This window comes from Amblyomma maculatum, chromosome 1, assembly GCF_055883805.1.
Source record: "Amblyomma maculatum isolate TAMU_Amacu chromosome 1, ASM5588380v1, whole genome shotgun sequence".
NCBI lineage: Eukaryota > Metazoa > Arthropoda > Arachnida > Ixodida > Ixodidae > Amblyomma > Amblyomma maculatum.
The window spans coordinates 360,693,005-360,820,224 of record NC_139344.1 but is presented as its reverse complement, the minus strand read 5'-3'; the positions used below and the strand labels follow the sequence as shown (position 1 = coordinate 360,820,224).

At 45.4% G+C, this 127,220-nt stretch overlaps 1 protein-coding gene and 1 pseudogene across 1 annotated transcript; both read right to left on the bottom strand.

The window, feature by feature from the left end:
- Positions 1-20,283: 20,283 nt before the first annotated feature.
- On the bottom strand, positions 20,284-70,762 carry LOC146207929 (uncharacterized; annotated as a pseudogene).
- A 14,513-nt stretch (positions 70,763-85,275) lies between these two features.
- LOC146207928 (gastric triacylglycerol lipase-like) lies at positions 85,276-107,434 on the bottom strand. The gene is made up of 6 exons (XM_084577795.1): positions 107,276-107,434; positions 103,107-103,314; positions 95,003-95,114; positions 93,648-93,798; positions 86,375-86,467; positions 85,276-85,320 (listed from the first exon to the last, which is right to left on the bottom strand). Exons 1-6 carry the CDS (start codon positions 107,432-107,434, stop codon positions 85,276-85,278), a joined length of 768 nt encoding a protein of 255 aa, XP_084433921.1.
- Between the last annotated feature and the right edge of the window lie 19,786 nt (positions 107,435-127,220).

Sequence of the window (127,220 nt, the reverse complement as noted above, 5' to 3'; positions counted from 1 at the left end):
AGGCCAGTTTCCCGGAAACACTGCGGCACAGCTTTCTCGGTGGTCCCCCCACGCGGCGCCGCTTGCGAAGGAACGCGAGCTGGTAATGGAGCTGTTCGACACACGTCGTCTCGAAGACGCCCCAGCTGCGCTCTATTCAGTTCGAAAATTGGGAGTGCACCCCACAAAATTTTGCAGTAGACCTTCATCGATGGCCTCCCGCTGCGCGGCTAAAGCAGGGACGATGCAGTCGTTTCGAGTTTTCTCCCAAGCGCAAGCTTGATCCGGGGCCTCGGCCTCCAGGGTCTCGGCCTGCCCCAGGTTCTGAGCCAGGCGAGCTTCCGCATCCTGCCGCTGGCGCTCCAGGGTTTCCCTGTGGGAGTGCTTCAGCTCCTCCTCTCGCGAACGCACCTGTTCACGCACGTACCGAGGCCCACGCCCGCTGTAGCTCAACCTGCAGCTGGTGCACCCTCTGCTGCAACTGCTGTGCCAACTGCTCATCATAAAGCTTTCGGTGGGCCTTGAAGCTATTCTCTTGTTGCTGCACCTTGCTCAGTTGCTCGTCCATTTCCTGCCTCAACTCCTTGACCTAGGAGGCAATAGAGACGGTGCGCTCTCCGGGTCGCGCTCCCGCTCGGCCAGTTGCCTCCGCAAGTGGTCCTCTTGGTCGGGGCCCCGCTTACACCACTTGCCAGCCGCCTCGACGGCGAGGCTCAAAGCGGCGGGGATTGAATCAGGGCGCCCGAGGCTGACCTGGCGCAGGACCTCGAGATCTAGGACCACGTCCATAAGGGCTTTAGTGCCGACCAGGGCCACGACAGTCTGTGGCGCACACAGCAGCGACTGCAACGCCAACCGCTGGGCATTCTATAATATGCTGCGTAATTTGATCATAGCATGCGCTCTCTGCTCCCTCGGTTACAGTGTACTAGAATACTTGGTCGTCGATGTACCATATATGGTTGCTCGGTGGTAGAGATCGCGAGCCAACTCGTGGGCCTCTTCGTTCTCGGTGACGGCTGCGTACGGCGGTGTCCAATTATGATCGAATTTTTCCTGTCCAACTTTCTCTGGCCTAGCAATTTGGGTCGCAGCGGGAGAGATTCTCCCCTTGCTAATGTTTTGGATGGTAGTATTGCTGTCGCTTATATAGTTTTGCTTCCGTTCCTACGCCAGCCATCGCTATCATCTTTTATTGCTTTTATGTTCCGCTCGCCCTGTCACCCTGTCACAGACCACCTCCAACAACCTTATTTAGGTGCCGAGTGCTTCAGATGCACGTGTGCTCAGCGCGAGGCACTTGCACTCCAGCGATCAGAGTCCCTTCCGCTTTCGGTCGCTTACCGCCACTCTGTGCGCTGGCGAAGTCCATACGCGGCCCGACCAAGAGCGCTGTGCCCCTGAATGACGGGAGCACACCAGGCACAGTCGTTCTGAGGAACGCAGTGGAAGAGGGTGTGTGGTGCGTCTGCGGCGCGCTAAAGGCCGAAGTGCAGGCGTCGTGTGCGTTGCCAACCTCGCATCAAAGCGGACGCGTTCGAGCCAGCGCCCCGTCGACGACCATCTTTCACCGTGTCTGCCTGCTTAACCTTGCCTTTTCTTGTCCTGTCTTAGCACGCTTTGTTTATTTGCCGAACTGGTTAAGATTGTTTCTTTTGTTTACACTCCTTGTCGCGTTTTGTGTTTGCCTATGCTTTGCATTTTACTCTTGTTCTTTTAATTCTGAACTTTGTTCTTCCCGCTAATCATTAAATGTTTTGTATAGCCTCCGCACTCTCGGAATTCCTTCTGACTCATCAACGCATCGACACACGTGAACCCTACACGGGCAGACCGGCCTAATAAATTGTGTTGTCAAACGCTGATTTCGAGCTCAGGTGCTGGCGTAAAGCAGCCGGCCAGCTTTTCGAAGTTTTCACCCGGATTTGTTCTCTGAATCAAGTGGCGGAATACGCAAGGACCACGGCGATACCAATTTTGGGCAAGTGGACCTCTTATTCGCCATTTTTTGGCTTTTCAAGACCCGTGTCGCTCGTGGAGTAGCTAAGCCTAACGGACGCTTCGACGAGCTAAGCCTAGGGAGCCGACCGCGTCCTCGCGGGCCCTACCCGAGGCCGCTCGCTGTCGAAGAATTTAAGCATGGAGGCCCCACGGGCAACGGTTGTAGCGTCTGCGGAGACGCCGGCAGAAGAGAGAAGTACCGAGGGAACGCTACGGCATAGCAAACATGACACAACCACGGGAAGCGGTTGCAGCATCGGCGGAGACGCCAGCAGAAAGAAGAAACGGAGCCGTATCAGCCGCGGCAACTACCGGAAGTGACGAACAGTCAACATTGTCGGCTGCAAATCAAGAAGAAAAAAGTGCTCCCAACGCTGGCGAAGAGGATGATGAAAAGATGGACGTCGGCGCTTTCGACGATAAAGGGAAAGACCAAGTCGGCTGGTGCCGCTCCATAGGCGGCAGATACGTCCCAGAGGAAAAAGTGGCAGAAGTATTAGTAAGAAGAAGGGAACGAAAAACACTAAACCTGAAGAAAAACGAAGCCATGGCAGAGAGGATGGTCGACAGGCTGCAAGTTCGCCTGCCATCGGGAACAGAGAAGATTGTCCTACGACCAGCGGGAGGAATCGACAACATAAAGAAGAAGCTGGGGGTTTTTGCTGGAGACGCTATACTGGAGGCGGCCGGTCTATCCCCCATGGCAGAAGAGGACATTGTCTTCAACAAAAACAACCAGACGATCCTAATATCAACCCCGGACAAGGAAAGGGCAGAGGCTTTCGCCAAAATCAAGAACACAAAAAGGCACAGTTTGAGGCGACATTTAAGAAAGCGTTGAGGACAGCAAAATCATGCCCTCTGCTCATAGTGGGGGATTTTAACTCAAATCATCACGAATGGGGCTACCCCAAAATTGATAGGAAAGGTAGAATGCTGTGGGAAGCGATTCAGAAGACAGGACTCTCGCTATTCACGGATACGAACGAGCCAACCAGAACGGGCAACAGCATCTGCTGTGACACATCAACGAACCTAAAAATAGGACACAGGACGGGCAAAACGTCGTAGAAGAACACGGGCGAAAATCTTGGCAGCGATCACTTTATAATCGAAATCCAAATTCATAGCAAACTAGGGGTGCCCATACATAATTCAAAACAGGCCACCGCAACTGATTGGGGAATTCAGGGATATCAGATCAACAGCAGACTTAGGCGAAATCGGAAACATAATAGAGTGGACGTCAACCGTTCTCTCACACTTAAAACAGGCCACCGAAACAATAGAGGGAGATGACCTCTCATTCCGATTAGACAACAAACTTAGAAATATGTGGAACCGAAAAACAAAAACCGAAAGCGCCAGAAATGGAAAGGAAGAAAATAGCCGAGCACAATAGAGAAATAGAGAGCTACGCATTCAAACTAGAAGAGAAAAGGTGGGATCAAAAATGTGACGAGCTAGAGAAGAATATGAGCCATCCCAACACGTGGCGGATGCTGCGTCACCTCATAGACCCCACCTGCCCCACCAACACCAAAACCCACGCCAACATTGAGCAAATCAAGGCCAGATACAAATTTGACGGAACCGATGAACAGCTCATCGACCGACTTAAAGACATATATATAGGCCCCGCACTCCCGGCAGTGGATAAAGAATATCAGGGGGCGGAGAATCCGCTACTGGATGAACCCATTCTAGTAGCAGAGGTCAGAGCCGCGCTCTTTGACCTCAAAAGAAACACAGCACCTGGGCCAGACAAGATAACCTACGGAATGCTTAGGAACTTAGACGACAACTCTATAGTTCACCTTACAGCCTATTTTAACAAAGTATGGGAATCCGGGGACGTCCCTAAACACTGGAAACATGCCAACATAATTTTAATCCTTAAGAAGGGTAAAATTCCGGGTATAGAAAATCTCAGGCCAATTTCACTGACCTCGTGTCTAGGCACATTAATGGAGAAGGTAATTCGGACGCGACTAACTCGATTCGCGGAAGAAAACAGCATCTGGCCCCACGAGATGGTAGGTTTTAGACCACACCTTAGTGCTCAAGATACCATGCTAAGGCTCAAACACGCTATAATAGACAAACAAAAGACCAAAGATACAAGAGCAATATTGGGCATAGACTTAACCAAAGCGTTTGATAATGTCAGCCACTCGGCAATCCTTGACGGCCTGTCAGATATTAGCGTAGGGAAGATGATTACGTCAAATCATTTCTCAAAGACAGAACAGCAACTCTGCATATGCAGAGCCTCAGCTCGGAAGAGATAAAATTAGGAAACAGGGGCACCCCACAAGGGGCCATCTTATCCACCTTCCTATTTAATCTAGTTATGAAAGACCTCCCGCGCAAATTAGGAAGCATCGAAGGGCTAAAAACGAGCGTCTACGCAGACGACGTCAACGTTTGGCTCAATGAGGGTAGCGATGCGTCTATCGAGGAAAGGCTCCAGCGGGCAGCCGACATCATAGACCTCCATGCCAAAAATAAGGGGCTGAGCTGCTCCCCGACGAAGTCGGAACTACTAATCATCAGACCTCGGACGAGGACAGCCAACGCATCTCCTCCCAGAATCTCGATAGAATTGAACGGGAAAGAAATTGTGCAAGTAGATGAGATCCGAATTCTGGGCATGCTCATAAGCAAAACAGGAAACAATCCCACGACTCTATAGTCGTGGGATTGTTAAGCTAGACGCGCATGCAAACCAAGTGGTAGGCATCATTAGAAGAATCTCGGCCAGAGGTAGAGGGCTAAAGGAGAAGAACAAGTTGAGGCATGGTCCAGGCCTTTATTTTGAGTCGGATCTGCTACTCAACCCCATTCATTAACATCAAAAAAGCAGACAAAACAAGTTAGACGCCATAATAAGGAAATGCACGAAACGAGCACTGGGACTCCCAATCTCGACCTCAACCCTGGCACTAAAGGGAATGGGGGTGCATAACACATGGGAAGAGTTAGCGGAAGCAACGCGCAACTCGAACGCCTAAGTCTAACTGAGACAGGGCAGCAAATTCTAAGCTGGGTAGGACTACAAGGGAACAGAGGCACTAAACACCAGACGTTCCACATTGAGTCCAAAATTAGGAAAGCCCTCACGATCTCACCGATACCCAAGAACATGCACCCACAACACGATCAGGAAAGACGCCAGCACAGAGCCAAACACTTGGTAACAAAACTAAGCAGAATGCCACCCGAGACGGTTGCCTACACAGACGCCGCTTTTGACGATGACGGGAACTCTGTCTCGGTGATAGTCGACGGGTCCGGAATAGAGCAAGGCAAGATATATACAAGCGGAGTAGACGCCACGGCAGCGGAGGAAGCGGCGATCGCCCTAGCATGCGTTAGTACGAACGCGAAGGTGATCATCAGTGACAGCAAACTAGCAATAAGGAATTTCTGCAAAGGCAAAGTATCACACTACGCGTTGAACATATTATCGAAAAGCAACATAGACAGAGGGATCACCCTAACCTGGGCCCCCGCTCACACCAACATACCAGGAAACGAAGCGGCCAACGCCCTTGCCCGAGCGCTCATTATCCGGGGGGGGACGCCGGCCTCAACCTAACTTTAAGGTCTAGACGCTCGCGACCTACAATGAAGTCATTGAGCACTACAAGTTAGCACGGCTGAAATATCCACCCCCAGATAGGTCCCTCACATCCACAGAGGCAGTCACCTGGCGCCGCCTGCAAGCCAAGAACCACATGTCTCCCAGATGGAGATACCTCACGCAAACTGGAAATCCGGAGGACCAATTCTGCAGATTATGTAGCGATATAGGAACTTTAAAACATATCCTCTGGGAGTGCAGCCACTCCCCGGGCTACAATTTATTCAAGGACGCAGAAGCATGGGAGACCGCGCTTCATAGCGAAGACCCGGCGACACAGGCCAACATTGTCCGTCTGCAACCGAAGCGGCGAACCGCTTTGTCTACTAGCCCCTGCCTCTTGGGGTGACATCGGGCTCCCTGGACGCCTGCGAGCGGTGCCGGAGCTCCGGTGTCGCCTCTTCCGGACAATAAAAGTTTTCACCACCACCTGTGCCTTCACGGCTTGCGTCTGGCAGCCGTTGGACAGAGCAGTTTGTGACAATAATTGGCGTCCTGTGCTCATTCCACACGCCTGGCGGTGTCACCAAGAATCACATTATGTTATATGTTTAATTTTTCCTCCGCAGTAATGGATAGGTGAATTTCCAAGTGCGCTTTGCCATACAAAAATCTTTCCCAAACCAGGATGGAGGATCTGCCTTTAAAAGATTTGTGAGAGCTACTGAACAGGCGCCAATAGTGTGGATGCAAAGTACTTTGAAAGAATCAAACAAAAACGAGCTGTCTTTCTATTGGTTGCGGTGTGAACGTATAATAGGCCAACTTGTTTTGGGTGATACTGCTATGTGGGGACGTGCACTTGCGGAATTTCACAGTGCCACACTGCCACATGGCAATATCTTATATCCCTTTCCCCAGCGGTGCAGCACTTTCTCGTCAGTTATTTTAGTTTTGGAGCAAGTGTAGTTGAGGTGTGCTCCGCCATACCTCAAGAACAAGAAGGTCCCTGAACAATTTCTTTTATTCTTATAACAACTTTACGACTGCCACAACTACCAATAACTTACATACGGGAGAGCAAAGAAACGTGAGGAGCAAAAAACGAAAAAATGCGCTCACGCCTCAAAGTAATTATAGCGTGGAAGGTACTAGCACGGAAGCAGCGAATATTTCTCGTGCATTGCAAAGCAGGCTTGAAATCTAAGTACGTTTAATGAGAATAGCACACTACAGGAATAAAATAAACTTGGCAGGCATCAACGGCAACACACACACACAAAAAAAAGAGAAGGCGAATAAAAACTGCAAGGCTTCTGGGCCGAATGAGCAGAAGTTGATGCCTGGGAATGGTAGGCCTTCGAAAACAAGCCTGTCATGGTTTGCATAAGCCCGTTAATCTTTATTTCGCTGACAGCTTGGACGAACAGATCCGTACCAACGTCGTCGCCTGACTGTCATGCGCGGAGTGCTCACAAGTGAAGATTTCCCCGGAGTACTTCTTCCTGTTCCTGCGGGCCCAGGCTGCTATTAATGCGCTCGGGATGCAGGCGAATGTGCCACTTCGAGGCTTATAATGGTGGTGAGCTTCAAACTTTTGTTCAGCCAGAAAAACATTAACGCCAAAATTGTTGGAGAGTGACAGTAGCCTCCGTTTCGCTCATCATTAACGCTTTTTTTCTGAAGGAGTAAATTTTCTGCATTTGCAAAACGATGCTTGATTTGAGTAGGTTTTTAGTCAAGAAAATAATGTATTGGTTTTGCATGCATTCGGGCTCTTCGATAAAAATTGTCTATTATCTTATAATGTCCACTCGATCATGACGATACTACAGTCGGTATGATTAGGAAGAATAGGCTGCTATTGTCACACTAGCCTTCGCTAATAATAATAATAAAATAAATAATAAATTGGTTCACAGGAAGGGAAAGGCGCAGTAACTGTCACACTTGCTCTGTGGACACCCGAACCGCGCCGTAAGGGAAGGGAGGAAGGTGGGAATGAAAGTGGAAAGAGAGAAAGAGGAGCCGTAGTGGAGGGCTACGGAGTAATTTCGACCACCTGGGGATCTTTAACGTGCGCTGACATCGCACAGCACACGACGCCACTTCGTTTCGCCTCCATCGAAACGCAGCCGCCGCGGTCGGGTTCGAACCCGGGAACTCCGGCACAGTAGTCGGGCGTCTTACCACTGCACCACCCCGGCGGGGCAAGCCTTCGCTAGCAGAGATCTGTTCCTCTAATAAAAAAAAACAACAACACTTTTTTGATATTCAGGCAGGGAAATGTTCTCTTGAAAGCAGTCTCCAGAACTATGTTCCTTTCTATCAATGGCGGCATTCAGGTGAATTCAATGCGCTTGTGGGGCTGTGGAGCTGGTTACGAGTGACAACGGCGACGACGACGCGTTTGATGTGGTTTGAGTATATGCAGCTAGTTCACCACGCTTTAAAAAAATGTCTCGCATGTGCTGAAACGATGCCATTCGAGACACTTTTTTTAAAAGCGTGGTGAACTAGCTTTCTATACGCAAACCACATCAAAATGTGAGGCTTTTCTCTGTGAGTGTGTGAATTCTCGGTTACTGTCTATGTAACCATGCAGTTCGGTGTGGGCGCTCGCATTATTAATGAATTATCTTTGCAGGGCGTACCGTGAGTGGTAACGTCTCTCACTTGAGCTCTGAAGCGTTCCTTTCATAATTTATTCACAGGAATGGAAATGCACATTATCTGCCACATTTGTTTCTGTGGACACCTGATTCACGCTGTAAGGGAAGGAAAGAAAGTGGGAGCAAAAATGGAGCTGGTTGTTGTGGCTGTAGGAAGAAGGAAACGAAAATGCACGGGCCTGCTATTGGCTCTGTAGGTGAGCCACCTCCGCTGCCTCGTGCGGACAGAAGAGAGAAAAAAAGAAAAAGAAGAGTGAAAGAAAGACGCGCGCCCAACAGCCATCGTACACCACTTAAGCGGTGGCGGGTGCAATGACGGCCTACAACAGATAGAAATTCGGTGGCTGGCTAGCCCCCGCCGCAAGCGGCGTTGACCTGCCGTCCCAGCCCCGTAGGGCCAGGAACACCTTCACCACCTCCAACTCCTTTCTTTTCTTTTTTTTTTTTTGCGCAATGTTTCGCACTGATGAGGGCTATAGTAAAGAAAACGAAAATATTCTGCTACATTATTGTTTTTTTTTTGTATTGATTATTGACACAAGCTTCTAATTCCGTGCACTGTTGTGTGGGTCTCGTATTTTATGGGGCTGCACACTTTTATTACATAAATTTCTTTTGATTTTCTTCCCGGCTGTTCGTAACCGAAAAAGGAACGCTACTTTTGGAGAAGCCGCTTCGACAGATGAATTTAAATACGTTTGTCGTCTTCCGATATTATTGCCAGACGAGCCCAAATGCTGTGTTGATTCCCTGTCGAAGAAAGTCAAGTAAATATACATGATCCAAAGCGAATTGAGGGACCACATATTCGTGTACATAATCGCACGCACTAGCGAAATGGTGTTAGAAGTGTGAAGCTCAGACGACTAGTTGGAAAAGAGGTCTTAGCGATGACTTTATCGCACTTTGAGTTTGTCTTGTCGCAAAACACAAAATTATTGTTTACCATTCTTTTTCCCCACTAAGCTACTTTTACTGCGGGGCACAACAACCCCTGCCAACAGGACCGATACACACATTACAATAAATAGCCGTACGCGTACCGTTACGTGCTGATTGTGACGCACGCAGGAGGACAATATTTGCGAACCTGACCTCGGGCCAGTTGCAATGTAGATAATTTAATTAATGCATCCTTCTATCAAACAACGATGAAAAAAAAAAAAAAAAACGGCCCTTAACTCAATGAAATTGCAGGCGTGAAAATACGTCATATCGCTAATAACGCAGGGAAAGCAAAACCGTGGTAACCACCACATTACATAATATTATGGTAGCCAGATGATACGGTACATAAATGTATTAAATTATGAACATCTTACACCTCCTAAAAGCGTACTCTGCATTTCTAATCAGCCTAGATTGATCTTTTTTACTTGCATATTATTTCATTTTCAAGCCTGCACTCTTAAAGACATAGACACAAACATGTACCTCGTAAATGTATTTTCCGCACTTCTTTTTGCTTGTTTACCTTCATTGCACTGTGGTTTCCTGCTTCAATACCTATTTTCGTTCTGTGCCTTAAAGGAAAGTGAACTTGCCCTGAGTTTGCGCGAGGTAAAATTTCGGGGGTCCAGGCGGCCGAATTTTGAGGGTGCGGGCAAGCACTCTCTGGTGACATGTTCCGCGGACATATCTGTTATACTCACGAGTTTAAATAACGAAGGACTGCATCACTGCATGGGCGCTGCTCATTTCACTGCCTGGGGTCGGTATATATGCGCCCGGACAATGTAAAGTCGTGGCATCTGCGGTCAGCTCCGAGCGCGCTGCCGGACCTAATCGCGGAGGCAACGGCACAGCACACTGGCGCCTTTTACGTTTCGCTTCTATATGCGAACGTGGCTGGCACGGTTAGGTTCGAACATTAATTGGTACTTCGGTTAAGGCACTCCGAAAGTTGTGTATGATGCCTTCAATATTACATTCCCAGCGGCGGATGGTCTTTGCCCACATCGATGGAGGCTAAAGGAAGCCGCCGCGTGCGTGGGTTTAAATGAAGCCCTCCATTTTACAGGCCAAGTTGCTTTATCGCTAACCCTCATAAGCAAGACCAAATAAACTTAATTAGCGCGAACACGCCGGCGAGAACACGCAAGTTCTCTATTCCACAAGCTCCTGCTCGCAACGCTGGGCGAAAGAACGGTTGCGGACAAGTTTCTGCAACCATGTGGTTCAGGCTACAAGCACGCGGCAGTCACCTTAGCCATCATACGTTAGTGAGCGTCCACTTCGAAACAGCTCTTCATGATGTTTTCCACAGAAAGCTCATGCTCCCTAAGCGGACTAAACAGGCAGCATACCTGCCACTCAGGCAGACATGATCGTGCTCTTTGCTCCGTGACGCCGAGCCCGAGCCTGGCCGAAGATTGCAAGATAGCGAACGAAACTGAAAAGTTCACTTGCAGTAAGCGTCAGCACGAGCACACGGCGACCCGTTTACGCGCGGGATGACGAAAGTGGCGCGAAGCGCTTCATCACGATAAGCCATGGGCGCGTTTCCCGATGGCCACGAATCAGAGCGCCTTATCAGCAATACGACTTCGTTTTGTTGCGCTCCTTAGTGCTCTTCCTTTTTTGTCTCGCTTAAACGAAACGAAAGCTCACAGATTTCGAAGCTCCGTTAAAATGGACTATGGCGACTGCGACACCTAATTTCTGCAGTCCAGAAGGCAGCGGATAATTAATGTCAGTTAGACGCGAATCAAGGACACGCAAAGTTTGTGCCACTACGGCACCAAGGTAACGTCCTGCAGACGGCCTAGGTAAGTGCTGACGGCTTGGAAACGTTGCGCGTTGTTTCAAATCGCGACGGCTCGTCTCAAGTAGATAGTATCGTTTCCCCAACTCGTGCTAACCAAACCACCTCCACACATTCATGATATGCTGTGGGTTGTCTGTGGGCAGTTTTGTTTGCTCGTTGTTGCAAACTTTTTCGCAAAAGCAGCCCTATAGGAAGCGCAGTCTCTGCTCTAAGCAAAGAACTAAGGGATGCTGGACGCAAGTACCCAGGTTCTATTCTGGTCGCGGCGGCCCCTTTTCGATGGAGATAAAAATCGTGTCTCCCATGCGCTGCGCGAAGTCAGTTCAAGAACACTTCAGGGTCTAAATTTCCCGAGATGTCCACAAAGGCATCCCCAGCCTGTGTCACGTTGCTGTGTTAATTCCTTTAAGACAATAGAAAACCGAATTGTGCAGACATATTAACTGTACTATTGGGCCCATTTTACTCTGTTTGATCTACTATTTGGTCTTTAATTAAAGCTGTACCCTGTTAGGATTCCAATCTATTTTTGAATTGATTATGTACCACTTAACTAAAACTTGTCATCTCAGCATATGATGTATCTGCTCGGTAACTCCTGATATTAGTCGATAATTCATATTATTTGTGTGCATGCGATTGTGGTTGTGTGCATTTTTCACAGCTGTGTTTTATATCTCGTAACTGTCCGTCATTCTAACATAATTCTTCAAAGAATAGATTGTTCAACTCTGGCAAAGTATATAAGTGGGCAGCGAAGAAGCCGCTGCACTGATTGACAATATATCTGGCTTCAAACGCACCATGAAACTGGTGACCAATGCAACGTTGCCCTTGGTATGGTGTGCTTTATGTGGATACTCGCCTGTGGCGCATGGAGCTTTACCAGGCGAGGCAAGTGATTTAAGCGACAGCTTATGTAATTTGCTCGGCTAAAAAGCCGTCGGCGTTGCAGTTGTAGTTGTCGGAACCGCTTGTCGGAAATAATCGGGGGGGGGGGGGGGGGAAGGGGGTAAAAAAATCTTGTCGTAGTAATTTGTCATTGATTATTGGTTGATTGTTGTGTGATATGCAATAACTATTAAATAAAATTGATTGCTTTATGAGCCACAAAATGGACACTAATAGCAAATCTATGTGGGCAGTTCCTACAGTCCACTTTTTTCTTTTAACATAAACAACTTGGTGTACAGATTAGTTAGCATGACCGGTTTTTGCTCTGCAATGTGGCGACCTTTAATGTCAATGTGATATGCGTGAATAAATCGCTTGTGATGAGAAATCTCTGAAAATGCTCAAGTAATGAACTCATACTTGTAACATACCTTGTGACCAACTTATATGTCACGCGCATCTTCGTATTTCTACTCAAAATGTTTAAAGAGTAGCTACTTTAAACAATTCATGCTGCCTTCGGGTTCAGAACTATACAGCGCATTAGTGACAAGAACAAGAAATGGGCACGCACACATAGGCACTGTGTTTCAATCCCTGTTTTTGTCCCTGTCACTATTACACTGTATATTTCGGTATCATGAACCAGCAAGTCAGGCACTATAAATTATCCCCATTGTTTTCTTAATTTTTATATTTCCTCACGTTATTTCTTCAGTGTTACATCCCCTCACGGTTAAGCCACTATCCCAGCTTGCCTTGTGCCTTTTCAGTGATATCGCGTCTTATTTCTTGAAATCACGAAACACACCGTAAATATCGCTTTATCGCCTAGCAAAATGTTATCTAATGATAAAAAGGTATTATTTAAGAAAAATATGCACACGTTACAATGCAAACCCTATTCCAAGGCTTATTCCTGGTGTCAACTCTTACTTTTTGCAATTCGCGGAGATCACGAACATTTATGATTGCATTCGTTCAACTGTTTACTCATATTTGTTATTTTTCGCATTTACGCATTTGTAGTCATATGATTAAACTGTTTGTTTCTGCATAGCTTTTATTATAGGGCAGCATTTGTGCAGCTTCCATTATTTCGAACTCGAGTGCCTCACTACACACAATGGTTGTGGTTCTTAATAGTTGTACGCTTCGGTCTTTCAAGATAGAATTCAAAGCTATAGAAAGCATAATAGGTTGAACTGAGACGTTTTCAAAAGGTTGTTTCCAAAAGTTTGACTTTCCGCAGGATGAAGTATTTGATTAGCTGAAAATAAAAATAAGAACAGCAGCAAGGAAATGTACAATGTTTTCGGAATGTGTAAAACAATGGAAAGCAATGGAAAGTCAAATTTATTTATGTTATTTGAAGCTCTGCCCAACGTTAAGGGATCGATTGTAAAAGTCATATAAGGAAGCGATCAAAACACCATTTAGGTTCTTGCTGTATGCGTACATATGTGACAATTAATTTTTTGTTCTAATTTTGCCGTTCTGTAAGTTTTTATGGGCGCCTGTACACCAACTTTATCCTGCTGTTGTCTCTTTATTTTATTTTCGAGGTCATTGAACGACGTGTCTCAGTAATGAACAATCATCCCAAGAAAACATTTTCATTTTTGGCCTGCTCGTCTGCTTTCGACCACATTTCTTTTTGATGCAAAACCTACATAAACCCTGCCATGATGGTTGTCATGCCCAACTGAAGAGAAGTCATGTCTAAACATTGGATTGCGAACTGAGGCTCACTTTGAACCGCCGTTCACTTTCCTTTGATGCTGTGTATTATCTTCTGCTCATCGTTCTACCTGATCAACATGATTCTAAATATTTCATCCTTCTATTCACGAAAGCCCTGCATGCTTGTTTCCTATAATTGCAAGTACTTCAGCAGCAGCTAGCAAGACAATTCTGAGCAGACGTGGGATCACGTAAACACTAGGCAATATACCTCTCAGTATCCAAGGTATGTCGACGGTGGAAACGAAATGTCTTTCTTTTATAAGAGCTCTTGTAATGCAGTTAATTGCTGCCTCAGAATGAATCAGCATTAGTATTCCCAGCACATAAAAGAAACTGCAGTGTGATTGCACTCAACTGTCAAGCACGTTTGGCTCCCCTGTTAGGCAGTGATGTCGAGCAACAATCGAGAAAATCAACCAAGGAAGTTGAGCACTCCTGTCGAGCAGCGACTTCGAGCAGTGAAGCCATCAAAAAAGCTCAACCACCAGGCAAGTTGGGCACCCCTGTCGGGCAGCGGTGTCGAGGAAAGAAGCCATCAGATAGGTTGAAACAATATCGCCCAGAATACGTGAAACGGTGCTCTAGTTGCATGCATGTTCGACATAAAACCATTACAATTTTGAACGGAACGTTGTTCTATATATTTACTTTTATGTGGAACACTGCCCCACATATATAGGCGGAACTAAAAAAAATGTTCTGCTTACTAAATGAAACTTTATGTAGAACCAGATTAAGGGTGTATGACACTTATGGTTAAGGGTATGATTAAGGGTGTACACACTGCAAGGGTGTATGACATCATTACACTGCTCAATCAGCACCCGAATCCGGCAGCGTCGAAAGTCTATGAAACGTACCGGCTCTAAACCCGCGTACAGAACACCCGCGAGAAGGTAAGCGAATACTTGGCGGAACTTTGCAAAATGCCGACAATTGTGGCTTCGGCAGCGCGTTGGAACGTAACCTGCGGGACAGATTTGTTATCGGTCTGCGAGAGAAGCTGGCTCATCGTGTACACCTTGCTAAACCGTAGTCTCTCACTCTTCAAAGTAGTAGACATCGCTACGTCGGCAGAGTTACGAAACAGAACGTTGACCGCCGCCATGCGAGCGCTTCGGAATCGGTGAAAGAAGTGAATGCAGTTCGTAGCTTTCATGAAGAAAAAACGAAGCACGCCAAGGCAGAGACGCCGCGTAAGTGCAATCGCTATGGCGATAGCTAAAATGACGCTCCTATGTACACACAAAACGTCGACATGCTTTAAGTGCCACAAGTAAGGTTATTTATCCACAGTTTGTTTCGGGGGTGGAAAAGGGAAAAATAACAAAGTTTCAGGCGAAGCGGTGTGGGGAAGCGGGTAACAACAGCATTGAAGCACTTTACATTTTTACAGTAACAAGCGAAGGTACTGTGGTTGAGCCGGTTCAAAAAGCGATGAAGTGCGGACTAGTGGGCCTCGGCATGCAGATTGATACGGGTTCGCCAGTCTTCATAATTCCTGTAGAAACCTAGAGTTGCCATGCTAGGCAGTGGCCATCATAGAATACCACAGACAAGGAGCTTCATTGCTACTTGGGAAAGTTACCTGTCGGCAGGTTGCAATACATGACAGCTCAGCGTCAGGACTACAAAGCTGCTGCTGAACTGCACTTCGTGAAGCGCGCAGCGCAAACAATGTGTGGTAGAGGCGTGATCCATAAGATTCATTTGCTGCCTGACCAGGAGGTAGGCTTAATATTGTCTCCAGACAGGAAAATTTCCCATGTCACAAAGCAGCTGGAAGAAAAATTCAAAGACCTTTTTCGGCCAGGCAAAGGGCTGATGAAGGGCCCTCCTGGTCGCATTGCTGGGAAGAAAGATGCAACTCCAAGATTCCTGAAAGCCCGTCCACTACCCTAAAGTCGGACTGGAACTGGACAGAATGTGTCAGCAAGGGATCCTATCTCCAGTCATTCACAGTCATTGGATAACGTCAATTGTCCCAGTGGTAAAAGAAGATGAAATATTGAGAATCTGTGGCGACTTCAAGGTCACAGTCGGCCCCGAGTGTGATGTCGACCAGTACCCGCTCCCGAAAATGGACGACATTGTTGCCTCTCTCAAGGATGGTTACTGGCTCTCAGGTTTTCAAAACTGGACCTAGATGAAGCCTACTGCTACATGCCACTGGACCAGCAAGTAAAGAAATATCTGTACTGAACACCCACAAAGGTCTATTTGCTTACAATAGGCTGCCATATAGCATTGCATCAGCCCCTGCCTTATTCCAAACGAAGGTGAAAGCTCTACTGAAAAATGGGCTAGACAATAAAGACTTCTTAGATGATGTCCGATCGCAGAGGCAAATAACAGTTATGAAAAGACTGTGAATGAGGCTTCGGAGATCTTTCGTGAAAATGATATCCGCTTGCGGAAAGACCTATGTGTATTGGCAGCACAAGAAGTGACTTACATGGGGACACAAAACTGACCGATATGGCTCGCATTCAGCTCAAAATAAAAGGGACAATAAAATGGACTCCATAATGAGAACACCAGCGCCCAAAAATGTCCAAGGACTTAGATCCTTCTTGGGCCTGATAATGTTTACAGCATTTTTCGGCCTAACATGTCAAGTATCCTGGCAACTTTGTACTGTATGCGGCAGAAATACAGCAAATAGAAGAGGGGATCTGAAGAGAAGAAAGCGTTGAAGCTGTTTTAAATTTCTGTGATGAACTCTGATTTGCTGCTGCGTGCACTATGACCAAACGAAGGAACTATCGCTAGAATGTGATGTCTCGCCATAGGCATTAATGCAGTGTTATCTCACGAGAACAATGGTATTAAAAGGCCAATAGCGTTCAGATCCCACCCTTCCACAAATGCAACAATTATTCTCAGTTGGAAAGGGAGGTTCTGGCTCTCGTGTTTGCTGTGGTGAAGTTCCGTGACTACTTGTTGTGCAGGAAGTTCACACTGAAGACTCACCATAAGGCACTGGTTAGACTCTTCAAGAAAAGCAGACCAATTCCGATTATTGCAGCATCACGCATTAAGAAATGGGTGATTACCCTTGGTGCCTACAAGCTCACAATAGCGTATAAGCCCGGGTCTAGCTATCAAAATGAAGACGGATTGAATCGACTACCTGTGCTAGCCAGTGAGACGTAACTGCAGATATAAGATCCTGACCAACAAGACAATGCACTAGTATCCAGAATCTAATTAGACACAGCACAAGTATCAAGGAAGTAGTTCGCAGATGTGGCTGAAAAGGACTAACTCATGCACTGCACCCGTGAATATGCGCAGCGAGAATGGCAAAAGAAACTTCCCCAACTAGTCCAACTATGATCAAGTACTGCCATTCTGTAGGCGTAGACATTCCCTCAATACAGATGGGCATCTCTTCTTCACTGGAGACTGACTAGTTGTTCCCGAGGTAACAAGAGCATTCCTGCTGGAATTGCATGTAGCGCATTCTGGAATCTGTACCACAAAATCTTTTGCAAGGAAACGTGTGGTCGCCAGGAGTTGATCAAGACATGTCTTTATTTCTTTGTTCTTTCGACGCGAGGAAAATTTCTCTTTTCTCAGACAAAGCGCTCTGGGGCAATCAAGCGAGGTCACGAGGGTGAAAGAGCTTTCATGGAGAACGACGTGCACGGGTTAGATCTTCCTTAGGTGGCTACCTTGTGTAGTTTGGTGAGATACCATGTAGCTGAGGTCACTGATGTAAGCAAGCACAATTACGTGCTTCTGTTTTGGGACATCAACTACGGGGACAAATAGAGACTCCTGATACACTACCGCAGGCACACAAAATCGGGAACACTGCAGTTATCTTTGTGACGGCAGTGAAGGAGCTGCTTATAGCAGTCTTGCGAGACCACGGTGAGTAGCCGAGTTAGCATAGGCGGTTCTTCAAGGAGGCAAATAATGCTTTCGGTTCAGATTTCGGTGTCAAGATGCAAAGGCACTGTAGTCTCGAGATAGCTTACAGGTGGTCATGCATAATGCAGGAAATTCGTGATATATCCAGGTGTTTCATGCCTCGCAGTGTTCGTTGCGTAAGGTATTAAGGAAATCATGTCACGATTCTCGCAATGAGAATGAGTGCACAGGTCCTTCCAGTCTTAGGGTCAACAAGTGAGGAGGTGGTTGCTCTCTAATGGTTGCAGCTGCGTCTGACACGGTCGCACATCGAAGGAAAGTGGCAAAGGTACAAGGGACCGTAGTGCTTTTAAATGGACTGCCGTTTTGCTTCGCTGCGCAGTCGGATAGGACGCGCTGGCACCCTGAAGAGGGCGGCCACGCACTCACGTGTTCTCCTGGACGATCGTGCATATAGCCTGCACATTGGTCATCTTCCAGATTGCACGTTCAACATGGCCACTCAGCTGAAGCTGTGTGGAGTACAGTGACGAAAATGGCCAGAGCTAAGGCGGAGCAGCTATTCAACATCTGCCGTAACCTTGTGACCACACTCACTGAGGACGATATTACAAAGATTGAGGATGAGGCATCAATAGCAGTCGTAGAGAGGACGGCGGCTGAGGTGGTCGACGCAGGCATTGACGCATCTCCTCTTATGTTTTGACGGGTGGGGAAATGTGTTTAGGAGGTCAAACCTCATTACATATATGGGGTGCTTGGAGGTGTCACCGGATGCAAGCCTCTGCATGTGACCTTGTTTGAAGTTTATAAAGCTGACTCTTGAAGTAGGTGGTCACATAACACTGGATCGCGTGACACGTGTTTGCCGGTATCAGAGCTCCATGGTGCGGCTAAGTGTCCTGGCAAACGTCAAGGATCAGTAGTGACGTCATCGTCCATTACGCGCAGAACAAAACAATAGGGACTTTGCCGGAACAGCGCTTGAAAAGCGCGCATCTATAAATGAGTAATTATGTAAAGCACAACACCAGCAATGCAGAAAATGCTCGTAAATGTTGGGCCACCCACTGGCTTTATTGAAAAGTGGTTCCAAGTGATGATCATTGCTTTGTTTTGTCTTCAAAGTTTGTATAGTCAGGAAACTCGTGGAAAACGGCGGCGTGATAGTGGTAGGTGTTTGCTATCGCTATTATAGAGTTGGCGAGCGGCAGCCGCGCGAGACAGTCAGCATCAGTGTCTTGAAGACATTTTGTAAGACATTGTGAAGCTGGAACTCCGGAAGGGGTAATTTCTGACAGACCAGCGGACAGCAGGGTTGCACAGATTCACAAGGCAGCAAAAATAAGATGGACTGTGGCAATTGCAAAAACACCAGCGTAAAGGCCCGAACGGAATGAATGGATGGAGCGACGACGGCGCAGGCACTGTTTTTCACTCATATATTGCATTTCCTTTCATATTTGCGGTGTGTACCGTTTGCATAACCGACGAAATGGTCACTGCGGACCTGGAATTGTGTGAGCGCAGCACCCACGCCGATCCCGCTGGGCGTCAGCGTGCAGTTCAGTGAGCTCTTTATGCAGAAACGAGGCGATATTGACCTCAATGCTATAGTACAAACTTGAGCTGGCGAAACGCAGCATCGAATTCGGACTAGTCCACTTGAGAGGGATGTCTTTCTCTAAGACGCACGTAAATTTGTAGTCTATAAGGCAGCGAACTTGAGTATAAAGCGGCGAAAGTAAGTGCGAAGGCGCAATATGATCCCAAGCTCTTTGAACGCTTTGAGCTCTGACACTGTTGAAAGCTTCATTATTTCGAGGATCGAGCCTGGCGCTATTCTTTCCGGCTAGATGTCACGCAACATTATAGAGCTCGCCGAATCGATACTTCTTCGATTTCAGCGTAATGCCTGCTCACTCGAGCAGTCAAGGACAGTGGTCAAACAGCAGTTCTGTCTCTTGAAGGTCATCCCGACGCTAGCAACATTACCCAGATAATGCATTGAAATTTGCCTCTTCAGTGCACGCAAATGCGAATGCATAAATCGTTCAGATGTAGCAGGAACGTTGCACCGGCCGAATTGCATCACCTTAATTCTACAACGTGGCAAATCATGTTAACAGTAGGGCTGGATGGTGCGACCTGAAAGTCCGTCCATGCCGAGGACTTGCATCGCGACGTACGGAGGAGTATTCCAAGCCACAGCGCAGAACGGCCGGGCACGCATACGCTGACAAGTCACCATCACCAGCTTCGATTAGTAGCCATAACGGATGCACCTAAAATGAGTACAAGTGACCAGAAACGCGATTAACTTGGTAGGCTCGGGTAGAATTTCCGATATGAGGCTCCAATAATTACCAGGAATTAATCGTTTATATACGGCCACTCGTTCAACGGAATACGCCTGATATACTCTCACCAAAGGCCCTGTCACACGATGAGCACAGTTTTTGTTCCGACGATGCCACTGTCGAGACCAGAATTATGTGAACACTTTTGGTTAGGGCTCCTGTGAATGTAGGCAGGCCTGCGGTCCGATAACAAAAGCCCTTTATTCATGGGAAGGAGCGATATAAGTACACTCGGAATGGGTGACGTAGACGTCACGTGTTAGCAGTCGGGGCGCTATCAGGATGACAGCGTGATATGGCCACATCTCCCCTTTAACGATGAGAAAGTCTAGACGTTTCATCGGGCAACGGGTATCGACAGGGTTCCCGACGCAATCTTGTGCTCCTGCGTAACTGCTGTTACCCAGGCTGTAGGTCGGCTTCTGAAGGCCCCTGCGAGGTTGGTTCTGGCTCCGGTTGGGGTGCTGCCTCTCGTAGGTGCTCTCTTGTGCGACGGATTTCACGGCCATCTTCAGTCTTCACAATCGTAGATCTTGGAGTTGCGGCTGGCTTTAGAACAATAGCTGGAGACCAGGTTCTCTGGAGAGTATCGTACGTCGTTACGCGTTGTCCCGGCGTCAGCGGGGAAAGTTCCCTGGCGCTGCGGTCGTAGTGGACCTTTTTCCGACGCCGGATCGCCCGAAGACGGTCGTGGACATCCTTGCTAGGTATGACCTCTGGCTCCAGGTGAGCTGTTGGTACCGGCAGGAGGGTCCGGGTCTGCCGCCCCATGAGCCTCTGCACCGGAGACTTGAGAACCGGGTCCCTGGGGTTATTACGCCACTCAAGCAGAGCAATTTAAAAATCTAGTGTGCGAAAGGAGCACTTCTTGAGCAGTTTCTTAGCCTCCTGAACAGCTCTTTCCTCCATGCCATTAGAACGCGGGTGATATGAACTTGACGTGACATAAACAATGTCTAGTTTTCTTTAAAAAATATTTGAAATCTGAGCTACTGAAGAGGGTCCCGTTGTCACTATACAGTTTCTGTGGCAGCCCATGCACCGAAAAAACTTGTGCACACCAAGTCTTGAGCGCATGAGACGTGGTGTGGCGAAACTCTCGGACTTCGAAGAAAAAGGAATAGAAGTCAACCATGACGGCGAACTTCCGGCTGCCATAATGAAACAGATCCACGCCTACGAACTCCCATGGCAGGACTCCCCACCGCTGCCACCATGTAGGCAGGCTGGCGGTCCGATAACAAAAGCCCTTTATTCATGGGAAGGAGCGATATAAGTACACTCGGAATGGGTGACGTAGACGTCACGTGTTAGCAGTCGGGGCGCTATCAGGATGACAGCGTGATACGACCACAGTGAAGAAGCTGAATAAATAAGCGTCATGTAAAAGACGCATAATGATAAAATTAATGATGACTGCATGCAGATACTGCGCTTGTATATTAACGCTGCACCCGCAAATTTGGTATTATTCAACCGTTAACATATTAATGACTGATGATAAGTGTACTGAGCAGTATGTTTGGTTTCCTCCTTGTGTTTCAGCAAGTTTTTTGTATGTTCCTCTAGACTCTTTGCGATTGCACATACGACAAATTTCACGGGTTTCACAGCGTCGTCTTGGTAGATGCCTCTGCAGAGACTACATTCTGCATTTGCGAAAATTATAGAAACGCACTAGTCTCCTATCCCAAAACAGTTCACTCCGGCATCATGACCTCCATCGCCATTGTGGTGTCTGCAGCTCCCATGTGTGCGTCTTGCTATTCCGGGGATATCGAAGAAATAGAACTTATCAACGTCACTCCTTCAACAATTGACGCTGGTTATGCTACACAATGACTATTAGGACCGTATTCACGTCTATACAGATGACTCGGTAAACTCTTTTAGTTCTGCATGCGCTGTCGTTCCTGCGAGACAAGCAAAACATTTACCATGTAATTTCGCACAAGACTATATCTACAGGAGCAGAACTGGTCGCAGTTCGTGGTGCTGTGAGCTATATCTCTAAACAAGCTCCTCAAAAATAGGCTGCGTTCTGTGATTCCAAAACCTTCCCTAAAATGTCTTCGAATGGTCTTGAGCCATGGCGACTATGAGCAACTTGTAGCGGAGGTTCGACATCGGCACCACCAGGCATTACAAGGGAGTCGCGAAATAATTTACCAGTGGATATCAGGCCATAGCGGAATTATTGGCAACAACTTAGCTGACGATGCTGCTCGATCGGCTCACGATACAACAAACATTGTCGAGATACCATTGACAAGAGCCGACGCAGCAAGGCACCTTCGACTGATCGCCCGAAACGTGACTAGATAATCATGGTCTATGCCTGGAGGCTGGACGTCCCGCTCGCACCACTTTCACCAGTTACTTCAACTGCAGGTACTATTCGACCTCCCCCGCTGTGATTCTACAATTTTGTGTCGCCTGTGGCTAGGAGTGGCGTTTATAAACGCTTATTCTCATCTCATCGGGGTGGTAGACTCTGCAACGTGTGAGCAGTGCTGGTATGTTGAAACTATTGCGCACATACTTTGTGACTGCCCTAAGTTTGAGCATGAGTGTGCCTTCCTGGCTGCTACACTCCGCCGCTTGGAATCTCACGCTCTTACTGAAGCTAAGATTCTGGGCCCTTGGATGACTCCTTCATCACAAAGGAAATCAGTGAAGGCGCTCCTTAAGTTTTTAAAGGACTCGGGGTTGAGTTCAAGACTTTAAGTGTACGCTCTCTACCCCATTTCACTATTATATCTCTGGACATGTGACATCCTTGGCGCTCTTCCTTTCCTTTTTGTTCCTTTTTTCCCCTCCCCAGATGTAGGGTAGCCTACTGGGCATCACCTAGTTAACCTTCCTGCTTTTCTATTCAAATTTCTCTCTATGTCGTCTTGTATTTCAAATACTGCTATGCATCAGCTAGCTTAAACTGCCGTTTAGTATCCCTCCTTGATCGCAGCAGTGTGGATTAAAAGTAGACATATTGCCATCTGGCCCATTTTATATTATCTGCCCTACATTAACAGCATAGAGATTTTGAGTCGGTACTACTTTGCCGTAGAGAAGACGAGAGCGAAAAGGGCATGTCATACCAGACAAATCAAATACGGTTACCACTCAGTATGCGCCCCGAAACAGATTTTCTACGGCGTTATCACAGCTCGCAGCACGCCCGGAATTAGACGCGCGTAAAGTATGTCATTATGTTCTCTATGTTGACGACTGTTCTTCCTAAAGAGTAGTTCATATTTTGAGTACATACTTGCGGGGTCATCTCAAACAATAGTGAGGGACACAAAAGCACATTTTTTTTGTAACAGCAGGTGAAATTGCAATAAAAAAAGCAATGTAGTGCTATAAGCCTCAACAAATGAACAAGAGAAGTTGCCGTAAGACAATACCAGGCCATTCTACGGCACAGAACGCTGATGACAAATGAGCGCAAAGGAACGACCCTGACTATATCCAACCAAACTCAGCGCCTTGATACAGTCGACCGTTATATACTCCGTGAAACGGTTCAGCAGAAACCTGCGTGCCGCGAACAATTCGAGTGTAAACGCAGTGGTGTGGAAAGTGAACAACGTGCACTCGAGCGTCCACCGCAGCGACGCGAAGCAGGAACCCCCTGGTCTTCTTTGTCAAGTTTTCACACATAGTTCCGGAAAAGCGAACGGCGACGGCATAGCGCCGCCTCATCGATCTGCGATCGCCAACAGCGGAAGGAAGGACATTTGTCTGGCGGCTATCAGGTGCTGTCGGCGAACATAAATAAAGGCGAGTCAAATGTGCGCTCCCCCCCTTCAAAATCGAGCTGCTCAGGTTACACGTCCCCTGCCCCCTCGCTGTTGAGAGAGAGAGTAGCGCCTTCCCATTTTAACGGCCGTTGCGGCCTTGCGCTAGCGGGATATCGGAGGCTGAAAAAGGGCGCGTGGGGATCGCGTAGGAGGTATTGGAAGACGGTTAGGGAAGGCGGGAAAAAAGAGAGGAGGTGGGAATCGGGCGAGGGGTCAAAATGGAGAAACGCCAAGGCAGCGGCAGACTCCCGAGCGCTTTATGGTTCAGAGCACGCCCCAGAGATGACCTTTCCGCCGGCTTCGCACCCCAAAACGGATTTGGAATATGCGATATGAACGCTGACCGCGCATTTTCTGATAGCGCCGGCATTTTGGAGGTGGGAAGTTTTCTTGTTCTGGGCTTTCTTCTTTTTTTTTTGTAGTGATTGGGAGAAGTTAATGCTGAGTGGCGGAGGGAAAAGACCACCGTGACTTCAGCGCGCAATGGTTTCCACGCCATTGTCTTTGCGGTTAGAGAAGAGGCATTTATCGCTTGAATCGGAATAGGCGCAGGGGAAGGCATCGGACGCATTTCGCTGGAGTTGGCTCTGTATGCCGAAGGCGAACGGCGTTTATATGCCCGGCACGTCAGTAGTGATCATGCGCACGAGCTGATCCCTGGCCTTGCGAGCAAAACTCTCGAGGGCGTAACTACCGACAACTATGTATCTGCATTTGTTATACTTCGTTTCAACCATCACACAAAGAGAGTGAATATCGTGCACGTTCTTTCTGTAGTATACAAGTCAACTTTTCTTGGACATGACTATGAATATTGCAAAAATACCCCCATATTTTCATATGTTGTTACGAACGTGTTGTGTATAGTGTTTGTTATTACGATGCGTCGCAAAATATCGATTTTAATTGATATCTTGCGCCTGCAATCAGAAGTTAATGATGTCATACGTAACAATTAGAATGCGCTTTTGATAACAACATTTCGACAAGTGTGGGAAAGGGTAAAAAATGTTAAGATCGTATTCATGGGATTGGTCTAATAATCTACTTTGTAGCAGTACATTGCTTTTTATGCTTGTACTGCACTTTCATCGACTCATTGAAGATGCCTCAGAAAATTAACGGGAGGCGTCTTGCGGCATCTAATAATAGAAAACTTCAAGCGACCGAAGAAAGATATGCGGCTGGACTGATTATCATCGTGCAACCTTATTACAAGCAAAAGAAAGAAACTTAGATTATAAAAACTTCACCACTGAATAAAAATGAGCATTTCCAGAGCTCCTGGTCTAGACGTATTTATGTAGATCACTGGTCAGTGTACTTTTTCATCTTCTACATGCATTGGTTTAGCACTGATTACTACCATCTTAAGCTGACAGTCGTGAAAAGCAATCCATAACATTAATTATTCGTTGGGACATTGATTTGCTGTCTTGTTTATACTTGTGTAAATTTTATGTTCATGTTTTTGCACTTTATGCTTTTCTGTTTTCTTTTGGAATTGTTGCCCCTCCTGCCAGGACCCTTCACTGGGTCTGCAGTATGATCAAATAAATAAATAAATAAATAAATAAATAAATAAATAAATAAATAAATAAATAAATAAATAAATAAATAAATAAATAAATAAATAAATAAATAAATAAATAAATAAATAAATAAATAAATAAATAAATAAATAAATAAATAAATAAATAAATAAATAAACGGGAATTCACTGGCATCCGGAGCAACTTTGTCAAAATCCTTTCCTCTACTAGCCACAATTTCTGCATCCTATTTGCATTGTTTCTGTCAGCAGTTATGGTCTGTTCTAGACGATGCGGACAATAATTCGCTTGTGGCTCCTCAATCAGCACTATGCCGTCCGTTTCTTAAGTCGAACATCTGCTAAGTACTCTGCAAGGTAGTAAAACTGCCACCTTGACTGAGCGTCCGTAATTAGTCATTGCTTAATTATGTGGTAACCTCTGAGCTTCAGTTTGAGAGCGATTTCTAGCACTTCCAAGCAGCTTCCTTTTTCGGGCATTCCAATTTGAAAAGCAAGCAAACATTTGAAAGAAGTGCAACTACAGCTTCAAAAAGCCTGAGCGAACGAAGGGCCGAAAGCGGTCAGTATTCTCCCACGCAGCAAAACGTTGTTACTGTGTTGCCTAAAATAACTTTGCTGTGCTTCCATCGCCATGCAATCAACAGACAGTTACAGACCGTTCCTGCCTAATAATGACGAGAGGTTTGTGGTTCACGTTACTTCTACTAGATGGAGACGCAATGTCTGAGATATTGAGGGGCTTTAAGAGATATAGTGAAACATTAATTGCTTCTATTTTATTATAGGTATAGGTATTCCTCCACACGCAGGTACCTGAGTTTAGACTAAGTGGTGGCATATGCGAGAATCACTTTAGGAGCCCACACCCCAAAAGGAAACCGAATTGTTTCGCGTCTGCCGTGCATACTGAATTAGGGGAATACACAGTCCGTATGAGATGGACAGTATGTTGAAATCTCTATACTTTCGATATGGTTTCGATATGGCTTCGATCTTTTTTTCTCTTGTCTCCATATGATTTGAAAGTCTGTTTGCCATCACACAGACTTTATGTGCGTTTAGTTCTACCGTGTATGTGGTCTGTATGGCACGCATACACTCGGCATCTTCGAGGCGTTTTCCACTTGTGCAGTCCGGAACGCATACAAAAATACGAGAGTCGTCATATGGGACACGTCAGCGTTGAGCATAAAAAAAAAAAAAAAAAAAAAGCTATCATTCCTGCTGCCACCAAAATGTTTTCGAGCATCAAAAATTGCACTGGAAGTTCCGTTCATTTATGTTGATCATCAACTAACGGTCACCAAAAATATCTGGATAGGCATTTTTTATAAAAGCAGCAGAAAGGTTTGCCTCGCTGTCTACCTAATTCTGTATTCTGGAAATTCGGGTAAAAATTAAGAAGTGAATCACATATAAAAAATTACAAGAGTGCATGTAAGCCTCCTTACACGCGGAAATGGGAAATCATTGCGACTACCGAGCCTGTGATTCCGATATGAGCTCGTTCGGCGTTCGTCACTTTTCCCATGTCTGCAACTTAGTTCACACTTTTAATGAATTGACGTTAAAATGCGCAGCCAGCTAGTGGGCAAATAAGGCTAATTTGAGGCTCGAGGCTTATATTCGGCTCTCCAGCGGGAGCAGCACGAGACGACTTTGCTTTGGTCTTTTGTGTCAACCTCGGTGGGCCACGCCATGTGTCCGTTTATGTGAACTTTTAATGCGGTTGTATTGTTTTCGATTTTTCTTGGGCAGATTTGGAGGCGCTTTGATTGCCATCGGTACCCTACATTCGGGGACAGCTTTTTAATATTTTATTCTGTCCATCTTTTCTTTCGTTACTCCCGCTATTGTCCTTTTCCTTAGCTCCCTCTGGCGTCTTTACGCTGGTCAACGAGAATTACAGACTCGTTCTCAGGAAGTCGGCGAAGAGTAGAGATTTTTGCACTTGGCCGAGGAACCTAAGGACGGTGGTTATTCCTGGAGCGCACACGTTTGTTTTTTCATTAATGGTAGACAGATCGTGACATACTCTACCGACACATTGTGCGCTCGTCACTCAAGAGGCAAGAAATGTTTTCAAATCAAAACAGCCATGTATTTATAGCGGCCTGAAGTAGTACCACAGGGAGCGCATGAAATCAGTGACCGCTAGATACTGTTTCACTGTCCTTGTACGGTCTTGTTGTGTCACACCACAGACCAACTGCATCCTTTAGGCTGACGGTGCACTGCTGCTGATGACCCAATGCAACGTTACATGTTGTCGTAGCGATTTCAAATTACTGCAGCTGCGGACAATGCGATTGAATCCCCACGCACACCACATGTTATCCACGTTGCGATGGCGTATAGCCAGATTTTCTAGAGAAAATGGTTAGACTAGGCTGTGTCGAGAACCCGGCCCAAGTGATTGCTAGTATAAACTTTGGCAGGCTCGCCCACACAGCTCTTGAGCTATGCGAGAGTAACCATGGATCTTCTGTTCGAACTGCAGTGTCCGAATCGGGGCAGTTTTTGAGCACTACACTTCTTGCAGGGAATACGAGGATAGTTTGGTGTAATACCCACTACGAAACACCCCGCTCGACGCCTTTAGACAACCCTCAGAGGGTTACATGCGCGTTGTATTGTGTACAGCAGAGATGCTAAAAATTTGTTTTTAGAAATTCTTTTTTTTTTGGAAAGCGACACAGCGGCTAACTGCGCACGTCACAGCAGAACGATCAGTATCGTTCTCCTTGTACTTCAGTGCACTGCTGTAGGCTATGAGCGCTCATTATTACCAACTACTGACAACACTGCTCACCACATGGCGATAAGAATCGTACACTGCACCAGACGAGTGAACAGTGGTATGTGAATAATTTTATTCTGCGCAATGTGCAGGAGGAAAATTAATAGAATTCGCTGGAGTTAACATTTTGAACCTGTTTGCACTGTAAATAGAAAATGTTAAGAGTTTTACTTTACATCGAGAGACATTTACTTAAAATACGAAAAACACCTGACATAGTTCATCATAAATGCGCTATTAACGTCTTATTTGTATTGTATAGTGTATTAGAAGAGCCTCTAATACTAGCTAGGGGTTCGATTATAAGTGCAATACCTTCGGAGATATGACACTAATGCTGCTGTAAATTTAATGCTTTAACAAAGATTTGAAGGCAAAAAATACGCTTTTCTGCACAGTGCATCCACCAATTCATTGCAAATATAAGTCTGCAACTTTTTGCAATTAGGCCGCAGGCTACGTACATTATTGCAAATTTGTGAGGGGAAATATAAATGCTTGAGACTTTCACAGAACACACGAAGAACGCGGCATACCATTCCATCTCTGTTACTTTCAATACATATGGTTGATTCTCGTTTTCTCCTGTCTCCCCCCCTCCGCGCGTGCGATTAAATGCTACAGCAGGGCAACCTGTTGCTTCCCGCTGTGAAGGCGAAGGGGGCGCTGAAATGCGCCTGGCCCTTGCAGCGTTCCACCAAGCAGTACACATTTTTATTTATTTTTTTTTCACAGCGGCTTCCCACAAGTAGCCGGTAAACTGCTCGGAGCCGCTCCCAATTGCTGTTTTCATAAATTGATATATACTGCGTTCCTAATACAAACCCAATCCTTCCTATTAGGCTTCGAATTTCGCATTACAGGGCCTATGCGAGAGGATAAGAAAGCAAACATAACCGAGACCATGGGCCCATCGGGCCCTGCGCAGGCCCTAATAGGTGGAGCGAAAATGATCGCCGGCCGTACCGTGAATGGCCAGCAATATTTCGACCCCACTGCCCACGGCTTCGGTGCATCGTAACGGGAAGAAGCCCCGGCCAGTCACTGTTGGAACTTTCTTTTCGCGTGTGGATAGCTCTAGTTAGCCGCAGGTGTATCTGTCTTGATTTTCGCGCCCTTTAGCGTAGGGCCCGAGCATGGTAGGCCCGAGGCGTATGGAAGTCGTTGGGCAGGCGCCAAGATAAGCAGCGGGAGCGCGACATGCTGTCTTCGCAAGCGCGCGCGGCTTAGCCATTTTCTGCAGCGGTCTTCATTCCTCGCCGGGTATATGGGACGGAGGAAGCCCTAGGGAGGCAGTGGCCCGATAACCCGGGTTCTTGCTCGTTCCCGCGCCTACCTCATTATTTTCTCGCTGAGCGACCCGAGCACATCTCCGCGTCATGAAAAGACGCAGTGCTATCACGCGTGTATGTTTTATTACTTTGCCGCGCATACGTACCTTAAGCCAAGAACATGAGGCTTTATTCGATTCTTTCAGTTGTTTGGATCAGAATAGTGCCGCTGCTTGCCCGTGTTTTCCCGCAAAGCTTCTTTTGTCCCTCTGTGTCCAAGTAAAAAAAGAAAGAGTGGTTTATGGTTACATTTACGGAGTTTAACGTCACAAAGCAACTCAGTTTATGAGGGAGGCCGTAGTTGAGGGTGCAGATAAGTTGGACTGAGGCCGATTATTTACCGTGTAACTGATTTTGGGCGATACAATTAAAAGGACGCCTTGCGTTTCGCCTGCATTGATCCGTGGTAAACGCGGCCGCGATCAACGCCGTATCCCCTGGCGCAGCAGTTGAGCGCCACTGAGCCACCGCATCGGGGCACCAGGACAGTTGCCAAGAAAATAAACCCAAGCAGACCTTCGTACATTTTATGCACTGAGCTACATATCAACACTACTTCAAAGGATTTAAATATTACGAAAAGAAAACTACATCGACTTTTTCCCTACGTTCGATAATTTGCGCAAGAGTCCCTGAAGTAATTGCTTCTGCAGTTGATACTTGCAGAAATCGTGCTATATCCCCATGGCACCGTTAAACCTGTTAATGATTCTCTGGTCAGTTACTCGTTAGCACGCATCTAGGGACTACGAACAACATCCCTACCAAGTTTTGCACACTTTATGGTCTTAACAAGATGGCTTAAAGCGCGAATGAGAGGCACGGGCGGTAGCGAGAAACGTTCGCTTTGGTCTGGAGTTACCAGCAAGGAAGCTTTCTGCCACATTACTTAACATATACTGAGAAACTCTTCGTGAATTGAACATTTTTGTCAACAAAACGCCAGAAAAAACCTACACCGTAAGAGAAGGCAAGGACAGGACGATGGACAAATGAGAATACACACCACAGGTGCTAACTTCAGGCTGACAAATAAACCCAAAACCAACCATGGCGAAAGAAACCTGAGCAGAAGTAGCGCATGCTCCAAACCGAATAGAAAACAGAAAAGGGAAAAAGAAGAAAACAGAAGCGATTAAAAGGGGTGGTGCTATTGACCTAGCGTCAACAAACCACTTCTACCATATACATCAGCACATTACAAATTCGTAAAGCGAGCCATTATAAGCCTCTCCCATGAAAAAACGCCCTTGAAAAGTCATGCCCCCCCCCCTCCCCCCCTAATGCACCTCTAGCTTTCATGAGCAACTCGCAAAGTTCCTCGAAGCAGAGTATCCTAAGGTTTTCGTGGTTTCATTCGCCGAAAACATGCTCAAAAGGAAACTCCGGGAAAAAAACAACAACGTGACACCATAGAAAAAATGAAGAGCAAGTTGGCTGTCATTCCTTACGTCCATTGTCTCGCACAATTTTAAGAATATAGGGAAAAAGATGAACGCTCTCCCCAGAGAAACTAGAGAGTTTTAGCTTACCGGGGTTCGCGAACCGTTACCGTGATCCGCCACCGCGCGTTTCAGTGCGCATGCCCAGACCCCCCTTGACACCGATAGATGGCGCCACATGCTGGATGTTGGTAGATGTCGGCACACAGACCTACCGCATCGGGACCAATCAGCTTGAGCGCCCCGTCCATGCGCGGTAGAGAGTCACGGTGGCGGATCGCGGATCACGGTAAGCTAAATCTGTGTAATGCAAACGATCTCTGCCCTCCGCACACTAGTCTAAAAAGCAGCAGTGTACCATCCGTCCCAGGAAAAGATTTGTTAAATGCATTGAGGGCATTGTGTATAGCATTCCGCTTTCTTGTGGCAAGCAACATGTAAGACAATCCGGTAGGTGCCTAAACGAAATGCTTCGTGGGCGAAAAAACAACACGAAGGACATATACTGGCAGTAACCTATATTTGCATTGCAAAGTGTGCAAGCGCCCGCATATTTTTGGATAAATGCTCGGTCGTCACCAAGAATATAGATAAGCTAACTTGTGATATTGTGGAAGCTGCACAGATCGTTACATTGCAAAATAAATGAGTTAATACACCTTCCATTTCCTTGCCTAAAAGTGAGCTGGCTTCAGAAAATCTGTGACCCGTCATTTTTATCGCTTCTGTTCTCTTCTTTTTTCCTTTTCTGTTTTCTCCCAGGTTTGGCGCAGGGAGAAAACAGGGAGAAAATTTAGGGAGAAGGAGCCCCTAAACTTGCCTGCAACCACTCAGTTGACCATACTCATCATCATTATCACCATCAACAGCCTGACTATACCCAGTGCAGGGCGAAGACCTCTTCCATATTTCTCCAATTAACCCGGTTCTGTGCTAGCTGCATCCGCTTGCCCCCTGCGAACTTCTTAACCTTATCCGCCTACCTAACTTTCTGCCGCACCCTGCTACGCTTTACTTCCCTTGGAATCCAGTTCGTTACCCTAAGGAACCATCGGTTATCCCTTTTTCGCACTACGTGTCCCTTCCATGCCCATTTCTTCTTGATTTCCACTAGAATGTCAGTAACTTGAGTTATTTATCTGACCCAATCTGCACGCTTCCTATCTCTTAATGTTACCCCTACCATATTTCGTTCCCTAGCTCTCTGTGTTGTTCTCAAGTTAAGTAGAACCCTCTTGATTAGCCTCCACGTTTCAGCCCCATAGGTGAGTACAGGTAAGATGCAACTGTTGTATACTTTTCTCTTGAGCGATACCGGTAAGCTGCCAGTCATAATCTAATGTCATAATGTCATCAGCCAATCGCAGATTACTGAGGTATTCTCCATCTACCCTTATCCCTAACTGCTCCCATTTCAAGTCTCTGAATACTTCCTCTAAACAAGCTGTGAATAGTATTGGGAAGATCGTGTCTTCTTGCCTAACACCTTTCTTTATGGGAATTTTGTTACATTCTTTGTGCAGAACTATGGTTGCTGTGCAGCCGCTATGTATATCTTCCAGAACTTTCACGTACGGCTCGTCTACCCCCTGATTTCGCAATGCCTGCATCACCGGCGAGGTTTCTACTGAGTCAAATGCTTTTTCGTAATCAATGAAGGCTATGTATAAAAGCTGGTTATATTCCGAGCATTTTTCTATCACCTGGTTGATGGTATGGATATGATCGACAGTAGAGTACCGTTTCCGAAAACCTGCTTGGTCCTTTGCTTGATTGCCATCTAAGGTTGTCCTGATTCTATTAGCGATTACCTTAGTAAATACCTTATATGTAACAGACAGTAAGCTGATTGGTCTGTAATGTTTAAGGTCCTTAGCGTCCCCTTTCTTATGAATGAGGATAATGTTGCATTCTTCCATTGTTCCGGTACCGTCGATGACACCAGGCACTGCGTATACAAGGTGGTCAGTTTTTCTAGCACTATAACCCCCCCCCCCCCCCCTTCCTTCAACAAATCTATAGTTATCTGACCCTCTCCAGCTCCTTTCCCCCGTTTTCATAGTTTCTAATGCTTTCTTGACCTCGTCCTTCGTCACTGGTGGAACGTCTGACTGCTTTTCATTACCGCCAATCTCAATACGGTCCTGACTACTTTGGCTACTGTAGAGATCTGTATAGAAGTCCTCGGCTACTTTGACTATCTTGTCCATATTCATATGCGAAGATAAGCCCCGGAAAGAGTACGAAGCAGAAACGAAGCGAAAACGATAATTTTGGCAGCTTTTTTCTAGCGGCTAGTTCGATGAGTATTTATGACGGGTTACTTCATAGCAGAAGGTACAAAACACATCATACAATAATAACCGGGAAGTTTTGTAAATTTTCACGGCCTATGTTACCCCCTGATAAGTTCTGATGCAGAAACTGAATCCGTAAATTTCTGATATGATTTCGGCTGGAGAATGTTGCGGAGTGTAACCGCTTCCATGCAGGAATGTGGAGCAATGCAGTGCATGAAAGAACACCGGAGATTGAGGTGTTGCACTCTCAGCTCATTCCACGACTTCCCTGTCCCCTCCTGATTTACGTGATGCGCAATATGTGAATAATTCTGATGGCACGGAGGTGTAGGTCTGCCCTCCAACACAGGCAGCGCAGTCGTTCTAAAGAACTGGTTGGTTTCTTGTAATACTTAATCAGTTCAGTTCAGTCGTTCAGTCGTGTCCCTACCACTTTTGGAATTATCTATGTAATCAGCAAATAAGTCCTAATAAGCGCACCAGATACGTGAATACCGGGCGACGATATCTTTTTACGACAAGCGGAATTTCGATGAAGATTCAGATGACCAGCTGCCTCCCGTTCTTTTTTTGCTAGTTCTCCCTATCACTTTTGGAATTATCTATGCAATCAGCAAATAAGTCCTAATAAGCGCACCAGATACGAGAATATCGGGCGACGATATCTTTCCACGACAAGCGGAATTTCGATGAAGATGCAGATGACCAGCTGCCTCCCGTTATTTTTTCGCTAGTTCTCCCTACCATTTTTGGAATTATCTATGTAATCAGCAAATAAGTCCTAATAAGCGCACCAGATACGAGAATACCGGGCGTGATCGTGATCCTATGGACCATGTCACGCCACGCTTTCCGGTCTCTCACTATCTTCCTAACGTCACATAACTTCATCTGCAGTGCCTCGAGGATGCCATCTAACCAGTTCAGTCATTCAGTCGTGTCCGACTCTTTGTGACTCTATGGACCATGTCACGCCACGCTTTCCGGTCTCTCACTATCTTCCTAACATCACGTAACTTCATCTGCAGTGCCTCGAGGATGCCATCTAACCATCGCGTTCGCTGCCTACCCCTTCTCCGGCGACCCTCAACCTTTCCCAACATCAAATCTTTCTCCAGCGACTCCTCTCTTCTCATCAGGTGACCAAAGTAGCTGAGCTTTAACTTTAGAATTTGACCCTCCCATGAGCAGTCAGGGTTTATGGTCGACAATATCGACTGATTTGATCTTCTGGCAGTCCAAGGAACTCTCAAGAGTCTTCGCCAGCACCACAATTCAAACTTACTATTAGTACTTAATAGTGTCTCATAATTGATGATTATAACCAATCCCAGAAAGCGTGCTAGTGAACAGAATCCTAAATATAGCGGTGCGTTGGATGAAAATTGAGCACTGAATAATCTTCGCCCGTATTTTATCTCACCGTGTCGTTTTGAGTTGTCCAGCAATAGACAGGCGAAGGGAACTTCCATTTTCCCCCCGTTCCAGAGTGGATCACGGCATCAAACATATTACCTGCCGTCACACACGCTTCGGATGTGTTTTGCAAAGCGACTCAGGCTATTAGAGATGCCGTAGTGGAGGGCTCCGGAAATTTCCACCATCTGGGGATATTTAACGTGCGTCGCCATCGCACAGCACACCGGTGCCTTGCTTTTTGCCTCCAGCGGAAAAGGGTGCTGTGGCCACGATTTCATCCTGCATCTTTGGACTCGGCAATCGAATGCCCTAACCACTTTACCATCACGGCGCCGCAAAAATATTTCTGGTGAGTGAGGGTACATATTTTCAATATATACAGCTAATTTACTTCTTCTTTGCAGCAACATCTCCTCCGCTTCTTAGAATCGACAGAGTTTTTTTCTTGAAAGAAACACGGAGGGGCCAAGAGCGTATGAAGTCGTACCGTTTCTCTTGCTCCCGAAATTGGTAAATAATGTTTCTTGCCGGGCATGTCCTCCCTTGCATTTCCTCAGCGTCTGCTACAACAACCATGGGGCAGTGGGAGAGGCGCTCACGAGCCTCATCGCTGACTAAGGAAGCTCTAAGAAACTTTAGGGTAGAAAATTAGACATGATGTCTTTCGAACTTCACCTTGTTGTAAGCTTCTAATCGCTGCAAAAATGAAAGTTCACTGTGGCTACTATTCTTTAAATAAACTTTGCTGTTAGCTCTTCAATCTTACTCTTGTCGGGCTTGTTGACTTAATACCACAGTCGGTGCAACTTTCAATATATGCGGACGACATCTGTATCTGGGCATCAGGAGTTACGCGCCCACAGGTTAGAGCGAGGCTTCAAAAGGCGGCAAGTATAGTTGCGTCTTACCTCCACCTGCAAGGTCTGCAGATACCAACTGAAAAGTGTTCGCTAATTGCATTTACATGCAAGAACATGTCACCTTACACCGTACGCATTGATGGTAAAGCAATACCCTACGAAAGCAGCCATCGCTTTCTGGGAGTGATCATCGACAGAAATCTTTCGTGGACTCCCCATATTTCATTCATGAAAAAGAGGCTGACAACAATTGCTCACATACTTGCCTTTATTGGAGGAAAGTCATGGGGAGCGTCCGTGCGGTCGATGCTCCAGCTGTAACATGCGTTATTTATGGGATTTCTTCGGTATGGCTTACCTGCACTTAGAAATGTCAGGAAAACCAACCTAGAAATTCTGCAGAGCGTTCAAGCTCAAGCTCTGCGAACCTGCCTGGGATTGCCGAAATGTGCCTCTACGGCTGCTACCATTTTGATTGCTCAGGAGCATCCAATATCTACCTACCTAACAGTTGACGCCCTGAGGGCACATTTCCGACACATAACCGGGGTCCCTGTCATCATTTGGCCAGTCTTCCTATTACCAGGCCGCGTACATCGTTTACAGAGACAACTGATGCGCATCGCGCTATTCTGCCGTCCCAGTTTACACCCGCATCCAGACCGTCCTCTCCACTGTGGAGCCTGCATCAACCACACGTGCTTCTTTCAATACCCGGCATCAGGAAGAAGGGTGAGCTATCGCCGACAGAACTAAAACAAATCACTCTTCAATACTTCCATGAGTACCATGCAAATCGTATACACGTCTACACCGACGGTTCAGTGAATGCCGTGAATTCTTCAGGCTCCATGGTCATACCCGCAACTACTACAGAAATAAAAGTTAGGGCAATTCACCGTACTTCTTCAACAGCCGCAGAACTAACCGCTCTACGTGTCGCTATTAGGCATATCAGTCAGCAAAGCCGTCAGCGATGGTCTATTTTCACAGATTCAAGAGCAGCTCTGCAAGCCTTAAAAGAGGCTCTTCGCCGTGGAGCCCATGAGCAACTCGCCGCGGAAATGCGACAACTTCATCACTATGCCATAAATGGAGGACATGACATCATCTACCAATGGCTTCCAGGACACAGCGCCATAGCAGGCAATCTCCGGGCGGACGAGGTCGCACGAACAGCCCACCAAGGCGGCGATTGTGTGTTGATTCCATTTTCTAGGGTAGACGCAGCGGGCAGGCTTCGCGCACTTGCGCGGGAACACACGCTCTCCTTGTGGAATTCTGACCAGTTCGCAAACTGCCGTTTAAAATCCCTGGACCCTGACCTGAAACTCCGGCTTCCACCTGGCCTACCCCGATGTGAAGAAACTTTGCTGTGGCGCCTGTGGGTTGGTGTAGCATTTACAAACTCTTATTCTTTTGTGATAGGTAAGGCAAATAGCCCTGCATGCACAAACTGCGGGTGCGAAGAGACTATTGGCCACATTCTTTGTGAGTGCCCCATATACAGCGAGGAAAGACAGTGCCTTTGCCGTGCGCTGGAGCGTCTAGATGGACGCCCACTAACTGAAATTAAGATCCTAGGTCCCTGGCCACGGCGATCGCCTGCGGTGAAGGCCTCCCAGGCACTGCTCTGCTTTATAAAAAGCACAAGACTGATCGAAAGGCTATGATTTTTTATGTTGCGTGATATGACTGTGAAGTGATGTGATGTGGCATATCTGTGATGTAACTGTACTGTCATCACCCATCCCTCTCTCACCCACAACTTTTATACCCATCTACCCCTCTTCCCCAGTGCAGGGTAGCAAACCAGTTCCTTTACCGGTTAACCTCCCTGTCTTTCCTCCTGCCTCTGCTGTTAGCATTTATGAGTGACTCCGATGATAGAATGTTTTTGGAAAGCAAAACAGCGCACTTCAAAACAAAAACACAGAAAGGGAACAACAACACAGCGCTAACTTCCGCGCTGTGTTGTTGTTCCCTTTCTGTGCCTGTGTTTTCAAGTGCGCTGTTTTGCTTTCCAAGATGATTTACCAACTAGCCCGTTCCTTCACCCTTGCAGAATGTTTTGTCTTGGTTTACTTGAGAATGGTGGTGGTGGTAGTGGTTGATTTTTTTTTAAATAATCAAAAAGAAGGAAAAGAGTATTGCCGGCCGCGGCAACTGCTATCTAAAAAACTGAAGCACTTGAGCTGCGGCCGGCGGGAAGGAAAAGGGGATAGGGAGAGGATAGCGAGGGGAAGTAGAGAGGGGAGCGATAGGAAGAAATGACAGGGGGAGCTTTGTACATTATTTACAATGAGAATGTCTCATAGATATCCAATATTGCCTTTTGCGTATGCGTCAGGTTTATTCAGAAAATAACGGGGGTCCGTCGCGCGGTATCAGAACCTAATGACGATTGCTTCTCCTTGCTGCTAGGCGCAATCGGTACGCCGTGCCTTTACACTGTTACACCCCTATCTTCTGTTTCAACCACTGAGTCACCTCTTTATCTTTTTGTGTCATTAAATTGCCTAGAAAGGTTTGGTCTTAAAGTTGGACTAGCAAGAAGTAATGATTTAGTTACTAGTGCTCCATTTCCTTCATTGAAAACTAGTCTTCTCGAAACTGCGTGTGGCTCGAACAACACAAGTAATTGGACAATTAATTTGCTGGCCTTCTTTTAGTATGTCCATTTATGAAGGCTTGGCATCAACTTACCCTATCCCAAAATATGCATCTTGGTGCCTACGGGAGCGTTTTAGTCCTTCCTATTTCACAGTGCTTTGGGCATCGGAGCTTTAAACCGTTTCCTGTTCGCAACATCGCTGCGTTCACTCGCGCTAAGTGCTTATGCGCGCTTTTTTGGGCTCCAGGGCTGAGTCAGCAAAAAAGTAAAAAGGAGACTTACCAATCGATAAGCGAAAACACGGGGACAGGGAAGTGCACACGCCACCGGCTGCTGTTCAGATTCGATCGCGCGAGTGCTCACCTGGGTGCCATAGCCATCAGTTTTCCAGTGCGAAGCTGCAAGCGTGTAGCGTGTGCCACAGTTACGTGCGTCTTTCCTTTCTTGTGAACCCGGCCATCAGTCAAACGTTATTGGAAGCTCCGAGCTCCGGCTGTATCTATCCCGAGAATGCCCCCCTCCCCTTCCCCCCTCCCCCCCTGTATATTTTTGTAGAATGTTACACGACGGTGATGAATTGACCGCTCCGAAGTGCGCTGTTTTCCCGCTATTTTTCAAGAGCTTCTCTTGAGAGAAGATGTGCTTGCGCTCGGGAATAATTGAAATCGACGCATTCTCGGCCCAACTTCTACCTATGATAGCTAAGGCGAAACTATCGTTGCCTAAGAGCAAGGCCTTGCAAAACACAGAATGTTACCTTCTAAATTTTGAAACACTATAGCTGGAACCACAGGCTCACAGCTTGCTTTTCGCGCTTTTCGTGTTTTCGCCGAGGTGGCGGTGCAGTGTAAAGAGCTGGTGGCTTGTTTTATGGCAGAAATATTAAGCAAATAAATCCAGTTTATACGTTTAGGTAGCCTATGTACACGTACCTTATTTTGTGCAATTTTGAAACATTGGATTGGTGAGGCAGGAGATGGGAATTACGAGCACATGGGAGTGTTCAGATATGAACACTTTTACTGCTCCGTATAATTAAATAATACTGCATGTTGTTTCCTTGCAACCTCACTTTTTATAACGTCCAAATCATTTGTGCGCTGAGCTTAAAATTAAGGTCAATATTTTTACCGAGAATATGGAACACAACACGTAGAAGAATGATGTATCCATGTGGATCCATGTATACGATACTCTCGACCAATTACCTTCACTTAAGTCCCGAGAATGGCACCATGCAAGGTTTGGTGCTTGGGATGAGCTAGAAGCGAGAAGCCAAAAGCAAGGACGATGTAAACAATCGTCACCGTTTCACTGAAATAATTTTTTGAGAACGAGTAAAATACAAAGATATGGGTTAGTAAGTACCCCAAAGTATGCAGAAGAAAGCGCAGCAGTTGGACAGATTCGATGCGATGCCTAGACTTTGAAGCTTAATTGCCCTGTAGACTTAAATTGACGGTGCCATAAACCTCAGGAGGTCAAATTCTTGCCGCGGCATTCCCGAGTGGCAGCGGGGGTGGGCGTTATAAAATGCGTCGAAAGGAAAATGGTGAAAACGCATCTTGATTGCGCTTTAACTCGGATAGCATTTTCCTTCTCTGGAAATAAAACAAAACTACTAAGGTTCGTACCAGAATAGAAATCAAATTACTAGTTCACTTCTTCTGCACAATTCCGGACAATACGTTTGACTCTATGTCTGTATGTGTGAAAACGCTCTTGCGCGTTTCTATGAAGGTGAAGTACATAGAGCACCCATGTGCTCTGCGATATTAGTGTGCATTAGAATATCCCAAGAAAACTAGCTTTCTATGGAGGCCTTCAAGATGGAGTTGTTTCCTCGCATTTTTTATTCTTGCTTTTTCTTCCGTTATTCGCTCTTTCCTCCATTAGTTTTATCGCTGCTTACCTAAGAAGAGGTTGCCGAAGTTGAGACCGCTATTGACGACACTCATTAGACCATTGCTCGATTACGCCGATGTTGTGTGGGATCCCCACACAAAAACTGCCATCAATAACATTGAAAACGTGCAAAAGAAAGCCCTTAGATTTATTTATAATACTTACAGTAGAAGAGCCTCGGTCACTGAACTCAGAACACGGTCCGGCCTCCCAACATTAGAATTTCGGCGTAGACTACATCGCCTACAAACGTTGTTTAATATAGTTAATAAACAAACAAAAATGGATTCCGACATCTACATCAATTTTAATAAGAGAAGAGAAACAAGAGGCAAGCATAGCAAAACAATTGTGATGCCACAGGCTAAGACTAGCGCTTATCGCTTCTCGTTCTTCCCTCGAACTATAGCAGAGTGGAATGCCCTACCGCAAGAAGTCGCCAATATGACCTCGGTCGAATCCTTTGCGTCTGCTGTGCACTCTTTGCAATGAAGTATGTTAATTTTAGAGTGTCCAGTCTCCTGTTTTTGCAGTTTGCAGATGTGTGTGTGTGTTTTTTTTTTTTTTGTTCTTTTTAATGTTCTTTTTTGTAATTTTGTATAAGCTGCTTTTGCCCGCGCAATAATCTGTATTGCAAGTCATTTCCTTATGTTTTCTTGTCACTCACATTTTTGTTTACCTTGATTTGTAGTGCCGACTGTACTTACTCACTCCTGCTTGGACTGCCAAGAGGCAGTTGGCAGTATCAAATAAATAAATAAATAAATAAATAAATAAACTAACATGCTTTCATGACATCAGGTCAATGCAGTTCCGCTTGAAAACAATATTTGTCACGTCGGGTATATAAGGCTTGTAGGCGACTGCAAAAAAGCATTTAAAAACTGACGAATGTTTGGTTTATAGCCGAAGAGTGCGATGGATGCATGCAGACATCCGCCATTTGCAACGCAATATGCGCAGTTGTTTGAACAGTATCCTCAATGTACCAACATCCGAAGTCCACCATCCAGCCGCAGGTATAACCTAAGACACAATTACTCCTCTTTCGTTACACCAAACCCAGCACCTGCTTCGGTATATAGGAATCGGGTGCACTCAAGGCGACCATCATCGGGAACACGGGTGCGCGTTTATTTTACCTGCAATTTCTCTTTGCGACGCCTGGACGTCGCCTGAAGTAGTACGACATCGTCCTCTACCTATCTCCTCGTGATAGCAATACAAACCTTCGGAATCACGCGATATACATTGCTTTGCAATGGAGAGCTCAACACTACTGTGTTCACGCGGTTTACAAACGTGCACGGTTACAAATACACGAGCAGCGATGTGATACGATACGCGGCACTCACCAATCAGCAACGCGCGCTTTCGTACTTCAAGCGGCGTTTCCAGGCTTCCACGCATCGGTTGTCTTTGACGCAACTTTGCTGGACGTCCTTGTTTTTTACATAATATAGCGCTTTTGAAGCCTCATTGTGCATCTCGTCGGATTGCTCCTCTTGGTTACTACGCGTTACATGTTAAGAGTCGAGAGATAATTGTGCCAGTGGTGTTCTGCGTACGCATCCTTGCGCGCATCCCTTCTGCTCATCCCTGCTGCGCACCCACCAATAGCTCTTTCAAAAAAGAGGTACCAAATGAATTAATGTATGCTACAATAACAGCTCAATTCTGCGCAATGGGAAAACGTCCGCCGTTCTGATCGCAAATGCTCCAAATATAATCTCTCTGTAGCGGTTATCTTGCTAAATTGTTAAATCATTGGATCTGAACAGATGGATGCTGCAGTGTTATTACCGTCATTCAGAATTTTTCGCAGCGGAACATAAACGTTAGACTAGAGAAAGGCTAGATACGTCGCCGGCCATGTAGTTGGCTAAATTGTGCAGAAAATGCGCGTAGCAATGTTAGCGCCTATTTTACCCTAGAATGAGCATATTACAAATATTCCCGCGGCTATGCTTAGAGGGGTGAGAGCTATCGTTTGGTCTGGTTTGTAGCGGGCACTTTCTTTCACAGACTGTTGTTTTGATATATCGAATGGTCAGTAAAGTTCTAACTTTTAGATGAAGTATCAACGTAACATTAAACCGTATTTCGGTACAGTATGCCATCACACCAGACTCCCCAAAATTTGAATTTTCGTAATAATACGGTGGCGATGCAATACGTACCGCGCAAATGAAATGGGCATAGCGCAGTTTACCCCAAAATTCCAAACAGATTATCGGGGCGTTCTCTTCAAGTCTTTCTTGCATCTATTGTTTTTGTTAGCATGTCGTGGATTCTTGCTCCTGGACATCATTTACCCGTATCGGCTTCATGCGTTGCAGGGCAGCCACGCGCAGGCGTTCACTTCTTTGCAGTCCCAGAGAGACTAACCTGGGCTCCCACTGCATTTCAAAATTTTGCGGGAGCGAGAGCTAAGCGCTTAAGCTTAACATAGACCGGCAGCCATGCACACGTCTTAACTTGCGACACTGGTTTCTGGAAATCCGAGATTCTCTGCTTGAGACTTATTCAGACAGCGGTACTTATTTCGTAATACCCAAATCTCAGTCTCTACGGCTGAGCTTTGAAAGAGGCTAAGATTGAACTTGCTAGGCACGGCTGAGGGGATGGAGCTTTGATGAGGACCGCTTGTCGGTCGGACCGACAGAAGAGATTTCATTAGACCTTAAAAGGTATGCAATAGAGCCGTTCATTCCGCCTAGAGGGTTAAGGTATCAGCAGAAAAACTTTCTGCCTTGGTCTCCAGAGAACTCGCCGCCCTATCGATTTGGCGTGTACTCACCTCCTCTTCTCTTCTACCCTCCCACTTTAATTCCCCATTACCCTTCCCCAGTGCAGGGTAGCCAACCGGAATTATTTCTGGTTAACATCCCTGCCTTCCGCCCTCCTTTTCTCCTTCTCCTCCTCCTGCGATGTAGAAACGCTCCAGCGCTATACACAAGCTACTGATAAAAACACAGCTTCTTTTACGCTATTTATATCTCTCTTTCTACAAGGACTGTCCTACCAAATTGCGTCTGCACCAAGCGTTCAAGGAACGCTGCATGTGCTAGAAATATACACCCCCAAATTCCTGGTTACCCACAATGCATCGCTAGTTCTTTCTTCGTTTATATTTTAAACTGTGTGGTCTATAAATACGTCGGCATTACAAAGCATAGTTTATTGAATACCCGGTGCTGGCCTTCTCTCGGTGATAATCCTCCGAAAGGATAGAAAAATTTTTTACAAGGGTTCAACGCTGCTGAACTAAATATTAAGCTAAAGCATTAGCTGCGGGTGACCGAGCGTTCTTCTCTTTTTCTTCTTCCCCTGCTAAACCCCGCTTTAACCAACCCATATGAACGTGCCTTAGTGGCCTATAGGGGCAACGTGAATGCCAGGGTCCTAGCAGGCTGATTCTGACATAACCGTCCCATGTGAAACGAGAGACCCAAGTTGGCAGCTCCTGCCAGCCCGTCTGTCACGTGGGGTGTGACTTCACAGCGTCACTTGGGTAAGACGTAACTGCGGCCGGGTAACGCGAAGGCTTGAAAGTGCGAGTAGTATTGCTTTCGCAATAAAAAATACATAGGTGTCCTTAATTCTCCTTGCGTACAGAAGTGCGAAAGCACTGCAAGTTCCTTTCCTATTTCCATTATGAGCCCGTCCTGTGTTTCGCTGGTTTTCCGACGTGCACAGCCCCCCATCGCAGACTCCAGCTGCTGACTGCGTTCTCGTCTACCGCGGAGCCGCAGCATCCGTCACAGCTGACTCAAAGATGTCCGCTTGAAACGAAATATATGTCGGTAATTTTCGGTCACTCCATTACCGACGACATCGACGATGACAAGGACGATGACCGATTTTCTCCGCCACAGGAAGCTGACCATTCGCGCATAAAGATATATACATATTCATGAGCTCAGATAGGATTTAACAAGAGGGGGTGCTAATTAGAGAGAGAATTAGCATCGCTTACGGCTGCTTCACTAGACTATCGCCGTATATTTTCGCGCGAAAGCGTATAGCGCTATGCTTTGGATAATGTTATCATCATCAACTTTCGCCCGTACTGTATTGATGCCGAACGCTAGAACACATGGTGAGTCGCACGTTCGAACGTCGGACGGGAAGATTGAATGTTTGGCCTGTTTTGTGCGACCTTTTCCAAACGCTAGGATGAGTCATTTCAGTGGGACGCTTGCAAGGAGCCCCTTCTTCCTCGAAGGACAACAGACAAGCTCAATTTTTATAGTTGCGAATGATCTCAATTCGTTCGCACCAGGTGCTTACGAAATCAGAGCGCACACGCTCTATGACAACTGACAAAATTGACATGTATTGACTGGTTTTGAAGATTAGGTTACGAGGAGAGAGCTAATAATGTGCTTAGGCGCTAGAGGGAGGAACTCAGCAAAAGAACATGCTACTGTAAGTTTTACGTTAGATTCCCGTCTTACTGGTAGAACGAGAACTACGCTGTAGAGTGATCACGCCTTATATATGAATGGCGACGCTTGTTATTTATGGGCAGAGAAAAACAAATAAGGCGTCAGCGAATTATACTCTCGAATATCTCCTGCCGCTGTCTTGAGGTTGGACTACTCAAAATAAACACTGCGGTATGTTTCGACGTATTGTCTGCTTGCAAAGAAAAGATTGCCCACGATTACGTTACTTTCTAATGCGAAATCTGAGTGCAGCTTAATCAGCTGTTTCACCTTTTCGATACACTGAGGCAAATATTTCGAGCAAGACACGTATGTACAATTACAGACAACCTTTTTTAATTTTTCACACGTATTCCATCAAAAAACAGTCCTTGGCTGTTATTAAAGAAATGAAAAGAGCAATTGAGTTATCAGAAGGTTGCGGGAAGCAGCGCGTGGGCCCATAGGAACGTTTCGCGACGAACAGACAGCAGCGACTGACTGCCGCTGACGCCGCTAGCGAGTGAAGCGAGTGAGAACGGGATGCACGCACCGTGATCCGCTGATAGCGAGCCGGCGTTTCGGCAGCCGGAGAGCACCCTCGCTGTCACGCAGGAAGAGAGGGGGGGACACACCCTCCTCCTGCCCTACGTGATCCTGCCCCCATAGTTTGCCGCTGAGTGTAACCCCCCTCCCCTCTTTCTGCGAGGTTCCGGTTGCCGAAGCGCCGGCTCGAACTGGGGGATGAAAGGGGGCCGCAGCTGGTTACGAGGCCAACGCGGTCGACGTCGACGCCGCCGACGACGACGCGAAACCCAGGAACGGGGGCCAAAGATCTGCGCTCTAAAACTGCAAACAACTCCGCTCTTGTCACATCTATGCGCAGAGGTGCGCGGATAGTGGAGGTTGGCTAGTAATGCAAGGAAGAAAATATGCGCGAAATGGCGTTGCTCGAGGGAGAAGACATATATAATAGATTTTTTTAACAACTTCTCCTACGTACATCGGGAGAAACGCGGCTCAACAAAACACTTCCAGCCTTCTGTCAAATACCGCTTGTACGGAAGGTCTCTTCGAGAGCCGGCGCCACACAAGACGACAGCGTCATGTCCTATAGTGCCGTCGCAGCCACTCCTGATGTTGGCTGCCTCGCTGGTCTCGAAGAGCGCCGCTCGCATTCGCGGGAACTAACATTTGTGCCGTAAATCTAGTCCTGGGTTTCCTTGTGTTTGGCGCCATTTGGTGGCGCCACGTACGTGCCGTGTTGTAGGCGCAACCGACTGCGTTGCCACTGCTTTACCTCCTCCATTTCTTCCTCTTCTCCCCTCAAGCCACCTTCTCGTCTTCTTTTTTATTTTTTTAATGGGCCTCGTAGATTACCATTACGCCTCGTCACAAGCACGCGCTGTTTTCTCACAGGCTAGAGGCGGCCCCTCCGTACGGGCTCAAGCGAGCATATGCGCAGGCTCCGCCATCCGTAATAGAGATGAATGAGTCCTGCGGAGCGCAGGTTATGGAGCGTAAAGTGAGCCCCGGGCCCAACTTTGCTACGGATGTATTTACGCGGACCTAGCAAACGTCCGTGGTGAAACGTGCAAGCAGGCTTATACACGTCTCTCACTCTCTTGAGTGTCTGCTCGTTGCACATGTAACCGCACAGCGGAAGAGGCGAGGTTGAAAAACAAAAATAAGAACGTATGGCCCACTTCCTTGAAACCATGTTTTCAAACTTTGCGGGTCGTTTCCAGTATTCATGAAAGCGTAAGTACATGAGAGAGTTTTGAATACCGTCTCGTTTTCTGTTCTATTTCTTACCGCTTCGTTCTACGAGGGTGTCAGGCGAAGGGAAGGTAATGAGCTTATGTTTCCGAGCATCTTCGCGCTTTCTTCCTTAGGAGTCCGTTTTTATTCTTCTGAATATTTTGACCCCATATACATATTTCTCCATTTTTGCCTCTTACCGAGAGCTTCGCACATCCTCTTATTTCCATTTTCATCTACGAAAAAGTTCTTGTAAGAAGCTTGAGAAAGAGAATGACCTCTTGTTTGAGCGTATTACGCCGTACGTAGGGGTAGCGGCAGCTCATAATATCCGGCCCATAAAAATAGACTAATGAAAACACTAAAGCCTCTTTACTCATACATCAGCGCCACGCGGTGTCTACACCCGAAATATGTTGCTTGCTTTGCAGACGCGTATTCTACTAAAGATTTTTTTGCCCATTGTCGGCGCCATTGTTCCGTCTTGAGGCGTACTGCTATGGCATTCCCTGCTTTTTGCACTAAGCAATTAGTACACGAAGTTGCATAAACCTGGCACTCGATATGTTACTCTTTAAAAACATTCTTCTGAAATATTCTTCTAAAATTGATAATATTGTTACGTACTAAGTACGTAACAACATTATCAATAACAACATTATCAATAATCACGAGATCTCAAATGAAAACCAAGAGTAAAAATTACTGAACACTAGCGTCGTGAACGGTCGAGGAAGTTTAATATTGCAGTTGAGGTAAAAGGAGTAAACAAACGCGATACTAATCTTGACCGTGGGTAAACGACGGCTCATGCATTGCTACGAAGTGAAAAAAGAAAAAAAAAACCCCTCAGAATTGTGGGCTCCTTGTCAGATGGCGAGCCACTGTGTATTCATAACGAGGAGGGCAATCTTGTTCAGCTGCCCGTCGGAGCATGAGTGTGCATGCTTGGATCAGTACACGAGAATCGTTAGGGGTTTTATGGTCTGTCCAATGCACAAATCGAGAGCGATTCCTATCGCTATAGGTATTAACTTAACGGCTCAGAAATGTAGCTACTGCACATATTGATAAGTAAACACTACTGACTCTAATTTATAGCTATTTTCGAATGATTGCAATTACTTACAAGCAACAAGAACCAGGTAACATTGACAGTGTTTCCTCGTGGGCCGATGTATGTCCCCTGTTTGTAGCGGAGTGCGTTATTAATTGCTGAACGATAGCATCCGGAAAAACCGCATTTCCAAGGAAATTAAAGGGGTACAAAGGCCCTTAGAAATCGTTCAAGGTTCAAGTCCCTTATTTAAGTGCGTCAGAAGAAGCTCTCACTATTGATCCCCTTAATAGTGCAGTATCTCCGGACTGAGCGGCAAGAAAAAAATGCCCCTTTATCTTCTTCTTGAAAGCCCGTGCCACTCTTGCCCAATGCTGCACTCTTACAAGTCTTTTTAACAAACATTATAAAACTAATCCTTTGCTAGTCTAGCGGCGCCCATTTCGCCGTGCTTGCATAAATGTCCTTGTAAGCATGCGCTCATCTACGTGACGCGCTCACTCGGCAGATACGCCTAACCATGCGACTCGCCGGTGTCTCACCTACACGCGACTGGCACGCCGCCAAGCACCATCAGCAGCGCATGGGAGCTGCTCGGTGCTTCGTAGAGCTATGGAAGAACTGTTTGCTGGCACTAGTTGTTGGGCTGTGAATCGAAAATGCCAGGTCGAATCTGGCCACCCTGTAGATGTGTACGCTGGCAACAAGCACTTGCTAATGACCGTGGAAGGAAGCGGGCCAGACCAGCAGCACAAAAAGAACATGGCAGAGAGGTTCGTCTTTAGAAAAAGGGGATAAAACGTGTCCACGACACAGTGAAACACCGAACACCAATTTGGACCTTTTATTCCACGAGTTGCCGCTTGGGTGAGACCTGGAAGTTTCATACATTCAAACTGTGGCTAACTAACTACTTTAGCGACCATAGGACCGCCTTCGCTTTAATCGGCACGAAGGACAAAACTTCACCCGGTGTTGAACGATAGAGTGGAAAATGCTTGGACATTAGAAGATGTGTTTTACTATGTGTGGTTTACTATGCGTAACAGATTTTTGGCTCCGTATAACCAGGTTCAGCCAAGTTGAACCTCAGCCAAATTGCCGAATGGCGAGGGAAATATGTAATTAACAGTGCGTGTCAAGCATGGCCTAAGCACTGCTAAACAGAGGCTTAATCAGGTTATACCAAGCTTTCGCTGGCATATAACCTGGGTTGGCTGAGCTAAGGAATGGTAATTTTTTATTCACAGACAAAAGGTTCCAAAGCCACGCAGGAATTCTTTTAAATAGTTTTAGAACGGAGTCTGTACCAGAACAACAGCAGTTCGCCGACATGTACCGCGCGGTAGGCGGTGTGACAGCTTCGCGCTCCAAGTGCCTAAGTGTTGATCGTGAAAGCGCAAAAAAAAAAAAAGAAAAAAAAATACACGGACAGCAGCAAAAGACCGACTCATTTTTGTCCGTCCAGTTTGTTTATGTGTAGGTCTTTTTATTTGCGCTTTCACGATCAATATGGCTGACCAACTCGCCAAAACACAGCCATTATTGCTTAACTGGCTGCCTATCGCTCTGGGCTTGAGTATCGCTTGGTTCATCATCCATCTGCCGTTCCTTCCCCGCAAATGTTTGCAAGACGTATTGCGTATCAGCAAAAGGAAGTAAGTAGCAATCCTTGGAGTCTGCTCACATAATTTAATGTCTGGCGGATTTGACACGTATAAAGTTAAAACACTTCAAGAAGCAAAAGATAAAGAATGGATTCAAGGAAGCACGTCAGAAAGAAATGTCACAGACAGTTTCAGTTTAAACAGGACCAGGTAGTACTCTTTACCGATCACTAACACCGAAGAGCACACGGGTGTCGCTTGTGTATTGGCTTCGCCTAAGCGTGGCCGCCGCAGCCAGAAGTCGATCCTGCCTTCGCTAAAAGTGAGCGAGAGAGCGAGAGCTGTACGTTGCCTTGGGCAACAGTAGGAGCTCTCCGAATGCTGCGAAAGAAGTTGAACACGCTGTCTTGTACGAAACCAACAAACGGCTGAGCGCAATTCCATATATCAACCCACAGTGACCCGTGGGGCCTGCGTCAGAGGAATGCCGAAGAGGAGGAAGTGTCACCACATTCTACATGAAACGCTGCGACGCCGCCACACCTTTTTTGTGTGTGCTACTGTGTTGGGACTGAAACAGCTACAACGCTGCCGCCTCCGTGGCTCCAACCACCACGTCGACGAAACTAAAAGACACGTGGTCGCAGCCGTGCATCCTACCGCGATTGTCACCTGCGGCGAATGCTGTTGTCACCTCGTCGTATCAGGAGCACAGTAACGAAAACGCCAGTCGCTAAATGATTATAATAACGCAGTCGCTCTAAATAAGTAAAACGGCCTAGCCTTAAAAGTCAAGGAGTGCTCCGTTGGTTTTACCATTCTGGTCATATCGGTAGGGAAAAATCAAAACGTGAGCGTAAGGTGCTGGAAGCGCTTTTAATCAGAAAGAATGAGCAAGCGTGCGTAAGTGATCTATCAGTTGTAATCACCGAAAAAAGAGTTTTGTTTTCTGTCAACAATTCTTTCTTTCTTTTTGGTCAGAGCCACTGCCTGCGCAGGAAGAATATGTGTCATTTTTTCTGTTACTTCTTCGAAATAGATTTGTTGCAAGTCCAACGGTTTTATGTTTCTACCTCCTTTGTCTTGTCCGTAATCTGTTTTCGCTAGTTCCATATTTTTAAGCATTATGAGCCAACTTGTCCAGCAATTTAATTTCCTAAACTATGAGGATACACTACGTCCTTTCTGCCATGCACTTCATGCTTACGTCCTCTCAGGACAGTGATGTAGCCCCGAATTTCGCCAGCGCAGTGGAGCCATGCTTCCCTTTGGGTGCACGAATAGGATTCGCCTGTCGTGACGGATGCTGAAAATATTCGATTAGAGATGGTGTGGTCTCTACTTTATATACAGTTTTAACACAGCGAGAAGTAGAATCATTGTCATATATCACATAGCAGGATACCTGCTGTGCAAGCACTAGCTAAGGGTAGAATAGCGAGTGACGGATGCGGTTTTCCATAGCTACTAGTCTTTCTTAACGTGGAGGTATCAATAAAACGCAGATGTACGAATATTTGTCCAAGAATGCAAATGTTACTGTCCGCTCGTTCGCAGAGTCATCATAATCATCATTATCAACATGATCATCAGCAGTCTGATTATACCCACGGCTGGGAAAAGGCTTCTCTCATATCTCCCCACTTAGCGCGGTCCTGTGCCAGTTTCATCCTTTTCATTTCTTTAAACTTCATAATCTTCCCCTATTACGTAACTTTCTTCAGCATCCTGCTACGCTTGGCTTTTTCTGAAATCCACTCTCCGCTCTGTCAACCTTAGGAACCATCCGTTACCTTTCCTTTTTATCAGATGACCTGACCATGGCCATTTCTTCCTCTTGATTTCTAGTAGACTATCATTAACTCGTGTTTGTTCCCTGACCCATTCGGCACACTTCCGATCTCTTAACGTTACGCCTACAAGTTTTACTTCCATACCTCCCTGCTTGGTCCTTTATCCTTTATCCTGTTAATCTGTTATTCGCACAGTACAATGCTTAAAAAAGAGATTACCTATGACTTTTTGTTTAGTAGATGCATCAAGATTTATCTGAATGATGCTAGCACATACATCATCCATCACCAAAAAAGCAAAGAAATGTTTGAAATAGGGGCCTTCTCTGCGCTTCCCCATCTTTCAGCTGACGGATTTCTGTTGAAATATGGCATAGGGTGCTTCAGAAAAAGCGGTGAGGAGTATTTATAATTACCATCCCAACCGTGTTTAGATCCCAGGGTTTTATGGAATGCATAAAATGAAAGAAATGATTTTTTTGAAGTTGCTGAGCATGAAGCAGAAATTTCAAGCAAGTGATTACAGTCGTTCGATCCCATGATCATAGGCAGGCAACTCAAAGAAGAGCCTTCTTCTGATGGTTCTTGCCTTGGACCCCCGTGTATTTAATCGATCGCCTTTTCTTTGGCTAAGCAACACAACGTTCATTCAAAGCCAGATATCGACCTTCGTGGGAGCTGTTCAATAAATCACCTAAAGTTTTTGCGGCTTTGAGGGGTTTGCACGCTTTAGAATAAAGAACGTGTGCTTTTACCGTACAGCTGACGTCTTCTGTTTTTGTAATTGTATTGTAATAATACTGGGTAATGTGAAATGCCGATGCTGTAATGCGTGTTTTATTCTCTGCTTATAATGTGCCTTTTGCTGGAAGTAAAGTGATTTGCCACGGCCGAAACCGGTTGCGTGGATGTAGAAGATCGGCAATGAATTGCATGCGTTGTAGGGGTGCAGGGCAGGGTATGTTGGCAGCATCACCATGAGTCAGGCATGGTCACTAAACCATTCATATTCATCCTATTTAAATAGCAATTCGGCACGACGAAACGCAGTGCGCCATTGCGGCAGAAGGATAGACGGGATTATTGTGAACACCGCGAATGCTTTGACTGTGGTCGGACAAGTTTGTGATTGTCATTCCCTCCAGCCAGCTTGTCGGATTGTCATGTTATTCGTATAGCCACCTTTACATTCTGACCAATAAGTAAGGTTCATTAGCATGACTCCATACGTGACGACATTAAATTCTAGCCAATCAGCGTAGGGTTTTGCCCATGGTGTGCTACCGCAAGGTCGACGCAGCGTATTCGAAGAAGGGGCACAATAACGCTCGCTGTTATACTGCCAACTAAATCCATCAGTTGAACCTGCCACGCTGTTGAAGACACGAAAGCCGAAGCCCCTTATTGGTCGTTAATACGGGGGCCAGCTGTCTCGGCCATGGTTGCGAGTATCCGAGTAGTAGAATTTTACCAATTTATGAGCACAGAGCTTTCGCGATCACAATCCTCGCGCCTTACGCTTAGTGATCACTCAAAAGGACGCCACAAAAGGACGCCACAAAACAAATTCAATCTCCTGTCGCGATATCATCATTTAATGACATCATACCGGCGCTGTACAGGGACAGTATACCGCAACGAACAGTGCACTGCACAGTATACCGGCTGCGGCGGCTGCCACACAATTACCAGCGGCCACTTGGGGCCTCAGTCGCGCTAGGAGTGGTTAAGCATGTTGCCGCGGAAAAGGGGGTCTTGCTCCAAACAATGGGTGTATATATGCGGCAGACACAATGCCGAACACACACTGCGAGACAAATGTAGGTCAATGCTCTCAAGATAATGACTGACAAAATAGAAGCACGACAAGATGTTCAGGTACATACAAGACACATTTTCCATACCATGAAGCCCTCGTAGTGATCCTCGGCAGAGAGAGGCGAAATCGTTATACGTTAATCGTTAATCGTGTCCATGCGTGAGAAAAAATGTACACAGCTGTCCACGTTGCTATGTAGTTAATTTTCTACCGTCCGTGCATTTTATGAGCCCCAAGGGCTTTAAACTGCACAACTTTAATTAAAAGCCGTTTCTCCTTAACCAAGAGCCATACTGTCAGAAGGCAACACGGAAACAAATGAAGAGCGCCTTCACTTGCCGTCGCTTTTTAGCATCCTCGATTGATATCCGCATTGCGCAATGACCCGTTTTCAGCTGCGCATATAACTCGTGGACAACTAATTGTGCGTTCGATCACAGCGCGAAAAGAGCTCATGCCAAAGCAGGCCGATATATTAATAAACGACCAGAGCGATCGTTACCACTGGCGCCGGGAGACCGCACGATCGCGACATATCCTACCAAGGGAAGGGATCGAGAAAAAAACAAACAAACAAACAAAAAGAAACAGCAGGTGACAGCACGAGAAATCTGATGCATACTAGAAGTATACATGGCAGTGCACCGCGATGCGCAAACGTCGCGGCTATATGGCTAAATTCGACTATCTCATCTAGCACCCAAAATAGAAACCTCACCCCCCTCGCTTCCGGCGGTCGCGCTTCTCGGACGTCATTCGAGTTTTGGGGGGAGCAACGCTCGTTCTCTTTTGCCGTTGTTTCCGGTTCCGTTCCGCCGAGACGCCTGAATGTCGGCGAGCATTCCTCTTTTTTTTTGGCTAGAGTTTCTGTCATCCTTCTTTTGCGAATGTTTCTCCGATGTCTTTCTGCGACCCAGAATCGAGAGTAGTCAAATTCCTCTGCGGACGGGAACGTATGAAGACAAGGAAAGTAAAGATGAAGAGAAAAAGAATGGAGGAGGGGAGGAAGGCACTGAGAAGCATAAGCGAAAAAAACAAACAGTATGAGCGGATGCCAAGATAACGGAGTCTTTTTCGTAGAGTACGGCGTGCCTTCGGAGCAGCGGGGCCCTGCGGCCTACTGCGCCGTGAGGGCATTTGCAAATTGCATCCGCGTCATCACTCCGGGCGAACCGGGCTTCTAACTCGATTAGGGTATACCAAGATCCTTCCGCTTCTCTTCTTTCCACTGCGCTCGTTCCCTGCATCTGTGCAAGTCGTGTGTTCCATGCAGATGTGCCCAGGAATAAAGGCAGAATGCGCCCATTGAAGTTTGGAGACACCAAGAGATGGTCTTGAGGGCTGTAGTGGCTTCTGCCCCCTCTCCGAGTACACTTGCGGAAGCAACGCACCTTCATGGGTATTCATACTCAAATAAAGGAAAGAGTAGAAACACGTTCAGAAAACGTCGCTAGAGTTGGCAAAAAAAAGGCCGAGTCTATGATCGGTCTAGTAGTGTCGCTTTGATGGTTCGCCATTTATTTCTTACTTTCTTAGGATGTGGACGCTGGTATATCATTTACACCAGAAAACATGGGCTCATCAGCCAAGAGATAGCGGACATTAAACGCGCAGTTAACGTCTAAAAATGATTCCGTGGCCACAAAGAACAGCGAGGCAAAATGGTCTGGAGATAGAGCCTAGATCACCATTGTTGACATTTCCTTGGCTCTCCACTTTTTTTCAATGCCTTTCATTTGTAGGGAATTTACGGGGTCGCAGTGGAGCGCCAGAAGGAAGCGACCAGCGGGGCAGACTTCTCGAACCGAACAGCTCGTACCATGCGTGCGCACCGAGCATGCGCCGTTCAGCTTTATTTTCTTTCGCAGGCTGGGAACGCCGATCTTTTAGCTCCTCCGCTTTACAGCGTCGCTGTGGGCTACAGAGCCCCCCGCCCAGATGGAACGGCGAAATGTGTGCGCCGACGGGGCAGGGATGGGGGAGCCTCGGCGGCAGGCGGGTCGGCAAAGGCCAGCAACATCCGAGGGTAGGTCCTGGGGAGGTATCTCCATGTATGCGGGTTTGAGGCGATCTAAGGAGACGATCTCTTTCCGACAATCCAGCAGGATAGTCGCCGATATTGTCGTCTTGTTGAGGACACGGTACGGGCCATCGTAGGGGGGGGGGGGGGGGAAGGGGTAAGAGGCGCTTTTACAGCGTCTCGCCTGAGAAAAACATGCGTCGAGGACGCAAGTTCTGGATGCACGAAGACCTGCTCGAGGCGGGACTGGGCGCAAGTGTTGAATGCAGTCCTGGAGGCGTTGAAGATACTGCAGTGGGCTGGACGAGGGAGCCGAAGGAAAGAACCAGTCTCCGGGAAGCCGAAGGAGTGCGCCGAAGACGAGTTCGGCCACCGAACAGCCGATGTCACGACGAAGAACGGCGGGTAGGCTAAGAAGCACAATAGGGAGGTGATCGGCCCAGTACTCACGAACAAGGCGAGCAGTGAGGGCAGTCTTGAGCTGGACGATGGAGCCGCTCTACCACGCCTTTGGTACAGAGATGATATGCTGTGGTGCGGCAGTGTTTAGTCCCGAGCAAACGGGGGAGGGAAGTGAAGAGGGCACAATCGAACTGGCAGCCGCGATCCGTGGTAACAATGCCGGGGCAGCCGAAGCGGGAAGCACATGCTGAAACGAAGGCTTTGTCAACTGTTTCCGCAGTAATGTCCGGAAGGGGCACTGCTTTGGGCGAACGAGTGAAGCAGTCGATCATAGTCACAATGCACCGGGAGCCATTAGAGGGAGGTGGCGGTCCAACCAGGTCCAGATGAACGTGGCGAAAGCGACAACCAGGTGACAGGAAAGATTTGGGTGGAGTCTTTGTCTACCGGGTCACTTTGGCAGACTGGCCATCAAGGCACGAGCGGGCCCGCAGGCGAACGTCAGTGTTGATGTTCGGCCAGACGTACCGCTGAGTAACGAGGCGCTGTGTGGCTCGTATGTTGGGATGGCAGATGTGAAGTGAATAAAACTTGGCACGACGAAAGGCCTCAGGGGTGAATGGACGCAGTAGAGCCGATTACATGCCGCACCAGAGCAATCCGATCATAAACGGATGAGGCACAAGCTGGAGACGGAGGGAACGGGGATGGTCAAGCAGGGCTTGAAGCTTAGGGTCTTCTAGCTGCGCCCAGGACAGACATTCCCAGCTCACAGCAGATGTAGACATGCCGATGGAGGGAAGGCGCGAATGTGAATCAGGTGCCTCATTTTCAATGCCTTTGATGTGGTGCCGGTATCTGTTGTGAACTCCGATATGTAGGCTAACTGACGAAGCTTGCCGGCGACGTAATTGGAAGAGTTCGTACAAAACAGATACACGAGATGCTTATGTTCCTTAAGAACGTAAAACCCAATCTATTCATCCCCATTTCTTCCGAGGTTGACTACTTTATTCTGTTTTTTTTTTGGGGGGGGGGACTCATAATAGTTAAGTTGACATTCTTCTCGTGCTCTGGCCTGATTGTCTAAGTCATGACCGAGGGCAATCATGAAGAACCAGTTCCTTGTTAGCAGATCAGTGCTTGGCGATTACTCGCTGTATTTATCGCTGCTCACAAATGAAAATCATCAGTCTCTCTTTCGGAGCGGAGCAGCAGATTGATATTTATGACAGCCATTTCTCCAACCACCAGATGTGACAATCTTTGTGCTTAGGAGGCACTGCATATCTTTTAGGTTCAGTGAATGCCATATTTTTTAATTAAAGAAGTGTGACCACACCTGTTGGAAAAATTTTCCGGGAGCCACTTTTCAAGCAAAAGCTTCATTGGGGTAGGTGCGGCGCGTTTAGCATACGCAGTTTGACCTTCAGCCGACCTTGAGCCGCATGCCTCGCGGCGCGCGGTGTGCTCGCCACCCGCTTCTTCATCACATGTGTGGTGCACGTAGCTGGTGTCGCTCCATTCTCCTTCTGCTGCTCGCTTCTTTTTATACATCGCACACATGCTTCGTCTCCTTCGCACACCTGACAAAATTGGTTCGTACCGGTACATATTTCCGGTCTCCGTGGGTGGATGCGCGGAGCTCCGCACGTGACGTCATTACTTAGCTATGTGCCGCGATCACTGCGCATGCGTGATAATCTTCAGCTGCGGCGCCACAGCGGGGAATATAAGCCGCGGTAAAACCGCTCACTTGATTGCGGCGGGTCTGTTGGGCTATGCCATGGATGAGGCAACACGGTTAGTGCCAGCTCTCGTTACGATCGCCTACAAACCGAATTTACTCACCCTGTCGACATCGCTCGCCGTGAAGAAGCGGCACGTAGGAAAAATGAAGCTGTGAGAGCTAAGCGAGCGGCGGAACTTCCCGAGGAGCAAGAATACAAACTTGCAAAGCGATGACGCGAGGCGGCGAAGAAGGCGCGACAAGAGCAACAGAGACACGACTACTACTGCTTTCGCTTTGTGTTTCCTGGCATGGCTGTTAAGCCATGGACTGCCATTTTATTTCCAAGTTAGATGCTCGCGCAAAAACTACGTTATGACATTTGTACGATATAAGCTTTAATGTGCCAGATTACCGTCATAGGATTCAGTCCAAGGGAAAAGCTTAGCAGGCATGAATAATAACTAGCTATTTAAAATGATCATGTGGAATGTCATGTGTTTGAAATTTACTAAAAGACCAAGGCCCTATCCTAAACGGATTCAAAGTGTATTTTCTACTTCGAATTCATTGGTTGAGCTGCTATTGGTTGATATTACTCGGTGACGTAGCTGCGACTTCCAAGCGTCCGCGGGAAGCGACCGCATGATTGGCTTATTGTCGGCTGAACCTATAGCCATTGGCTGCCGGGAGCTTGTGGTGCATGAATGGCCACTTGCTGCTTTCTTATGATGCCGGCTTCAGGATTACGTCCCGCGGAAATAAATAAAGAGTAGGTGCACATTGCAAAGAATCCTTACCGAATACGGCGTCAGTGCATAGAGGTAAAGTGGTAATCTACAGAGGATAGCCGCCATAATGTATGCCCACTCCTTTCATGCGTTCCTAAAAGAAAGCACATGGATGAAGTTCTTCTCGAACTTTCTGCTTTCAGTAGTTTACGAAATCAGATAAGTTATTGTGGCCACCGTAGGTAGGTAAGCGGTAGTTTGAGGTATTATAAGTGAGGCCTCTCCATACCAGTAAAATATTATAGGCGATTTAGAAGTCAAATATAAAATAAATAATACAGCTGAGTGCGGAACGAGGATTTGTAGGAAAACTGGAAGTTCAGACGAGGTTAGGGTAAGTAAGAGATAGACGATTAATTGAGAAATGGATTCAACCCAAGCAGCATCCCCTGCACAAGAAATGGCCTGTATAGCGAGTCCTCTTCTGATATTGTTTTCCTCTCATGTTGTCTTCCTCTTTTATTACTGCGAAATCATTTCTTGGCTCACGAGTGGCGCCGTCACCAAAACGTGTCACCAGAGTATGTGCTCCAGAACTGACATTTAGAAAAAAAAAAGGAAAATAAAATACATCCATGCCAGGAATCGAACCGCCATTCTTCTGTGTCCCAACTGAGCGCGCTAAGCCTGTCGTGACGCTGGGACTAAGTCGGCCCGGCCTTCACGTGGTAGCGTGCAGAGACTCCGGGTTAATGAAGGATTGAATCTTCGAAGTTGGTAAAATATATACAAGCAGGTTTAATGGCACTTTGAGAAAACTTATTTACATGAAAAAAAAAAGGGTATATCAGCAAAATGGCAAGCGTTAAGAGTTCATAGCGAGAAGCGTCTGGATGAGCCGTTTACCCAGGGCTCAGAGCGTCATTTTGTGCTCTGCAACGTCCTTAAAACCCCCTATGTCCAGCCCCTCTCTGAAGATGCTGACCAACCAGTTCCAGGGCACACCTCTCAGATATCGTCAACCAATCAATCACATCACTGCACTGATGGTCTGATGCACTGACTGGTCCGGTATTGTTTCGTCGGGCGTGGTCACTTGTTGGCGGGTAGAGCTTGGGAACGGCGAGGAGGTACATTTCTATTCTTCTGCAAAGATCCGATATAGTGGTTCCGGCAAGTGGATTTCCTTCTCAAAAACCCAAGTGCACGTGCGCGCCACATACTGCTCCCAGCATTGTCCCTTTCCGACAATTGCAAATCTTTCCTGCATTCCCGGGAATTCCTCTAATGGCCGTATTCGTCATGCTCCTTTCTTGTCCTGTACGTCAGCGGACGTGTCACTCTGTCGTCTCCTTTGGACAATAGGCATTCCTCACTTGACAATAGCGCTTCTCAACGGGAAGGGTGAACAATTGAACAAAAGCACATCCGGCTATTTCTCACAGGGCGACGTTTCTTTGTATTTTTCTTGACGTTCCCTTGACAGGGCCAATTTGGCAGTTGCAGGGTCTCGACAAAGCAAAGCAGGCTCACACAAAAAGATTCATGGAAACAGGCTCACTTAGAGCCCTTGCACCAACAGCACATATCCACAGCACATATCCATGCCCACAGGCGAACAATAGTGCGCGCAAGTGCGGACCATGCACGGTCATAACAAGCCCTACTCTACGCTGACCACCTTCAAGAGAGTTCATTATTCGCTTTGTCAGGCATAAGGACGCTGGAGGGCATTGAGATAAATAAAAAATAAATCGAGGAGCAGTAAATTAGAATAAAATTACCAAAACACAATATAAACAGTACAAAATGATTTTAATTTTAAAATAACTACGTGTCTCGTTTCCCAACAACCGCAGCTCAACGTCCACCCTTTTGCACTTCTTCAGCGCAGGTTGTGCAGTGCTCCGAAATGTTTTCCTTATTCATTCGTTCAGATATCAAAACATTTGAGTAGCTTCCAGGTATTGGACTGCTTACCTTGAAGGCAAATTGGTTGCTTTGGCTGAAAAACAGTGTACCTGCGGGTATTGTGAAGACGGGTCATTTCCAGATATGATGTATGATGGTGGTTGTCGTTTGTAAATATCAAGGTGGCTTCATCGTCGCATGAACGAATCTTTTAGCCCTCCCTATATTACTAGTACTATCAGAAAATATATTAGGAGCTAACTTGATTTAAAAATAACGCATTGCAATTCTCTTCCGAGGCGAAAATTCGACCTTCCTGAGGTGTCTGGGCTATAGTTCAATAATTGAACTTCCAACCTATAGATGTTTTCTTGTGTAGGTAAGATTTGGAAAATCGTTTTGCTGAATTATACCATTATCAGCTTGCCTCGATCAATTTAGGTTTTTAACATTTTTAACTTTTTTTGCAAAGCCAAAGCATTAGAAAAAGGTCGAGTTTATAAATACAATAAAGGAAAAGTACAGATGAATGTAATTACGATGCGAAAACACAAACGGCTAAGAATGTTCATTGTATCGTCTTCGCATGCCATATACACGATCGGTCAAAGACACGCATTACTTGCGTGTCTGTAATTTACAGTGAAATGCAACATTTGAGAGAGCTGTATAAAATCGGTCTGCCTTAAATGAATTGCGCAAACTAAAATCTGTTTAATTGAATGGAATAAATAATTTAGCCAAGTTGTTCAAAACAAGACATTAGAAAGGCTATTATGACCAACAGTAGACGTGGGGACGCATGATGAGAGGAAATTCTTCTGTTAGTAGTAAAGGTTGAATGGAATTTGCCAAAAGTAAACAAGCGATGGTGTTTGGTTTCCAGCCGTATAGTGGAGCCTTTACGTCTTTCATAATGATCAAAACGTCTCAAAAGTTGAGATCAAGTGTACTTTCTATCTTAGACATCTACAGTTTAAAACGCTACATGCTTTGTGAAACAAATAGCCCAACAGGATATCGCGTAAGCACAAATTAAAGATCAGTGACTAAGCGAGTAACAAAGGGCATGCGGGTGTGCGAAGATCCGAAATGAGCTCAGCAGGCGAGAACCTACGACGTTGTCTAGTGGCGAATCTACGACGTCTCTCTGATTTTATTTTTCCCTGTTATCAGCTTATCAGGATTGATCGCTTGATTAGGACCAAAGCGGCCTCGAATTGAAACGCAGTTACTCATTCACAAGCAAAAGAAAATAAATGACCCAGGACGCGTTGGATGCACGCCCTAAAGCTTAGCACCTTTCGGATGCTGCGAATAAAAATTTTCATCTTTTGCATGCAATCCAATCCAGCATAGTGCATGCAGTTCAGTAAACAGAAGCGGGCGGTTCGCATTGGGCACATAGCCCTTAGTCTACTTTTCTCCAAAAGAAAGGTGAGTTATGCTAACCTCGCCATTAGGATTGTATGTCTGGAGGAAATTCCCGCGGCAGCAGACGTAGTAATCAGAGGATCTAGCTCAAACTGCCATAGTCGGCGGAATCTCTCTCGATTCAGGGGCAATCTGCGCTTACGGTGCCGCACATTCCAGTCAAAATGCATGACATTAGGCGAATGTCCTTGCAGTGCGTACACTCTATATTGCCATCTCCGTACTGGAAACTGCATAGTTGAGAGAGAGAGACGAAAAATTAGAGAACGAAATAAGTGTATTGATCGGAGAGGGGGCTTTAATGGAAGCAAGTGTGAAAGTTGGTCTCTGTTAGATTGTGGCTGTAAATGAAATTTGTGTAATAAGAAATCTTACTATCATGACGATTTTTGTCGTCGCTAACTTAAAGCGATGACACCAAGGGAGGAGTAAAACATCTAGCCCTTTCAATTCAGAGCGCAGATAACTTTAAATGACTTTCAGAACCGTTGATTCGCGATTAAAAGGAAGTTCAGCTGCAATCTAGTTTTACATTTTCTTTGTGAAAGTGAAGTTTACGTTTTTTCGCTTCGGGCTTCAGGTTTTTGGAGCGGTAGTAAATTTGAAGCAATGGCCGTGTTCACAACTTTTATTTGGCGGTTCCTAGAATCATGTTCTCTGCGATGCCAGTGCATTCTGAAGAACCAAAGTGGTCGAAATTTCCGGAGAATTCCACTACGACGTCTAGCTCTCATAGTCTGAATTGCTTTGGGACCTTAACCTACATAAACTAAGCCAAACGAACTGAAATGCATAATAAGAGAGAATTCTACGGTGGTGCTGCAATTATATAGACTGCATTCACTGTTACTTAAAGTTAAAACGAAATGCAGCTTTTGCAATTCCTAGAGTAATGTCGATAAAATACAGCTTTTGCCCTGTTAGCGATAGGCCTATAGTTTTTGCTTCAATTTATAGGAATTGAATTGTTATGGTTCATCTTTAATTTAAGGGTTTTCTTAGTTAATACAAGGATTGTTGTTTGTTGAGCAAGCTGTAGCGGGGGCGTAGCATTTGGGTGAGCGCAAATCGGAGGACCCTTAGAATGAAAAAAGAAATGAAAAAATCTAACGTGGTTTGCGTCAATAAATTCGAATACTCTAATCATAAGAGCTGTACGTCTTCGAAAAACTACGCTTTAATCAACTAATCCTCTCTCTGTCCCCAACCAATTTCGCAAATCAAGTACTTTGCGGAAAACATATTTATCTGCGGATCTTAGAGGCTGTGTTACACAACCATTCACAACAAAATGGCTGAAATAAAGATAATATCTCCGTATACGACACGACTGTGAGCAGACTGGCAGAATTCGAAATCGAAGCAGAAATCGATTTCCCCGCTCTCGCTTCGCTGACTACCAAACAAAGAATGCACATAATAGAAAAGCGACAATTAATTGATGACTGATGACTGTTAGGAGGAAAAATTGAATTCAGGAATGCTCAGTGTTTATTTAGTGTGGGCGAAATTCATGCGAATTGGGCACATTATATTTAAGGAGACAGCCTTTCTAGACTTAAGGAGCGAAAATTTGTGCGCAGGAGCTGCATACTGATATTTCACTCGCAAATAGCGGACGTGTGAGGAGGGAGACTAGGAATGAAATCGATTGATGGCGATAGATAATGAATAAAAGCTATGGACATCGATAGAGTTAATGACTAATGCTAATGACTTTTACATATTATTAATAATGACTAAAATGGCTTGTAATAAGCGTAACTCAGTCGTTAGAAATGACAAAAAAGATAATTGATGAGTGGTAATGATTACAATGAGTAGGCATGGCTCAACATGACTGCTAATGACTATGAAACAACCAATATGTCAAACAACGGCTTATGACCGAAACTGATTGGAAATGAGTGAAAATGCATAGCTATGAGTGGTAAAGACTACAAAGACTGGGCATTACTCATCATGATTACGAAACGACCAATATGTCAAACGACGACTTGAGGTCACCACAACTGTTTGGAAATGAGTAACAATGCTTAGCTATGAGTGGAAACGACTAGAATGACTAGGCATTACTCATCATGACTGCAAAAGACCAATATGTCAAACAAAGACGAACGACCGCAACTGACTGGAAACGAATAAAAATGCTTAGCGACGACTGATAATAATTACAATGACTAGGCATGACTCATCATGATTAGTCATGACTACGGCAGACCAATATGTCGAACGACGACTTGAAGGGCCGCAACTGAGAGAATGAGACAAACGATAGGAGGGAAACGATCAGAAGCAAATCATAGGAGAGGAAGTGCAGGCCTTCGCCGTTCTCCTCTTAAGGGACTTCTAAGAGACCTTTTAATATTTTTTTCTAATGTCGTGCTAATCACAATGCATAAGCCCCGGTCGCAATCAATCCGCTAACTTGTCTTCCTGAGCTCAGTCCACAGACATGAAGCGATTGTTCCACGTTTATATGACAGAAAGTTCTTAAACCTGAATAGCGAATTACGTAATGGCCATAAAAGAAGACATTAAAGGGCAGAAAGTGAGCTGGCACTCAGAGACGTTGGAGGCTGCGCAGAATTAGAGTTTACAGTAAGCGATACAAACCTTTCAAACTCGTAAAACGAAAATCAGTGCCAGTTAAAAACTCGCATATTCTTAAATTGCACAAGGCTGCATTTGTAAACGCGGCATTTTGGCCCACAAAACTTCGAGTGGGAAGCGAAATGAGATGGTTTTTACAACAAATAAATACAGTGCTCTTTTTTTTTTTCACGCTTCCTGGACATTTCCTTAGAGGGATAGAAATGGCTATAGTGATCAATGTTTTTTTTTTTCTTCATGCTATTTTGGCACTGACAAGTTCCGGCAGAATTTTACGGTATTCTAAATAAAGAAAAAAAAGCGCAGTTTATATGTCAGTACAAGGTTGGAAAAAAAAGTATCAGCCACCTAGTTTAGGGCGCACAGTTGGGTGTTCAGATTTCGTGGCAAATAAATGGTTCCTGCAATCCTGCTACTCTTGCGTTTTAGTAAGTGCTATAAGGCGCAGACATTCGGGGCTGGGGAAGACTTGAAAGAAAGGGACATATTGCCAAGTGCAATATGTCCCTCGTGCTAAGTAAGCATCGTGCTTGCTTTTTGCGGGAAGGGGAGAGGGGAGGAGATACGCCACGTGCCTATCATCGCACGGCCTCCACGCTGGTCCCAACGACGACGAAACGGGTGTTGTCGCGTGAAGAGCGCTCGGGCGAGAGCATGTTCGAAAATGAAAAAAGAACGCTACTTAAGTCGGCCTGTAAGCCCTTGTAAGTCTGCACGACTTTACGACCACTCGCATATCTGCGGCTTTTTGTGTCATGACAATATGATTCAGAAGAACGTGGTTTTTGCTGTAAAACTATGGCGAAGGACTGAATAATGCCGCGTATGTTTCGAAATTAATCGTTCTCACTCAGTCGGGATTAGTTTTTACTTTTACTCTTAGCATATTTCAGGCTCTCACAGACATCTTTTATGCACCCGAAAACCAGCGGCGTTGCCTATACTTCATAAGCAAATTTTCAATCGCGGATAATTGATCCGCAACAGCTTTCACCTTGCTCTATCTCTACGGCAGTTGCTGCGCATGATTACGCTATGGTGACGAATTTTCAGAAATAACTACCACCCAATGACTCTGCGCTACCTGGAAGAGGAGAGTTGTAGAGCAGGGGAACAGATAAAAAGAGCAGTGAATGAGAGATGGAAGCCAGAATTGCGAAAGAATTGCGTTCGAGGCCATCTCCGCCGCCGGTATCGATCCAAACTCTCGAGCGACAGCGCTTGTGGGCCGTGCGTGGGGCACCCTGTTTGGAATTCTGCTCCAGGTCGTTCGATGGTCATTTCTGGTGTCGTTGTCCTCCACATTACAGACACCGGTAAGGAGGAAGGAAGAGAACAAAGAAAGGACAAAAGAAAGCTGCGGATGAGAAAGCGAGCAGAAGGAAACGGGGGCGAGGATTACTCTTTTTTTGGCGTAAATCCCGCGAGAGATAATTGCGATCACAGAAGGTAAAAAGCGAGAGAGGAAAGAACGTCAGCAATAATCATTCAGAGACAGATGACCGCATCGGAAATGAATCGAAAGCGTCGATACAGCTCTGTGGTGTGCACGTGGGCAGGGCATCGCCAGTGAAAGAGCGACGGATTTCTAAACGTAGGCGACACAGACAAAAACTCCACTCTGCTCGAGACGAGGTGGGGAGGGTTGCTTTGTGCAGTGATCGTTATTCTCCTGGATGAGTTGCACAGAATATATATGCTTAAATTTGCATGTTATTTCCCCCTTTCTTCGTTTTCGTTAAGAATTAAAAGTACGCCACCCATTGTTGCCTCTCGATTTCGTTATTTACCTGCCGCTGCATCGTCCTCCGTCCTTGTGTCTACTGCCGCACATACACTGTATACCTCTTCTAAACAATTCCTTGCTCTTTTCTAATGCGGATAAAATTATGTTTACTGGAACCGGAAGTCGTTACTACTCGGTGACGTGCCCTTTTTGCTTTTTTCCCTATATTCGCCTCCAAATGCCACTGACGTTGAAATCGAGGCATCGGGCTATGTTAAATTGCTTCGTTCGTGAAGGAAAGCAGGACAAAATTTAGTCGACATTTGCGCTCGTAATGGTTTCCGCAGAAAAAATTCCTAACTGCGAAAAAACGAAACAAGACATTATTCTTTGAAGTGGTAAGAAGCACGGGATATGTTAGGTTTTTTGCACTCTATAGCATGGGTGAAGTTGTTGAGCATTTTGCGCACATTTTTCTTTTCATGAATGTGAAGGTTCTAAAGTGAAGTAAAGGTTGCATGGAAGACTTTGATGACTTTGGACCAGTGTGATGAGAAAAGGCCTCAAAATGTCTACTTCCTATTTCTTGAATTGACTTCACTTTGAAATCCTTGCAGCGTAAGGGTTCACATTAAAGGGGATGATGCTCAGAGGAAGAGATAAAAATGGGTTTGCATAGTGAGATTTAGCGAGTCAGGCTACAAGAGACGCCGTAGTGGAGGCCTCCGAATACTTCGACCGCCCGGTCTCTTTACCTTGCAGTGACATCGCAATCCCGCTTTCTTAGGCACAGAAGTCGAGCGCCGTAACCACTTCATGCACACGGCGGGACAGATAATTTGTAGTCAACGACTAGAAAGGTAGTTAGTGATTGCAAGGCAATAAATATGCATATGTATATATAGTTATATAATGGAACAGCAGTGAAAAATCTTTTCCATAGATTTGTTTTCAGGTAAATGTTTCCAGCTGTTTGCTTTGTTCGCTGTAATAGCTGCTTAATTGTTTTTCTGAAAGAAAAGCTCTCGTCGGGTTTACCTCGGAAACGTTCTCGTTACCTGCATGTTTGCCGGCGAGTGTCTTGGAAATAAAATATTTGTCACAGCAGCTTCTAACTCTCGCATATCGTCTTGATTAAATGGTTTTGGTGCATTTATTTTGTTTAGAAAAAGTACGCTCGTCTTGACACGTGTTTTTATTTTCCAGATTTGTTTGCAGTTATTCCGTCCACCAGGTGCTGCTTAGTGGTTGCAGGTGGAAAATAAAAGGGAATTGCTCAGATTATTTAAGCGTGGTTTGAAACCGAGCGCAAACGCAGAAACCTCGAAGCTGTACGTAGTATAATTACAGTGTCTATAAAAGTGCATCACACTATGTAGGAGAGCTTTGTCAATCTCGACAGGTTGAACACCCTTTCCGCACACGATACTAGTTGACGGTGAGCGGGGACATTACAATAATTTTCATTATGTGTAATAATAATTTAATGACTAAATATTAATAATAATAGTTTTAATATTTTGTAAATGAATATCTTTGTTCTCTACTTAACGCGAACGTTTATTGGTTGTTCCGCCACTTTCGTCGTCTTAGCGCTTTTGTTAAATATATTGCCGTGAGCACCGAGGTCAGTGAAACGCAAATACAGCAATAAAAATGACAAGCGCTGCTTTGTAGCAGATGGATTTTAAACATACTATACGAAAAAGTGATACCATCAATCTTGAATATGCAAATTATTACGTTTCTCGTTTTTTCTGCGTTTGCTGTTTCCGCTTTCTGTTCTCGGGTTTCCTGTTCTGATTTTCCTGACTTAAATAAATATTTTTTTAATTTGCATTATTTACTGTGCCCATAACTAAAACAACCAATAGAAATATAAATCTGTACCACACAGTGCTCACACTCTAATTATGCTGCGCGCTAAGCAAATCAACTCTCAGTGGTTCATAGTAACCATCACTAGAGAGGCTAACGATGAGATCAGGCGATGGAAGTATTGCTTGTCAGAGGTATGCAAAATTTTCATTGCTGTCGTTAGGAGCTTACAGACTTCTAAAAAGACCATGAAAATATTCAGGGCGCTTGTTTTCTGCTGCGTTGCTCCGTTAATGACGTTGATATAAAATGTTCTGCTGCATATTATTTTGTTCAAATTGTGGATGTAACTACGCGCTCCTCACTAGACTTGTCAAGAAAGGAAAAACAAACATCAGGTTCGTAACTTCATTGGCATAACGTTCGTGGCAGAATGCATTTGAAATCTCCTTTCAATTTGCTAGGGCAAAACGAAAATTTCGGAACAAAAGTGTTTCTGAGTGACCTCTTCGTTTTATAGGTCGCGGTGTGCCTTTCTCACAGGCTCACCTCACGCTCATCCACCACGCCACATGCGTTGCCACTAGCGCAATAGCACGCAGAGCGATCAGACCTAGAAGAAAGCAACACCACAATCCCCAATAACACGAGTGGCATAACGTGTGGCACAGTAACGGTTCTGTCAATCGCCGTGTCAAACATTCCTGCCGGCGGCGATTCCACCGAAGCCCATTTCTCAGCCACTATGTTCAGGCGACAAGCACTTCCGGCATGCAGTTCTTCGTTAGATGAACAGTTCAGCAGTCCCAGTTCTCCGCGACAAACAACTCGCAGAGTTGCTTCGGGGCAAGCGGTCCGCAATAAAACGCAGAGCCCAACGCTGAAATATCTCAGGCTTCAGGGTTGCCAGACACTTCGGACAGAAAAAGTAGGGAGAAGGGGAAGAGAGAAGGGCTTGGCGCCGAAGACAAACCGTCCGTCTGCGCTGGCGTGTGCTTGTCGTCAGGCCGTCCCCAAGCGGCCGCCATGGCAGACCACGAAGAAGGATGGCGACTCGCGTTCGGCGCTGTCTCCTCTCGCCGGCGCGTAATCAACATGGCGCGGAAAACTCATCCTCTATGCGCCTCACTCCCCATGCTACGAATAGAGTAAGATGAAGGCGATGAGGGAAGAGAAAGATGGGAATGTCGATGCCACGATTAGTATGGCGCGCTGAGTAACGAGGCCCCAATAGATAGCACGAGGACTGGTGGAAACGACCGTCATATCTACTAGGACCGACAAATTCGCTGGGTACCGACAGCTGTGAAAGTAGGGAGCGAGAATTTCTGTACACCGGCTGAGTTTTATTGGCAAAGAGGCTTAACTGCGAGGCCATATGTAATTGCTTGTCACATGTTCAAAGTCCACTTTTTGTGCAAAGTTAAGTAAAATCTTTTACTGGCACTGGTTATGAATTTGTTTATTTATAGGCTCTGTAAGCTAATATACAATCGCACACTGACCTCTGGAGAGGACAAAGGAAACATGTAACCTCTAGTGTGGCCTTGTGATTACCCTGCTTTGTTTTTAGATACTGAATGGTACACAAGAGACAATCGCTGAGCTGATGCGAGCCCAGTAAACACATTCCCGACGTGCTTAAGTTTAATTGTTGTCGAAGGCTCGAATCACGCGTGCATCGAAGGTGTTGAGCAAACAAGTGACTAAGGCTAAGAAATGCCGTATTCTCTTATTTTTCATTTTTTGCTTCGCCCGACCAAAGCTTAAACAGTAAATTATTTTGGCTGTCTTCAGAGTCAACCTGAACTGCAGAGGGCTCTTGCGATTTTATCCGACAAAGTTCTCCGAGCTTATTCTGTACGTCAGAAAGAAGCCTCTTTTTGCCAACGTTCAGGCATAATACTCACTTGGATGCAACTTAGCTGAGCTGCCGTTTCCGCCTTGTATTTGGCGTGATTCAATATATTACCTCCATAAATATATGACACAGTGTTGTCATTTTAAAATCGGGGTTTTCTCAACAGTGCAGTCCTGAATATAGTGATAGATTTATGCGCGCTAAATGTGCTCCAGTATTTACATATTAAATTTAACAGCCCAAAATAACCAATGTTTATACACAGCATGCGGGCCACTTGGAGCATGCACGTAAAGCTGCTATTGTAGTGCATAGACATGCATAGCACGCGTGATGAAAAGAAGTATGAGCCCTGTGAACATTAGATAAAACGCGTTCCTTAGAGATGCAAATCAGTGCTCTGGTTTACTTGCTGTAATAATTATTCCCCACTAAACGTTGAAACTGAAGAAGAGTTTGACGTGCATAAGTTAAACCCTAGGCGCATTGCAGGTTTCGCCAACAAGCACTTCTGTATATTCTTCTTTATTTCTCTGTGATTTTTTCTAAAACAGCATTTATAAAATGATAATAAAATATGTATTATTCATCATCTGTCGTAATAAAATTAATTAAATTGATATATCATTGTTCAAGGAGAAAAAGTAATAGTATTCCATATAATACGTAAATCACAGTCAGAAAAACACTCTAAAACATACAGTGAAGAAAAATATTAGAGGGGAAAATGGTTGCTTTTTGATAACCTTGTGCGTTGGACTATATCGGTGGAGGTTAGGTACTCACAGTGTAACGTGTGCCATTTCTTCGTTTGGCTGAATCCCTCGCCAAGTGCCGCAACTCTGCCCGTGGGAGCCCGTGTGAAATAAACTGGTTCTCCAAAGAACTATGTCACTTCGCTGTACTTATTCAACGCTTCTTGCGCGTAGCTGTCTCTTGGAGCACGACCGGCCATATTAACCGCAAGTCTAAAACTGACCAAGCTGTGAGCCCTATTGACTAGAGTACTGCAGTGGTCTGCATCTGGGTGAGTCTTGGGTGGGACTACCAAGACGTTTCTCTACTAATTATGACTTTTTTTTTGAACTCCTCTGTATGGGTTGAGACCTACTTTTGCAAGAATCACCCGGCCCGTTTCGGTCGTGCTTAGTCTCTTTAACTGAGAGACTCGCACTGCCTCCGCCAATTCTGCCCACGTGTTATGCACCCCGAGGTCGAGCAGTCGTTCGCTCGAGGTACTCATGGGCAGTCCTAGCGCCTTCTTAACGCATCTTCGGATCAGGCAGTCTAATTTCTCCTTTTCTTCGGCCTTCATGTCCAGGTAGGGCGTGGTGTAACTGATTCTGTTTATTACGTACGCCTGGATTAATTTGAGTAAACTTCTCTCCTTGAGGCCTCTTTCTTTAGTGGCGACAGTCCTCAAGAGCCTGAAGGTTTGCATCTCGTAACTTTACAATTCCTTCAGGACCTCCCCTTTATGGCCGTGAGATTGGATGACCATCCCAAGAATCCTGATCTGATCTACGTTTGGCATCGGTTTGCCCTCTACATGAATATGAAGCTCCCCGCTATTCCTGCAGCGAAGGTACTTTGTGTTATATACTAACTCCGATTTTTGCGGGGAGCACGAAAGTCCCCTTTGAGCCGCGTAATTGACAATGATGTCGATCGCTGCCTGCAGGCTTTCCTCCGTACTCGCATCGCTCCCCTGGTTAATCCAGAGGTTGATATCGTCTGCATACATGCTAAAATTTAGCTCCTTGATTTGGGTAAGTTTACACAGGAGGCCCCTCATCGCCACGTTGAATAGGAAAGGTGATAGCACTGAGCCCTGCGGCGTGCCTTTGCTTTCTAACGTTATCGTTGGAGATTCTAAATTTTGAAATATTATGCAGGCTTTTCTGCTCAAGAACAAGTCTTTTATGTAGTTGTACTTTGGCTCACCTACTCCGAGCACTTCAAGCCCTTCGAGAATAGCCTCGTGTCTGACATTGCCGAAGGCCTTGGTGAGGTCTAGGCCCAGGATCACTTTGACGTCTTTCGATCGCGAGTCTACGATATGTTTTAGTCGGAGTATTACGTCCTGCGTGGCAAAGTTTCCGACCATCTTGTGCGGCCACAGGCCCTTTTGCTCCATGAAGCAAGTTAATCTCGTCTAGACTACGTGCTCCAGCAACTTCCCTACGCACGAGGTTAGTGAAATTAGCTTCAAATTTTCCAATTGCGGGTGTTTGCCCGGTTTGGGTATTAGTATTATGTTTGCCGTTTTCCATTGTTCTGGCAACTGGTTCGTTTCCAAAAGTTTTCCAAAGAATTCCGTTAACAGACTAATGGAGTCATCGTCCAGATTCCTTAGCTTTTTATTGGTGATCCCATTTGGGCCCGGGGCTGATTCAGTTTTCAATCTTACAACTTCTGCCCTTACGTCTGCCTCCGTGATGGGGGCGTCAAGCGCCTCGTTGAGCGTGCCACCGTAGCGCGGGAGGGGGGAACGCTGGTTGTCTGCAACGTACGTTTTTACTAACTTATGCATAAACGCCGCGTCGTCTCCTTCGAAGGTGTGTCTGACTTTTTTCAATCGTATTCCCGAAAGAGTTTTTGAATATGTTGGGTCCAGAAGATGCCGGAGCATGCATGCCCCACGTCTCGGAGAGATTCATGCCTCCCTCTATTTCGTCGCATCTGCTGAACCAGTTTTGTTCGCACAATTTGATCGCGTAGCTTTCAGTTCCCTTGTTATGCCTTGTGATTCGTTTTCTAAGATTCTTGTTCCACTTTGGTTTTTCCCCTTACGTTCCATGCTTTGTTTAGCGTCCCATATGTGAAGCAGTCGGCTAGCGTGAATGCCTGGTAACGTCATCACTAGGCGTGACGTCATTATTACGTCACTTCCAGTTATTTGATACAGCCGGATGTGACGTCACATTTGGTTATGATGTCATGGTCGATGACTTTCCCGTGTGTTGACGCCATAGTCAGTCATTTCAATGCACGATATACTACATCATTGATGACGGTATCATCTATTTCAAGGAAAGACATACGCTACTGATGATGTCCTTAATTTCAAGGCACGACATTTCACCCCATTGACGACGTCATCATTAATTTCAAAGGTACGACATCCTACACCACTGATATCAATTTCAAGGTACGAAATACCACACCACTGATGACGTCATCATTAATTTCAGGTTATGACATACTAAATCGCTGATGGCGTCATTATTTATTTCAAGGTGCGTCATAGTACAGCACTGTTGGTGTCATCATTTATTTCAAGGTACGGCATACTACACCACTGATGACGTCATCAAGCTAAATCGTTACGGACGGACAGACACGATCGTTGCCGCGAGCATGAGCCATTAAAGGCTTTCGCGTTAAAATGTCTAGCCTACGTCTACCGTCATCGGTAGCTGCAAATTTGATCATATCAAGCCGTTTCATGACGTCCTACACCTCACCAAGCAGTCAACGCTCGGCCTGGTCACCAGCCAATTGTCACCGCTAGAACACATCCCGAAGGAGGATTCCAAGAGGATTCCATTGTCTTCCCTTTGCCAGCTAGTAGGCAGGGAGAACTGTGTAGACGGTTTGCATTTATTTCAATACATGTGTGAAGATCTCTCCTGGAAGTTGGTCTCAGGACACACCCTTTAAGGGGATTCTTCACAAAGCAGTTTTAATGTCTTCTTGACAAGGGAGATGAATTTGCACATGGCAGTCTGCACAGTTTCCTCTTCTACTTTCCACGTCATGTCCTGGCGCAGCTAGCCCAGAAACTTGGGATTCGAACATTTCTTTACTTTGCGTATACCCTTTCTCTCTCCGCATAGCTTTCGTTCATTTGCTGCAGCTCTTGCCTTTGTCTTTTGGCTACCGCTCTTGTTCTCATGCTCTATTTTTCTTTCTGCCTTGGGCAGATTTTTTTCTTTCCTGATTTTTGTATCTCTGTCCATGGCATCGCCCTTTGTATCTCCTAATATTTTGATTCCCTTCAGTCCACAAAGCGTATTGCGGCGAAGGTGTTCTCTTCAAGAAACAGTGGTAAGCGCTGTGCAGCCTTTTTTTTTCTTAGAACACAAATCATCTGTAATTTCTTCTCCATAACTCTTCCTCTCGACCGCCAAATCTCTACCTATCTCTTCCGTGGTTTATTTCACCTTCCAGCCCCTTCGATTGGTGATCTTGAACGGACTTCATCAATGCAGCTACAGTGAAAGGGCTGTGCGCAATACCTCATGTTGAAGAAACAACCACACGCCGCCAGCAAGAACCAAAATCACGACCTTCGCATTTACAATGCGGCGCTGTAACAGCTGACCGACATTGGAGGTTGTAAAATCCACTTTCTTGGTTGTTCAAGTTGCGTGTAACTGAAGCTTGACATAGTTCAACTGCGCAACCTTCCTTAGCGGTGGACGCGGAATGCCCAACGTTACTGCAAGTGCCACGCGAAGCATGGTTATATGTTGTGACTTGCAGTTTTGCCAGAACCCTCTAATGGCGTCTAGGCAATGACTGCTAAAATTGATCACCCCGTTAAGCTGCCGACTAGTCAAGAATTGTGAAATAAGAAGTTCTTTACGATATGTTCATCAAGGAATCCTGAAGCTACAGTAATCTAAGGAATCATGAGAAGTGTTTCCATATTTAAATTTTGGCTTCAGATGGGAAATTTACAGTGCAGTTACTTTCTGCTAAAGGATAATTGAATGGGATCCAATAGAAAACAGTCACATGCAGCAAGTGCGATCCTAGCCTACAACATGCCATTCCGTATTTCGCATAAGCGACATAAGAGTGCCCGGTTTGGGATGATCCCATTAACCGCATGTGGCTTGTATTGTATTCTATAATTATTTACAACCAGTCAAAAGTGATCAAATCAATAAATTTACATAACAGCATAGGCATAAAAATACAGACTCATATGTTTTATTTAGTTTCTCTTACTTCTACCTTACTTAAGATGCAACAGCTAGCGAAGTAACTTATACGAACATGATATTGTTTACAAGAAGACTCAATACTCTTCGCTCGCTGTAAAGGAAGTGACTTTTAGCCTATTTTAAGATATGTGACTTTGTAAATAATGTCACCTCAGCTGATTATAGAATATTTACCCGGCGAAAGTTTTTCTGCTCAGCGGAAGAAAACTAACACGCGGCAATATTTATCTGTGGCACTAATAGGACGTCAGACATGTACCGACCGTTGCTCGGAACCCTGTGGACAAATGAAAGCGGCGTATTTTGTTTAGCTCGAAATGAAGAAGAGACCTTGACCCCATTTCGCCTTATCGAGTTAGCTGACTCAGAGCTTCTGCTCTTCTTTGTTCCTTTTACAACGTTGGAGAGGAAATCATTCATAGCACGCCGTAATGTCTGCAGGGCGTTTCTTCTTATCAACAAAGACGGGAACAGGAGAAAGTGTGAAGGGGTGTATGACATTGTGCAAAGAAACATTTGGTTCTCGCAGCTCCACAACTGAAACACGAAAGAGAAATTCTGGTGCAGTAGCGAAGACCTAGGACATAAAGGTCATTAAGTTCGTGAGCTCTTCTTGCTTTGTGCACATGTTTTGTCGGTTTTATATCTTCTCTTTGCTTCTAGGTTTAATTGTTGTTGTTAAAATCAGCTATATGCATTAACAAAGTAATCATGAAATGCTGCGTTGTTGGCGTCAATGTACTTCTGTCTTCTCAAGCTATATGCCAGCCGATTCAGGCTCCTTGTTTTCACGAAGTTTCAACTTGTCTTCATTACTCACTTGCACTTCTGACGCCTCACGAATGAGAAGGATGTTGAGGAAGTGATGACCATGCCTTTAGAATAATAAACGGTGGGCAAAAGCCATGAGTAGTGTTACCAGAGAGAAGCAGCGAAATCGATGCAGTCCTTTGAATACAATAGTAACTGTAGCCTGGAAACCGACGACCAATGCCTTTCGCAAAGCATTTCTTTAAGACTCAGTAACCAGTTCAAGTGGGAGTCGAAGTCAAGCTTATAACGTATCTCATTGCCCTATACTATAAATTATCTTAGCATTGCCTGACTATAGTCTCACGAGATGACCTTCTAGTGAGGCTGGGTTGGAACTAGAATTGAGGAGACGAGCGTAGAAGTGCTATTCGAGGAACTAGCGGGCATTAAATTTGATATTATAGGGTCTAGTGAGGTTAGAAGGATAAATGAAGCATATACTTTACTGAAGGGCGGGCATGAGCTGTACTATCCAGGGCTAGGAGAGAAACGACAGCTGTGTAAGGTTCCTGATCAATAAGTACATTACACTTGGAAGCATAGAGGGCTTTCATATGATTAACGAGAGGGTGGAAGGTATCGTAACTAATAATAATAAGAGAAATGAATTCAAGGTTGCACAAGTTGTCCTCCACATTGACCTTTTCTTCGCTCATCGTAAACACCACAAATTGCAGTTTTGCTTTGAACACCGATCAGATGACGTAGAAGAGCCCTTGTGAAGGTCGCATTTTTGGTTCCGAACCGGACAGATACATCTATGGTAAATGTACGGTATTGCAATCTGTGATAGTTCGGCGCCTTACTCCATGAGCAAAAGCAGGCGCCGCTGATTGAGGCTGTGAAGATGGCAGTGCGTTGGAGGCTAGGCACACGGTTACTACTGCATTGTTTGTCTTTTTTTGGTGCACCTGCCATTGTTTAGCTGTTGTAACTATAGTTTTAAAGGTGTTAACTGGTTCTTGAAATGCGCGCAGCTTTCACGAATAAACAATGTTATAGGCGCTGACGAGCCGTTGGTTTTTCTCAATACGAAAAAAAAAAAAAAGAAAGCGATCAGTCCAAAGTACTTAGTACAAATACTGTTCAAGAAATGACTCCTTTAAGAATTGTGTGAAAATGTAGCTGAATTTGAGCTAACTCCTTATTGTTCCAGTCGGGGAAACTTTAGAAAGAATTTTAAATTCTCAAGTGAACGTGATCAGGCAGAATGGTATTGTGATTGTATAAACTGGTGTACCGAATAAAAGCTCAGTATGCGTTAGCGACATCAACACAACAAAGTACGCCAACTAGAGTAGTTAACTTGGACATGTTGTTTACCGTGAAACACAGCCATATTCTGGCGACCATTCCGGTGACACTGACTAAAACGATCAAAGTTAACTGAACTTGAACTAAGAATAATGGACTGAACTAAGTGTGCTTTAAGCTAAAAAACCTATAAGTAAGCTTCCAGAATTAAGGCTGAAATATGAGACTGAGGGATTCAATACAAGGCATACAGAGTCCTATCGAAATGAAAATTCGCTATAACCAGCGGTCAAAGTTTCATTGCTTGCAATCGTGTTTAAAAGAACTTATAGCGAGCCGGAAACAAAAAACGATTAGATGCAGGCTTCGAACCTGTATATAAGATTGCTGGAATCGTCACTTGAAACAAACTCTCACACGAAACAAACATTTGATGCATTAATAACGGAATACAATGATTTATACCAACACTGTGGCGCCTAAAATGCTGTCACTACCGGCTGCGGTACTGGTCCATCAGCTGAAGCATGTCACTGTAGACCAAATCCACTGCATGCATCCCAAGGGCGAAGTCGTAGTGGGTGAACTCTTTTTCCGGCACCAAGTAGCTGCGGACAACGTTCGGCAGCTCCCCCTGGAGTCTTTCTACATCATAATTGACTGCGTAGACGTCGCCATCGCTGTAGTAAAGTGCCACCGGCGCCCGGACAAGAGCCATGTCATAATTTGGCGGTTCCCTCTGCAAAGCAGGGTCAACCGAAGGTGGGCGTCATAATTATAGGATGATTCTCGCAGACAGCTCAGTCATGTTATAATTTATCGCTTCAATCTCTTCCTGAGCGCAAGCCATTACTAGCGCGTAAAAAATGCGTGCATTTTTTTGAAAACCAGAAACAGAAGAGTTGAAATCAAAGCGGTCAATGTGGTTCCTATTTCGCAATGCTGCTCAAAAGAAATTGAAAATGCTGTATTAAAAAGTGAGCTGCTATAGCAGCGGCGTCTATGTAGGAATAAAAGCGCTTTCTTATAATAGAGAGTAAGAAAAGTACTCAAATGAATAAAGCATCGGAATAATTCTGGCGCGCGGTCAGGTATACGCGAAAAAATGATGCGCATTAGTCACCATAGTTTTATTACATTCTTTTCACATTTTTGCGTAGCACGAAGTTCAGTTGAATTTACAAAATTAAACCATGTAAAAATTCCGGCAGTCCGCACCCTAAATAATAATCCCACAGATTATCCTCCGTCAGTTGAACTTTTGCGGCCAGAAAGCTACGTCACGAAAAACATCTGTGGGCAATATTTGCCTCCGCTTTATTTCATAAAATTACTAGTAATTACAAAGAAAGAAATACAAACACGCAAATGGGCAGCGGGTCTCTTGCGATCGTCGTCCTGGTGTCAATTCTATTCACGCGCCAGCACTCTTTGCGTCCTTCACATATAACAAAATAATACGCTCGAAATCTTCCTCAAGACCTTGCACTAGGAATTCGAAGAGACTATAAAGCTGTCGATCTTAAATATTTAAAAATTAAGAGAGAATAAGAGGAATGTAGGGAGAGAGAGCGAGAATGAGCGAGGCCCAGTTTATTCTCTTCGCGGCAGAGCGGAATAACTGTTTTACGCGTGACATCAGTGATTACAAAAGGACGGTCGGATGTACAGAAATAAATCTGCAACTTTTTGTGCTGTGTTAACTTTATCAATGTTGCTGAACGCTGCTAAATATGTAAAACGTGTTTTTGGCGCTCGTTGAGAGCAATATTTCTCTGAACCGCCCCAAAGGAAACGACTGAGTCCAAGTTAAGAACTTTTTTTCCTGTCTAAATGTGTTTGTGGTTTGTGGGGTTCAGCATCCCAAAGCGACTCAGGTTATGAGAGACGCCGTAGTGAAAGGCTCTGGAAATTTCGACTACCGGGTATTTTTTAACGTGCACTGACACTGCACAGCACACGGGCGCCTAGCTATTCGCCGAAACCGAAAAGCGGCCGCCGAGGCAAAGACTCTGGCTAAATGACCTTCAGTGATTCACTAAAGAATTGTTTGCTATAAATATCTAGTGTCATGCGGGTAGATGCGCCGATAGTTTTTCCATATTTCTCCTCTGTAAAGTGGTTCCCTACACTCTTTTAGCATCACATAACTCCTTTGAAAGGCTCTTGCATATTTGGACTACGTTATTATTTTTATTTATTTATTTGAACATACTGCTGGCCTCACATTTGAGGCCGTCGCAGGAGTGGGACATCAAATACACTAGAATAACACAGGTCAAGTAAGTGCCAACACAAAGGCGATCGTAGTCCAACAAGGCAATATGCATTATACAAAAGGTAAAACCAAAGGTAAAACAAAAAGTAGCATATTTGAGGACTTCGGCACGGTAAAAAAAAACGAGCAACATGGTTAAAAAAATATAATAAGCGAGAGTCAGATAAGAAAGTCGGGATGTCATCGTCAGCAAGGAAAAAAGAGTGCAAGAGTTAGCGCACCAGCATCGTAGTCGTTATTGCATCGTAGTCGTGATATGTTGGCGATGGAATCTTTTGAGTGATGCGCTGTTGACAGCATCGCAAGGGAGAATATTCCACTCACGGATTGCTTGTGGGAAGGAAGAGTACCTGAATATATCGTTGTGAAATCTGTACTCGGTTAAGTGCTGTTGGTGTTTTGTTCTGGTAGGGCGCGTGTTTGACTTTATTAAGTACTTACTCGTATCGATTTTCATTCCGTCATTAAGCAGAAGGAAAATAAACTTGAGGCGCAGTAGTCTGGCTCGGTTATGTATAGTGGGAAGGTCGGCTTGTCTTAAGAGCTGTGTAGGGGAATCATGACTTCGATATTTGTTAAAAATAAATCTGACCGCTTTTCGTTGTACGCTCTCTAATCTTTCTATGTATTGTTTGCGGAAGGGGAGCCAACATATTATTCCATAGTCCATTATGGAGCGAACAAGTGAAGTGTATGCTAAGAGCTTTGTGTCGACTGATGCGGATTTAAGCGATCGTTTAATCGAGTAGAGAGCTGCCAGGGCTTTATTAGTAATATAGGCTACCTGCTTGTTCCATTTAAGATCCGAGGAAATTTTTACTCCTAAATATTTATATTCTTCTACTTTCCTTAACATCTGTCCTTGTAGATAATAAGGGAGATTTATTGCCGCTCTCTTATTTGTTACTGTCATGCAAACCGTTTTTTCTACATTAATCGTCATCTGCCATGTTTCACACCATTGTGCTATGCTTTCAAGGGCACTATTTAGAATTGCTTGGTCTGCATGGCTGGTTATTTCTTTGTAAATGATGCAGTCGTCTGCAAACATTCTTACTGTTATGTTAGTACTATTATGCAGGTCGTTGATAAAAACAAGAAAGAGGACAGGGGCCAGAACGGAGCCTTGTGGCACGCCAGACATCACATCGCCGCAATCTGAAGAGTGCCCTTTGAAGGGTACATGTTGGCGCCGGCCTGTAAGGTAGCCTTTCAGCCATTTGGTAATATTATTGTCACCGAGATAATGGAAAAGTTTTTGGAGGAGCTTAGGGTGGTTAAGACACACGTTAAGACTACGTGTGTCGGCGATTTCTGGGCACCCTTTGTCAGAAGATGACAGCGATCAGAAAGTATTCGTGCACAACCATGCACCCATCGTAGACGCTGTTATACGTCTGGAAAATTCTTTTGAGTGCACTTTTGAGTTTTCAGAAGGTCAATAACTCACCGATCCGTACTTAATCATGTTTTTGAAAATTCCGTAGCTGTATTTACGGAAGCAGTTGCAGCGGTAGATCTAGAAAAGAAAAATGCCTTTATAAAGTGTGTGTAAAAGAAAAATAAGGGGCCTTAATTATAATTCAATTACTTATTAGGATATCCTTGAACATCACAAATTTGTTTGCGAGTAGGTTGACAGGCAAAATATTGCGGTAAAAGTTACAAACATGAATATTATATAAGAAATTATATGTAGAAATGCATGTTGACCAACAAATGCAATAAAATGAAAATCTTAGTGGAGGACAATCCAAGAAATAGCGAAATAAAAACACGAACACAATTAGAAAAACTGCATCGAGTAAAAAAAGGGATCTCGGAAAGGAATTTCAAGAAGTAAGCGTTGCATATTTGCGACATTTCCCAAATATGGTTGCTGCAGTTTGATTCATTGGCACGAATAAGAAATAAAAACTATTTGTGTGCAACTGATTGATTTGAGGTTAGGGCAGGTAATGAATACGTAAAGAATGCGGTTTAATGACACTGCAATGACGTAGCTTTGTAAAATTGAGTGATGGCACAGTTTATGAAAGATGCGCAGGCAAAAGTTATTAAGTGTGACAGAAGAGAGCTGAGGTAGGCTAGCATTTCTGATTATATCTGTAACCAATGAATAAAAAAAGCCGATGTTATTGAAAAATAAACCGGCAAAGTTGCTTTTATAGTGGCGTTATAATACTAGGTTGGAGTGAGTACAGTGGTAGGCTAGAGTACCAAGGAACTTTTATATTTTAATGGTAGGTGCGTTTTCTAATTTTAAAACTTTTGCTATATCCGGTTCACATAAGCTTTATGAGGTTACTATAATATTTTTAGGTTAAAGGAAATCTCATGATACCCCTCTGAATACTGATGCAATGAAATGTATTGAATCGTAATGTTCATTATTATGTAGTTGGGCGTACATTCGACATATTTCGAAACACGCATTAGTTCGTATCTCTCAGGAGTTCAGTGAGGAATTTTAGCAGCGCAGAAAGATTATATTTAAATATATGTGAAAGGTGAGCCGGTTACTGTCATTTCTGACCTTACTAAAGAGAACGAAAATGTCGGCTTTATAAGGGAAGGTAGGGTGAGTATACGAGATCTCATTATTGCTCGATCATTATACTGAAAATGTAGACAGCCGAGTACTTAATTCATGCACAGCTTTCAAGTTTCGCATTATAAAGAATAGTCCCTGCTTCTATGGGCACTGCATTCCAAAATCAATATTAGGAAAGAAAATTGATCTTTGTATAAATTTAAAACACCGAATAAATTGACCAAAATTATTTCTCACGAGCTTGCTGTTCCCTTTTTTCAAAGAGCATTAGTGATAAAACCAAAAAAGAAAACAGTGAGCCCAAGGACGCCTATTGTGTAAACCGTATGAGCAAGGCAGAAACGATCAGCTCGGTCTATATGAAAATTAGTGATTTGATTAAAAGCAGTCTTTAACCAACCTGGAAAACATTCCACTCCAGAATATCCAGAGTATCGGAATAAAAAAGTAATTCATCAATATATTCTCCATCCATCAGATGATTCCCACTTCTCCAGTTTCGTTTTTTTCCTTTTATATTTCGTGTTCACTTGGGTTACTTTTTTTCCCGTTTCTTCAATCCTTGCTCATACAGTTGGTGCGAAAGCGTTAAGGTGATTGCCCTAAAGGCGCCACTCTCAAGAAATCTCGGTGCCGACGTCGTCGGCCTTGGTGTTCTCAGAGAGAAATTGCGGGCAGGGCACTGGCACGTCGTAGCCTGCAGCTGGTATGGCCGGTCACTGATTGGTTGTATGGTTGTGTGACGTCACGCGACCACCTGACATGACCGATGTGGCAGGAGCTGCAAACTTGGTTCTGCCAATTTAGATGGGAGGCTAAGGGGAAACGAACACTCCCGAATCCTTGCATTCCGAGTGAGACATGCCACTTCTAGGTCAGGCAGGCACATTGGAACGGCTTGTTTAAGCGGTCGTTTATGTTGGGTGGCCTTTAAAAAAAGGTGGGTCTGTGTGATATAACAGGATGAAAAAAAGAGGGGCTTGCGGTTAAGCTGTGGGAAAAGTGTATGCCCGAGAAAGAGTATCCGCAAGACGAGTTGCGGATGGGAAGCGTTAACGCTGTCGCAGCATGTCCTTAAAGCAAATCCTAAATGCCCCCTCCAATATTCTTTACGAAATGCGTAGATAGTTTCCCGGACTTCTTCCTTGAAACAATTCAGACCTTTAATGCAGCTTTATGGTTTGCGGCAAGAGTTGGAGTAAAAATGCTCAATGTTGCGAAAAAATATAAAGGAACGCAAAAGTATCTAAAAACAAAATGGTGCAGAAAAGTTTTTAAATTCCGAAAATCGCTATAAGTGGTGTTGAGCAAGTTTTTCTGCTCCGTTGTCTAGCTTTGGATAGTTGGCTTTAAGGAGACACACATTTGACACCATTTATATATCTTATTTTACTGTTGGGCTGCGGGACTTGCCGCTGTTTCGGCACTGACGTTAGGAATGGAGACGATTTTGCTCTAACTGTCTATATATGAAGGTCAAAGGGCATATTCCAGGTAAAAGGTTAAAGGTCCACTTATGCTCACGACATGGCTCGGTTATAGCTGTCATATGTAGGAACAATGTTATTACTATGCTTTACTAACTATTGTACTGCTACTATGCGCTTGCTCCAGAAACAAACAGGGCAGGCATGATTTTTTTCGGGCCACGAACCTCCAGAATTGTGCTCTCGCACCTATAGCTAGCCGAATAGTTTCATTTTATAAAAGTATTGAGACCAGCATTGGCTCTATTCCGCTTGCAGCGCTAGAAAGCCCCTTTTTTTTTGCTCCCATTTGAGTATAACGTAATAGTGAAAATGCCGCAGTCTGCGCTTTCGCAGCCTCCTCCCCATGTCTACCCACTCGAAGGTGGAAGCCTTCCACCCATTACCCATGTTTGAAGTGCAACCACTTCCACCCTTCAGCAGCCTTGATTACCGAAAGCCCATGTCCTACTTGAGTGACAGCGAAAAGCAAAATAAAAATCAATGGCACTTATTTTAGAAGCCGAAATGTAAAAACAATGTCTAGAAGTATAAGTGTTAACTAATATTAATGAAGTCCCTATCGTTTCACCACTCGTGGAATTTTTTCTGTTTGATATCCCAGCATATTACAGCATGTAGAGGTAATCGGAAATTTGCAACGCAGTGTCCATATCATGATAAGGTCTCGGATTAGTGTATTTTCAGAGAGGAAGCGGTACAAACTATTTAATGTTTTAAAATATTTAAGTCCTAAAATTAGAAACAAGCCAGACAAAAACCAAAGCAAGGAATTCAAAGCTGACAAAATCCATTTTCGTCTCATTGGCCAAAATGAAAAGGCGTGTCTTCCCCCAAGCAATAAGCATATGTTATGCAGAGCGGTAGTGAATTATTTGCTATCACATTGAGTCGAAACGAGTTGTTACTGTTACTGTAATCCTCAAAATAATGTGGGTTGAGACAAGACAATATGTTGTCTTTTTAAATTTCGTTACGATATACTACGTCTTCGTGTATTTTACACCTAATAAATATTTGACTCATGATGGCCCCTCACGAGTCTTTTTCACCACTACTTCTGGAGATATATGCTCTGAGTTACATGAAATATGATGCTGTGACTTTCATTAGCCTTATTTAAGGCCTAATCGCCAATTGGGAGTAGTTGCACTTGCGAAGGAATACAGCGGTGATTTTGCTTGGCGAGGAGTATATATACATTCAGGAGCGTTATTTCGCAATACTTAGTTCACGTTGCTTAGCTTTGGCGTGTCGTGCCGAGTTTAGTGAAGCATTTAACGAGAGCTTTAAGCCTTTGTTGCTTTGGCATGTTGTGCCGATTTTAGTGAACCCTCTGGCGGCGACGTTTTCATAAGTGGTTGCATGCCAGAAACTCCAAAGCCTTGCTAAAAATTCTCACTGTACTGTAGAAAATAGATTAAAGAATTGTCAGGATCTAACAACAAAACACATCCGTGCGAGTAAAGCTTGTACCTGCAGAATTGCCACGCATTGCGCGCAGGCTATGCAAGATCATCAGGGTAATGATCTACCGTTGGCAAAATCAAATTTGGTCCTTACCTGCGCAAAGTGGTAAAGGTTGTATATCGATGTGCCGGCGGGACTGTGTGTGGTATACACAGCAAGTCGAGTCTAAAAAAAAAATAAAAACGGCGAAGAGTCATAATTGAAACGTGATAAAAGAGGCACGGTATGTGCTTAACCTTTTCTGTCGAAGACAAGGTTATCTTTTGTGGGGTGTATTTGGTACGAAACCAAATCCAACCGAGTGGAGAGCGACGATAAGAATGCCAAATTAGGACAGGTGTTCTAAGTGAATCGAAATGTGAAAACAAGAAGGCTATCGTCGGAGCAAAGGTAAGAATCTAAATAAAGTCGATGGAACGCGCATAGATAAGCAAACAGACCCTCAAGGACGAAAGTACCCTATAGGCTTATTTACTCTCAGGTACGACGCTCAAGAGAGGTGGTAATTGTCTCGGTGACTCCTGCTAATAAGCATTTGTCCTCTTTCCTAGCTCCCTAATTCCAGCCTTCCTCATGGCGCACTACGGCCTCAAAAAGTACAAATATTTCGCATTCACTTTCATCACAATCAATGTTTCAAAATTTAGCAGGCAATTGAAGCAGGCAGCATAGGCAATCAGCCAATAAAATTGACAAACTTAGGTACTTAATATACCAGAAGGGTATCACTGAAAATGACCACACCACTGGAATTGGCTCCTTTGCAGGTGTAATGCACAATACAGGGCAATAAATTTGCGCCATAGTCTACCACCAGGCAGAGAAACAAAAAACAAACGTCAAAATAATATCGCCAAAAACTCTATCTACAAAAAAAGAATTCGGCCAAAAGCCCAGATTAAAGCAGGCAGTTTGGTGCATCTAGGTTACGTCTAATGCAGAACTTACAACGTTGAGCTCGAACCAGTCGATGCCGTTAGCCATTTCCACAAATGCCAAGCAAATGGAGACACTCGTATCATCGCCGCATAGCAGAATGGCGGCCAGTACTCTCATCCAACTTATTTGGAATACGCCGCCTTTGGTTGTAAGTTCTGCAAGTAGCTGCAAAGTGAAATACCGATAAAAATAATTTCGCAGTTGAGTAAACTCTAGGTAATACAGATGATGAGCATCTACAGAAAAATTCAGTAAAATTGTGTAAACGGTTTGTAATGCTGGCTTGTATACAGAGTGGACCTGCTCGAAACAATGTGGATCAGTCATACGAAATAGCCCTGTATCCGTCGGCGGCACTGGTTTCTGAAACAAAAGTGGACATGGGCTGAAAACTTCAGAGCTGTGAAATAACGCGGCTACATTTAAGAAAAAATATGAATCTCGATAAATATTAAAAAGGATGCAAAGCGACGGAGAGCTTGGTGAGGTGAAAGGCTTAACGTGAGCTGGCCAGATTTTGAGCTTCATTGTCCTTGAGGAGACGCCCGCACGAGCTCAGCGCGGAGCGAAGGCGAAGAATTCAGCGTGTGGTAGGTCCCCGCGTAAAATAGGCACTGTCCCGAGGTATAAACAGTCAGCCTAAAAAAAAAAAAAAGAACGCGGCGGAGAGCAGTAGTTCTGCGTAATCATTAATGTTTTTTTGTAGCTCATATGTGGAAATTTACCCAGCTACCTGACTTCTCAATGCCGTAGCCTGCATGAAAGGGGAACGCTGTAGGATACGTTAGAAGTGCATTGAATGTAGACGGTCTGTTTTTTGAGGCACATTATTATTTTCTTCCTAGCTCATTATTGTGCACAGTGTCATGAGCTTTTTGCGTGTAAGAAAAGCAGTTTTTCTTACCAGAGGTCTGGAAAGCCTTTTGTAGCAAAAGCTACACTAACCTGTAGATGCGAGTGTCAGCGTGGCTGTCATAAGCCGCAACTGTACATGCGCCGTAACCATGACAACTGGCTGTACTGTTCTACAGGTGTTCCGCGTTGCGCCGAGCTGGTGTCCATCGTTGCGTCTACTCGTGAAGTCCCGTGCCTCGCATGCAGCCTCACCGCGCATGGTCAAATCATTTGCCGGACCCCTCCGCTGCGCTGTCTCCATCGCGTACTAGCTGCCCAGCTGAGCGTGTGCGCTTGCTAATCAGAAACGCCATGGCTGAAGAAGCGCGTGTGCAGTGCGCAGCATCTTCGGAGACTGTAAGAAGCTGAGTCGGGCGACCCGGAAATCATTGGTTGGCGTGAAGACGCTCGACAGCGCACAAATGAAACATAAAAAGCCAAGCGTGCGTCCGAGGCGTCAGAAGAGAGGGAAGAATGTCTCGGCGAGCGGCGGCGTCAAGATGCGGAGCGACAGAGACGCCGAGCCGAGCTTTCGCGACGTATATCATGACCTAGCTGAGTTCCTGCTTATCATTTGCAGTTGTGTGAAATCCTATGATTATTTGGTGTACGATGTACGTGGCCTTATCTTGATCGGCTCACATGTTTGTTGGCGTTTCAGCCCTCATAACGTGATATTACACTGCCGTATATAGGCTCGTCGCCGTACCCTAGAATTACCCCCCACTGTGGCTCAGTCGTTAAGATGCTCGGCTACTATATCTGAATACCCTGGTTCAAATCCAACTGAGGTGTTTGCGCTTTGAAGGAGACAAAGCGCAAAGGCGTCCATGTGCTTTGCGATGTAAAAGCACGTTAAAGGTCCCCAGGTAGCCGAAATTATTCCGCAGACTTCCACTCGGCACCTCTTTTTCTATTTCTTGTTTCACACCCACCTTCCTCCCTTCCCGTACAGTGCGTTTCAGATTCGTTACACCTTTACAGAACGGGAAAAAGAAACGCCAGTATAGACCTTCAAGGAGAGTCAACCCGTCTAGCTAAAGGTATCGCTCCTTCGTATCAGTGTAGATTGTTTCAATAGTAAACAAGTGTACAGTCCACTCACCACAATAATCTCTGCGAATGGAATGAACATGACTGCTGTCGCTCTCAGGTGGCCGATGTAGGCGATAGGACCCATTGCCATGAACAAGATTATCTGCAGCAAAACGTAATTGTTTTCGCTCCGTTGCCCTTATAGCTTTTGAACACCAGTTACCCTAGCGCATGCAAATTTCCAAAAGATGCCTGCGCCACTGGAAATGATGCCGAGAAAAACCATAAAAATGAGCAGGATATAAGCGTAATACACCATAAAATTAAAGAGGGTTTTCGAATAGAGAATCAGTAGAACACTGAGGTTCATAAGTACTGACTTGTATATTAGAGCCATCGCTTAAGACAACCCGAATACCCGAGCACAAGCCTTTGATAAATGACGTCGCAGAGCTTTTGCAGCTGGGCTGAACCGTGTGTTTGCGAAGGGTGGCTGTAGCGGGTGCTATGGGAGAACTGGAATGCAGCCGGACCCACTGGCCCAAGAACTCATCATAGTGATTGGCGAGCCAGTCCGAGTTATGTGACTAATAATTTGGCGCAAGATAGTTGAGGCCGGTACTTCACAAGACAGTGCGTTCAGACAGCTTGACAGGACAGCTTTAGTTAGATTGGTGCGTACATTAACAAAATAGAAAAACAAAACGAAATTTTCTATCTCGAAGCTTCTCATATGCTCTCACCCATCGACCAAGAATATTCGGTTCTTGTGTCTTCGAGGAGATTGGCTGAGCTGTTCATTGAGGTCACAATCACGTGGCATCGTGCAGGTAATTCAAACTCAGTCCGGCACAGCGAAGAGTTCATTTTGGAACCTAATAAAGAGTTTTATCCATCAATCCACCAGCTGATTTGGACCAAAAGCAATGTTTAACCTGATTCAACTATGATGAACATGATGGGGACCTCCAAATATGGTCCAGGCGAGCCCAGATTGGGTCTAGCTAGTCCCGAAAATAACCTCAACGGATTTGGACCAAAATCGATGTCGAACCTAGTTCGACTAAGACGACCTCTGCGGTGAACACGATATCTAACCCAGGACATACTCAAAATTGGCCCACCCACCGCCAGAATTCGATTTTTGTCAATTAGCACCAAAGTCAAGGTCCAACCATAATTGCTCATGCCTGACATAATGGCGCCTTCCGATTTTGGCCACAGCCGTTTCAAAAGTTTGATCCTGGGCATGCTCAAAAGTGCCCTTGATTTCGCACTATAACCGTTTCAACTGAGGTAGGGCGTGCCATTGTTCTTTCTTGTATTGTTTTCATTACTGTTGTCCTGCTTATTTTTCTATTCAGCTAGATACGCCAATTACTTACGTGTCCACCAAACGTTTTTTATATTATTTTAGCATCGTCTCGAGATGCAACTGTTAGATATAGAGGGCTCGACATCTGGTAACAAGGCCATTGAGGCCTTGTTATTCACTCTTTCACAGTCGATTGTCTCCTATGTCTGTAAACTGTTTCTCAACTTCTCGCCGGTGGCGTTCATAAAATAGTAAAACTAAGCTTTCTTGAAGGATGCAAAACCAATCCTTGTTTTTGGGCGACCATTATTTAAAATTCCAAAACAGTATGGAGCTCAGTAAATGAATATCCTTCGAAGGAAAACTGGCGGCCGTTGCAGATGGCAATAACTTTAAATATCACGAGAAATACCTAATCACTTACAATTTTATGTTGCCTTTTTCATTGGCACGGGTTTGTAGTTATGGAAAATTATGATAACCACGAAAGAGAAGATATCAAGTCCTTAAAAAAAGTAGTTTTCTAAGCCAGTGTATCCGAGAACGTTTGTTACGCTTTACGTGCAAATATAACCGCTGCGGTAGCTCAGCGCAATTATTGTTTGGATTTTCATTCCAACATGCAGTGTCTGATCCTCGGTGAGGTGACCATGTTCGACGGAGGCCAAGTAAAAATTACGGCGAATGATGTGAAGGTGAATCCAAGTTGGACGTTTGATCAAACTTCTTACAGTCTTACATTACACACTCCATGACATCTAACTATCCCTGTACACACATCAATTACCACAGCATATGTCTTCAACATCCATTTCCCGACGCCGGTTATGACGATTCGAATTCGGAGCTGCCGTAGAGTCTTCCATCATGGCGTACATTATCAGTCTTCCCCGGCGCGGCTGGGGCTTGGTGCGTCGTCACCTATAGCGATGTGCAAAGAAACCCTGAGACCACGCGGTGGCGTATGTAACGAGGGCGAGCGTGCTGTCACCGTTTCCAGACCGTTCTACGGGCCCCGCTGTTCACATTTCCCTGCGGCGTTGTTGCCCTGCCGCGCCAATACTGACATTTTCCTTTTGTTCCAGAGCTGCCAGGGGAAAAACGCTGATACAGAGCGGTTCCAACAAGTAGTGCCGCAATTATAAAACTCATCACTCTGGTCAGCATAGTTTTTTCTCGCTAAGTGAAAAATGAGCAAGGGTTGGACTGGAGCTTTAAAAACTGTGGTAGTAAGACACTGTTGGGAGACAAGGGTGTGATGCAGGACGATTGTGACCATGTTCGCGTGCAGACGTTCTTCGAGTTTAGGTTTGAAATTTCAGTTCTCAAGTGTCGCTTCTGCTTTCACTTGTAAAATCAAAGCATTTAAAATAAGAAGCCGTTAGTGAAGAGAGAGCCACTTTCACTCTCATGCATTGCGGTGGAACTTCCTGTTTTGTATGCATGGCGAAAACACCGAAAACATTCGGCACATCACTTCACATACATATGCCCAAACGAGCAAACTGCAGTTACATTTGCAAACTTCATGACAGGTTTTATCGTCCACAATGAGAGAAATGCGTTAACTATGGACTGCAAGGCGTGTTAACGAAATATCCCTGGGGCAAATGACAGCAAGCGAACTGATAATATTTATTCGCTGATTTCCTTGCAGGAACAGCTGGATAAATTGTTCAGCGCCATGGTTAGAGCTGAACACGCTGTTTTCTCGCAGCATTCTGAACAATCATTTATGAAAGAACACATGGCAAATAAAGTAACAAGGAAACACACACGCGAAGCACCCTTTTACGCTTGCGGTACGCAGCGCTGGCCATCCATAATAAGCCAGGCAGGGCCGCTGCTGTGGAATTTGTTCGCGATATTTTTGTTCTATAATGTGTTTCTCTTATTGTGGCAAATCAGAACCTTGACCTGTTTTCCAAAACTCCGCGACGAGTAGGCCTAGCGCGAGAACTCGGGGATCAGGTGCGCAATTTGGGCAATTACGGCGCGCGCATTCACAGGCTTTAGTGAATGAATGTGGACGTCGAGTATATCTGTGGCAATAGTGATCCTAAATCGACGAATGCTTACATCACAAAGCACGTTAAGCGGGAAGCATCGATGGGACCCTGTCTTGCGAGCAATACTGAGGGCAGAATCCTCGGTGCTTTTTGTAGCATAGTTGTAGTTTGTAAACGATTAAAGTTGCAATTGGCGTGAATGGAAGAGAATATTTTTGGTACTGCCAGCTTAGTTTGCAAATATATGCCGTGCAAACGAGCAGTATACATCCAGCTATACACAAAAGCTATGTAAACAAACACGCTTGGGGCGCAGTCTTAATAAGCGAATCTGCGCATTCCTGCGAGTGTTGAGGGCTCACACACTAAATACCAGATGTGCATATTTACGTCTAAGTACTCACGAATTGCTAGAAAAGCACAAGAAAAATGCAAAGTTAGGCTCAGGAGTCGATCGCAGTCGCGCACGCGCGGCTAGGGGAAAGACGAGACGGAGACTGCGGCGGCTGGGAGGACCTTGTTCGGCGCGGGCAGGGAAGCGCATTCGAATTGTTTTGAGTTTTGCGATGATAGGACTGAAGCGGCGGCGGCGGTGCATGCTTTCATGCGCTGGCCGTGGCCGGACTGAACATTGGTTTGTAAATGGGCTTTACCAGCCAAAAATAATTAACTTAGAATAACACGCGCATATAACAGCATCTCAAGAAGTAACGCTTCGTTGAAACGTTTTGTCTAGGCCTGTAATGCCGCAAGGTGTACTCTCGCGTTAACGTATGCTTGTTAGGGTTTTTCTCTTAGTTTGTGGACCGAACAAGCAACGGGCAATAGCTCAACAATCAGCAACACAACGCTAACACCCCTCCCCCTCCCCCCCTCCCCCCTCTTTTTTCGCAGCACACACGGGGGATGCAAACATTCGACTTGTCGGATATTAGATGCGGGAGCACTTGTTACTAATACAAGCTAACACTCATAACATATACGACCGAATAATATGCTTCTGACTGTGCGCTTAAAAAATGCAGTATGAGCCCGTCGATTTCGACCTCCTCAACAATCTCTAGACGAAAGCCCAAAACAATTCCAGTTATCCGAGGAGCACTAAGGTCGCACATTATAGTGAAGGCTTCTCAAAGAAAAAAGAGAATATGCAAATTGAATATTTCTGTTAAAGACAAAAAACTATAGGCGACCATCTTACACGGCGTGCATGCAAGAGTGCAGTCGATGCCGTGAATAGCAGACGACATAGGGATGATATGCCTTTGGGACGTCAGTGGTTAATGGTCTCCAGACCAGCAAGCTGTTTTCAAAAGAATAAAAAAATTAATGTTAAAAATATCTACCGCAGCGAACAAGCTCAAATTTCGAGAGATTACAATTTCACGTGTGTGAAGTGAAATGCAGTAGTCAGTTTGCTAACTGTAGGGATGGCCTGGGCAAATTTTGTTGGTCTCCATAGTGTTCACCACAGTTGAATCAGGTTGGAGAACGAGCTTTTGTTCCAGTTGACCGACGTCGCATTGCCGCTATACCGGAATGAGTCTGAATTACCCGCGCGAGTTCACATGGTCGTGACCTCACAAAACAGCTTAGCCAGCCAGAGCCGCGGCATGAACAAGAAAACCGTAAAAAGATTAATGATTGTTGGTGCTTAGTATGTGAGTGTTTTCACAATAAAACTCATGGTGTACAAGAAAATGGCTGGCTTGTACAGTTGGGTTCGTGGCGCCAGATGCGTGATGCTTCTTTACGACTTCGTACAAACTGGTTGCTTCTGCCGCTTCCCCAAAACACTCCTTCAGTTAAGCTGCGATTATAGAATACATAATAATATAGAATAATAGAGAATACATAACTAAACACTCCTCAAGAAGGTCTTGTCATAAGCACAAGCACTACATAGAACCTATTTTTGCTCGCACAGATGTCTATAAATTCTCCTTTTTTCCTCACACCATCTCGGATTGGAATGCACTGCTGCATGATTCCCCACTGCTTGTTTCCGACAAGTGACTGCATCAATAATTGATACTGTCTCTAATACGGTATGTTGTTGACTTTGTGCAGTGTTTCTTTCAACTAGAGTAGTTTTTTGATGCTTGATTTCACCCCATTTAGTTTTGTGATGTGTGCTCTGTCAATACCAATGCTGTCCAGGGTCAGTTTTTTGGTACTTTGCTTTATACCATGCCTCTCCTGCTTCGACCATGTTTGGTCCGAAGTATGTGATAAATAAATAAATAAATAAATAAATAAATAAATAAATAAATAAATAAATAAATAAATAAATAAATAAATAAATAAATAAATAAATAAATAAATAAATAAATAAATAAATAAATAAATAAATAAATAAATAAATAAATAAATAAATAAATAAATAAATAAATAAATAAATAAATAAATAAATAAATAAATAAAGAGAAACGTTTCCGGTCAAAATCTGAGATTCGGCATCGATGCGTTCTGCTGCAGGTAACGAAATTTCCTGAGTACCTTTCAGGGGGCGCCTTTGAAATGTGGCTAAAGTTATGACGTGCATGCGCAAAGAGGGGATAAAGCGAAGTAAAACATACCTTCACGTCTTCTTTGCGTAAACAAGTACGTTATTAGAACACTCTCAGCCAAACTAAAGTATGAAATGTCGACTTGAAGCTTGCCGGAGTCTAGTGTACGCAGAATATCCCGTTTTTCGGTTTGTGTCAGGCGCTTTCGTTTGCAGTTAATGCATATGCAACACGGGTACTTGTACGCCTTTTTTGTAGCTGAACTTCCTATAAAAGGCTATGGCTGGTTATGGCTGTAGGGCCTGCAAAGTCAGCATGGCTTTGGCTGGCTGCAAGCTTGTTTAAGTAAACAATTCAGGTTAAAACGAAATTGCGACAACTTTTAAGTGATTGCTTATAGATCTCGTTCGGCTGAAACGCCGTCGGCGTCGTACAGTGACGTGGTCGTACTCGCCTTGGATTTGAAGGGAGCATTTGATAACATCACTCAAGAGATCATTCTTATCCAACTCTCTGAAACTAACTACGGCAAAAACGCATTTCAATATACTCGGCAATTTTTGATCAAGAGGGAATCTTACATTCGAATCCAAGATACAGAGCACGGTCCTTTTCTCTTAGAAACCAGGATACACCTCAGGGCACGGTACTCTCTTCCCTAGTGTTCAATGTGGCCATGATGCACCTGCTAGCCCAGCTAGGCGTTTTCGTCGGCATGCGCTTTACGACGATAACATCCCCTTGTGGGCGACGCAGGGATCTCTCGGAGACATTGATGATAACAGAATACTTTTTTTTTTTGTAACATAGAGGAAAAAAAAAAACCCCGGTGATGAGTAGAGGTTTTTATGCTTTGCTGGGAATTGCAGGGATTGTAATTCAATTATATGTTGAGACATTGTTTTCTTTACAAACCAATTCGTGAGAACATTTCCTGCGGACGCTCTCTGTCTACACCGCCCATGAGCCAAGAAAGGTCTTCCCCTTAAAATGTACAAACAGTACGCTTTTGCAGAAAAGACGAGCTTTGTCAGCTCTATAGCATGTTCCTACATGCTATAGAGCTGACAAAGCCAAAGAAAATGTGATCTTGAAAGCCACTTCTTTCACGAAATACGAAACTCTATATATTCTTGCAGGTCGATATGGGCATGCAGTATATCGGTCGGTCGGCACTTAAGCGTTCACTTACAAAGTAATTGAGCTTCGAATGAAACGTTTTTTTGCAGTACTCTTGCTTTCAATCAGTGAAAGAAATACAACCTTGCTACAGCGTTGACTACCTTACCTTTTAGTGTAACTTCGACAAGCATTACTTACTGGCACAAAGATTTAAAATTAAAGAAAACGACATTTCCCTTCTGTACTGCGTTACCGTTGATCCGAAAAGCTTTGCTGAGTATTCAAGCAATTTCAGTGAATAAACTGCGACTCATGCCCTGTAAAAGTAGTATAGCAAAAAAATGGAGCTCAACAGAGCTAAAAAAATCTGGTTGTGATGAGGACAACCTTGTCGTTGTAGCTGGGCTGCTCCGCCAACAAGCCGAACAGAACTTGGGATCCCTGTGAAAAGCCCACGTAGTACAGCTTTGTTTCGTTTGTCATCTCCAGCGCTTTGTCGATCATTGCTGGAGCGTCGAACTCAATCATCTCGTCAAAACTGCAAGTGCAAAGAGAAGGGAAAAATAACTTTAGAACAAACATAGGTAAATTGGTTGGTGATAAAGCGTTATGAATGCCTACTTTCTGCCCCTTTCCTGATTTTATTTTGCAAAATATGTTCTTGAGCCTGTTGTTTAGAATTTTAAGAAGTGAAGAATAACGCAACAAGACTGAACACAGTAAGAATGCACTTGTCGTGTGTTTCAATGTGTGCCATGTGATCACTGGTTTTTCATGACCGATAGTGTCGAAGTCATAGGCACTGTACAGCATAGAAAGGAAATAAATTTGTTCGATAAATATCCATCATGAAGAACCAAGGATTAGACGGCACCTTGGGAAATATTAGTTTTAAGCAGGTTGAATGAACATAAAATTAAGTATAATATTTTGATGCTTAGTTTCAAAATGTTGGGCTAAAATAGCGGCATTCGAAAATGTGATAGCAAATATATTCGTACTCCAACACTGATTTAAGAGTGCACGTTGTAACGCGAGTCGGTCATACATGCTAAAGGAAATGAAGTGAGCAAGAAAAGACACGGACAAGAAGTGCGCAAGGACGGGCGCATACTCGCGACTGATTTTATTTCGAAAAAAAAAAAAAAGCAACAACACATATATATAGTTCCATGTCATTGCCTAGAGCACATGTGCCAGCAACTTTCTTTCATTTGTATGCAGTTTGATAGACACATCACGTACGCACTTATCTCCTGAACTTTCTGTGAAAAAAGCCTCTGCCAGCTCATGTGCCGTCTGATACGACTGCGCCTCAAGATTTTAGCTGTAGTCAGCAAAGGCAGACACGGCTAATCAGGCGTAGCTGGGAGCATGCGGCGCAATTTAAGGGCAACTTGTACACTTTCCCGTTATTCATTGAAAGCTGATGCTCCCCCAGTCGCTCAGTTATACAACGGCCCGGTTGGCCTATGTATACTTTTTCCCATGTAAGGGGGATTTCATATGCGACTCCAACTGAACATCTGCCATAAAGAGTGACGTGACGTTTCGGGCATTCTCTCACGCACCTTTCCTCGAAGATGATCCGGGGGCACAAGGAAGCTGACTTGCGCACGTGAAGAGAACGTAGCGATTGGTTACGTTCTTGAGGTTGTGAGGCACCCCTTGAATATAAAGTACAACCACCTCTCTGGTCTTTGGTCAGCCGCCATTTAAGTATTTTAAATATCAGTGCCTACCTGAAATCCCAGAAAGCTCTGTCTTCCTTGGTATAATCGACGTGACTTGTGTATATATTTCCGCGCAAATTTCCGAGCCAAACGTCGTAGCCGGAGTCGGCTAATACGAAGCCTGTTTGGAAACAAAATAACAAAATTACTCTTTCTGATCTTTGGCAGATGTTTTTCAATTTTCAGTCTAATGAAATCAATTCTGGCTGAAGAAAGATACTTAAAATAAACAAAAAAATGATTGCTAATGAAAGAAAATGCTTATTCTCTAGCTGAGTGATCAAATTCTATTCATTTGTTCAGTTCTCGATTCGGGTATATTAAATTTACACTTGTGATGAATGCAATTTTTTTTTCTCCCTTCCAAACTCTGTCTGAAAACATTTAAGGTATATTTTTACGTATGGTAACACATTCAGGTAAAAACAACAACATCAAACGAAGCCGGCACAAATGCACAAATAGGACCGGAATCAGGCTGGGGGAAGAAATATTGAATGTGTTACGGCAACCCTGCTATGTGCAATAAAAAAATCAGCTGCTTATTCCGTGCTGCTCTTAGATTACCCAACGCCTGTAATGCTACCATAATGAATAACGGGACGAGCAAGGACAAGAAAAAGATGGGACATGCGGAGCCCTTGATGTCTGTTTCTTCCCCTGTCGTCGCTCTTTTGCGCTGTTCATCAATCGAAACCTTCGTTCTTCAGCTCGCCCAGTTCTTGTTTCAGGAACGCATGCATGTTCCTCATTGCTCTTATTATGTGCCTAAAAGGAACAACACAGCGAAGTTTGTCACTGAAGAATACTTTATACGCTTTTTTCTTTCGTTACTAATTGCAACCGGCGGTGATTTAACTTGAGTGAAACAACTGCATAAAATCTACGCCAGTTGACCGCGTACCGGGGCGAGATGACATTTATAATTTTATTTTTCGGTTGTTTCAACGTTCCAGGGGAGATCTCCTTGGTACTTAAAACGCTAACGTTGTCGCAAGCATATGTAGGAACTTGTTGTGCTCACTATGAGCAAGCCACTTATACGAACCCTATTACTTTCGAAAAGAGCAACGCGGAAATGGCGAGCGTGTGGGAATGACGACACGAGCATTTGCAAGAGAGGCTACGAACTCATGCTTCAACTCAACGCAGCACAAAGAAACCCTACGCTTTCCATGATCATGCGAAAAATAGCAACGGTATGATCAAGGCTTTCTCTTTGGCTGCGTGGTGAAGATATATCAAGAACGGATAAAGTTCATTTTCCGTAGAATGCTTTTTACATTAATCTCTCATTCTCTATTGTATATTACTGCGCGCGAAATTGTATAAAGTTCTCGCTTAAGTTGTTAATTTCGATTTTATTGTAAACTAACAATAACATGAGCGAATGTCCCTTGCTTATGCTTTTGTTGCCCAGGTAAAACAACCGGGGGCATCAGAGGTATCTACTGCTGCAGCAAGTGCTCTGGTGGACGTTATTGTCCCGATGCTGCTATGATTTCAACGCTTCAATAATTGTTTTCCCTAAGTTTCAATCAACACCGTTCTCTATGCCGGTGGCAGCGATAGTGGACAAGTTGGGTATATGCAGACATGGAAGAGTACTGATGGTATCTGGTACAGCAACAGTCGCTTGGACAGACCTGCTAGCTGTGAGACCATTATTTTTTAAACAGTTTTGTTCGCATGTATTGCTTTAACTCTCTTCTGTTTGTATGTTACAGTGATAGCGATGCTGTTGGAGACAGTGATTATCAGGTAGCATGGACGGGCGGACGGACGAAAAATAATTAAATGACCTTAAGCCTCGTCTTAAAAGAAGAGGCGATAGAGTGTTTACCACTGCCTTACCCTGCCATCAACATACAGATATTGGGCTCGCCGTTGCCAACACTCCAACTCGTTTAAGACTCAGCGAATCTAAAGCGCAGCCCACGAATATGCGAAGGCTGGAACCTTTTCCCCTGAGCCCAGCATTTCTGAGCACTCGTCTTCCTTTTCCTATCATAACCAATTCATCGGCCAACTAATCGGGATTCCGGATCTTGCAGGCAGCTCGAAAACGAGGTGGCAAATTCCATCATTCGCGATATGACAGACCGAGATGGCCCGCTCTTCTGCAAGATGAACCCTCGATATCCTTCTCACATTCCATGACATTACTCTTCATCATCGGAACATCCGTTTATCCCTCCCTCCCCATACAGCTACAATTCCTTTACAAATATAGGCTCTGGATAGCAAGGCCTAAGGGCAATGATGGTAATAAAGGGTGGTACTTGTGTCAGTGATAACATCTCTTGTGAGCCCAATGCGCCTTGCAGCCAATATCTATGCGCTAAGAGGGATAAGAGAGCGCGTTCTCGTTTTTCCTTCTTTGTCGATGAAAGCGAAACGCTATCTTTTTGACGTCATTTCTCTTCACAGTTATTTCCGTTCATATTTGTTGCATTCTTAGATCTCTCTCTTATTTCCGACAAATGATTGCCTTTGACAGACTTGCCTCGCATATGACGACTTTTTACGCCTCAGCACCCCTCCTCCCCTAGCGTTTGGCTCTGCATCGATCTGTGTGAGCATGAGAGGTGCCGCTTGATACGTCTGTTGGCAGCGCTATCTCGTTCCTAGTTCTGCGCCTTAATCTCAGGATCGCCTGCTCGAGCAGCAGCCGCTTGGAAGTGCCAGTATACTCGAGCGAAGGAGCCAAGTCGGTTGGTTTTACTGCGGGAGGCCAGGGCAAGAAAATAACAAGCCGAATAACAAGTGCGTGAGGATGGCACAGCCTTTTCCGTGGGACGTGCTACTGGTGTTAATGAGAAAACTCGTGCACCCGCGACACTCGAAATTAGCGTATACTAGACCAAGTTGAGTGCTCGCAGCCGAGTCAGAAGACGATCCGAGGCGTAAGCAAGATAGAGCTGCGGAGGTCGACCCCGGAAGCAAAGAGGGGGAGGACGGACCTTCAATTTCATTAGTGGCATCTCGGATGAAGTTTGCGTTTTGAAAGTAGCTCTGGACGAGCGACAGTGACGTAGGAAGCGCCAGCGCAAAGCCGCTGCCACTAGACAGCTGCCGGCTCCCGCAGTTCTTAAACTAGACCATTACCTAGTTTAACCATTTAACTAACCATTTCACGTTTAACCATTAGGGTTTAAAACTCCTCCAGCACCTGAGTTTAAGACCGTCTTTCTTTCTGTTATATTTCATTGTCTTTGCCTGCCATAATTCTATTAGCAGTGGTTTTCTGCATAGCTATTTTTTTGTTTTCTTTCTCAGCGCAGAGCTCAGAAAAGGGAGCCACTTAAGCAAGATGGCAAGTTGGGTAAGTTGTACATTACTGATGTCAAATGCGGAGCACAAACCAGATGACCACAAAAAATGAGAAATACACGAACGCTTGAGTAGGGTTTATTCTTTTTTGTAATCGTCTGGGGCGGACTCCACTCTTGACATGAAGGGATGAAAGGCTAACGCGCTCTACTAGGCGTGACTGCATATGTTTGTCTGCTGATGGGTTGCTGCCCGACCTCATGAAAACGGGCCGTATTCTTCTGTATGCATCTACAAAAATAATGTGCTTCCGAAACTCTACGAACTTCTATGGTTATTAACATGGGATACTTATAAACATAATAATTATAATCAGAACTGTAATAATCAGAACAAAGACTTCAGTGAACGAGACTGCAAAACAGTTTTCAGTAACCACCGCTAGCTGTAGCTGTGTAGTAAAGAAAGTGCTATGTTAGCAAAGAAGATCCGGTTATTATACAGCTGCCAACAGTTGTAAGGAAACTGGCCTGTATTTTGCAGTTATTTTGGGTTTAAAAACAGTGGCCGCTAGTATTTGCTATCCTGATCAGCACGCAGCTGGTCAAGTCAAGCTAAAGGCGGGCATTCATTATGCAAAGCGAGCGACAACTGTACCTTTTCACAAAGTGGAGGTCGCGTTCATTACTTCGCGTATAAGGCCAATGCCTAGGGACATCATATAGCTGTAAATAAATTAACAGATAGCACTACTGGAAGATGTCTTAGCAGAGCGCATTGCCTTTTTTACCTTTTGCAATATACTGCACGCGTATATGTTAATTGTCTGATTTCTCATGGGGAGAACCGATCACGCTGCAAAGGTAAAACGACATATTGACAGTATCTTGTAGTTTAGAATACTTCCAGACGCGTAGTAGGGCTTTATGTGATCGTATCCATTGCACTAGTCGAGATGGGATAAGGACAACAGATACTCATTTATCCGCTCTGCTTGCATTTTATCATCCTTATGCCATCTTGTGTAGACGCAACAGTCATCCAAAGCATACTCAGCTTCAACCAACCATCAAGATTTCAGTGGGTTGGCCTTTTGTGACTGGTATGAATTCCTTTCTTCATTTGTTCTATCCCAATCATTTTGAAGTGGCAGTAATAGTCAGCTACGAACTTATTAAACAACTAAAGTTAGCTGCTCACTGCTTAGACAGAAAACCAAGAATTTTGGAAAGTAAAAACAAAATTTCAAAACTATCTTAACATGCGGTTCGCCGCAATCATACCGCGCGAATGTTTGATGTGATGACATATATTCTTCTAGCGGAAAATATGATTGCGTTCGTTAGAAGGGGCTCCTTGAAAGAAAAAAATTTTGCGTGCCGGAAAGAATTTAGGTCGTAATGTGAGAGTGGCCGGTTAGTGTGCTTCATTAAGGAAAATAAAGCCACCGGGTGCAGTTATAGCTGGTGTATGATTAACAGCTAAGCATTCAGCCTGCTAACTGAACCCTAATGGCATAGAATTGACACTGACTTTCACCAAGATTACAGGTTGTCTCCGCTGAACTTCCTGAGCGCTTCTAATCTGTGTAGTGATCAGGATGCCATCTGCGCCACCGTAGCTACGCGTTAGACTCTATGAAGGCCTGCATTGCTCATTATCTACAATAAATACTTAAAAAAAAACAAAAAAACTTACAACCAGTTCAAAATATGGTGAAAGGCTTTGTATACTCAGACTTTTGTAGGAACACGAACGTATAGGGTTATAACTCCGTGATGTTAAGTCTCCAGCTTCACAAATCCTAAAACAATGTCAAATATGAAGCTGTGTACTTACTTTATCCCGCCCTTTTGAACGCGGTAATCTCTTCCATGACGCTTTAAGATCTTGCAGTTAGAGTGAACTGCACTAACCTAGTACATTATTGCTTATAAATATCCCTAAAAAGGAAGACATTATTAAGAAAGACCGTAAAATAATTAGCCTTAAGGCTACTGAAGAAAGCTGCACAGCGCTCTCAGAAATCTCGTACATGAAAAGAAATGCGTTCTGGTGTGAGGTGCAGGTTTGTCCCGAAGCTTACTTTTAATGAATGCGAATGAATAATTACTCCAGCATTACATATCTACTCCACTTTGGAGAATACCCTCACGTCTTGAGCCAGCGTCGTTCCCAATTCGACTTGAATATTTTAATCTCAACCGGTCTTTGGTTCAAACTCATAGACCAGGATGACTTTTTCTTCAACCACGAAGATTCTGTGCAATCTGCAGAGTTCTATCTTGAAGCCTTTTGCTCCGCTTCAGTTGATGGTAAAACGTAGTTGTTTCCTTATTCCAAACGGGCTCTACTTTAGATATTCTCTTAGACGCAGGACGGGGGGAATACCCTATATATTTTTTGTTCTAATCGCGTATTTCTTACACCAGTGAGCTGCCCTTGCTACTGGGAACATGAATTCCCTCGAAAGTTTCATGAAACTTGTTAATCAATGAAAATTAACGCATTTCAACCTAGACAACAATGTGAGATAAAGTTAAATTTAGTTTATTTTAGCTCCCTCTTGTTCTGTGGTCTTGTCCGCAGTTTTTATAGTCCGGCCTTTCTATCCTCAACGGCAAGGCCCCTGAATGACCCGCAGTATTATTAAATAATTAAACCTTTTCAGACTACACAGAGGAGAAATAACCAAGGAAACAAGAAAATACCTCAGAACGTCGCAGCTGCCACGGGGTCAATGCCACCTGCTGGTTCCACTCGGGGTTTTCAGGAAGTCAAATTTTACGAGTTACGGTGTCACCAAGAACTCCGTGCGACGCATCGCGCAAAGTTCCATGCGAACTGATTATAAATACAACAAAGCGGCTGATTGCCACATAACAAACTGGCGGCGCCTGCACGTTGATTATCATCAGAGCAGAGTGAAAGTTGAATTCGCAGCGTTAACTTAGAAGTATTTGACAAGTGGGCCGGTATCTTGAAGTGCACTAGAAAACTGCGGAACAGTAGGTGCAACAATTTTTCATTTGTTATTTCTCTCTCTGCTTTCTTGAATGAGCCTCTGTCATACAAATATCCGATGGTTGCGTTACTTCCTAATGCGAAATTTTGACATATTGAGGCAAAAAATTCAAGCAAGACATGCGTGTACAATTACAGATAACTTTTAGGCAGGAGTTTCTCAGTGGCGAACGGCGGCGGCTATGCGATTCGGCTCTGCCGGTGCACATATCGAGATCCGTCGCCACTGATCCGGCGCTCTGATTGCCGCCGCAATAGAGAAGGAGCTAAGAGAGCACTTAAGTTATCGGAAGGTCGCGGGAGACAGGGCGTGGGCCTATAGAAGCGTTGTGCGGCGAAGAGACAGCAGCGACTGACCGATGCCGCCGACACATGGGCGTTGCCGACATCGCTAGCGAGTCAAACCAACGTGGCTCTGTGTTTCGGCTTGGGATGCACGCACCGTGATCCGCTGATTTCGAGCCGGCAATTCAGCAACCGGAGAACACCGTCGCCGCCACACAGGAAGAGGGAGGGGCTGGGGGTTACACGGAGCGGCGAATGGTGGCGGCAGGAGCGGGCGCAGCAATCGGAGAACACGCACTGTCGCCGGCTCGGAGGAAGAGGGAGAGGGCGAGGGTACACGCAGCGGCGAACGGTGGCGGCAGGAGCGCGCGCTGCCCGGCTGCGAAGCTGGCTACGAGGGGGGACAGAGGCGACTACGACCCGAAACGCAGCAACGGGCGCCAAAGAGCTGCTCTCTAAAATAAGCAACGTGTGATGGAGTATATCCACATCAAATACATTTTCGATGTGATGCGGAAAAAAAGCTTTGGCCGCGTGCGACCGAGCGTTGCATCGTACGCATCCAGCGTTCCCTTGAAGGCATCAAAGTTTAACGGTGCTTAAAGCTGAACCAACTTTCATGCGTTTTACGAACGTGCCTACGTGACATAAGGGTAACGTGCATTCAAATGTGATGGCAGGCTGATTCTAATGTCACCCTCTCACATGAAAGTAGAGACCCGAGTTGGCGTTCTTTCAGGCACCGGCAAAATTCCGGTGAACTGCCCAAGTGTAGCGTAGTGTGGCTCTCGCAAAAAAAAAAAAAAAAAAGGAGGAATTTAGGAGCTGTACCATCCGCTGGGAGCAGGACCCTAGTTTGGACCAATCGACGCTTTCGAAAGGCTGATTAGCGCACCTTTATTGTTCCACAATTTTCGAAAACATGGGTACATGTGAGTTGACATAAGACCAACATTTTTGTTAATGACACCTATGCTGGTGAGCTTGCTACATTGAGCAGAAATTGTGTGAATGGTTAATCTACATTACACTGTACGCGGAGAATGCTGCTTGCATGTTATGATTATTTTGTGCCTGTGCAGGGAGATGGTGCAAGAAAAGGGAACCGCCTTTCTTATAGCTTCCCCTTTCGAGCCAGAAATATGTTTCTTGCCCGTGGGCCTACTAGACTCTTTGGCTTTGAACTGATTTTGGTTTAAGCTGATTCTTATAATATGTAAAAGACAACTTTTTAATTGATGACTACAGGTTGCAGAGTAAATGACAGTTACGGCGAAAATCATGCAGCCTTGTTTCGTGCTCGTCACATTTTCAGGAAGCAGGGCTGTTTTCGAGTGTTATATATTAGGGATATTCTTCATTTAAGAAGAAAATTATTTTGGTCACAGCAAGGAGGTTGGAATAGTGCATTACCAAAGAAAAAAGCCAAGAACGGGAAGTATTTACCACATGACACGAAAGCAGGTACTTATTGCCTAATATCCTCTTTGACATTTCGGGGCGCAATAATCAGAACAAGAATAAAACTCACCAAGGCTCTGCTCAGGAAAATTCATCACAAAGTCGGCGGACGAGACAGCCAGAGCGTGAATTATGAGTACGACTGGCTTCTGCCCCGAACCATGTGCTGGTGTCTCATTCCTGCCATGTGGTATCCGTTGCATTCCAAGGAGGTAGCCATCTGTCGTAACAGCCGTGTGCTCTTCCACGGGGTATCCCTTGCTCACTATGAGCTCTGACTGTAAATGAAAACAACAGGAAGAAGGCTTCGAAAAGCTCTCTATTCTAAAAAAAAGAGCAGATATAAAATAACTATTGTTAAGGGCATTTCATCCACTTAAGAAGGAAATTAAAAAAAAAGTGCAAAGCATGGATACTGTGCAATAAAAAATGTGGTCCAGAAAAAGCAGCTAATGTGACGACGTTCCCTTTTGCTAGTCTTATCAGCTGACTGGTTCTTCCACGGACCGATAAAACTGGGCTGAGGCCAGACTGCGTAATGGGGAGTTTCAGTGCTGGCCTTTTGTTATATGTGGCTGTTGGCTTATCAAGGTGCCTGCGAGCAGGTTGTTTTCGGCTGTGGTCCAGTCTAATATGAATGATCGGAAATAAATTAATATGAATATTATTATAAGTAAGATATGAATTGTTCGCCACGATGAGACGTATATGATCCTCTTCAGTGAGGAAGAATGCGGCCGGCATATGTCGTCAAAATCGCGACTCCAACGAAATGCTTTTCAGTGCGCCAGCGGATCATTTTTTGCTGCAGATGCTGCAATTAGTGACGTTGTGAGCTTTTGCATTCCGCAATCGGGCGTACAGCAAGGGGCTCGCACTTGAGATTCTTTTATGCAAGGTTGGAAGACGCCAACAATAGCAATAGGCATCACGCAAACATGGCCCCCGGTACGGGAAATCTCGCATATAAGCTCAAATACATGCTTGTTTGGAGTTATGATGAATACCACGCATAACCTTAGAAGGGTCGTGTTCTGAAGATAATTTTTATTTGGCCTGTTCCTGATTGACAACTACTCTAGGGACATTTGTACAAATAATCTTGTTAGCAGTGTCTTTTAGGAATCGCCTTAACCAAAACTACTCTTAATATTTCTTTTTTATTTCGTCGGTCACACTGCTTAGCCCTGTACCATAAATTGACACCGACCACGTATGCCGTTGGTGGTTGCTCTGCGCCGAACTGGCTAATTTACGTCCCTGTCTGGCGATGCAAATTTTAGTTTGATTAGGCGCATTTTATGGCTCACGATTGCCTAGTAAACGCACCTAACTAGGCGCAAACGTTTAGTTAGGCGCAATTACTGGCCAGACTTTCGTAATTGCAGACACAATAGCAAGTAAACAAAGACAACCTTCATTTCCAAGCTTTGCTGTCGTGGTAAACAATCGATTGCCTAGTAAACGCACCTAACTAGGCGCAAACGTTTAGTTAGGCGCATTTACTAGCCAGACTTTCGTAATTGCAGACACAGTAGCAAGTAAACAAAGACAACCTTCATTTCCAAGCTTTGCTGTCGTGGTAAACAATGTGCGCGCGTCGTCCCCGCTAAAGAAGATGGTGTGCCCCGAAGGAATTTATTCTGTCTATTCTAGGTAAATACCCAAGCACGTGCATTGAACATTTTTTTATTTGTTTGCAACACACCAATCACTTCAAGAAAAAAAAAAAAACGACTCTAACTTGGTGTTCTTTATACTCTTTCATGGGTTCATTCTAAGCACCATTATTTATCGCTCAGCAGTAAAAAAAAAATGCATTTAGCAAACATTTTACGAAATACTAAATCTCCACATTTACTGGCATGATGAGAGAATGTGACCGGGTTCTATTTCCCAACTGTCCTTATTGTGTAGCCTGGTTCGCATAGTTAGACTTAGCTATTCGCATAATTGTCCCTTAACGTCTTTCTCTATTATATCAGACATGCACTTTAGGATGTAGGCTTTTGTGATGACCGTCACACATTAATTCTCCGCTTAACCTAGTCGTACGAGCATGCCTCCACGACCTTGAACGGTTGTTCTGTTGTCACACTTCTAACTGAAAGGACAGGCCTGAATAGGCAGGGCCCGAGTTGGTATCTCCTGCCAAATCGGTCAGGTCATGCAGTCACGTGACACCAGGCAACATTATGACTAATCGACGCCCAGCCATGCCAGCCGCTAACTACGTGCACCTGCCAGAGCCATTGTCATGAACTTTATCTTACAACGCTTGCGCCTACAGCACCGATGCCGATTTTTTTTTTTTGAGAAAAGTGCCTCTAAAGCTGCTGTGTTAGTATCGTCCTTATTTTATTCGACCACGAATAGGGCTGTATGGTTAAATGCTGTGGTGACTTTTATCTGCATTTGGCTTGAGTTCTGGTTCCTTTTAGAATTTATCGACAGGGGAACCTTATTCACATTGTTCTTGGCCTGATAATGCGTACGCTGTAAAGATAGCGAAGGGTATTCCTTGATATGTCTCCCGTAGGTGCTTTCGGGCTGGTAGCATTAATTTGGATGGTGACTGGTGATGTCTGTGTGATTAGCAGGGTTGCGGACGTAGCGGCACATTTCGGTAATCCTGGGAAACTTCCGAGACCATTAGCTTCAACGCTTTCTATGGATTGTACGTTTGCAGTTTGTTGCGAAGCATGAGAAAATCGCACCACGAAGATGGGATGAGTAATGCGCTCTATAGCTGAAATCTAAAATAGCGAGTTGGCGGACTAGTTGGTTCTGCATGGTGAAGGAACAGCGAAAAGGAAGGGACACAAGGAAACGTAGAAGGACATACACGGGCGCTCACTATGAACAGAATTTTATTTTTAAAACAGACACTATATAAGTGAAAGAAAAAAAGGGGGGGGGGAACGTCGATAACAGTAATGCTAGATCACCGGTAGTCAGACGATAGGATAGATAGGATAGGAAAGACGTTAATTTCTCTAGAAATGTCTTATGCTAGTAGCAGATGAGAAAGAAGAGGTCCATCTTCCTTCTCACAGGGTCGATGCCCCTGATCCAGGGCTCCGCTGAGCTTCGCTGCTCGCTGGGCGTGCTGGATCAGACCTAGTTTGCAACCGAGATCACCGTTGGAGAGCCGGCTCTCCCACTATTCCGCACTCGGGTACTTACGAAATCTATCGTTATTTCTACATTCCCACGTGATGTGGTACAACGAAGGTTTGCTACCACACCACGGGCAGGTGTGCCGATATTGCGACGGCTAAATCATGCTAAGGTTATGCAGGTTTGGGAATGTTCTTGTCTGCAGTCTTCGACAGTACACTGCCTCTTTTTGATTTATATCACGATGAGACGGCGGACAGCGGATCCATACCCCCTTATAGCAGTTCAGAATGTCTGAGTACGTAGGGCCGACTCGCTCAGGTAGATCATCCGATTGGGAGGAAGCTCGGCTCATATAACCTCGAGCTACCTCGTCGGCGCGTTCGTTCCCCGCTATGTCGGTGTGTCCTGGCTCCCAGTAGATGTTGTGCGTGATTTTTGATGGGGTCGTGCTCTGAAAGAGCCTGAGCACGGTGCGACCTATGAGGCCGTTCATGTAGTTACGGCACGCTTCTCTCGAATCTGTAAGAATGGTGAGGGACGTGTTGCTTCGATACCCGGCCACCACCGCTAGAGCCACGGCCAGCTCCTCCCCTTCGGTTACCGTGCAATTCTTGACTGAGGCGCTAGCTAATTCCTTTAGGTTGGAATCAACAGCTACCGCCACTGCGCTGTTATGTGAGCTTCCTGTATACGGAGCCGCGTCCGTGTGTACAGTTGTGAATCTTTTAGCTAGATTTTTTTGTACATACTTCGCCCGGGCTGCCCTACGGACCACATGCAAGTTGGGGTCCATGTTTCGGGAAAGGGAGCTAACCTTTAGCGTCTGGCGAATTGCGTCCGGTATGCTCGCAGTACAAATCTCGATTTCCGCAGTCCGTCTAGCCCCAGTCGCCTAAAAAGCGAGCGCCCTGTAGGAGTCTGCTGGAGCCTGGCTATCTGCGTGGCCAGTTGGGCTTCTTTGATCTCTTCGAAGGTGTGAACTCCAAGAGCTAGTAGCTTTGCGTTGGAGGTGTTCATTGGTAGGTGCAGGGCTGTCTTGTAAGTTTTGCGGATAATAATATCTGCACTTTCCACTTCTCCTTTGTTGAGGTTGAAGTACGGGAGGGCGTAGCCCACGCGACTGAGCACCAGGCTCTGAATCAGGCGCAGGGTATCCCCCTCTCGCATGCCGCTCCGCTTCTGCGATACTCGCGTCATCATCCTGGCGACCTGAGTGGTCGATTGCTTTAGAAGGTCGAGCGTATGGCCGCATCGCAGGTTGCTCTGCAGCCACATTCCCAAGACTCGTATTTTGTCTCGTTCGGGAAGTAGATGTCCTTCGAGAGGACATTGAGGGTCCCTTCCTTGTATTTCCCTTTGTGAACTCGCAGGAGCTCGGATTTTTCTGTGGAGCAGGCGAGACCTCGTGCACGGACATATTCTTCTACGCAGGTAGCCGCTGCTTGCAGTTGTTCTTCTTTCTGGCCGAGCGACCCGGAGGTAACCCAAACCGTGAAGTCGTCAGCGTACATGGCGTGCTGTATGCCTTCGATCTTCTCAAGTTGTCTAGCGAGTCCGATCATAGCCACGTTGAAAAGTAGTGGCGAGATGACGGACCCTTGAGGTGTGCCTTTGTGGGGTGTAGAATGTATCGCTGCGAAGGTCACCGAGCTCAACCGTTGCAGTTCGGTTGGAGTGGAAGGCCTTCACATAGCTGTGAATCTTCTCACCACAGTGGAGGGTGTCGAGTCCTTCCATTACAGCCGCGTGGCTAACGTTGTCAAAGGCCCCTTTTATGTCGAGGGCCATGACCGCGTTCTTGCCTACGCTCGGGAAATTGGCGAGGACTTCCTCTTTGAGTTGTATGAGGACGTCCTGGGTGGAGAGGTGAGCTCGGAAGCCGAACATGCTGTGGGGGTACAGCTCTTCGTCCTCCATGTAATTTTGGAGCCTCCGAGTAACGACACGCTTGTAGAGCTTGTCTAGGCAGGAGGTGAGTGAGATAGGTCGGAGATTTTCGATGTGGAGTTTCTTACTCGGTATTTTGATCATTGCGACCTCTGCATGCTTCCACTCTTCAGGAACCATTTCTGCGGCCCTGTGCCCGTTGAGGAAGGGAGTCAATTGATCGACCGCCTCGTCACTGAGATTGCGTATGAGTGCGTTATGGATCTTGTCTGCATCCGTCGCAATGTTGCGCATGCATACCTTTATGGCAGCGAACACTTCTTTCCTGTTGATCGGCCTGTCCAGGTGGGTGTTCGGTCTCCCCAGGTATGGTTTTGCGTATGCCGCAGGCAGGGTCACGCAGTACCATTTCTCTTTTACTGTATCTAGCAGTTCTTCCTCCGCACCCTTGAAGGTAAGGATGAGTCTGCGGATAGCTTTCCCGCTTTCGGCCCTGGTTTGGATAGGGTCGAAGAGGGTCTTAAGTATAAGCCACGTTTTGGCCGTACTGAGGCTGCCGTCCAGCGAGCTACTGAACAGCTACCAGCTCTGCCTGGTCAGTTGGGTCGTGTACTCCTCCCCTATCTTGGTGACTTCTGGAATCTGGAGCTTGAGTTTCCTGTTAAAGCGCTGCTTCTTCCAGCGCTTGGCGAGCACTCGGCGTGCCTTCCATAGCCTGAGGAGCCGAGGGTCCACCTCTAGTGTTTGTTCGGTGCTATCCACTTCCTGAGTGTGCTGCTTCTGTATGTCTTTGATTTGTTGACACCCATAATTTATGGAAGTAATCCCCCCTCTCAGGTCTGTGAATGTCTTGCGGAAGGTCGTCCAGTTGGTGATATTGGCCTTGCCGAGCTTGCGCTTTGGTTTCGTGCCTGTTATCATGATTTTCAGGATATTGTGGTCACTGCCTAGGTTCGCCAGCAGATTCTCCGACGTTGCGTGTTTCGTCCCTCTGGCAAACGTCAAGTCCGGACTCGTATCCTGGCAGACTGAATTGCCAAGGCGCGTGAGTTGAGCTTCGTTTTTCAGAGGGTACATTGGATCGCTTCCGCCGCGTCCTCGACCTCTATACCTTTCTAAATATTATTCGGGTATTCCCATTGCTGTTCGCGAGCGTTAGTCGCCTAAAACGATCAGCGTGTTGCTTTTAGCAAATTTTCAGGCCCCTAGAAAAAGTTTATGAAAATTCGCGTCCCGCTGGCGAGGCGGGCTGTAGAGGTTTACGAGAAAGACACTGTTTTCCTTATGCTTCTTTTTGAGAATACTTTCCGTCACTAAGTGCTCAATTTTGGTGTTGGGAATTGGGTCATGGGCTATGGTTACCAACGTTTTGCTGACCAGGGTTGCCTTGCGTCCGGTATCGTAGCACGTATACCCCCTGAGTGTCGGTGTCGTGTTAATTTCCTGTAAAGCTATTATATCAGGTGTAGAGTCTTGCGTGTGTAGAAGCTGCATAAGGAGTCCCTGTTTTTGGCGGTACCCCCTGCAGTTCCATTGCCAGATTTCTAGTAGCCATGACTTTTGGCATTGTTCGGATTGGAGCCTTCAGTGCCAAAACGGCGCTCTTGTATGAGCCTGTCCCGGGCCTCGTTTGTTATTCGTCACACGATAGTCACGTCAGTGAATAAAACATGTGCTTATAAAAGAAGTTGCGGCGAAAGGAGTCGGGGGGGGGGGGGGGGGGGGGGTGTAGAGAGCCGTCGCACGAAAAACAGATAAACACGGAAGTTGAAGTTAAAAACCCAGAAGGGGATAAACCTACAAAGCGGGAAAATGCGAGGTGTAGAGGGCCTAATGTGAAAAACACTAAAAATGAAATGGCACTTAAAATCGGACGCACCCTGGAGATGCTAACATCATTTAAAACGTCAAAGCTACGGAACGTAGAGCACCTAAGGTGAATTACATTAAAACTGGACAGATATTTAAAAGAGGATAATAAAGCAAAAAAGCCAGGAGTTGAACGATGAAACAGAGACAGGAATAGTGAAGCAAACACAATACATTCCCTGCGGCACTTAGAATTTTCATTCTTTCTGTCTATTTGAAAGACAGAGTGATGACGTACTAATCGAGTGGTCCTCGGCACGGTGGATTTGGGTGGCTTCAGTTACCTTCCTAGACTTACGGTGTCGTCCTTTAGCGATAATCAAACATTCAGCTAATATAGTAGCGCAAGATGTACTTTTATAATTTTTGCAGTGTTTGGCCAGATTTCCGGATATTGCAATGTTACCAAAATTACTTTCATACTCTTGCAGCCTAAATTTAAGCACCTTCCACTTTGACCAATGTATTCCGTACCGCAGTACAAGGGCACTAAATACACGACTCTGAAAGCACAAGAAACGTAGTGAATGCTGCTCGTCTGCCCACAACCAGGGAGATCTAGTTGTTTATTGATTTCCTTACTGAGTGAGTCGAGCTTGGTGGGTGCGGGAAAACCACGTGAACGCCTGCGCGTTGGTCAACTTTCTTTAAAAACGATAACTTTTATTGCGGTCGCTCTCCTCTGGAACCAGTGCATGTTTCTTGATTAAGATGCCGGCCTCTGATATCAGGAGAGGTAAAGCGTAGCCGCCGCAAAGAGCCGCCTAACCTTCTTGTGCAAACTTTTGCGAAGCTGATATTCACCTTTTTGGAATGGCAATACGAAAACAGGTTATAATGTCTCACTTTATTAGCTTCGCGTGGGTAGACGCACATGGAAGGAGCAGTGTTTTACTTCTGGTTTCATAGAGCCAGCAGGCGGGCGCAGCACGAAATGAATGCATCACTCACGGGATGTCATGGTGTTACTTCATAAAATTAAGGTGTAAATACGAAAGGTCAAACATGGAATGTACTTCGGAACAACAATTCTGAAGACTTCGTCTCTGAAATTTAAAAGGATGGAATAGTCGTCTACAAAGGGGAACATTTTTCAAGGGAAGCGCCACAGATTATTTTCTAAAGCAATGTGTCATATTCGGCTAGAAGTAGTTCGCTAAGGAAAGGGTTGCCCATGAGCACATCTTTATTTTGTAGGAATGTTTTCTATTCCACATTTTCTAGTTTGAGATTCCAGAACTCCATACATTTCCTGGTATACAACACAATTTGGTTTCGGACCTGACTAAATCATGGATGTGAAAAGTTTCTTCCTCAATACAACCCACTCGTTCTTGGTACGACAAATAATAATATAAAGCTTCAATGTCAATAGAGAATCATTTAATGCCACTGAGAGGATACGTGCTTAAAATCTTAATAGCCTGCTCTCAACTGTCCACCACAAAAAGGCCATCACCAACCGTTAGTGTTCATTTGTTATTCGTGCGACGGCACTTTTCACCCCCTCGCTCCCTTTAATTTCATTCATTAACGCACGTTTACTCACTGACGGTACTATCGCCCGACTGCCGGCTACCGAGCATCGCTGTTATTGATTTGCCAACTTTGTTTTCTGCTCTATATAAACTATATTTTTCTGAATAAAAGTTCAGGCCGTGTGTGTCCTATTTTGCTTCCTTCTGTCCTGTTACTTGCGCTGTTTTATCACCAGCTAAAATCTAGGGCCCAAATATATTTTACAGCCTCAATTTAACCAACCCGTTAGAACTGGCTGCGTGTCATGCAACGCAAAAGCGGAGGAGGTGGGTTCGAACTGCGGCGTTTCATTATGCTTTTAGCTAGAAACAGCACGTCAGCCGTTGGCCTAGATCCTCGAACTTTGGCACTACAATGTACTCATAGGATAGTACTGTCTCGTCTCCCGTACATAGTGTAGAGCTCAGCTTTGTATTTTTGCACAATGTAAATGCCCATCCGTGCCGAGCTCCTGACTTCAGAAAAGCTCTCGCCCGTGTTATGTATTGAATTTAGTGACATCGCCTGCAGTGAACACTGATACAGCTCTTGTTTGGATGACGACATTAGAACAATATACCGAAAAAAAAAGAAGATCCTTTGAGGGGAATAATTAATCTGGAAATCCGGAACACAAATAAGTTGAAACTTCTCTCATTCACTCGTCACATAGAGCATCGTCGAAATTTGGAAGGTTTTGAAAGTGTACGGCCTAGTGTAGTGAGTGAAGCGTGAAAACTGTGGTGTTGATAGGATAGAAATGAGTTTCTGCGATGCCAAAGGATGGCCTTTTATCTTCCAATATCACCCACATACAGCGTAATAAGGATCCAGGACATGGTAGTCATTCTGGGCAGGCCTCGATGTTTTCTTCGGGGAGGAGGGTTGGACATCCGGGCCGCAATGAGGTACGCCTCGGTACGCCTAGTCCCGCCGTTTCGGTCACAGATTTGACACGTCTGTTATGACATACATCGATAGGCTACACCAGATCTACTGGACGAAGAAGGACGATGCCGTGTTGGAGCGCATCACGCCGATTTCGCACATTGCGGACGCCTCGGGACAGCTTACCGTCACGGTTCCATGCGTAAAGATGCGTTCTAAAATTTACAAGCAATCACGGCACGCCATTCTGACCTCTGGAGACGAAGCCTGCGCATTCTGACCTGCTTTAGCATGGTCTACCTGATGCTGAACTGGCGGAATGGTCTCGATGGTAGCAATATCTGCCACTAGGGACTGCCGAGGAGTCAACAGATGTGCGTTCAGTCTGCTGTCACGTTGCTCCGTGTTTGGACTGCAGTGTACCCCCTAAGCAGTCAACCAGTGAGGGCTGAAAATAGAGGTTGACTGACTTCCGAGCTGCAAATTATGTGCTTTAAAACTCGTGGTAGGCAGCTTAGGCTGCCTGGAAGCGAGATCTTCAATAGCAACAGCGCTCCCCCAGGCCATTCCGCTGATAAGGAGCCTGGTGTCGGATTCGATCCGTACAAGACACTGATTCGGATAGCACAGAAAGGAAGGTTTTATATTACACACCAGTAACCGCCGTTATAGTTGCAAGTTCAAATGTTCTTGCCCTCGTCCCGGCCTAAGGATATGAGAAATGTGCAACGCAAAGTTGATGGGTTGACGGCGAATCAAGTCCCAAGAGGATTAGAGAACTGAAAGCAACAGCAGCAACAAATCACATGTTTGAACTGATGTAGCCTGGTTGTACCTCAATTGATAATTTTGCACTAAATACTGACAAAGAGGCAGAAACTACTCTTAATATTTTGTACGTGGATAAAGTATAGCCAACCACTCAAAATTCTTGTCTGGAGAATGCATGCTTTTAGCAGTACAGTGCGCATCAGTGACCATTCGTATTACACTAATGGTGATGCGGGGCTGATACATGTGATATCGCTGTTGCGATAAGGAGTGACGTGTTAATTCTTTGCGCGCGCCTGTAATTCAGCAAGAGAAAAATGTTTTTCCTCTCTTGGCAGATTTGCTTCATACATGCCAGGAATTTTAGTGCTGGCAGATTTGAATCTTGTTTGTAATACTGAGGGTCTATTATTACCTCCATTATGCTAACCTCATTTGCTCAGTATGCAAACAAAACCGTTATGATATTAACCGTCTAAATAGCGATAGCATATTGTGAGTTTAAAGCATTTGCGTTCCTTTTAGACTGCTCGACTTAACAGGACCTACGTTTCCGCTGGCACAAAAATTAGGGTACATGGATATCTTATTTTTACCGTGTGTTTCAGCGTCTACTGCGTGGTGTCTGCACTGATAGAAAAGGTGCTTTCAGCGCCTTTTCTAAGCGCAGTGACAGCTTCAGACGCTAATCAATACTCTCCGCTTTAAGGAAATACTTCGGTATGGTGGGGTGCTAGCTCTAAACATTCGTCAGAACGTGCCGATGTCATATCCATTTAAAGGTACGATATGTTTGAGGAAACATTAAGAATTTTGTTTTTGAAGCAACATCACGGAACGCCCTGACTGCGCCCATTTGAGCCATATGCAAATAAAAAAAAAAAACTGCATGAGCAAAAAGAACCAGATCTATATCATACCAAACAGACAGAGATAAACAATATTACGGCACAGTTGCAAGAACGTAGGACCGAATACATTTCAGTGCGCCTTGATTACATCCGGAACAGGGTGGTTCAATACTGAATACCCATCTCGTCACGCGTTTATTGATGACAGGCAGGCTGCCTTTTCCAAAAACGGTTGAGAAATTTCAAGCGGGCGAAGCCATACATTGACTCGCCAGGCAATCTTGGTGGAGTCTTTGACTTTCATATGAGGCTCTTTGGAGGCCGCAGTAACTAGACTTTAAAGCGAATGCTTTACTGGCCCTATTTCTCGAAAGAGCCATCGGCGACGTTACTATTTTCGCGATACCAGAAGTCAGCTATGCGCGGCAGCAGCACGAAGCCAGCAAACGCATATGTGGCAAGAGAGAGAGAGAGAGAGAGATATGCGGCACATCTCTGGCTGCATGGCTGGACGGTGTTGCAAAAGATCTCTGGTGTCCGACGAGTGAGCTGCGCTCCTAGCGTCCCTTATAGCCGCAACGCTGTATGGTCAACATGTGAGATGTTAAAAAAAAAAAAAAAGGCGTGTGCTTTCTCAGAGTGCGCCTCGATTCCATCGGCAACGCGACAGCAGACGCTGAAGTCTAGTTTGAAGCATCTCTCAGTACTTGAACTGAGTGTTGCGCACTGGGAAACGAGCTTTGTGAGTGTATTCCACACGTGAGTGCTTGAAAAGCGCGGAAGTGACGGCCGTACGGGCGCGGTAGGTTGCAATGGGAGAAGACTTCTGTGGTATTTGCGGTCTTGTGCATGCTTTTGCATTATCACATGTAAGCTGTCTTTAACGTCTGTTTGAAGTTTCTTGGGCGAGATTTTAGTCTCTTCAAAGAAATAAACATTTCCTTGGCTTGAAAGCATGCAGACGTCGAAGGGCCTCTTAGTCGAGATCGGCCTCTGGTACGGAAGGTAATACGGAATTAAAGTTCTTAGCGTTTAAAACAATATCCATCTCAAGCTTTTGGTGTTCGAGACGGTGTCAGACGAGAGCAGTTTAATGAATTTTACTCAGGTTAATATGGCAAAAGTTGTTGGTGAGGCACGGCATGAATTTTCCTTTGCATTCTTGAAATGGCCCGCACTGGTGTCGGTGCTATCTTGCTAGAAGGCAGCACACAACTACGTTAAGCGCTCAGTGCAGGGCTGATAATTATCAAAACTTGGCCAACCATATTGTAGATAAATCATTTGTTCGACAAGATTGCTCGACGCTTCTGTTATTCGCTTTAGATATTGAACCCCTACACCGTAGTATCACAAAACATCATTTCTCGGTTCTTTGGAATCGCAATGTGAAATTAAGGTCCGGTGTTATGGCGATTACGTTATCCTCTCGTCTTATAAAAAATAGCTTGACCTCCGCAGGCATACGATTAAGAATGTTATCTCGAAGTTTATAGAATGTATTCCTAGGTTCTCAGTTTCGGTACCAACGTCACAAAAGAGCGATTCCTTTGGCACCATCCGCACCTCTCTACAAGCAGTGGTTCTCGCCACAACTCCAAGATGTCGTATCTCATCGCGGTTTCGAGGACCAAAGGTCATCTTTAAGAATTCCTCGCACATGTTAGTATTCAGCTCGAAAAAGAATTCCGTGTGCCACATAGTGCCGATACGTTTGACACCATTCAGAACTCTATATCTCAAATGGGTGGACCACAGTTTTGCCATCGGTGGTGATTGAAAGTGACAACACACACACCTGTTGCCAGGTGAAGTATATAACGCCGGTCAAAAAAAAAAAAAGGCCCGACAGTGACGGAAAAACGAACAAAAAACCGGTAAACGTAAGTAGTAAGAGGTAGCGCTCTTGAAGGTTGTGCATTCTTAAGTGAGCATTTTTTGTTTTGCAGGAATTCGGGTGCTCCTCGTAACCGAGGGAAACATTTGGGCGCGGCTCGTAGAGTGAGTTAGGGTATGTCACTTGGCCCTGGGGTACGAACGCTAAGCCGTTTAGAAGATATCAGGTTGTACTCCGAAGTATTTGGTAGTCTTTTTTATCATTAACGAAACAGCTAGGCCCCCGGTATTCCCAAAATTTCCCGTTTAGGTGACAAACCGTCCCTCGCATTAGTAGCGAGGTACACGTGTTTGCACGTATAAGCGTTTGCAATATATTCCTGCTTGCGATGCTCATCTGCCCAATGCAAGACTTGCATTATGCAAAAGATCACACAGAACGGATAGAATCTTTGCAACTTTCCGGTTTCTTCCTCTGTGGACAGGCGGAACTGGTCTTCGGCAATTGCGTTGTCCAGCACCTTATTTCCTTTTTTTTTTTCGTTGTCTACGAAATACGCACTTGATGTCATGCGACGTTGTTTGTGCGGCATTCAGGGTAGTTTCATATTGTCACGAAGACAGGGATTTATGGGTACCGGCAACAGGGGCAGATACACACAGTCAAGAGAGAGGTTCCCGAGAAACGGTAGCACGAAGACACAAGCTCAAGAGTCCACAGGGGTTAACTAGCCGAAGCGTGCGAGAGTCTCCAACTTCTTTGTCGTTCAAGCGCTACCTCGAACCGTCAGGTGGCATTATTCCCCCCCCCCCCCCCCCCTCGAAAAAAAATCCGCAAGCTCACAGAAAAAAAAAAAAAAACCTGCTCCGGATGGCAAATATGACTTTCAGCGGGTAAAATACGGCTTCATGCGAAGCACATGCACCAGGTCAGACGAGCACTGACGACTGGAACTCGGTACAGTTCCGTCTGGAATAACCTCGTACGTAACTTCTGAGAGGCGACGCAATACTCTGTAGGGTCCGAAGTAACGATTGAGGAGTTTTTCTGACAGGCCTGGGCGCCGGACAGGTGTCCACACCCAGACTTTGTCACCAGGCTGGAACACGACATAGCGATGGCGGTCGTTATATCGGCGTGCATCTGTTGCTTGCTGTTTTGTAATGTGATTACGGGCGAGTTGGCGAGCTTCCTCAGCGTAGTTGGTGAATTCTTCTGCGTCAGTGGTAAGCAGCTGGTCGTCAGCCGCACATGGCAGCATAGCGTCGAGCACGGTCTGTACATCGCGTCCGTATACTAGGCGAAACGGAGTGAATCGAGTTGTTTCTTGGACGGCCGTGTTATATGCAAATGTGACATAAGGCAATATCTCGTCCCATGTTTTATGCCGGACATCGACATACTTGGCGAGCATGCCCGCTATTGTTTTGTTTAGTCGCTCAGTAAGGCCATTAGGCTGAGGATGGTAAGCAGTAGTCTTTCGGTGATGTGTCTGGCTTAGTTGGAAAACTTCTTCAAGAAGACGCGCTGTAAATGCCTTGCCACGATCAGTAATGACGTATGAAGGGGCGCCATGGCGGAGGACAATCTGCGTCATGAAAAATTGTGCCACTTCGGAGGATGTTGCACGTGGCACCGCCATAGTTTCCGCGTAACGTGTCAGATAATCTGTAGCCACGATAATCCACTTATTGCCAGCTGACGATAGAGGAAAAGGGCCAAGAAAGTCCATACCAATTTGGTCGAATGGTACTAGCGGTTGGGGAATAGGCTGCAGGAAACCCGCTGGCTTCAATGGCGGTGTCTTGCGTCGCTGGCACTCGCGGCAACCTCTAACATATCGATGAACGGTGGCGGTAAGTTTGGGCCAGTAGTAGGCCTGGCGCACTCTGGTAAGAGTGCGTGCAAAGCCCAAGTGTCCAGCGGTGGGTTCATCATGGCAAGCATGAAGGATTTCATCGCGGAGATCTGCAGGGATGACTAGAAGATAGGCTCGGTCACTGTTGCCGGCGCTTTTCTTGTAGAGGATTCCGTCGCGCGTACAGAAGGATGACAAGTTCTTAGCAAACAGTCGAAATACTGTAGAATCGAAACCCTCCAGATGATCGATCACAGTTTTGAGGTCTGGGTCAGCCGTTGCCGGGCCTTTAAATCAGAGGAACTGATAATGCCAAGAAAATGGGCGTCTTCATCCGTACTGTCATGGGCCAACTCCACGGGTGATCGAGACAGTGTGTCAGCATCTTCATGTTTACGTCCGGATTTATAAACGATAGAGTAATCAAACTCCTGCATACGAAGGCTCCACCGTGCAAGACGTCCTGATGGATCTCGAAGACTAGCTAGCCAACACAAAGCATGATGGTCTGTCACAACTTTAAATTTACGGCCGTAGAGGTAAGGTCGGAATTTCATTGTGGCCCAAACGACGGCGAGACACTCCTTTTCAGAAGTTGAATAGTTTGATTCTGCCCGAGAAAGGGTGCGGCTGGCGTAAGCGATCACTTTTTCCTCGCCTTGCTGGTGCTGGACCAGAACAGCACCCAGACCGACATTGCTGGCGTCGGTGTGAATTTCGGTGGCAGCGTCCTCATCGAAGTGTGCAAGAACGGGAGGGTTGTGCAGCCGTTGGCGCAGCTCGGTGAATGCCTCCTGCTGCTCGGAAGACCAGACATACGGGACGTCATCACGTGTCAGGCGCGTCAAAGGTTCTGCAATCTTGGCAAAATCGGCAATGAAACGGCGATAGTACGCGCACAGGCCCAAGAAACGTCGGACTGCTTTCTTCGTGGTAGGGATGGGAAAATTGGCTACAGCGGCTGTTTTCTCAGGGTCAGGCCGGACACCGTCAGCGCTAACCACATGACCGAGAAATTTTAGCTGCTGATATCCAAAGTGACATTTTTCCGGTTTGAGTGTCAAATCGGCCGAGCGAAGAGCGTCCAATACCGTTCGCAGCCGCTTAAGATGTTGGTCAAACGTTTCTGAAAACACGATGACGTCGTCCAAATAAACCAAACAGGTTTGCCATTTAAGACCAGCAAGTACGGTGTCCATCATTCTCTGGAACGTCGCTGGCGCTGAACACAGACCGAAAGGCAATACTTTAAATTCATATAAGCCATCGGGTGTCACAAAGGCAGTCTTTTCCCGATCACGCTCATCCACTTCTATCTGCCAATAACCACTTTTTAAATCAATGGAGGAAAAGAACTTGGCGTTGCGAAGTCGATCGAGTGAATGGTCGATACGGGGCAACGGATATACATCTTTTTTTGTAATGTCATTCAGTTTCCTGTAATCAACGCAAAAACGCAGTGTGCCATCCTTTTTCTTAACCAACACGACGGGCGATGACCACGGACTTTTAGACGGCTGAATAACATCATCATTAAGCATTTCCTGGACTTGTGTCCGAATTGCCTCACGTTCTTTGGCCGAAATACGGTACGGCTGCTGTCGAATAGGTCGGGCATCGTCAGACGTTATGATGCGATGCTTGGCGATAGAAGTTTGCCGGACTTTCGATGATGAGGCAAAGCACGGGGCGTACTCCAGCAGTAAGGCACGCAGGGCGCGTTGTTGACAGAAAGAAAGGTCACTGCTAACATCGATGCAGTCTAGAACACTGGGAGTATCAATAACGTCAAACGCAAAACATTCAGAAACTTCCTTTAACAGTTCGCCGAAAGCGATGGCAGTAGAGCGAAAGAGGTGGCGAGATTCATTCGTGAAGTTCGTGACGAGAAGCTCAGAGTGACCATTATTGAGAATAATTAAGCTTCGAGCTGCACAGATGCCATGAGAAAATAAAAGAGAACGGTTGCTTTCAGCTATTATCGGCCCGTCACGAAGCCCGTCGCACACAACACTCACAAACACGCTGGAGCGGGGAGTCACTGAAACACACTCGGCTGAAACCCGTAGGGCGCACGTACGTTGGCCATCGGTGGGGCTGGCAGCCGCTTTCTCCGTTGAGAACGAGACCGTTCGCTGTCGGAGATCGATGATGGCGCCATATTCCCGCAGGAAATCCACACCGAGAATCAAATCACGAGAACATTCCCGGAGAACGACGCAGCTGACAACGAACGTTGACGTACGAATCTGGATTCTAGCCGTGCACTGTCCAATAGGAGTAATTACATGCCCCCCAGCCGTGCGTATTTGCGTGCTACACCATGGTGTCATAACCTTCCTAAGGGTCGCTGCCAGTTTCCCACTCAAAATCGAAAAGTCTGCTCCGGTATCCACTAAAGCGCTGACATTATGACCATCGATGCACACAGGGATGTCCAGCGATAGCCGGTCTCGTGAACCAAATGCTGTCGTTTCTGCTCCAAAATCTATATCTGTTCTCATTGGGGGGACTTCTTTGTGCTGACCTTTAGCGGCCCCGCCTCCGGAGGTCGCTCTACTCAGTTTTCCCGGTGGGGGCTTGGCGAGCGACCAGGCGGTGCTCGCGGGAAGTTACCAGTTGTTGAAGCGGTTTGCCGACGTGGGGATGGAGACCTGGATTGTCGGCGCGCCATCCGGAGGCTCTCTTGTGCGAGGTTGTCTCCAGTGTCACGAGGTAGTTGTCCGAACGTGCGTCTAGGTGCGTTGGTGTAAAAACCCTCCGGTCCGAGTTCCCGATAAGGGCACCACCGGAAAATGTGACCAGGTTCCCCACAGTGGTAGCAAAGGCGGCGGCTCCGAGGGGCCTGCCAGACGTCCGTTCGTCGAAAGTTTGATCGCGGTGGCCGCACGTACCGCGTAGGCTGCTGTACAGGAATGTATTGCATTGGCTGCTGGACGGGCATGCACTGGGTTGGTGGTAACGTAGACAACGGAGCTTGGACGGGAACTGGGCGTCGGAGAATGTCAGCGTAAGTCGGACGAGAATAATCAGGAACAGGGGTACTTTGAGCTTCAGCAACATGCAGAGATGGCTGCGTGACTTGCTGAATCTCTTCGCGGATCATATGTGCGAGAGAATCACCCCTGGGTTGGAACGTGCCACAAACCTTCTGCAGTTCCTCGCGTACAATCGCACGAATAAGATCTCGGAGCTGTTCAGTATTTCTTACAGCAGCTGTAAGAGGCTCGGCAGCAGTCGTAGCGAGGATTGGGCTGTCGTAGACCGCCGAGCGGCGCTGGTGTAGGATCTTTTCCATGGTGACCGCCTCTGTTAAAAATGAGGCAACTGTAGTTGGTGGGCTACGTACAAGACCAGCAAAAAGCTGTTCTTTAACCCCATGCATGAGGTGGCGCAGCTTTCTCTCTTCAGACATGTTGGGATCCGCACGTCGAAATAGTTTCGTCATGTCCTCAACATACATCATGACGGACTCGTTTGGCATCTGTTTTCGAGATTGTAGAGCACGTTCTGCTCGTTCGCGCTTATCCAGGCTGATATACGCCTCTACGATAAGACGGCGGAACTGAGGCCATGATGTTATTGTGCCTTCTCGGTTCTCATACCATGTCAAAGCATGGTCTTCCAGGCAGAAAGTGGCGTTCCGTAGCTTTAAGTTGTCGTCCCACTGATTAAAGGATGCGACTCGTTCGAACTGAGTTAGCCAATCCTCAACGTCTTCATGCGCAGTGCCATGGAACGATTTCGGCACTCGGGGGTTTTGAACGTAAACAGGAGTACCTTGCATGACTGTCGTAGTGCTTTGCGTGGCTGGCCGGAGGCTCGTTGTTGAAGTGGACTCCAAGGGCCCGTGTTCGGGAGGAAGGCCCAGGTTCCTCCGGCTGACGCGATGAACTGGCGTGTCCACAGGCAAAAGCTCGGTGTCGTTGGTTCGCGGAGGGGTGTGCGACATTGAGAGGACAATTACCCAGCACCTCCACCAAAACTGTCACGAAGACAGGGATTTATGGGTACCGGCAACAGGGGCAGATACACACAGTCAAGAGAGAGGTTCCCGAGAAACGGTAGCACGAAGACACAAGCTCAAGAGTCCACAGGGGTTAACTAGCCGAAGCGCGCGAGAGTCTCCAACTTCTTTGTCGTTCAAGCGCTACCTCGAACCGTCAGGTGGCAATATTATTTCTTTTCTAACTCCTATCCATCTCGCTCGTCACATTGGGGGCTAGTTTGTGATAAGGACTCGAACCAACGGCGTGTATACCCCCTTTGCGGCCCGCTGAAGCAGGGAGTGCCGTTCCTCTACTGAGGTTCCGCGAAGTCAAAGTCGTTCTCCACCAGCATCGTATAGCATCCTCTTTCGACCCGCCGCTTCAGTAAAATATAACAGTGCCAACTGCGCCGGTTGTGGACCAACACACTCTTATGCGGATCCGTAGTCCGTTTTTTTCTTTACACTAAAGTAGATGGTCGCGGCAGGTACTGTGAGGAATTGTCGGACAGTTTTCACATAACTTAGAAGCGTTGACCGCATGTATGTACTGAAACACTGCTATGACCTAATTCTGAAAGGTGCCGGCAACATATAGCTCCGGCAACGTAACAGCAAAGTCACATTTTTGCTCCATGTTGCAAGGATGTCGCCTCTTTTAGGCAACGTTGAGCAAAAGTTCTGCTGTGTTACTTGGGTATTACTAACGCTTCACTTCACTTTAATACCTTAAAGACCCTCATTAGAGAGTATCACATAAGGAGTGGGGCACACAGAAATAAAAAAACAATGGGTGACAGGTAAGTGTAAGTAAGTTATACAAATATAAGGTTTTCACGAAGCAAGTACACGCGTGATTCATTCATGAAAAAAACATGGGCATATGATAGCAGCAAGCTCTCGGCGAAGGCGCCGTTCTAGTCGTTGGCAGTCCGGGGGAAGAATGATAAAGAAAATGTAGTTGTGCGGGCGCGAGGTCGGACGCTTGTTGCTGATGGCCGGTGCACTTATAGTAAAACCTAGTAACGTGCACAACATAACAGGTATGCATTACTAAGCTGCTTCTGTTAACCCCAGCCGTAAAGGGCGCTGTATCCACTATGCAGTACTAACTTGTAGGAACCAAATTGGCATGCTATATAATTAGCTGGAAGTCAGTCATTGCATATATAAGTAAAAATTAAATTACAATACCAGAGTGCCTCCTGGTTGCCCACTGCTAATGCTGGCACATCGCTAATTAAAAATATAAAATAAAAAATAAATGCTGCATTCAGAAAGACTGAAGTTAAAAATCAAGTCTTGCATTCATTGTGTAGCCGCGCAAGTGGGCACCGTGTGTTAGTCATGTTGGGTATTATTACGCTGCAATTATACGAAAGTTGCGTTATCAGCGTAACAATAACGCATAGGCTCTATTCAATTGTGCTGATCAATGATACTAAGGGACATGCTGCTTGCATTGTATTACAAGCAGTAAAAAACTCATGAACTCTGCATTTCTTTAGAACAACGAAGCCCAGGTCCAAGTGCTTTGAGCAGGATCAGAGTTTCACAATGCATAAAGATGTAAGAGCACCACAAATGAAATTTATTCCGTGTAAGCCTACTTGCTTACTCAAGGTCTCTCGTGGACTTCTCAATGTCAGCGGTCACATGAAGAACATGCGATGGTGGGGGACGGCAGGTTAGCACATGTGGAGTTCTCGATGGTGCTGTGCTTGAAAAACACCCGTGCCCTATTTTTGGACAGATTGCCCGCGTGGATCTTTGTATCTTCTTGCGACTGTATTCAGATCTACATATAATGTTTCAGCAACACCACTGGTCATATATGGTCTGCAAAACAGCAGAGCAGGGAATTATCGAGCCCATTAAGCTTCAGTTGTCCCAGGTGTAAACCTATGTTTTGAATCGCAATTAGTTTTGAAGCCTGAAATATTGCTTGGCGACTTAACTGCAAGATCTCACTTTTTTTCAGTTCTTTTTTTTTTTGCAGGAATAGTATGAATCCTGAATAGATCCTGAATGCGCTGTTCTGTTTTTCTGCCATACCAAGTCAGTCAAGACTTCTAAAAGTACCTTAATCTCAACCGAGTAAATTGGCTTACTTTTTATAGAATATAATGCGCGTGGACTGTTAAATAATGTGGCATAATGTCCGGGGTTGATGTTTCGCTTAAACAGGGCCCGTGCTTTGCGGTGTTCATAGCCTTTAGGAAGCTTTTATGGCATATAGCATACAAAATATCTGATATCAGGGAGCAATATCATAAAAACTGAATATTACATATTGTGTTCATCCAGAAGCCCCGGCATATGATTTTAGTTCAACTAGCAACTGCTGCTGCATCAACTAACTTGCTTAGTAATGACTGCAGTTACTACCTGCACTGAATTCGGGGTAGTAAACCATTAGTAGCATGTTAGTAACTGCCCCTGAAAGGTAGTAATGACTGTTGTTGTTAGTTTCCTTAGTAACCGGCATGAGGGTGGTACGGGAGTGTACACAAAACCTTAACTTTACACCCGCCGCCAACCCTGCCAGAGAAGCCTGGAAGGCAGCTCTGGTGAACTGCTCCGAATTTGATGCTCAATAATCTCTGGTCCTACCGGCAAAGGCGGCGGCCTCCATCAATGACGTGACGGACTAGAGATAACGCCTAGTTCTCCGGGGCCCTAGGCTGTGCCTTCTCACTTTTGTATCAGTAAACTTTGTTCACCCCCACATCCACAATATGTACCTCTAATAGCATCCCGTTCTTTGTATGTGTATGCGCTTATCGATGAATAAGATCGACAGTGTGCATTCCGTTCCAGAAAAACCAAAACAATTAATTACATTTTATATTTTGCGAAACACTGTGCCAGTGTCTCAATGCCAGTGTTTGCACAATGAAAGGGCTTTGGTAATTCCGCTTTCGCGTCTGGCCTTAAGGTTGGACCTAATATTCATTCGCGGCCACTAGTTATGGAGGCGAGGGTTGATTATATTGTAATCTTATAAACTTCTGCGACAGATTTCTTCCCACCGCTGCACACGTTTTTCCTTAATGTATACTTGAACCTTCCTTTCAAAAGACACAAGAAAAAGGACCTTATTGAGAAGTTATTTCCCGTACCAATATATTGGCTGCCTTAGCTCCCCTTTCTAGTTAACAGTGCGTTAAAACGGCTGCGTGGAACCTGTGTTCAATCGACCGCGAAGAGATTTCTTTCTAGACTTCATTCGGCGACCTTTCCGGTCGAAGTGTGGCTTCATGCTAAAGGGCTGCTTTATGACAAGCTTAATCATCTGTCGTCTGCGTGAGAGTCCAGAAAATATTTATCATTGATTAGTGTTTGCTGGCAATGCCACGCTTTTCTTTTTGTTTGTGCGGAAGACATTTTTCGAAGGATTCTGAAAGAGAGAATTCAGATCACATCACATACGATAACATTTTAAATCTTAAATGTCAGTTTGCAAGGCTTTATGCGACTTTATTTTTGTGCCCATCGCAGCGTTTATCCTGTAGAGTTGCCGCACAATAGATTGCCACGTAGAGTTATCGCATTCAATGCACCAAAATGCAGAGTAGTCTCCTGCTACGTGGTGCATAAGCTGCGCAAGATCAACCTACGGTTTGGATGCCTTAGTCGATGCATGTGTGTATTCCTCAAATTTATTAATTTGGGCGCAATATATAGCAGGATGCTGATGTGACTATTTGGGACAAGTTCGCGTTTGCGGATGTTGCGGTGTGGTTAAGTAAGGCTTGAAACCTGTCAGTGGCTTTCAGTTTTCAAGCCGTAAAATAAATTATGAATGGCGTACTATTTACGTTTCTGAACTGGAATCCAAAAGTCCTAGTTTAGATTTCCATCTCGTCCCTCTACGTTTTCTTTTCAGGATGAAACGCTTACCCTTCCAATCCGCCCTCCATGTGCGACGTCGAACCCTTGATCAATTATTGCTTTCATTAGGCTATTTGCTGAACGAGAACTCAAACGTCGTAATTTTAAGCATACAAATTGAGGGAGCGAAATATCAATGGATAGCGAAAAGTTTTACTCACCGCAGTCCTGAGTGAATCCGCGTCAAAGTGAAGACGTCCTAAAGAGCCGGTCACGCATAAGAGAATTAAGGATGTTAATGTGAGACGAGCTTTCATTACTGAATTAAAATACCTCTATTGCAGGTCATATAAATACTTCACTGAAGCGAGTGATTCATATTACATATCCATTGCATTTATTACAGAAATGGAACCTAAGTTCTCCCTATGGCCTGTCGATTCGCATATGTCGACAGGAAAAGGAGGAGGAGGAGCTCCACTCCAGCTGCTTCAACGGAAATTTGAAACAAAAAACGCTAAGTGAGGGATAGCATGTAATTGCAGAGATCCCGCGCATGCTTTATTTTCTGTTTGCTTACCCGTCGGAGTGCAGTTCTGAACGAGCCAGAAAGCTTCATTTTCACAACTTTTAAAAACGGCTCACATGTAAACTGTAACGTTGCGAAGAATTATTGATGCATTCTTTGGTCATAAAGGATTCATTGGTACATCGTCAGGAAAGCATAATTTGTAGAAAACTGGCAAAACATAGAATGCCCCTACAACCTGTTACACCATAAAAGAACATGGAGGGCTAAATGATGTGGTTTCTGCGGATTCATTCTACCACAAATTAAGATATGAACACGAACAGAAGGAAGGACGTTGGACTGGCACTAAGTCCTGTGTCATTCTTTCTGCCTGTCTTCATCTCTTAATTCGCGCTGTAATGAATACTGGGTACACAAAACACCAGTACCAGTATTATGTCTAATACGTAATGTGTTGCCTGCTACAGAAAGGTATCGTGATATGAGTAGTAAAATCAGTTATACTTGTCGGCATCGTCACGCCGCGTAATCAGCGTCAGAACCGTGTACCATCACGTACAACCGTAACTTATCCTCACTGGAGGTTCCGTATCATACCGCACTACGTGCGAAGGCGGTCTGAATTTCACAACTGATCCAGTCGAGGGGGGGGGGGGGGGGAGGAAGGGGTCGATGGCTTTTCTTCGTGACAGTAATAGTACTTTTTCCTTCAGGTTTCAAACTGACCATGATACGTAGTAAGATCTCTTTGTTTAGTAAAACAAAGACATCCATCCATGGTACCTTGCTAAAAGTTATGCTGTCTCATTTACGTATCGCCATTTGCGCACAAACAATATTACTGATACCTTTTTGCACCACCTGTTAGGAATTTAAAGATGTCTGGCTAACCAAGCCTCACTGAGCCTGAGTGGTGCAGCCTTAAAGACAACGAAAACATAAATACATGTATTTAGCATTCAGGGTGACAAAAAGAAAATACATAAAAAAATCTTAGCTGCTGAACGTTGTTCAGCTGAGAGGTCGTGCAAAGGTGTTACGACAGCGTGCAACTTAGATGAACCAGTGAAGAAATGTTTTCCACCATAATTACTGACTTCAAATTCGTTCTGAGAGCACCTACTGCTCTGCTCTCCTGATATACCTTAATATTGTAAGGCTGCAGTTTGATCTTGATATCGCCAGAACTCTACATGGAAAGCAGGCGAAATTATTTTAAATTTAACAC

Coding starts and splice junctions, on each gene's coding strand:
- LOC146207928 (XM_084577795.1), bottom strand. CDS start 107,434: ATGTGGCTGCAGAGCAACCTGCGATGCGGCCATACGCTCGACCTTCTA. Junction 103,315..107,275: donor AGAGCCTGGTGCTCAGTCGC/GTGGGCTACGCC, acceptor TTTCATTTACAG/TCAGAGCTCATAGTGAGCAA. Junction 86,468..93,647: donor AGCCCAGCTACAACGACAAG/GTTGTCCTCATC, acceptor GTTTTGCTGCAG/ATAATCTTGTTCATGGCAAT.